The 144179-nt window shown below is 37.9% G+C and overlaps 1 protein-coding gene and 1 pseudogene across 1 annotated transcript; one reads left to right on the top strand and one right to left on the bottom strand.

Moving 5' to 3' along the window:
- The first annotated feature begins 1392 nt into the window (after window positions 1–1392).
- LOC129059216 (S-antigen protein-like) lies at window positions 1393–25307 on the top strand. The gene is made up of 3 exons (XM_054554878.1): window positions 1393–1459; window positions 20733–21841; window positions 24460–25307. Exons 1-2 carry the CDS (start codon window positions 1393–1395, stop codon window positions 21548–21550), a joined length of 885 nt encoding a protein of 294 aa, XP_054410853.1. The 3' UTR covers window positions 21551–21841; window positions 24460–25307.
- A 7747-nt stretch (window positions 25308–33054) lies between these two features.
- LOC129059217 (endogenous retrovirus group K member 8 Gag polyprotein-like) lies at window positions 33055–84351 on the bottom strand (annotated as a pseudogene).
- Window positions 84352–144179: the final 59828 nt, after the last annotated feature.

A 144179-nucleotide genomic window follows, 5' to 3' on the forward strand; every position in this document is an offset into this window, starting at 1 on the left:
AAAAAGAGGAGGAGAGACTAAGCCCAGGCTGGAGAGATGGCATGTACATATTTAAAAACAATTTCTATGTATTCCTCATGGTGTTTTCTATGGTTTCTCTGCTGCATAGGGATAAGTAGTAAATGGAAAATAATATCCAAATTTGGTTTTCCTAAGTCATAACTCAAAACAAGCCCATCAAACAGAGACACAGGCTTACAAATGATCAGGCCGTATAACTCCTCACCTCAATCCTGCTGGCTCTTCTGTCATGTTATCTTTCAAATCTGGACCTGATAATTTATTCCTCTGGAATCACGTTTCAGATATGGGAATATACATAACATTACATCTCATTATAAAGGACTTTCAAGGCTTTAACATCTATTACAACGATGTAATCTTCAAATCTTACAAACATGTATAACTTTGATATGATCATATAATATATGTATGCATACATAAATTTGATTTTGGTGGGTCAGAAGTTTGCTAGCAATATCTTGATCGCTATTATATTTACTTTTCTAATATGTTTTACTCATCTTTTAGTTTTTAAGAATCCAAATTGGTAACCTAACTTGAGAATGTTCCCTCAACATCATGGCTTAGAAAAAAACAGCCTATGTTAAAAGGTACTGAAAACAGGCTGGACGTGGTGACTCATGCCTATAATCCCAGCACTTTGGGAGGCTGAGGTGGGCAAATCACTTGAGGCCAGGAGTTCGAGACCAGCCTGGTCAAGATGGTGAAACCCTGTCTCTATTAAAAATACAAAAATTAGCCAGGTGTGGTGGCATGCCCCTGTAGTCCCAGCTATTCAAGAGGTTGGAGGGGGAGAATCTCTTGAACCTGGGAAGCAGAGGTTGCAGTGAGCCAAGATTGTGCCACTGCGTTCCAACTTGGGCAACAGAGTGAGACCTTGTCTCAAAAAGGTAAAAAATAAATAAAAAATAAAAACTACTGAAAACAAGAAAACTTAACTACTTGCTCCAAGGAATAGTTGCTCTTCAGAAATAAGACTGAACCCATCAAAACAGCTCACTTATCAAAACTAATGGCTTGCTCTTCACAGCTCACTTCAAGGTCTTCTCTTTGCTTTGCCCACCGTCTAAAGCTACTATTTCACTATCTCTGTCCATCCCACAAATATTTTGAGCCTTTTAAGAACCACCTTAAAAATCACACATCCCAGACCCTGGGAAAATATATTAATAAATATCTTTTCCTGACATCCCTCTTCAGCTAAACAGTACTAAGATTATGTCAAAGTAGTGTTCTCTTTTACTTCAGTCAGTGTAAGGAACTTAGCTTTTTTTGTAATAAATTTTTCTGGTGGTATTTGGAAGAGTCGGTGGTCAGCAGTTGAGTATGCAGCATCTGCACATATGTGTACTTCTATTTGTAATAACGATGGTGGTAGCAGTAGTAGCTATGGTACTAGCAGACGTGGAATTAGAAGCCACTTTGACAATATCAAGTACTTCACATGCTTTCCTGTTAAATTAGGAGTATGAGACTCACATGATTCACACAATTATAAAAATATTGGCTCATATATGTTTTCAGATTCTCAAATATAATACATTGAAAGAATTTTCTTCTGGACTCACAAGAAACTGTTACTATTAAAATACTAAACATGCATGTGGATTCTTTTTATTTATTTATTTAATTTTTTTGAGACGGAGTCTCGCTCTGTCCCCCAGGCTGGAGTGCAGTGGCGCGATCTCGGCTCAGTGCAAACTCTGCCTCCAGGGTTCACACCATTCTCCTGTCTCAGCCTCCCAAGTGGCTAGGACTACAGGCGCCCACCACCACGCCCAGCTAATTTTTTGTATTTTTAATAGAGGCAGGGTTTCACCATGTTAGCTAGGATGGTCTTGAGCTCCTGACCTCGTGATCCGCCCACCTCAGCCTCCCAAAGTGCTGGGATTACAGGCGTGAGCCACTACGCCTGGCCTGCATATGGATTCTTAAAGTATACAGAGCTTATGTTATTCTTTCAAAATAACATATAATAGTATATAATAATAATAATGTAAGAATAATGTTTACATTATTCTTCTATTTTCTAGGATTTTTATGGCTGGGTACCGCAGCTCACACCTGTAATCCCAGTACTTTGAAAGGCTGAGGCAGGAGGACTGCATGAGTCCAAGAATTCAAGACCAGCCTGAGCAACATAGTAAGACCTCATGTCTACAAAAAATTAAAAATTAGCCATGCATGGTGGCACATGGCTGTAGTCCCAGCTACTCAGGAGGCTGAGGCAAGAGGATTGCTTGAGTCCAGGAATTTGAGGCTGCAGTGAGCTATGATTGCACCACTGCACTTCAGTCTGGCTGACAGAGCAACACTCTGTCTTTAAAAAAAAAGATTTTTAGAGAAAAAAATTGATGAGGGAGTGAAATGGAAATTCAAAAGAAGAATTAAAATTCACTTAGCTACTACGTAAATTAAATGCTCCATGTTTTAAAGCTCATGCTCATTATCCCATGCCAGACTGTCCTTTCAATACAACTTCAAAGAAGTAATTTACTACCTGAAATGACTACAGTAATTTTTATAAAATAACACATTATCACCTTTGTACCTTTCATTCTCTCTTAAAATAAATGTACTGTTTTCAACATTTTCATTACTACTTATTTCATGGTGAGAGCATGTGTTTATATGTTTGTTTCCTGAAGCTCTCTCTGTGGATAGATATTAAGTGCCATTCACTTTTGTATGTTTCACTGAATGGCGTCTGGACTACAAGGACTATATATAGTCACACATATTTGTTGAATAAATGGGCGAATGAATGAATGAGAGTCCTGAAAAACTGAGAGCTTAATTACAAAGTTCGTTTGTTACTTAAAAAGCTGTCTTTAAACATTTTATACATAAAACATCTGTTGCAAACACATTTTATTTCATAGTTAAATGTTTTCATATTGGTTTTCTTATAGTGGGCTCCTATATTTCCTTCACCTTTCTCACGCAATAGCATTTTGTTATACACATTTTCTTGAAAACTAGGCCCAAGTAGGGGGTCAGAAGAACAATTATGTTCTTTACTGCAATAGAAGTGGGAGAAATAATTCCTAGTTCTGTTTTCTGATAGAACCTTCAGGGCAGAGTAAAATTCCTCCCGTTAATTTGTAAACTGAGCATAATAAAGCGCACAATTCATGATGGTTCTAAGATTATTTTGCTTGTGAAACAAACATATCAACTCTTGTACATTTCACGTGACCATTATAGCACGGCCCAGGACAGGGTCTACAGCACTAAACAGCTGTCACTAGAGTCAGGAGAAACGTCTTGTGTCCCTGCCGGAAAATAACCAGCACACTAGAACCAGCACATTGCAACTGTGGCCAAACCTGGCCTGAATCTCTGTTGTACAATTAGTCTTCCCACCAATAGCAGGACCAAACAGTTTTATTGAGCCTAACCTCAGTAAACCAGTCTTATTGTTAAACTACTCCAGTTACTTGCCCTCTTTTGCTTCCTTCCCTGCAAAGATCCTGCTCTGGGACTCCCATGACCTCTGAGGCCAGTGAAGCACTTCCTTGCTTAGTGGTCTATAATCACACACACTTGAGTTTCTGTGTCTCCTGGGTTCAGTAAGGAGACCAGAACTTAACCTTTAACTAGTACTTATACATTTACCTTGCCAAGATCTGCTTGTTGAATCCTTGAGCAAACTGCTGGTCTTGCTTAAAGCAGTGTCAACGTCCTCCTTGGAGCCAGCTTCCAGTAGGAGTCAACACCTTGTGTAAAAAATGGATACAACTGATTTAGGACACCCTATGTCATTAGTGCACTCATGGTGCCCAAGTGAAAGATTTAAGGCAATTGACAAAATGCTTCAGTGGCATTTTAGTGTCCTAGAAGCACGGATAAGCCCAGCCTCTTTATGTCTCTTAATGCACTCTGGAACATTTCATACGTCTCCTGCTTCTCACAGCAATCTCACAAGACTCAAGAGATAGATTAGTATTTCAGAAATGAGGACACTGAGGCCTTTTCCCCATTTGTAGCCTTGCAGACAGTGTGCCTTTGGTTTATGTCTTAGAACATTTTTATGATTATAAAATTATTGTGCAGTCATTGTAAAACACTAAAAAAAGAGTAAAGATTAGAATAAAATAAAATTCTCCTTAGCCCAACAAAAGATAAGGAGTTAACACTTTCATATTTGAATAGATTTATACATTTTTTCTTATGAACTTGCGGTTACATATTTTATTCCCTTAACGTACCTTGAGCAATTTCTGGAATTTCTGAAATTCAAACCCAATTTTGAGAACCTGATGAAATAGTTAATGATGTAACACACCCCTGCCTGATTCAAGCAATCTACTTCTAACTAACTGACTGCAGTCATATTTTGTAAAGGACTCTTTGCTTAACTATGATTGTTTCTTCATAACACATTTCAGGAAGTAGAGATAATGGGTTAAAACTTGTACATGTTTAAGAGTCTTGATGTTAACTGCCATATTGCCCTTGGAGTGACTGGAAAAATTACACTCCTACTCCAACCATATGAAAATGTCTGTCAACTCTCATGTTGCCAACCCTGGATGATTTCATTGTTTTGAATCTTTACCAATTTGGGATATAAAAGTGACAGTAAATTATTAAAATTTGTACATTTTTGATGATCTGTGAGACTGATTTCACTAAGTGGTCTATATATGTTTGGGTGTGTTTCTAAACTTTCTGCTGTTTCACACATTTTATGTTAATTCTTACATCATAAATATAATTATCATAATTTAAAAATATAGAATATTTGTCTTCATTCTATTTACTCAACATTTTCTGTATTATCCTATTCCACTTGTTGTTTCATGTGAATTTGGAATTGTTTTATAATATTAAAGAAAAATCATTGGAATTTTTAAGCCATTAAACATGTTTACAACTTTGGGGGAATTAACAGCTATATATTTTGTACTTGTAAACTTAGGAAGACAAATTAATTCTACAATTACTCTAATATTTTTAGGAAGACAAATTAATTCCATAATTACTCTAATATTTTTATTATTAATCCCATAATAAAGTAAAATTTTTAAATTTTATTTTGTAACTTTTTCCTGTTCCTTCTGATTATACTTAAGTGCAACTTAAGTTCATCCAGTCTGTAGTTTTAGATACTAGTTACAGTTTGAAATGTTTGAATTTATATCTTAGGACTCAACCTTTCTACTGAATTGCTGATTCATATTCCTTGGTTTACCTAACATTATTACTTGGACTTCAAATGTTCATCTAAATTTAAAACAAGACGAAAACCTGATTCTCTTTTCTGCACAAATAATGTCATTTCTTCAGGAAGTCTTCCTTGGCCAACCTAGTATACTCCTTCTACTCCACCCAGCCCATTGCTATTGACTTTTACTCAGTTATTTGGCCTTGATTTTCTTCATAGTAACTTGATTACCCAACACATGTAATTTATACATGTATTAACTGTCTCCTCTATACACATCCTTGAATACATACTACTTAAGGGTAGGAATTTTGCCCTTCACATTTATTGCTACAGTTCTTATAACGGTGCTTCCAAGGCAGTTGTTACTATATACATATATATATAAAATCAATGGTTAAAAAATTAGTAACCCTATTTATCTTCCCATTATTTCTAAACAATTATTTTCCTGACTTTTAAATTTGAACTCTTATGTCAATTTAAAATTTTAATGTCTACTCTTTCTTAATTTTTAATATTTCACTTTATTGTCACTTCTTTAAGGCTGTCTTCTCTGATCCCCAGTCCCTTACTCAAGAAGAGTCAGCCCTCATTTTCTTGCATCCCCATCAGCTTCTATTTCTATTTGTATCACATAAGTTTGTGCATGACTGTATTCCTTTTTAAATAAATGAGTTGTTTTCATACATATATGTATGTACCAATGAATAAATAAAAGACATCGTATTAGTTAGGGTTCTCTAGAGGAAAAGAACTAATAGGATATATATATCGTATTGGTTCTATATAAACATATATGTATATATATATATGACTTTATTAAGTATTAACTTACACGATCACAAGGTCCCACAATACGCAGTAGGCTGTCTGCAAGCTGAGGAGCAAGGAGAGCGAGTCCAAGTCCCAAAACTGAAGAACTTGGAGTCCGATGTTCTAGGGCAGGAAGCATCCAGCACGGGAGAAAGGGAGAAAGATGTGGGAGGCTGGGAGCCTAGGCCAGTCTCACTTTTTCACATTTTTCTGCCTGCTTTATATTTGCAGGCCCCTGATTAGATGGTGCCCACGAGATTAAAGGTGGGTCTGTCTTCCCTAGATCATTGACTCAGATGTTAGTCTCCTTTGGCAACACCCTCATAGACACACCCAGGATCAATACTTTGTATCCTTCAATCCAATCAAGTTGACACTCAGTATTAACCATCACAGACATAAATTAGAAAAGAGAAAAAAATAAAGGAATTGATTATGGTTGATAATAAAATCAATAAAACATTTGAAATATTTAATCTGGGAGAAAAAGAAAAGCACAAACATCCAACATCAAATAAAAAAAAAACTGTAAAAAGATTGGCTATCAGTTTAAGAGAAAGGCATTTATTCATTTACTCAGTGAATATTTACTGAATATACACTATATATTCAGCGCCCTTCCCTGAAATCCAAACTCAAAAATATAAAGAGTATATTCCCTTTAACTCTTTTTTTAGATTTAAGTTTTATTTTTTAAAAACCTATATATTATTTGTCCATTTGTGTGGCATACATGTGGTATTTTGCTATATGCATAGAATGTGTAATGATCACACTAGGGTATTTAGGGTGTATATCACCTTGAATATTTATCATTTCTATGTGTTGTGAACATTTCAAATCCTCTTTTCTAGCTATTTTGAAATATACAGTACATTGCTGTTATTGATAATCATTCTACTATGCTATCAAACATTGGAACTTATTTCTTCTATTCAACTATATGTTTATACCCATTAATCAAGCCCTCTTCATCTCCCTTCCCCCAAAACAACACTTCCCAGCTCTGGTAATTATAGTTCCATTCCCTACTTCCATGAGATCAACTTTTTAAGCTCCCAAATATACATGAGAACATGCAATATTGGTCTTTCTGTGCCTAGGTTATTTCACTTCACGTAATGTCCTCTAGTTCCATCCATGTTGTTGCAAATGACAGAATTTCATTCTTTTTTATGGCCAGGTAGTATTCCATTGTGTATGTATATAGCATATTTCCTCATCCATTCATCTGCTGATGGACACTTCTATTGATTCCATATCTTTGCTATTGCGAATAGTGCTTCAATAAACATGAGAGTGCAGGTGTTCCTTTGATATAATTTCCTTTTCTTTGGATAAATACCCAGTAGTAGAAGTGCTGGATCATATAGTAGTTCTATTTTTAGATTTTTGAGAACTCTCTATCCTGTTTTCCATAGTGGCTATACTAGTTTACATTCCCACAACAGCATATAAGGGTTTTGTCTGCATCTTTGCAAGCATCTGGTGTTTTTTTGTTTATTGATACATAATAGATGCTCATAGTCTCAGGATACATTTAGTAATTTAATGTGTTCATATAATTTGTAAAACTCAAATCAGTGTAATCAGGATATCTATCATCTTAAATATTTGTCTTTTCTTTAGGCTAGAAACATTGAAATTATTCTCTTCTAGCTTTTTTTTTTTTTTTTTTTTTTGAGACGGAGTCTCACTCTGTCTCCCAGGCTGGAGTGCAGTGGTGCAATCTCAGCTCACTACAAGCTCCAAGCTCCACCTCCTGGGTTCTCACCATTCTCCTGCCTCAGCCTCCCGAGTAGCTGGGACTACTGGTGCCCACCACCACGCCTGGCTAATTTTTTGTATTTTTAGTAGAGACGGGGTTTCACCATGTTAGCCAGGATGGTCTCGATCTCCTGTCCTCATAATCTGCCCACCTCGGCCTCCCAAAGTGCTGGGATTACAGGCATGAACCATCGCGCCCGGCCTCTTCTAGCTATTTTGAAATGCACAATAGATTATTGTAAACTATGGCCTACTGATCTACTGAACTCTAGGTCTTATCTCGTCTACCAAACTGTATATTTTTACCTGTTAATTATCCTCTTTTGACCCTCCCTCCATATTTCTATTCTTGGCCTCTCATAACGGCCAATCTACAGTCTACACTATATATTTATGAGATCCATTTCTTTAGCTTCCACATATAGGTGAGAACATGTGATATTTGTCTTTCTGTGCTTGGCTTATTTCACTTAAAGTAGTGACCACCAGTTTCATCCATGTCGTTGCAAATAGAGGATTTTATTTTTTAGTGACTGACTAGTATTCCAGTGCTTACATACACACCACATTTTCTTTATCCATTCATCCACCGAAAAATGCTTAGGTTTATTCCACATCTTGGCTATTGTTAAAAGTGCTGGAATAAACAGGAGAGTGCAGATACAGATATGGCTTCAATATATTGGTTTGCTTTCTTTTGGGTATATATACTCAGTAGTGGGATTGTTGAATTATATGTTAGGTCTATTTTTAGTTTGTTGGAAAAACAAAACCTATTTACAATTTTCCACAGTGGCTACATTACAGTCCTAGCAACACCGTATGACAGTTCCCCTTTCTCCACATCCTCATCAGCATGTTATTGCCTGTCTTTTTGATTTAAGTCATTTTAACTGGGGTGTGATGATATACCTATGGTTTTGATTTGCATTTCTCTGATAATTAGTGATGTTGAATTTTTTTTTCATTTACTTGGCGATTTGTATGTCTTTTTTAAAGAAAGATCTATTCAGGCCTTTTGTCCATTTTTTAAAAATCAGATCATTTAATTTTTTGCTACTGAGTTGTTTGAGCTCCTTATATATTCTGGTTATTAATTCCTTGTAAGATGTGTAGTTTCCAAATATTTTCTTTCATTCTGTGGGTTGTAACTTCACTTTGTTGATTGTTCACTTTACTGTGCTGAAGCTTTTTAAATTGATGTGACGTCATTTCTCTATTTTTGCTTTGGTTGCCTATGCTTTTGAGGTCTTACACAAAAAATATTTTCCCAGACCAATGTTCTGGAACATTTCCCCATGCTTTCTGCTGGTAGTTTCATGTTTCAGATTTAAGTCTTTAATCCACTTTCATTTGATTTTTGTGTATGGTGAGAGAGGATCTAGCTTCATGTTCTGAATATGGTTGTCCAGTTTTCCCACAACATTTATTGAAGAGGCTGCGCTTTCCTCTATTCTATGTGTTTGGTGCCTTTGTCAAAAATAAGTTGGCTGTAAATGTGTGGATTTACATCTGGGTCCTCTATTCTATTCCACTGGTCTATGCATCTGTTTTTATGTTTGTACCTTGCTGATTTAGTTACTATAGCTTTGTAGCATATTTTGAAGTCAGGCAATGTAGTGCCTTCAGCTTTGTTCTTTTTGCTCAGGATTGCTTTGGCTCTTCAGGGTCTTTTGTGGTTCCATATCAATTTTAGGATTTAAAAAATCTCTGTCTGTGAAGAATGTCATTGGTAATTTGATAGGGATTGTATTGACTCTATAAGTTGCTTTGGGTAGTATTATATTAACAATATTAATTCTTCAAATCCATGAGCATAAAACATTTTCAATTTTTTTTGTTTTTCCGATTTCTTTCATCAGTGTTTTACACCTTTCCTTGTGTAGATCTTTTACTTTGGTTAAATTGACTCCTGGTGATTTGTAGTGATTAGAAATGGGATTGCTTTCTTGATTTCTTTTAGATTGTTCCCTGTTGGCATACATAAATGCTACTCATTATTGTTATGTTGAATTTGTATCCTGCAACTTTGTGAATTTTTGCATTCGTCATAATCATTTTTTTTTTTTTTGGTGAAGTCTTTAGGTTTTTCTAAATGTAAAGCCATGTCAATTATGAATGAGGCTAATTTGACTTCTTCCTTTCCAATCTGAATGCCATTTATTTCTTTCTCTTTCCTAATTGCTGTGTCCAGGACTTCCAGTAGTATGCTGAATAAGAGTGGTGAAAATGGGCATCCTTGTTTAGTTCCAAATCTTAAAGGAAAGGCTTTCAGTTTTTCCTTATTCAGTATGATGTTCACTGTGGCTTTGTCATACAGGGCCTTTATTATTTTGAGGTATGCTTCTTCTATATGCAGTTTGTTGAAGGTTTTTATCATAAAGGGATGTTAAATTTTATTAAGTGTTTTTTCAGCATATACTGAAATGATCATATAGTGTTTTTTCTTGGCCCTGTTAATGTGATTTATAATGTTTATTGATTTGCATATGTTGAACCACACTTGCATCCCTGGGATGAAACTCACTTGGTCATGGTGAATGATCTTTTAAATGTGTTGTTGAATTTGGTTTGCTGGAATTTTGTTGAGGATTTTTGCATCTATGTTCATAAGAGATATTGTCCTGTAGTTTTCTTTTTTTGTTATTTCCTTGTCTGGTTTTGGTATTAGGTAATGCTGGCCTTATAGAAAGAATGAGTTACAAAAAAAATTTGGATGCCAGCTTAAGATGAAAGCATGTATTCTTTTATCTAGTGAGTATTTACTACAATATATGTTAGATTCCCAGTAATCAACTGCATTTGAACTTTAAGAATATAAATTACAAACAAGAGTTTATTTGCTTTAACTCTTTAATAAGTAGAAAGAAAATATTTTGGACAAGAGTTGTATTTTACTCAATTTCATGATCCTAGGACTTAACCTAATTACTCACATGTAGAAAAATCCTGAATACAACACAGTATTGGTTCAAAGACCAATGATTTGCCCTACTGACTTGGAAATAATATGTTAAAATAATATAGGCATGTCTATAACAAATTTACTATTACTAACACAGCAGGATGGTTATCATGAGTTGGGATTTGTTGTAATTTCATGGTGAGTAAATAGACTTTTGGATTTTCTTTAAGATTCTTAATTTTGAAACATATTTTTAAAATACTGCTATATTCTATGTAATGTCTTTTACACACGTCAGAGCAAATGGCTATAAATTAGATAAATGCTTTATGGTAGTCCCTCAGGGTCTCTTAGAATGAGGTTCTAAATATTTCCTGGCCAGACTGCCTTTGTATTTTACCCATCATCTTATATTTAATCTTGTCATTTTTTTTCTTCAAATAATGTTAATGTCTCAATATTTTCTGATGTATGTTTAAAGATCTGTTTATAATTTTTTAATTAATAGAAACCTTATCCAGAATGTTCAACATCGACACTCTGACCCAGTTCAGCTTATAATACAGAAGTTAAATAGTAGATCTTAGAAAACATTTTCAACCATTTTTAAAATATGATTTTTGACCTAAGTGCAACTGAAACACAAGTCAATAAAAACAGCTGTAACTCAGTAAATAAAGGCAGTGGTTACAGATTAAACTACTTATGGACCATTGAAGCTAGCTCATCCAGTTATGATGAATATTGATTCCTTACTATTGTGGCAAATAGAAACTGGAATATGTATCGTCTAGGTGTTAAAACTATTTTTAGTTTATCTGTCTTTAGGACTAAGTCAATTGAAAAGTTATGAGCCCAAACCAGTTTAAGTCACTTTTTCTATAGAAGTATAGGAGGGAGGCTGGGCGTGGTGGCTCACACCTGTAATCCCAGCACTTTGGGAGGCCGAGGTGGGTGGATCACTTGAGGTCAGGAGTTCAAAATCCACATGGTGAAACCCTGTCTCTACTAAAAATGCAAAATAGCCGGGTGTGGTGGCATGCACCTGTAATCCCAGCTACTTGGGAGGCTGAGGCAGGAGAACTGCTTGAACCCGGGAGGTGGAGGTTGCAGTGAGCCGAGATAGTGCCACTGCACTCCAGCCTGGCAACAGAGCAAGATTCCATCTCAAAAAAAAAAAAAAAAAAAAAAGTATAGGAGGGAGTTCTTTTTGGCACCACCAGGCATGAAGCTAAACTAGTAAAATTCTAACATATGTCACTTTGTTGTTAGAAAGCTTTTATATAACAAAATAACTTATAAAATACTGCTTTTAAAACAAAAACGTGGATAACTCATTATCAAACTACTCTTATTTTTTTCCTTTGTAAACATGATTTTTAGGTATTTCTGTAATGATATTTTCCTGCCTCAGTTCCTAGCACCATAATTTCCCTTTTCCCCCATGTTTTTATGTCATCACAAGCTCCATATCTTTTTCTGCCAAATTTATTACCTCCTATATTCCATCTATACCAAAAAAAAAAACACGCTCAAGGGAAGATTATTTTCCCTTCTTGGTTTTGCTCTTTTCTAGAATGGATTTTTCATCTTTATTTGACCATACCTTTTCCTTTCTTTATTTCATTCCTTATGGAATTTTTGTCTGCTTCTCACTTCACTTCATTTCTTAAATGTTTAACATGGAGAGCTCTTTTATTTTGTAACATAATGTGAATAAAGCTTCCTTTATTTCATATATTTTACTTCTATTTTTTCTATCTGATCTGAGAATTATATTTCTTTTTCTTATTTTGATATACACAGTGTGTTCTTTTCACTTAAGAATATATATCTAGAGGGTTCAAGTGTCCAAGGTGAAGAGCACACCAGGGATCCCCAGGTCTGATTTGACTGCTTCTGGTTCTTGTCATTGTCATGGGCTAGGAGCATGGCAGGCAGTCCCCCAGAGTTAGGAGACACATGGTCTATACTGGGTTACTTTGATTCTTGGTCTTTTTGTCTTTTACTTCCTTGGCCACAATTTCAATTTTTTATGATATTGAACTGTTTATTTTATTTATTATTGGCATTTTTCTTGTTTATAAAAAATGAATTCAGCCCAAATTTATTATATTTTAGGGAAGGAGGGATTTTTGACTTAACTTCACTGTCTTAACCAGTAAGTCTCTGTTATTTCTGTTGAAAAGCGATTAAACATGTGTAAAAACAATTTAGCAAGAGCAATTAATTGGTCTGGTGAGAGGAATATTGTGCTGTGCAATGAGGTGGAAAAGATAGCCATCATCTTATTTTTTATTTTATTTTTTAAAACTGGTTCTTGGCTCTGTCACCCAGGCTGGAGTGCAATGGCACTATCACCGCTGACTGCAGCCTCAACTTCCTGGGCTCAGGTGATCCTCCTATCTCAGCCTCTGGGTAGCTGTGATTACAGGTGTGCACCATGCCCAGATAAGTTTTTTTTTTTTGTAGAGTAATCTTACTATGTTACCCCAGCTGGTCTCAAACTCCTGTGATCAAGCAATTATCTTGCTTCAGCCTCTGAAAGTGCTGGGATTACAAGTGTGAGGCACTGTGCCCAGCCCACCATATTATGTTTAAATTTATCTGCTGTCTACTGATAGTTCTTCAGACCATGACATATATGTCTTTGAAGTAGTATTGCTTGAACACTGGCATAAGAATGAACATTAAATGTCTTTTAAATTAAATAGAAGCTTAAAAGCGGTTAGCAATTGAGGACATATCTCCAAAAAATATGAAAATCTAAGGATTAGAATCTTTAATATATGATGAGTACATTCCAGTGGATGAAATAACATCAAAGGCGATGGACAGATGATTTGGGAATGAGGGAAAAGTGAAAGCCTCCAATTAACAAGCAGTGGTACCGGGCAGGTTCAGACTCACTCAACATCCAAAAAAGGTTTGATATTCATCTAGTCAACTAGCAAAATAATACAATCACAAAAACATAACAATCAAAATGAAAAAATCGAAATAATAAAATTTTCAACCTAAGAAATTTAAACTGAAATTGATATTCCCAGCTATCGCAAGGCAGAGTGGGAAAATTTTCCATTTTGGCGAAATCTATTTGGTAAAATCTGCCACTACCACCTGCTGAGCACCAAGGAAGGTCAGAAAAGAAGATACACACTTCCCAGAGAGACTTCTGGGAAGACAGAAAACAAGGTGATTGTTAAAATAGGGGACATTTACTGCAGGTTAGAGAGATGTAATCTAGCCTTTAAAAGTGTTCAGAGACTTTCATATAGCAATTATACTTACAGGGATTTATTACATGGTAAACCTGCAAACAAAGTCTTATGCATTAAGGGCTTTTATTGTACAAATAAGTTAATTATTCATAGAGTGAAAAATTATGAACAGATGAAACATTCAATATTTGGAATAACTGCAAACTAAGCTGCAGTACAAGTCTACAGAACAGTAAGATATAACCATTAGAAACAATATATATGAAAAAGCAATAAAATGGAGTAATCCACATGCTAGAAGGTAAATAATAACAACAAAATTTCAAGCATAAGGTTAGCTAATCACTTAAAATATACATAAACTGAACAAAATAACTGAACTAATATGAAGAGTGGTGAAATAATGTTTTTATATATTTGCATGTATAAGATTCTTTTTTACAACAAAATTCAAATAAAATTTAAAACATAAATAAAATTATAGGCAACTACTTCTTTTTACGTTTATGATTTAATTAAATTTTCCTGTTTTTAAAAAATAGACACATTTGAGACTATGCATAATTTAAAAGATACAAGCCAGTAGAAAGAAACCTCCTTCCCCTCCAGCATCCAGCCACTTCGTTTTTTTGCTTTGGAGAGAAGCACACTCCCCTGCTTCATCAGTTACTTGTATAACCTTTCAGAGATAGTCTTTGCATATTTAAGCATATATCTGTAATATATGCTAATATTATCTACATATTGGTTAGATATTTGAGCCTGCAGATCTCTTGTAAGAGGACTCAGTGAAGTGCCAAGAGGGATAGACGTGGACTGAGAATACGGACTTATTTTAGTTCTACCACTTAGGATAGTCATCAGAATTGCAGATTCCTTCAGGTTTCAGATTCCTTTTGTGCAGATGAGGGTACTAGCCTCTTACCTGCTAGTCTCCAAGTACTGATAGATCAAATGAGATGTGGACGGTGGTTCAGAGAAGGTGCTCTGGAGCTGTCCTGCTTGGATTTGCTGCCCTCTACACGTTTCCATATGCTGAATAGTTAATGAGAATTAATGTTTAATTTCCAAATGTTGAAGGATTTTTTTTCTGTCATGCTGAAAAAATCCTAGATTGACCTTTTTTTGTTCCCCCAGCACTGGGAACATGTTGCTCCGTCTTTTTCTGGCTTAAATTTTTTCTTATGAAGCAACTACTGCAATTTAAAAATCTTTCTTCCTTTTTATCTATGATTTCAAGATTTTGTCTTTATATCTGAATTCCCAGCAATTTTTTACAAAATCTTTGATGTGGTTTTACTTGTGTTTATACTCAATGACATTCCATGGACTCCTTGGACCTGTGGCTTTATACCATTATCAAATGTGTAAATATTTCTATATATCTTAAATATTTTTTCTAATTTGTATATTCTTCTACACTATTTCTCAAGTATTTTTATCTCTTTCTGGAACTTCAGTTATCGTAAGTTGCTAATATTAAACTACAGGTCATTTAGGTTTTGCACATTTTTGTTCAGTATTTTTGTCTCTCTGTGCCTTATTTTGCACTGTTTGTATTAATATATCAACGTGTCAAGACCTTCTTTTTTCCTGCAATATCTATTTGGTATTCATTTTATGTAAACTTTTTATTTCAGCTATTATATTTTTCATCCCAGCAGATCTCATGATTTTTTAAAATATCTCCTTTTAATCTTTTCATTTGTTCATGTTTTCCTTTAAGTCTTTAAAAATGAGTTTTAGAAAAATTCTTGTTTATTAATTCCTCATCTTGTCATTTCCAGATTTGTTTCTATTAAATATTTTTGAAAAGGTAGCCATATTGTCCTGTTTCCCTGGATGACTGATAATTATTGACTGGATGCTAGACATTGTGGAATTTACATTGTTGAGTGGTTGTTGCGTTTTTAAAAAGAGTTTTGGATAAGTTGTAAAGATGTAAGTTACTTGCAGTTACCTAGGCTGTTTTTTCATTTTGTTTTGTAATGTTTTGTTTTTAACTGAACACTAAGTCTGGAATAGTCTCTAGAACTAAGTGAGCTCCACAGCTAAAACGTGATGTGTCTGGGGTCTCCACGTCACCCAGAGACTTTCAACAGGGCACCTTTCCAGCAGGTGAGAAATGGAATGATTCCCATTCCTAATGTGAGTCTTCCCAATGGTTCATCTTCAGCTTCTAGGTAATTGCACTTTTCTTGCAGTAACTTTTCATTTTTTTCAAATTTCGTTGGATTTTATCCCAAGGCTGTACAGATTGATATTCAGGTAACCAATCAAAGACTTGAGAAGACCCCCATAGAGTGACCTAGGAGTCTTTCTGTATTTAGCTTCCTTCCTTTTGTTTTCTGGTCCTAGGCCCCATACATTTTAGCCTTGGACCCCTGAGCACAGATCACTGCCTCTGTAATTTAGCAAATCTGCTGGACTATTCTTGAACTGACCCTCCCCGTGCTGCAATCTGGAAATAGCGTCCAGGCAAAAAAGCTTGCTTGATGGTTGAGACCCCCTTGCTTGCTTTCCTTCAATTAGACAGCAGCCTTGTGTTGCTCATTGTCCGTGTCTAAAAACTGTTGTTTTATAGATTTTATCCAGTTCTATGTGTTATTAGTCTTTTTCCTAATAAGAGAGAAAATTTTACAGCAATTGCTTCTTTAAGGGCAACTCCTATTGCCTGAATTTAAACCGTGACTGCCATTTAGCAAGTGATGGCCTGGGACAAAGTATTTAACTTCTTGCCTCCATTTCCTCATCTATAAACGGGGATACATAATAGTACTTACCTGACAGGATCATTATGATGTTTAAATGAGATAATATATGCAAATTGCTTATAAAATGTCTTGCATATTGCAAGCTCTGTGGGAGACAATAATTGAAGCTTTAATGGTGAACAAATACAGACATTGTCAAAACCAACATGGAACATAGAGGCTGGGGAGATAGCAACATTAATTACATAGTTGTACAAAAAACTGCCTATGTGGACGGTGCTATAAAGAAGTACCTTGTGCTATTAATGATCATTTTTTAAAAAGTGTCCCAACGAATTGGTACTTGAGGGGAAATTCCTGACAAATTGACATTTGAGGTAAAATTTCATATAATAAATTACCTTGATTCTCCCATTCTTTAAAACAGGTTACTATAAATCACATTGTCTGTATTGGATTTCAGTGGGCTATTCCCTATGGTTTGAGAATTACTTTCAGTTTAATAAAATAGAAAATATAAAGTTTTCTTCTTAAAATGTATGTTTCCTCAACACACTTGGATTATATGAACAGTGAAATATCTACATTCCAACAGTATTCAATGCTTCAGGTTTTTTTTTTTTCCTCTCTTTTGGTCTAAAAAAGTCAACCTGGCAGTTATACTGTGTACTTTCAATCCTATGGACATTTACATTACTATAGAAAGCTCTTAAGGTCCCTTGGAAAAAATAATTTTCTTCCAAATTGAAGGACACTTTCACACTGGTGGTTTATAACATGATCGTTCTTTGTAAAAGTCTATGTGCACTGCCTCGGACTTACAAAATGCTGCTAATAGTCAGCGTTTGTTCCTGACAATGTAAAATGGAGTTGGTGATCATTTTTACTATTCAACTTTGTTTTGAAAACTTTTCTACTTTTATGTACATTAAGCCACTCAATTTTCACCAGTACAATGTTACAATACGTGTTCTCTTGACCATATTTAGAGTTCCTTTAAGGAAAACTCTGGAAATAGAATTGTTAGATTACTACTGAATTGTAGGATATAAACATTTTTACTTTAACACAAATGTCTTGATTGCTCTCCAAAGATTTTGTGTCAATTTATGCTTCCACAAACAGTTTGCGATTTCTTTTTTCTCCATACACTTGGTGTCACTTGTTATTGTCAATGTTTGCCAACCTACTGGTTATGAAGTCATATGTCATTTTAGACTGACATTTCTGTTGTCTGTATACTAATACTTGCTATTTGTAAAAGCGGCAAATATGTTCTACCAAAGAAAGCCCTTCTTCTTTTCATTTGTGAAAATGAAACATACTGACTTTTACTTATAATTTTTGCTTTCGGAGTCCTTGTAAAGATACTCATTTCTACCCAGGATCATAAAAGTATTCTCCCATATTTTTTTCTAAAATGTTTGTAATGTCACATCTCACATTTCCTTCTTTAATCTACATGGAAATTGATTTTACATTATGGTGCAGTAAGAATCTGATTTTATTTTTCACTGCATGACTAAGTATGACAAAGTAATTGCTTGCCCAAACTCAGTGCCATCGCTATTGCATCATGTAACCATAAACGCTCCCTTTCTGTTCCATCGATAATTTGTTTATCCTTGTGCAAATACTACACTGAAAAAAATTACTGCTGCATTTTAATGTCTTACCATCAAGGTAGAAAGAGAAACCTATTAATTCAAAATTGTCTTAATTATATTTGATCCTCCACTTTCCATTTGATCTTAAGAGTGTCTTGGAATGTATATGTGTGAATATATATAAAATTGTATATTACATTGGTGAGATTAACATATTTTCCATGTTAGTCTTCATGTTTATGAGTATGGAAAATCTGTAGATTTTTTCAGCTCTTATTTATAGTCTTCAATGATGCCTAAAATATTTTCCATAAAGACATCATCCATTTGTGTCAAACTTGTTATTTGTATGACTAATAAGATGCTTTTTCCAATATAGTTTCTAATTACATTCTCTAACAGTATATGGAAATGACACTAATTCTCATATATTAATCTTACATCTATCAGTACATTCTTATAATTTCTAATATTTATCTGATTATTCGATTTGATTATTCTACTGTCAATGTTTGAGTAAAAAATATATAAATATTTGGTCGATTGATTTTTAAGTACAGAAAATTTGATTATTCATATGAAAATATTATAATCAAAAAATGTTGTCTTTCCCTTACCATTAATTATTATTTTTTCTTTTCCTCATTATATTACATTGACTAGTAACTATCTAGTAGCTACCTACCTCTTGTAGAATGTTGAATGGAAGACTTAATACTCTTTTTCTAAATTAAATAGGAAAGCTTTTAAAGAAATTCCCTTTGTTTCCTGGTTAGCTAAGTGTATTTATTATCTTTTGAAATGATCATATGCCTTTTTCTCTCATTTAAAAATTTTAATGCGAAACATTACTTTGATATATTTTTCTGATATTCAATTATTCTTATGTTTCTGAAATATAATCTACTTAATCCGTGAATTCTTTCCTACATTCTTGAGTTACAGATACTAATAGTTTAGCTCTTAAATGAGAGTTACTTGTAAACTGTTCTTCAATTGCTTTTCCCCAGTTTTAATACAGAGGCTTAGTTTGATAACACTTTTATTCTTTAACAATTTTTAAGATATAAAGATTATGGTTTGTTTAAATTGAGGAAAAAAATAAGTTTTTTTAGGGAATAGGAGTTAAATCACTGTTTTAATTAGAGTTGTTTCCTTATTTAGGTTTTCTGTTTTTATAAATCAATTAGGGAAATTGATGTTTTCTAGAAAGTGTTCTTGTTAACTGAAATTTTAAAGTTTACTGGCATCTGCATTCATAATATTTTCTTATAGTTTAAAGAAATCTATTATTTGTGGTTTTTGTATTCTGATTCAAATTATTCATGTCTTTTTTTTTCCTTAGGCAGTCTTTGTAGAAGTTTGTCTATTTTATAAGCAATTCCAAAGATACAGCCGTACTTCTGTTAATTTTCACCTTTAATCAACAGCATACATTGATGATAGACACTATGTATGCCAAGATAATTTAATAATGGAGGAGGTAATAAGATGTCTGTTTATTCATATTTTATGCCCTCCTTTATAATTAAAGGAAATTATATTTATGTTTATGCATGGGTGAAATTGATTTGTTGTTATAAATTAGGTCTAAAATCAATTCTAGAAGATGAATTATGGTGGCATTCCTATAATAAATGATTGTGTAATTCAGTGATTACTGTGAAAGGAAGCATTCACATAGCTTCATTATTTTATCTCTATCTAGCATGTATAGACTCAGAATGCAGTGCCTGTTGGATAGATTGATTGACTGATGATTGACTAATGCATTTTAGAAACTGAAAGACTGTTATTTAAAAGTGAACCATTAATTTTTAGTCTTTGGATGTGGAATGGCAATTAACATGTTGCAGTGTCCCTGAGGTTTTGAGAAAGAGTCTGACTGCCTCCTACTGATCATCTGATATACTGATCATAGTTTTCCAGGGAAGAGTAAATATGAAGAGAGAGAGAGTGGGAGACAGAGGGCAGAGGAGAAAGAGGAGAAAGCTGTTATCTGTGAGTGAAGGCAGGTATCTATGTGCATTATCCAATGTTCCTAGGACTGTGTAGTCAAAATTCATGTGAAAGCATGTTGGAAGGATTCAAAAAGGCTCGGTGGCTGGACGGAGTCGGGAAGACTCTAAGGTACAGGTACTGAACGTGACAGATTAAAACACCTGGCACCTGGAGGGGAGGACTGGGGAGGTTCTAACATGAGTTGAAAAAGCTAAGCCCTAAAGGGTTTAATTTAGGAGACTGATGGCGACGTTGTAGTTGAGCAGAGTGACTAGGAAGGCTTTGGTCCAACAGACTTCGGACTGGATAAATGCTCCTGGGATGATTTAGCCTAGGGGAGGAAGCAGAAAGAGGTTCAAAGATTTTACTTCCTGCTACTGTGGCAACGTGGGATTTTAGAGTCACTGTCATCCAGTGTCACGTGAATAGGGTGAGACGGTGGCCTTTGCTGGGCCAGCCCCAGCCCCTCTGCCCTCCTGCTGCTGTGAGTTGGCTGGCAATTTACAGCTGCCCCCGTTATCCCGAGGGGACTCTCGGGGCTGCGGGACCCTCTGGTCTGCGGGACACTCTGGACTGGGGGACACTCTGGACTGGGGGACCCTCTGGGCTGCGGGACCCTCAGGGCTGGGGGACCCTCAGGGCTGCGGGACACTCTGGACTGGGGGACCCTCAGGGCTGCGGGACACTCTGGACTGGGGGACCCTCAGGGCTGCGGGACACTCTGGACTGGGGGACCCTCAGGGCTGCGGGACACTCTGGACTGGGGGACCCTCAGGGCTGCGGGACCCTCTGGGCTGCGGGACCCTCAGGGCTGCGGGACACTCTGGACTGGGGGACCCTCTGGACTGGGGGACCCTCAGGGCTGCGGGACACTCTGGACTGGGGGACCCTCAGGGCTGCGGGACACTCTGGACTGGGGGACCCTCAGGGCTGCGGGACCCTCTGGACTGGGGGACCCTCAGGGCTGCGGGACCCTCTGGGCTGCGGGACCCTCAGGGCTGGGGGACCCTCAGGGCTGCGGGACCCTCTGGACTTGGGGACCCTCAGGGCTGCGGGACCCTCTGGGCTGGGGGACCCTCAGGGCTGCGGGACCCTCAGGGCTGCGGGACCCTCTGGACTGGGGGACACTCGACTGGGGGACCCTCAGGGCTGTGGGACCCTCTGGACTGGGGGACACTCTGGACTGGGGGACCCTTAGAGCTGTGGGACCCTCTGGACTGGGGGACACTCTGGACTGGGGGACCCTCAGGGCTGTGGGACTCTCTGGACTGCTGACCCCTCACCCACACCCACCCTTTTCTGCCCCATCTGCCGTCCGCGCATAACCCGGGGGTACAACAGGCTCGCGATGTGGCTTCAGTTGTGCTTCTGTGTCCCGGGGGCTTCCAACTGGGTCCTGCAGGAGCTGAGACAATCTCCCTGCTTAGCTTTCATCCTCCAGGCGTGTCCTGCTTCTTCCCGAGAGAAGCCTCTAAGATATGACTTGTACGGGAATCATGCGCTCTCTCCTCTCTCTGTCTCCCAGGCTGGAGTGCAGGCGCGATCTGGGCTCACTGCAGCCTCCACCCCCTGGCTCAAGCCTCCCACCCCAGCCTCCCAAGTAGCTGGGATTACAGGTGCGTGTCACCCACCTAATTTCTGTATTTTCTTTTAGAGACAGGGTCTTGCTGTGTTGCCCAGGCTGGCCTGGATCTCTGCAGTTCAAGCAATCGGCCAGTCTCCGCCTCCCAAAGTGCTGGGATTACAGGCATGAGCCATCTTACCTGGCTATTTTTTTGTATTTTTTTGCAGAGAACTCCTGGGCTCAAGCAATCCTGCCTCGATCATTTGTTTTTAAATGAGCCTGTATTGCCTGTAATTTTCAAGACACTATAGAGCTTACAGAAAAAGTATGAAAAGTGCAAGTGTTTATTTAGATAGCAACTACTGCTTGGCACTCAACATATTTCCTTTATCCACCTTCCCTTCCCCCTTCCTTTCCTCCTTCCTCCCTCCCTCCCTTTCTTCCTTTTTTCAAATTAACCTTTAGGCCAGTTGCTGATACTTGGCTATGGGGTTTGCATAGCTAGCTTGCCTTGATGTAACTGTACATGTAATCAGCCTCTGTCACTTTGATGGAAGTTTCCTAGTTTAGAAACACCTATATCTGGATTATAATGAAACAACACAGAGGCTAAATAATAAAACCTCAGGGAATCAAGACATGTAAAGCCCAGAATTTTAAATAAATAAAGTTTATGGAACACTAAAAACAAATATATTGGACTTTCCATGGAGAATGCTTTATCGTTGGTTATACTGAAGATAAATGTTAGCAACACAAATAACATGCAAATACACACTCTTAGTATGCAAAACGTTGATTTTATTTGGCTTGCAGCATTGATGTTGTAATGCTAGCATTCACTGAATTGGTGGTATAATATTGTCCCAACTGCTGCCTGCATTTACACTATATAATACAAACTATTGTCAAAAGTGTCTTTGAGATGCCTTATGGGGCATTTATTAAATTTATTGCATTTATGGAAAATAGAGCCTGGTGAATACAGAACAAATATAACTTATTTTTGTGTTCTTAAGCAAAACAGCTTAGCAGTACTTTCAGAAACTTTCTTATGCTCCTCATTGCACCACACGTTTCATCTAGAAAGGTTTCTACCCTTCCTTCCCAATTCTCACCTCAGGCAAGGCTCTTCGAAGGGAACTCCTTAAAAATTACTATTATTACTATTATTTTTAATAATTTCAATTTTCAATTTTTCTTTGCTTACAGTAGCCTTAAAATAGCAAATACCATGAGGAGTAAAGATAAAGACTTTGGAAGAAGGAAAGATGCTTTATGTCCCATACCAATCACACTGTGTCTCATACAATTTTTTAAATGTACTGTTTACTAAAATTTAGTTCACTAATTTCAAAGCAAATTCCAAAAAATATTATTTTTAAAGAACCAGTGAAGTTCAGTATCTCAAGGGAAACATTGCCTAGCAGCCTACCTCTATTTCTTACCCAATTTGTCTTTATACATCTATAGCATAATCTATATATTTATGAATGAGGTCTGCTTAAAGTAAGGTAAATGTATATTCTGATTCAGCAGCTATTGAAATTAAATTCCACTAAACAAAGCGCCTTTTTACCTGATAGACACTTTATTATGTATTTAAACATTAAACATAGGCAAATCATTAAGTTAATTATATTATCTTAAATTTAAATCACTGAACTTATCTGTATTTTGATTAAATTAAATTAATTAATTTAGTTTTTATTTTTTAGAGACAGGATCTCACTCTGTTACCTAGGCTGGAGTGCCGTGGCACAATCATGGCTCACTACAGCCTAGACCAGCTGGGCTCAAGTGATCCTTCCACCTCAGCCCTCAAAGTATCTGGGAATACAGGCACATGCCACCAGGCCTGGCTAATTTTTAATTTTTTTTTTTTTTTTTTTTTGGTAGAGATGGGGTCTTGCTTTGTTGCTGAGGCTGGTCTTAAACTTCTAGCCTCAAACAATCTTCCTGCCTGGGCCTCCCAAAGTACTGGAATTACAGGTGTGAGCCACCCTGCTCGACTTGATTTAACTTTAGAGATTAAAGGGAACTTTGAGATTGTCTAGTCTAAAATCTTTTAGAGATAGTTATGCCCCTTACATTCCAGGTAGTAAAGAAAATGATGCCAAATATATGCTACATTGAATATAGAAAAATATTATAAAATAATGTATATACAAGTCATGTAAATGTTATAATATATATTAAGTATAAAAATTAAAGCTGAATCTTATGCATTGTAGACATTTAACAAGTTTGACATTAGGAATCTTAAAATGGGTATTTTTTGGTTTTCAAGCATGTGGTGTATCTTTTAAAGATATCTCTGTGTCCAAAGAGAACAGATGATGACACTATAGACCTATACTAATGTAAGACATAGTTGAGTTGTTATATTGAGCTTTTACTTTAATTTCTATATTTTACCATTAGCAAGTTTGAATAATTTTTTGGCTTAAGTTTATATTTCCTTTTTTAAAATTTCCTGTTTGTATCTGTGATGCTTCATTTTATGTGTCAGCTGACGAGGCAATGGTGCCCAGTTATGGGATCAAACACCAGTCTAGATGTTGCTGTGAGGGTATTTGTAAGACGAAATTGACATTTAAATACATAGAATTTGAGCAAAGTTGATTACCTTCCATAATGTGGGTGGACTTCATCCAATCTCTTGAAAAGGCCCTTTATAGAAAACACTGAGGTTTTCCAAAGAAGGGGTGATTCTGCTTCAAAAGTGCAACCCTGTCTGAGTTTCCAGCCTGCAAACACCAGATTCAAAGCTGCTTCAAAACTGCAACCCTGTCTTAGTTTCCAGCCTGCAAACACCAGATTCAAAGCTGCTTCAGAATTGCAACCCTGCCTGAGTTTCCAGCCCGCAAACACCAGATTCAAAGCTGCAGCATCAACTCCTCCCTGAGTCTTCAGCCTGACAGGCTGCTCTACAGATTTCAGATTTGCCAGCCCCTACAATTCTGTGAATCAATTCCTTAAAATAAACATTTCTCTCTATATTTATGCAAATGGATAAATGATGGATAGCTGTAGATTTCACTACACAGATATAGATATATAGATCAAGGAGATCTATCTCCTATTGATTCAATAAATCTATTGGTTTTGTTTCTTTGGAGAGCCCTAAACGGTATTCTTTGCTTACTTTTTAAAATTAGTATATTTACCTATTTCTTACTGAGAAAATTTACTTGATAAAATGATTAGCCCTTTAAATGTCTCATGATGCAATTATTTTTCTCATCGTTTGTGGTTTGCTTTTTTGTTTTCCAACAATAGAAGTGTTTACATTTTTAGAAAGCATTTTATTTCTTTTGAATTTGTTCCTGTACAGCTATTCCCCATTACAAGATACAGACATATTTCTCCGTATATTTCCTTCTAAGTATTGTTTTATTTGTTTTATATAATTTAGTGATCTATGTGGAATTTACTTTGATATATGATAGAAGAGAAAAATGTATACTTTTACTTACATAGTTTATCAATTGTTTCAGCACCATTAAAAAATAACCAACAGATTTGGAATGGTTATTTTAGTGAGGGCTGCCAAATTTAGCTAATAAAAAGAAATGATGCCCTGTTAAGTTTGTGAAATTTTAAATTCATATAAAAAATTAAGTTTAATTTAAAATATATTTGTGAATTTTGAATTTTATATTAAAATGAATATTTTTAGTATGTCTCATGAAATATTTGGGGCTTAGTTATTCTAAAAAATTATTTGGTGTTTATCAGAAATTCATATTTAGGGCCAGGCGTGGTGGCTCATGACTGTAATCCCAGCACTTTGTGAGGCTGAGGTGGGCGAATCACTTGAGGACAGGAGTTTGAGATAAGCCTGGTCAAGATGGTGAAACCCCATCTTTACTAAAATTTCAAAAATTAGCCAGGAATGGTGACGCATGCCTGTAATCTCAGCTACTTGGGACGCTGAGGCACAAGAATCGCTTGAGTCCAAGAGGTGGAGGTTACAGCTGAGATCACGCCACTGCCCTCCTGCCTGGGTGACAGATGGAGACTCCATCTCAAGAAAAAAATCATATTTAGCTGGATGAGCTGGATGGATGTCATGTATTTTAACTGGTAACCTAACTTCAGCCATTATGAATTTTCCCCTGTGCTTTCTATGCATTCTAATGAGCCTTGAATCACAAAATTTGCTGATAATGAAGCAAATATAGAAGGCACTAGAGATAAGAGACCCAATTCTTGCTCATATCATTTCAGCCTCACCTGGAGCATTCAGTCACAGGAGCTGAAAACTTATTACTACTTAAAAGAAGGTTAGATAGTTTCCAATATTTGACAATAGAAACATTTTAAGTGACATAGACTAGACCATTTTCTTATACCTGCAATCAATGTATATTTTAGCTTATTTGAGAAGATATGGCTGAATTGTTTCAGAAAATAATCACTTTAATATCTCTTGGATATAAATCTAATTTTGGATATATTTAGATTTAAATCAAGTATAGTATTGCCACTGTGAAATCTGAAATAGAAAAAACACAAGATAATGGAGAATTTAACATAACAGTAAACTTTCTGACACTCTGGTTGTTTGCCACCTTAAAACAGAGCAGGATGATATCCACAAAACCTAAAGTCAAGGAGCATCATTTTCAGCATGACTATTCTTCAATATAGCCTGAACCATTTCATTGCACCTTTTCTGCCCTTGGGGACACTTAATATTTTAAAACAGCAATACGGTCATTGCCACCACAGGGCTCATCTTGTGGGCCAGAGATAGTTCAGGGAAGGTAACCGAGCTGGGAGCTAAAGAAGCCGTTATGCGTGTGTCTCCCTCTTTGCCCATCTTCCCCATAATTACAAGGAAAAGTTTGTATTGGATTCACCAACACTGCAGGATAAACGGAGCTGTCTTTAACAATATTAGACACAGGTAAAGCCTCAGCAGGAAAATGTGAATTTTTGAAGGTGGTAAAAAGAGTTTTCCTTGATATGAAGTTATAATTTCAATGCAAGGACTAGAATTTTATCAACAGAATTATCAAGAGGGATTTTAGCATGTTATAGTAACATATAATTTCACTCTGAAAAAATCCCAAATGCTTTTGGTCTTCCAGGTTATTAGAATGCAGTAACAACCAGTATGCAATGCATGCTACAATATTACCCACAAGGGGGTTGGAAGTTTCACAGAAACCTGCCATTATTGATCATTATGATAATTATAATTGATAATTTTTAAAAAAATGCTTTCATTTTGCTAAGCTACAATTTCTTACCTAATTGGATTTATATCTTTTCTTTCTCAATATTCTGCAAATGATTTGTAATTATCACAATTCATAATTTTAAAATTATATGGGAGATTGTATTTTCAAAAGCCTGCTGCAAGAATATCTGCCATCCGACATAGTCTTTTGTAATGTGACTTGCCACTAACCCATGGAAAGGTGCAGTCTGCGTCTGAACTACCTTGCATCTGTGTGGAGTCTGTGACTGCGATGATGCCGCGGACGTGCTGTCGTGTGACTTCTGAGGATACATCTTAAAGAGTCAAATCCTAGTATCTTCTCTCTGGACTGCTCACCCTAGGGAAACTCTGCTTGGAACATGGTACCCTTGCCATGAGAGGCCCAACCCACGTGGAGAAGTCATCTGTAGGTGCTCTAGTCCACGGCCCCAGGAGAGTTCTGCAACGTCAGCCAGTGCCAACTGCCCGTGGTGTGAGAGCGCCTGCCTGGACTGAGGCAGGCTTTGGATGACTGAGTCTTGGCCAACCTCCATCTGCACCTGCATTTGAAACCTCAAATGAGAACTGCAGCCAACCCAGATAACTATGAGAGATGATAATAAATTGTTCAAGTATAATAAAGTGCGGGATGGTTAGCCACAACAGATAGCTGAAACAGATGCTTACAGTGGCCTCGAAGACAGTCCAGGAGCATGCATAGTTGACTCACCATTTCCAGTGTCACCTTCTCTCACTCCCCAGTCCCACTCCCTGAACATGGCGTTGCCCCTGAGGAAGTGGACTGAACAATTTCAGATAATTTCTTGTTTATCACCTTTTTTCATTTCACGTCCTCTGTCAGTATCATTGGAATAAATGATTTCATTTCTAACTTGCAAATACATAGGGGTCAACTGTACAAGCGCCCCATTGTTTCCTAACTCCCCAATTTCCACCACAACAGTAACACGCAGAGGAAGGCAGGCTTGGTCTTCCTAGGAACAGGATCATGCTGCTCCGCTTAGCTGTGTTCCTAGCTTGGATGGGGAAAAAATAAACAAACATAAAACACCCAGGGGTCAGTGGGTGATCCAGAAAATACTTTTCTGACACTGCTCTCTCTGTCTTGAAACTAGAAGACATAGAAATTAACTTTTTCTTCTCTAGATTCTCCAAAGTACGCTTGGCAGCCATTTTGCTGTGGGAAGAGTAAATGCAGAAAATCTTTTAACAGCACACAAGCTTTAGAGCTTATTGGAAAGTTGCTACCTTAATAGCCTCCCCTTTTCTACTAGAAGTTCTTTCAATGTAGCATGATTGTAAATTAGAAAAGTGAAATGAAATAATTCATATATCTATTTTATCACAATATAGGAAAGCTGAACATATAGCAATATCCTCAAGCAAAATGAGAAATAAAAATATATGCTTATCTGAATTATTTATTTGTTAAAATTGAAAGCTTTTTAAATGTGTTTTTGTTTTTAATGGATAGTCAATAGTAGCTTGTGTATACTACTCAATAATAATATGGGCAAGATTCATGGGATGATCTTAAGAAGGAATCCAGGATTTGACAGCAATGACTGAACAGATTGGTGACTTCAGGAATATGTGGATTCTTCATGGATATTGAATGAATAATTGATATTTTGAAATAGTAGGGTTACATTAAAATATATTTAATACATTTAATTCTAATTTTACAAAACCACTGGATGCTTTGTAATAATTTACACTCACTTTTGAATAGATAAAATCCTTTTCAGACTCAAATTTTTTCTTTCATCTTTTTTTTTTTTTTTTTAATTGAGACAGAGAATTGCTCTGTCACCCAGGCTGGAGGGCAGTGGCACAATCTCAGCTCACTGCAACCTCCACCTCCCAGGTTCAAGTGATTCTCCTGCCTCAGCCTCCCAAGTAGCTGGGACGACAGGCACCCACCACCACACCTGGCTAATTTTTTGTATTTTTAGTAAAGATGGGGTTTCACCATGTTAGTCAGGATGGTCTTGATCTCCTGACCTCGTGGTCTGCCTGCCTCAGCCTCCCAACGTGCTAGGATTTCACGTGTGAGCCACCACACCTGGCCGGTGATTATTAATTTAATGAGTATCGCATTAGTCCATTTTCACACTGCTGATAAAGACACACCCAAGACTGGCAATTTACAAAAGAAAGAGGTTTAATGGACTTACAGCTCCACATGGCTTAGGAAGCTTCACAAATCATGGCGGAAGGCAAAGAGTCCCAAGTCATGTCATACATGGATGGCAGCCGGCAAAAAGAGAGCTTGTGCAGGAAAACTCTCCCTTATAAATACCATCAGATCTCATGTGACTTACTCACTATTGTGAGAACAGCACGGGAAAGACCTGCCCCCATGATTCAATTACCTCCCATTGGGTCCCTCCCATGACATTTGGGAATTCAAGGTGAGATTTTGGTGGGGACACAGCCAAACCATATCATTCCAACCCTGACCCTTCCCAAATCTCATGCTCTCACATTTCAAACCCAATCATGCCTTCCCAACAGTCCCCCAAAGTCTTAACTCATTTCAGCATTAACTCAAAAATCCACAGTCCAAAGTCTCATCCAAGAAAAGGCAAGTCCCTTCCACTTATGAGCCTGCAAAATCAAAAGCAAGTTGGTTACTTCCTAGAAACATTGGCAGTACAGGCACTGGATAAATACAGCAAATCCAAATGAGAGATATTGGCCCAAACAAAGGGGTTACAAGCCCTGTGCAAGTCCAAAATCCAGTGGGGCAGTCTTAAAGCTCCAAAATAATGTCCTTTGACACCATGTCTCACATCCAAGTCACGCTGAGGTAAGAGGTGGATTCCTGTGGTCTTGGCCAGCTTCACCCCTGTGGCTTTGCAGGGTACAGCCACCCTCCTGGCTGCTTTCATGGTCTGGTGTTCAGTGTCTGTGGCTTTTCCAGGTGCATGGTGCAAGCTCTCAGTGGATCTACCATTCTGGGATCTGGAGGACAGTGTCCCTCTTTTCACAGCTCCACTAGGTGGTGCCATAGTAGGGGCTGTGTGGGGGTTCTGACCTCACATTTCCCTTCTGCACTGCCCTAGCAGAGGTTCTCCATGAGGGCTGCACTCCTGCAGCAAACTTCTGCCTGGGCATCCAGGCATTTCCATACATTTTCTGAAATCTAGGCGGAGGTTCCCAAACCTTAATCCTTGACTTCTGTGAACCCACAGGCTCAATACCATGTGGAAGCTGCCAAGGCTTGCAGCTTCCACCCTCTGAAGCAACAGCCTGAACTGTACCTTGGCCCCTTTTAGTCATGTCTGGAGTGGCTGGGATGCAAGGCACTGATTACCTAGACTGCACACAGCACAGGGACCCTGGGCCTGGCCCAAAAAACCATTTTCTCCTAGGCCTTCAGGCCTGTGATGGTAGGGGCTGCTGTTAAGACCTCTGACATGCTTTGGAGACATCTTCCCCATTGTCTTGGGGATTAACATTCAGGTCCTCATTACTTATGCAAATTTCTGCAGCCAGCTTCAATTTCTCCTCAGAAAATGGGTTTTTCTTTTCTATCACATTGTCAGGCTGCAAATTTTCCAAATTTTTATGCTCTGCTTCCCTTATAAAACTGAATGCCTTTAACAGCACCAAAGTCACGTCTTGAATGCTTTGTTGCTTAGAAATTTATTCTGCCAGATACCCTAAATCATCTCTCCCAAGTTAAAAGTTCCACAAATCTCTAGGGCAGGGGCAAATGCTGCCAGTCTCTTTGCTAAAACATAACAAGAGTCACTTTTTCTCCAGTTTCCCACAGGTTCCTCCTCTCCATCTGAGACCACCTCAGCCTGGACTTTATTGTCCATATTGCTATCAGGCTTTTTGTCAAAACCATTCAACAAGTCTCTAGGAAGTTCCAAACTTTCCCACATTTTCCTGTCTTCTTCTGAGCTCTCCAAACTGTTACAACATCTGCCTGTTACCCAGTTCCAAAGTCACTTCCACATTTTTTGTTATCTTTTCAGCAATGCCTCACTCTATTGGTACCAATTTACTGTATTAGTTCATTTTAATGCTGCTGATAAAGACATATCTGAGACTGGGCAACTTACAAAAGAAAGAGGTTTAATAGGATTTACAGTTCCACGTGGCTGGGGAAGCCTCACAGTCATGGCAGAAGGCAATTAGGAGCAAGTCAGGTCTTACATGGCTGGCAGCAGGCAAAGAGAGAGCTTGTGCAGGAAACTCCTCATTATAATAACCATCAGATCTTGTGAGACTTACTATCACAGGAACAGCACAGGAAAGACCTGCTTCCATGATTCAATTACCTCCCACCGGGTCCATCCACAACACGTGGTTATTCAAGATGAGATTTGGGTGGGGACACAACAAAACCATATCCAGTATATTTACCCAAAGGACAGTGCTCCCTTGTGCATTTGCTGAACTTTCAATAGCTCTGCTATCACTCCATCAGGTCAGCAGTTTCTGGATGGTGCAGCTCATGTTAGGTCCCATACATCCCATCCTTTAACCATTGCTGTATTTCCTTTGTTACAAAGTAAGTTCTTTGGATTGATGTCATGTAGATTGATTACTGGTGAATCAAAAACTATTGAATGCCTTAAATAATAATGTTGACTGAAGCCCTGGTGTGAAGGAAGAGGAAGCCCTGTTCAGAATGTGTAAATTACTGTGAATATTAGAGAGGGACAATGTAGTCAGCTTCAAGTGTCCGGCTCCTCTTCTTGAGGGAGGTGCTCTTTTGGAAGCACAGAGTTAACTTCCTGCTGGCACATGGGACATTCAGCAGCAGCAGTAGATAGATCAGGCTTAATGAGAAGGAGCCTCTCCTGTAGGCCCACACACAGCCTCCATTGCTGCTTCCCACCTCCTCCATACTTGTGCCCTACATTGGCACTGGAGTGGGTAATGAGAAAGCTGGCACACATCCACCGTCCATGCAATTCTGTCTAGGTTGTTCAGTGATGCTCCTTTCTGATGGGAATTCCATGCAAGGACAATAGCAATCAGTCAGTACCCACTTCCATAAGTCCATCAACTGACCATTCCCTAGCCATCCATCCTGCCTCCAATTAAATATCCTGGCCTCCCACCAGTACACATGTGTCAATGCAATCCGAACCAAAGGACACTACTTTTTCAACACAGAGTAACTGATAAAGCACCCAAAATTCTGCTGAACTGGAGAGCTTACTCTCCTCATTCTCTTTCAAGACACTCATAAGCAGAGCTACACTGAGCCAACATATCTGAACTGGGCTTCAGCTACTTCCTTTTTTAGTTGGTGTAGAATACTCTCCTGAAGATGGCATGACCTTGCTCCAGAAGCCCAGGGATCTGCCTTATGATTCTGTCATTGGGACTTATTAGAAACATCACAGAGCATCTTTTCCCACTGCTGATGGACAGAATAAAAAGGTCGTATAACCCAAGATCCAGGGCCATTTACATCTTAGCCTGGACTTTCCCTGATCTAGGTTCCACCCAATGTTGACAGAATTTATATCACCCAGTATGTGACTGGATCACTATTTCCAGGTATAAAATACATCCATTTCAAAGCCCAAAGGGTCCTAGCAGACATTTTGGTTCCTGCCTCTGTGGTGGGCCATCTTTGGGGAAGAATGTCTTCTTGGGTAAGACAACAATCTTCAGATGAAGGAAATTCCAGGAGAAGACCAGCCACTGAGATCAGTTGCTGGAAAACCTTCTGAATTGCTGGGAGGAAACATACTTCTTTCCCAAAATAGAGATCTGGGTAGTAGAGCACAGTATTCATGACACCCAGTCTGAGATGATAAGTACAGCCATACTCATACCTCAGAGATTCTGCAGGTTTGGTGTTAGGCCACAAAAATAAAGTGAATCTCACTATAAAGTGAGTCATCCAAATTTTGGAGTTTCCCAGTGCATACAAAAGTTATGTTTACACTACAGTATATTCTATTAAGTTTGCAAGAGCATTATGTCTAAGAAATGAACACAAATTAAAAAATACTTTATTGTTAAAAATGCTAATGATCACCTGAGACTTCAGGGAGTCATAGGCTTTTTGCTGGTGGAGGAATCAGCTTCAGTGTAAATGGCCGCAGACTGATCAAGATGGTAGTTGCTGAAGGCTCAAGTTCCTGTGGCAGTTTCTTAAAAAAAGACAACAATGAAGTTTACCACATCCATTGACTGTTCCTTTCACAAGATTTCTCTGTAACATCCAATTCTGTTTGATTACATTCTGCCCAAGGTAGCATGGTAGACCTTCTTTCAAAATTGGAATCAATCTTCTCAAACCCTGCCACAACCTTTTCAACTAAGTTATGGAATATTATAAATCCTTTGTTGTTATTTCAGCAGTGTTCACAGCATATTCATAGGAGTAGATTCCATCATAAGAAACCACTTTCCTTGTTCATCCATAAGACGCAAGTTGTCCTCCATTCAAGTTCTATCATGCAATTGCAGCAATTCAGTCACATCTTCAGGCTTTATCTCTAATTTCAGCTCCCTTGCTATTTCCACCACAACTGCAGTGACTTCTTCCACTGAAGTCTTGAATCCTTCAAAGTCATCCATGAGGGTTAAAATCAGCTTCTTCCAAACTCCTGTTAATATTGCTATTTTGAACACCTCTCATGAAACACAAATGTATTTAATGGCATCTAGAGTGGTAAATCCTTTCCAGAAGGTTTTCAATTTACCTGGCCTAGATGCCTCAGATGAATCATTACCTATGGAAGTGATAGCCACATGAAATGTATTGCTTAAATAGTAAGACTTGAAAGTTGAAATTACTCCTTTATTCATGGGCTATGAAATGACCATGTGTTAATGTGCATGGAAACAAAATTAATTTCCTTGTACTTCTCCATTAGAACTCTTGGGTGACCAGATGCATGGTCAGGAAGCAGTAATATTTTGAAATGAATCTTTTTATGTAGGTCTCAACAGTGGGCTTAAAATATTGAGTAAACCATGCTGTAATGTGTTGTCATGTAGGCTTTGTTCTTCCATTTATAGAGCATGAGCATGGGCAGAGATTTAGCATAATCCTTAAGGGACCTAGGATTTTTGGGGTAGTAAATAAGCATTGTCTTCAACTTATAGTCACCAGCTGCATTATCCCCTAGTGGGAGAGTCAGCCTGTCCTTTGAATTTTGAAGCCAAGCATTGACTTCTCCTCTCTAGCTATGAAAACCCTAGATGACATGTTTTTCCAATAGAAGGCCATTTCATCTACATTGAAAATCCGTTGTTTCAGGTAGCGACCTTCATCAATAATCTTAGCTAAATGTTCTGGATAACTTGTTGCAGCTTATAGATCAGCAATTACTGCTTCATCTTCCACTTTTTTTAAATGAATGAAGACTGCTTCTTTCTTTAAGCCTTAGCAACTAACTTCTGCTCGCTTGCAACTTTTCTTTTGCGGTTTCCTCACCTCTGTCTGCCTTCAGGAACAGAAAAGAATTAGGACCTTGCTCCAGATTAATCTTCAGTTTAAGGGAATATTCCAACTGATTTGATCTTCTATCCAGACACTAAAACTTTCTCCATATTAGGCTGTTTGGCATTCTTATCACTGGTGTGCTCATTAGAGTCTCACTTTTAATTCCTTCCAGAACTTCCTTTTTTTTTTTTTTTTTTGAGACAGAGTCATACTTACTCTATCACCCAGGCTGGAGTGCAGTGGTGCAATCTAAGCTCACTGCAACCTCTGCCTCCTAGGTACAAGCAATTCTCCTGCCTCAGCCTCCTTAGTAGTTGGGGTTACAGGCATGCACCACCATGCTCAGCTAATTTTTGTATTTTTAGTAGAGACAGGATTTCAACATAGTGGCCAGGCTGGTCTGCAACTCCTCACCTCAAATGATCCACCTGCCTCGGCCTCCAAAGTGCTGGGATTTCAGACATGAGCCACCACACCAAGCCCAAAACTTTTCCTTTGAATTCACAACTGAGCTGTTTGGTGAAAGAAGACTCGCTTTCAGCCTATCTCAGCTTTCAGCATGCATTCCTCACTGAGCTTTGTTATTTCTGGCTTTAGATTTAAACTGAGAGATGTGCCCTGTAGCTCATGCCTGTAACCCCAGTGCTTTGGGAGGCTGAGGCAGGAAGATTGCCCATGTGCTGGAGAGCTGTCTAAGGTCACAGTGCCAAAACACTGTTGGAAGTCACTGTGCTTTACTCCAAACTCCACTAGATCACTACGAATTAACTCTCAAATTCAAATGTACCTCATGTTAGTTTGTCATCATTATATATATACTGCTGCTATTGTTTGTGCATCCAGTGCTTCTTATAAATAAGCATAACATTTTAGCCTCTCAAAGTTATGCTAATAAACACAATTGACTGTACACACAAATCTCTAGATGGGGACTGCTAATTTTGTTATTTTTTCACTTTCGTCTCTTTTGCCCCTATTCGAGGATTCAGTTCAACCACTAAAGTGAACAAGGTTAAATCTGGTAAACATTATTCTACCTCATTTTTGGCATTTCAAAAATGAATTATAGCTGAGGGTAATAGTGCTTGTGAAAGCACAGACATGCAAATACGGTGATCTCCCAGGGCAGACATTTTTAATCATTCACCTTTTTGAAATATAGGTAATGATATGGTAACTTGCCTCATTTTTTCCTTGTAAGAAAGATAGTGATTTTCCTGTAGGAGCTCATAGTGTGGGAAACTGTCTGAAGCAAATGGCATCATGGAAGGTGAATGGATTACAGTGTTTCCTTGTTTCATTTCTTGAAGGAAAATAACATTCTGATAAATTATGCTCAGTTCACAATTTATCCAGGCATTCTAGAAAAGAGTATAATAATTATTTCCATTGATGCCAAATGTCTTCTGAAGAAAGGTATGTCAATTCAGCTTAATTTTATATTTTATTACAAAATCTTTCCAAAAAGGGAAAGATTAAATTAATATGAGACATATCCTTGGACTTTGGTCTTCACAAATAATTAAAAATAAAAAGTGGGATTTTGAGTAAGACTTTTGATACTTTTGTCAGCCAACATGTTTCTGTCAGGCAATGAACCACATTTGACATGCACATAATCTTATTGTCAATTCAATTTGTCTTTTACAATGCAGTATAGGAGAACAGATTTTTAAGAGCACATTCTCCTAAGAATAATTAGATTGCCTGATGGAATAATATTTTATGCATGTCAATCAAATGACCATGAAACCTTTGAATTATTTTATATAGCAAAATAAAATAATTTGAACACTTGAGGCACAAAAAAAACCCTTAGGATCCTTTCACATTGACAAATATTTTTATTCCCTTGTGATGAATTTGGTCTTTTTTTTTTCCACCAATAATAGTGATGATACTTAGCCCACTGTATTTATTGTTTTGTTTGTTGTTGCCAAAAGGGGGTAGTATAGTGCTTTCTAGATCCCAGGAAATAGTTTTAAGTGGTTTCTTAAGATGTTCGCCTCCAGCTGGGCATGGTGGTTTACACGTGTAATCCCAGGAGTTCAAGACCAGCCTGGCTAACATAGCAAAACCCCGTCTCTACTAAAAATAAAAAAAATTTAGCTGGGTGTGGTGGTGCATGCCTGTAGTCCCAGCTACTTGGGAGGCTGAGGCATGAGAATCGCTTGAACCCAGGGGGCAGAGCTTGCAGTGAACCAAGATCATGCCACTGCACTCCATTCTGGGTGACAGAGCGAGAATCCGTCTCAAAAAAAAAATTAATAATCACCTATGGTGCTGGGCCTCCAATTGGTAAACTCCTTAGGTCTGGGAGTCTAGGGGTGGAAAAAGAGGACCCAGTAGGGGTCCAACCAATAGGTTACTCCCAGTAACCTGTCTAGTGACTTTGTGATTTCTTGCTCGGCAACTCTGGACTCAGAAGTTCTGGCTCCTAAAGAGAGGATAGTTCTGCAGAGGAGGTCTCAGCAATGATATTAAACATAAAGCTGCAGCTGCCATCCAGAGAACTTAGGCTCCTCATACCCAAATAAGAACGAGAAGAACCATCTTCCTGGGGTGAGAGGATGTGGAGGATAACCCTCAATGTCATGAAGAGGTAGGTTTGCTGTTGTATAGTGAAAGTACACAGGGTACCTTTAGCACCCACTTTGTTATCTCTTAGAACCCACTTATCCAATTTTGATTGTAAATGGACAAATACAGAAGCTGTAGCTTGAGAAATCCATAGTGACCAGAGCTTTAGACTTCACAGTGAGGAAGATGTTGGTAATCTCACGAAGTAAGGTGTCTAGACTAACAGAAGTCGTAGCTGAAGGTGAAAGAAATTTAGAATGACCAGTAGAAGAGAATGATGACCAGTACCAGTTGCAGCCCATGAACAGGTATGGCTTGTTCCATTAACATCCCTCTTGTCAGTTTTTCTCAGGAAAAAAAATCTAGCAGAATCTTAAAGAACAAATTATAGAATTTGTGTGAAGCAAGTGAATCCTAGCATTGCATATGTTGCTGTACTGTAGCACTCAAGTCTTTTTTAAGATGAAAGGATTGAATCCTCCAGCTCCTGAGAAAGTTGTCAGCTGACAGATTTCAGCTGTGAGCATTCTCCAAGAATTTCCCTTAATTACAAAAAGCATCTTCACCTGCTCAAGATCACGCCACTTCTTCCGAGGGCAGCCTACATGCAATGACTGGTCAGTGCACTGGCATAGGATCCAACTGATAGTAACAGGAGACAGATAAATTCCTAGGCAGACAAGGACAGGTCCCCAGTGAAACCCAACCTTCAAGCCAAGGACAGTTCAAAGCCTGAAAACCAAGCTGCCAGTTCCAGACAGAGTCCACAACGGGGGTGAGAACTTCCATCTCTGTCTTACCCACTCTCTCTTGATTAGTTCCTTTGGAATGATGCCTTTTACCCCATTGAAGGGTGCTTTTTCCAAGGCCACTCATGGACCAATCAGCACATGGTCCCCTATTCTAAGCCCACTAAAAACCTCAGACTCAGCCTCATAGATGGCCACCCACTTTCAGGTCCCCTCTTGCAGCTGAGAGCTTTCCTTCTGTCACTCAATAAAATTCTTCTCTGCCTTACTCACTCTCCAGTGGCTGCATATCTTATTCCTCTTGGTCGTGAGACAAGAACTTGGAATTTTCTGAGCTGCAGGCAGCAGGAGTGAAAGAGCTGTAACCCTCCCATTCGCTGAGCTGTGGGTGGTGGCAGTGAAAGAGCTGTAACCCTCCCTCCTGCTCACTGAACAACAGAAGAGAATAGGCTACTGGGCACCACTCCCGCCCACTCGCAGAATTACAGAAGTGAAGAAGCCGCTGGGTGCCACTCCTCCTGCTTGCCAAATTACTGGAACCACAACACAACCTCCTTGCCTCAATTCCCACCACCTCTGAATGGCCATTCCAGCTTGGGAAGTGCTCTGTGTCAGTTGAGGCCTGAGCTACCACTCAATGTCTTTGCCTGCTCAATTCTTCTTCACTGCCTTTAAGGCAAGTGTTGGCCCGAAGAGCTCTCACTAAAGCAATTTCCGTATGCAAATTCATGATGGATACTCCTCAGTGTGCTAATCTGTTCATGTGTATAATCCAATCTATATTTGGGTTGTGAGAATTAGATAAATTCATGGTTATAAAGCAACATAGCCAGCCCTTAATACAAATTATTTCCCTCTCTGTTTGTTTTGCTACTGAATGCAAATAAACTAACACAGAAATTATATCAACATTTTTCTGTGCTACACACCTTTTCAAAGGTAGAAGATCAAAAACGTCTTGGTCACAGGCAATCTCAGTGGCAGGCTCCCTTGTGACCTCATACATGAAGTCACCTTTCAATAGACTTGAGTTTGCCCAGCCAGCTCAAACTATTTAGTCTATTTTGTGATTCATCTTACTTGTTCTGTTTGTTCTCACTAGAAATTTGTTATTTTCTATTTATACTGCTAATTCCAAAATATGTGATATATTTTTTATATAGGCAAAGGAATTTTTTTAAATCTAAATGACTTTTTTTCATAAAGTCATTAATGAGGTAAGGATATAAACACAAATCATAAGATGAACTCGGTTTTTGTTGGAATTGAGATGTTGATATTTGAAACTATAAATGTTATGGTAATTCATTCTGGTTTATTATCAGAATGATTTCTTTAAAAATAGATGTGTCTAAGACATTTAATGTCAAACTTCTTACTTAAAAGTAGAAACACAAAAACAAAGTGCAGTTTGTGGCACGTTTTAAAATCCCTATATGCAATTTCAATTGCACCTTCTCTGTGAACGTAATCTGGTCCATTGGGAAATAAATCCTCCTGGAAATTTCCTATGTACTTATGAAGGTCAGTGATCTAACAGTCAGGATTTGGGGATTTCAGTCCAAACATTTCTAACCCTACTTTCTATAATCTACTCAAATCACGATTAGGCCAGCATGTGGTTTGTAAAAATAACAAGAGATATTCGGTTTTCTCTTTGATAGGTGAAATTTAAAAATATACCAAATCGAGCAAATAAAACAGTCTATCATGAAAGGACCAGATAACTGATTTAAATAACTCAAGAAATATTTGTCAGAAATTTAAAACCAACCTAAAAAAATAGGATAAAATGGAAATAACAGTTCATGATGAATAGCTCCAGGAAGAAAAGTAAAAAATAAAAATAATAAAATGGAAACAAATATAGAATATTAATGATAGAAGGTTTGGTTTTGAACAACCATCTGCACTATACCATGCTAACTTTGTTCTTGGTAACTTCATCAATCCTCTATTTATTCAAACCTAAAATGGTGCTAATGGGTCCACAAACTAGCTAGATTTGGCCCTGAAGTTTTTGAATTTCTCTCATGTGTAAAATAGGAATATTGAATAAATGATTTTTAGTCCAGTGTTGTAGAAATCTAGCATTTGTCTTTCCTAACTTACAGTCTTAGTTTAAAAATTACATGAATAATAGATACAAAATTATTTAGAAATAGTAAATACTACAGAAAGTAAGTTGTTGATAAATATGTGTAAACTTTTTTTAATCTAAAAATAAATGATTGAATAAAATAAGGCAATAAAATCATGATAAACCAGTCCTACAAAAAATAACTGTTAAGTAAAAATCTATTAGCGTTCTTTAAAAAAACACTCCACGACAACATAAAACATACCTACCACATAAGAAACAACAATAGAAATTAAATAAACAGGTCCTACTTACAGTGTCTTTGTTGTAATAACACAGACAACAATTGTTCACATGAAGTTGACTTCAGGCTGGGAAGCAGATAATACAGGTAAGATACTTTTTAAAGACCTGGGCCTGGTGTGGTGGCTCACACCTGTAATCCCAGCACTTTGGGAGGCTGAGAAGGGTGGATCACCAGAGGACAGGAGTTTGAGACCAGCTTGACCAACATGGTGAAAATCCGTCTCTACTAAAAAAAAAAAAAAAAAAAAAAAAATTAGCTGGCCGTGGTGGTGCATGCCTGCAGTCCCAGCTACATGGGAGGCTGAGGCAGGAGAATTGCTTGAACCCGGGAGGCAGAGGTTGCAGTGAGCCTAGACTGTGCCATTACACTCCAGCCTGGGCAACAAGAGTGAAACTCTGTCTCAAAAAAAAAAAAAAATCGAAACCACACAGACTTATCCCCAATAATTTATATGCAGAGAGTGAAGAACTCACTGTGAAATTCTGCTCTACATTCTTTCTTCAATTTTTTTCACCTTATTCACTGCTATCTACATAAATTATTTTTAAAAACCCACTTTATGTTGGCTGGGCACGGTGGCTCACACCTGTAAATCCCAGCACTTTGGGAGGCTGAGGCGGGTGGATCACGAGGTCAGGAGATTGAGACCATCCTGGCTAACACAGTGAAACCCCGTCTCTACTAAAAATACAAAAAAATTAGCCAGGTGTGGTGGCGGGCACCTGTGGTCCTAGCTACTCGGGAGGCTGAGGCAGGAGAATGGCGTGAACCCAGAAGGCGGAGCTTGCAGTGAGCAGAGAGCATGCCACTGCACTCCAGCCTGGGTGACAGAGTGAGACTCTGTCTCAAAAAAAAAAAAAAATCTGCTTTATGTCATTTATAAGGTCAACTCTGTTTCATGGAGACAGCCTCTAAATATGTAGTTTTTGATTTTTTTTCTTCCTCAACTCATATATATTCCTTAAAAATGCCAACATATTAGGCCAGGCGTGGCAACTCATGCCTGTAATCCCAGCAATATGGGAGGCCAAGGTGGGTGGATTACGTGAGGTCAGGAGTTCGAGACCAGCCTGGCCAACATGATGAAACCCCATCTCTACTAAAAATACAAAAGTTAGCCAGGCGTGGTGGCAGGTGCCTGTAATCCAGCTACTCAGGAGGCTGAGGCTGGAGAATTGCTTCAACCCAAGAGGCAGAGGTTGCAGTGAGCTGAGATCATGCCATTGCTCTCCAACCTGGGCAACAAGAGAAAACTACGTCTCAAACAAAACAAAAACAAAAAAACCTACATATTGCTCAATTTCTAAAAAGAATTCCTTAATTGAAAACTAGTATGCTCACTTCTTTTCTTGTTAATAATATGAATCTTGGTTCTACTTGAGAGTATTAAACAAAACTGATTTACATGGGCAATTTTATTCTCAAGTAGAAGGCTGCACATGAAGGGAGAAAGCCATCTAGGCATTTTGTTATTATTTTCAGCTTCCCATAATTTATTTCAGCACTGTTGGTCAGTATTCTATTTTGACGAACTTTGCTGGCTACTATTCTGATTTCCTCTACAAGGAGACAAAGAGAATTTGTAATATCCTACATCGATGTAGTGAGCAACTTCCTCTTAGGAATAACTATCTCAAAGAGAATAAAACAAAGGCAACCTTAACCCCCAAAATAGTGTCTGCTGCTGACATTGCAGCCATCAGTGAATAATGGGGCCTCTCGTCCTCCTCTGAGCCTGCATACCTATTAGCAGGGCAGGAAATTGCTGGAGGCTGACCATGTGCTTGGAAGAAGAAACCAGCAGGATTCAAATCAGAGACAATTAAAAAGGATGTAATTCTATTGCAACAAAGCCCAGATGGAATGCTATCATAAGTGTCAAGTTTACTGATGTCCCAAATATAAAGTTTTCCTCTCTTATTCTTCTAAGTGCATAAGGAATTTATTTTTAGAAAGAAGGCAAAATATTTTCATAAAAAATGAATTCTAATAAGGTGAACAAATATTTTCAAATGTTAAATACTAAGCCTGAGATATTTAAAATACTTCTGTCATATATTAGTGGATGATTTTTAGGAATCTAAGATGCTAAGGTTTATATTTTTTAATTTCCTGTAACTTGTCATCATTTCAGTAAATTACAAAATTTTATACCCTAGAACTAGCAGAAATCAATCATGTAAATAATTTATCCTGTTTCTGAAATAGTATCCCTGCAGATGTGAGGTTGCAGAGGTGCTGCATTTTGAATTACATGCTATACAGGAATCCCCTTTCTTAGCTGTAAATCATTTCAACATCATGTGTAATACAAGGAAAACAAAGATATATATTGTCTATATCAGTAGCATCTGCAAAATTGATTCTTTAAAAATTTGAGTTCAGCAGGAGATAAAGGCTGTAGTGTAAAAAGCGTACCAAATTCAAAACTGATGCATAATGCTGGGAATTACAAAAAGCAACTCCCATGAAAGGAGGACTTAGAAGAAGGGAAAAAACTGACTCCTCAAAAAAGCAGACAAAAAAATAAAGAAACTCCCTTGGATCTAGGTTAAAATAAGATCCCCTTGATAATTTATAAAAAATGTGACTCTCAAGTAGGTTTGGCTACAATTCACAATTTATCCCCTTCCCACAAAAAAAAGTAAGATGATAATTAAATTTAAATCTGCCTTGCGTTGGTAATGCAAAATACTGCATTTGTAGTACCAAAAAACCACAAAGATTCTGTGGACTGGAAGAATTCATTTTGAAGTATGTTTCATAAAAGATGAGTTTGCAATGGAAATTATGCAGCAGTCATAGAAACAAATCAACACAGTAAAGGCAAAAGAAAAGATGCTGCCAGTGTGGCTACTGAAATGATATTAATAAAAATATAAAATGAGTATTTTTAGAAAGCTTAATAAAACAGAAGAGGATATTCAAAGTATAATGAGGTAAGAAACTATGCGACTGTATTAGATATGTATGTAGAGCACCCCTGACATAACTAACTCTATCTTAGAAAATGACTCTATTTTATATTTCACAGGGTACTCTGCCAACAAGGATGTTTTGTATAATAAACACATAACGCAAATAAAGACTGCTTCCAACCAGATAAGGACACGAACAAACACTCTCTTCCACTGTCAGTTCTCACCACACGACTGACTATCAAAGACTAGGTCTTCAGCCGCTCGAAATGGCCATCTTAACCGACACCATCTTGCAGTCACTTGTGATAAAAACTTGGCATCTGCCTCGGAGGACCCAGCCTCCTCAAAGACTTTCTCGGAAGACCGAAGGACCCCCCGGCCCAGACCAGGACACCTTTTGTCTTCTTCACTTCCCCTGGACTGATTGGTTAACCCATTCTCCTATCTCTTTTTCCTTTTGATGTTAAACATGACTTTATTTGTTGTGAAATGTTTAACCTACACCATTGATATACTGATTAAGTATAGCATTATGTTTTGTTTGCGTATTGACTGGCCTGTGGAGTGGCTTGAGCCTGTGTGTTCCTGGCTCTGCCTAGCGAGTAACTGGGAAATAGGAAGGAGAATTCCTTCCTTGGGAACTCCATGGAGAGTATGGCTTCTGTGAATGAAATGGCGTCAATAAAAGCCTGACATGGTGGAAAGAGACAAATATGTGTGGACCTGGTTATTTCTAACCTCGCTCTGTTCATGACAGTAAGAAACAATAAAACTTGTGTATGAGAAAATAATAGAAAATAATTTTAAAACCCGTCTAAAATAGACAAATACAATTATTGACAAAAGAAATTCTATGGATTTATTAAACAGCAGATTGGTTGAAAATGAATGAGGTAGAAAGATATATATCTGAGGAAGCAACAGGGTGCAGCATAGAAAGATAATTAAGTGAAAAATATGGATAAAGCTTGATAGCCTTGGGAAGTAGAGAATAAAGTCTAATATAAGTTACAGGAAATATTTGAAGAGATATTGGCTTGGATGTTTGAAAACTGAAACACACACACACACACAAGCACACACACAAACTGATAGATCTAGGAAGATCAAAAATCCAAAGTGAAATCGGTGGAAGGAAATGAGCACTTGGATGTATCATAGCAAAGATGTAGAACACAAAACACCGAGGAAAATTCTTAGACTAAATCAAAGAGAAAGTTTACCAACACACAATGACATTTAGGCAAACAGCTTATTTCTCAGCAGCAAAAGTTAAACTGTTAAGAGAGCAGCAGGATATCTTCAACTGCTTAGACAAAAATAATGATCAACTTCATATTATACAGCCAGCTGAACTATCTTTCAATATCAAGGAAAACTTTAAAACATATTAAGATAAGGCCGAAACATTTACAAAAGGAACTTATAAATGATAAGTTTCAGGAAGAAAAAATCAGCTGGTATGAAAGGTGGGAAAGGAAATTAGAAGTAGACAATAACGAAAATGATAAATATCTGGGTATACCCAGACAAAAAATTGATCGTATCCAGTAATTATGATAATGGGGTATCTATATTTTTACCATACATTAGAGACTTAAAGTATTATTAAATACTAGAGATAAGGAAGGTCACTAATTATTAATAAATGTTCAAGTCACCAGGAATATATAGCAATTCTAAAATTGCATAAATCCATTTGAATAATTTCTAAATGGAAAAATATCACCACCTAAAGGAGCAATCTTACCACATAGTTTGCAGTAATTAAAGACGAAGTAGAAAAGTAAAGTATTAATAAAGAAATGAGTTATTTTTGAGGAACATTTGTTGGAATATATGAAACACTGCATGCAAATATTGAAGAACACACATTCCTTTCATGTGCACATTTAAAAAATAAGGAGGTCACAACTCCTATATCAGTAAATATTAAATAATTAATATCATACAGAAAATATTTCATGACTCAAAGAAATTAGGTAAAAACATGAATAACAAAAATACAATAATATATACATTTTAAAAGGTTATTTAGAATATTACCAAAAAAGAAGCAACTTTGACATCATTTCTGAGAGAAAATAATACCAGAAATGTGAAAATACCAAATTAATTATTATTTGAACAGAATAATAATGAAAATACTAAAATAAAATTAATACATGGAATGCAGTGAATGTTGCATTTAGAGGGAAATATGTAACAAAGTATTATATTAGAAAATAAATTCATCAAAATGCAAAAATTTAATAAACCCAATAGAAAAATGAGCAAAACAATTGAGAAAAATCTCAGAGAAAGATTAAAAAATGGCTGATAAACATAAGAAAACATGTACAACCTCAGTATTAAAATCATAATAAAACAACCAGTTTATACCAAAAATTAAGTTTGGATTCAATGTTATCTCAAGGATTAAATTTTTAAAATTTGGACCAGATCTATCTTAGAGAAAATTACCAGGGTTTATTGGAAGACTTTTAAATATCTGAATAAATGGAGAGATAATATCATTGTTTCGTAATACAAAATGCTGGCGTGCATAGGAAGCGTAAAAAGATCTACACCTTTCTTGCAAGAGTGTAAGTTGCTGTCAATCCTGTGATCCTTTGATTTGCCACTCCATATGCACTGTCCATTCTTGTCTGTCCTCTGAATGCAGCAAAGCTGACTTTAATGTCCTACATTGTAAGTCTCCCTTGCCCTCTGGTATCCAACTGGGTTTGGCAGTGGGAGACCAACAGAAGATCAGAAGGTGGGAGCTAAATGGATCAGATATTTATTTCCCTGACCCCCTTTCTGCCAGGCCTTGGAGTTTGGTCATTTCCCTCTCCGTTAGGCCAGGTAGTTCAATGTTCTAGCTACTTTCTCTAAGTTTTTGTAACTACTCTCTCTTCCCTTGTCCCTTCCCTACAGATCTAGGCTGAATAACAGCTCCCAGAGGCTCCTAGCCTTTCTTTTCTCTGCCTACAACTTTATAAATATGCATTTATTGATTGTTTTCAATTATCACTATTTAACTCTAACATCTGTTTTCTGCTGCTACTTTGATAAAACTGTTTCCAAAAACTGTCATTATGCAGAAATTAAGGTATTCATTCCCACAAGTTCACATTTCATCTGCTGGTATCACCTGAGGCACACTGATAAACCATGAGTAGGTTCAAGCTGCGCCTGAGAACTTCTGCACCTTCACCCTCGGAAATGAAGGGCAGGGTCTGGGGCAGTCACAGCTCATGGGTTTGACACCACCTACTGTGAGCAGCTCCAACTACTTATGCCAAAAAGTACACAAATATATGTGCTTTAACACATGGAGAAGTTGGGGAACCATTTCCCTTGAGTAACTCTTGCACATGGCAACAGGAAATTGATACAAAAATGTTCAGAGACGCATCATTTGCCATAACAAAAAAAATCAAACAACTCAATAGAATAAATAAATTAACTCATAATCATACAGCCTTTTTGTCTCCTTGCCATTCTTGATGCCCACATGAGAGAACCTAACATAAATTCTAACAGACTCCTGGGGAAAAGCAGAGATGCACCACAGACTCCATTCTGGGAAAAACCTCTAGTTTCCTCACAGAAGCCCAGGAATTGAAAGAGGATAGATCCTTCTCAAAATCTAAGGCTCTGTTCTGTTTTGTATTGTGTTAGCTGACAGTTTTGACTTTTGTAGGTACAAGAAATTACTTTGCATTATGAAGGAATTTTGGTGTATAATAACTAGCTAGGAAATATACTTGAAGGGATGGCTAATAGTAGTTATGGGGGGATACTGGACTCTTTGCACACTTGGATCAGAGAAGCATGCTCTTGGCCACCTGGAAGATATGGAAACATCCCCAGCCTATGCTGAGAGATGAGACCCCCATGGGGGATGAGGTGATTACATAATGGGCTGACTGGCTTTGGGTTGCCTTGCAATGAAATGCATGATAGGAGCACTGCATAGTATTTGCCTCCTTTTTGGGGATCCAGGGTTCAATATAAAGTGGTACCCTTAAGTTTGGGGATCTGTCTTTGCCTTCCAGCTTTGCCTGCTTATTAGGCCCTAGGAGTTGCATGCTTTCCTGGCCCTGTTCCTCCAAGGGCTCCACCCTGAAGCCAGTAATCCAATTAAGAAACTGGCAAATGAAAAATCTTACAAGTGCTAAATCTTCTGTCTGCCTGTCTTTGTATTTATGTGTGTTGTGTATATGATGTTTACATAAAAAAAAAGCTCTGATTAATTGGCTTAGCAAAATAAGCACTTAAATCATATTTTGTCAGAAAAATTGAAACTTTAATGCTTTTCATTCATGGGACTTTAGTAATTTTTTTGGAAATAAAGACAGCTTTAAAAATTATTGGTAAAATAAAACTGTATTTAAAATTTAAACATTTCATCTAAATTAAGGTCAGATTTGCTCGATGCTTTAAGGTCATGAACTGCTTTTTTGACTTTTAAAGATTGTTCAATTTACCTACTTTGGAGCAGAAGATTCTAAATAAGGCCTGGGGACATATGGAGAGCCATGCTGCCTAGCTATGCTGAGAAGTGTCAGACCTTACCCACTCATCTGTCTGATGTCTTAGGTGCCACACTTAGTACATAATTACAATCACTTACTTATCAGGATCTTCACCAAAAATAAGTTGCTAAGAGTTAACGTTGTAACATGTAATTGAGACAACTGGAGAGACAATTTTACATATGAGGTATGTAAGGAAATAGAACACATTTTTGGTAAAAGATTATAAGAAGGTATAGGAATATGGCTTTTGTTACAGGGAATGTAATTTTGTCTAGTTCAGAGGGTTTTAAAGATTGTCTTAAACTAAAAGAGTAATGGGACAAAACTGAAGGTTTAAGCAAGTTGAAAAGGGTTTGTGAAGAATTGGTCTTGTAAAGAAATTTCTGTGGGTATGAGCAAGTTGGCTAAGATCTGAAGGGGCTCTTTTTTTTCCATAGGTTGAACATAAAAATAAAAGCACACGCATGCAGTATGAGAATCTGGACCCATGTATCCAAACAACAGGGCTTTCTCGAAAATTGATTTGTTGTTTAATGGAAAATTGTAAAGGGTTCTAAAAGGTTTATGAAAATCTTACATTATGGTTACACTCATTAAAATTGGATAGATTTATAAAATTTTATTTAAAAACTATCTTTAGCATTAAAGATGCATGAATGCAAATATGAAATTTGGTTTTCTCTTTTGACAAAGATTTTTACATAATATTAAAAGATAATGGAAGGTTTTTGTTTGCTCCTTTGGGTAAATGGCTGGGGAAAAAAACGGGAGGAGACAGAAGAGGCAGATTCAGTCAGCCTCATGCTATCTTCATTGGGTCTTGTTTGGAAAGCTGTCTCCTCTCTCAGCATAAAGATTTTTCTTTTAAAAAATTTTGGAGTTATCATTTTGGCCAAATGAATGATTTATAGTGACTTGCGATTCTATTTTGTGATATCTAGTATTTTAAACCCTTGATATTTGACAAACTTTCCAAAATCAAATTATAAAGTATATCATTTTCTGCCCTAATTAATCCTAAAGACAATAGGTCCCCTGAAGTCTAAAAATGATGGTTTGGCTTATTTGTTATAAAAATCATACAGGAAGCACTGTCAAGTATGAAATGACTTTGGCTTTCTTTCGGCTGTAATAACTAATAATGCAACACATTATTAGTATGTGTTCCAAGACTATGGGAAACATATAATTCTGATGATTCAGTTTACATTATTAATAATTATAACTATAATATAAAATTGTTGTATGCCACAGAAGTAACCAAAATTCCTAATCAATTTTAGCTTTAATAGTGGCTATCCTAAGACTTTTGTCATCCATAGACATATTGTCTTGCTTTAGTTCTTTTCAAAAGGCAGTTTATAATCAGATATAGGACGCTGAGTGCAGGTCTATGATAACTTTAAAAATTACGCTATTGGAATACAGGAAAAAAATAAAACTTCTGAGATTCCAATGGAGAGCTGATGTGTTAAACATTGCTAATCCTTTTGTTTTCAGAGTCAAGAGAACTCATTTCTTTAGAGCTATTTGCAACTTTTAACAAGTGAGTAAAAGATGCTCCTGTGAACAAAATTTGAAGCATATTTGTTTCCCTCTATCTGATTTCTCCAGAATTTGGAAACTATTTGTGAGTATTCTCAACTTATGGCAGCACAGTTACTTGCATAAATGCAATAATAATCTGTTTTCTTTTGTAACAGGACACAATTGGAACAACTGTTTATTTTACTAAGGCTATGGCTGGAATGGCATGCTGTACTGACCTGTGGTAAGTAAAAAATGTCACTTTCTAACAGGCTCAGGAGCCCCAAGTTATCTTGGGACCTCAAGAGGAGAGGAATTTACCCAACTCATAGGTATTTGAGGGTACAAACCCATGGCTGGGTTCAGCTTTAAAAAAGTCTTACCTGAGATTACTTATGGAACGGAGTTCTATCAAAGACAATTTAAAAAGGCTATGTGAAAAATAATTATTCTTGCTGTGCTTTACACAAATAATCAGGTCAAGTATAATAAGGCTAAAATTTATTTTGTAAACAAATCAGTTCTCTGATGATTTGTTCTTAATAAAAAGGGGACTTAAGAGAGAAAAATTTTGCTTCAAAAGAAAAACTATAGTATGCCTGTTGTTAGCCAGTCTTGAGTTTTTTCTGCAGTTTAGGCTAAACCCTAAATTGTTTGTGGGCTACAAGTCTCCAAGCTAATGCTTTTAAATCTTTACTTTTAAAACTGGGAATTACCCTCCTTACCCTAGTACTCTTTATTTATTTTATAGTATGCTGTTCCCTTAAATGTGGTACTAAAACTATAGATGACAATATGAATGCCTTTGCCATGCAAGCCTCAGAACCCCTGCCAGGTCTGCATGAGTACACTCAGCCAATTGCAAAGAGGTTCCACTCCTTTCACCTTGGGTCAACACCTACCCCCACTATGCTCCTGATCAGCAGGAAGAAATTAGAGTGGTCTTCGCCCTTTTTCCATCTTCATTAGCCAACACCTTAAGACTAAGGTGTTATGAAACCCAAAGGGAGGGATTGAAAATGTCATTGCAAAATTGTAACTGAGACAGTGAAAGAGATCTGATCTATCCAACTCCATCCTGCTTCTAGCTTCCAAGCTGTCCTTATTCATTCCTGGGCATAGACTCAACTAACTTTGGGAGGAACTTAGTTTATAGTGTATAGTTTAAAACAAAGTTGATAACAGGACTTTCCCACGGCAAATCTCCTTCTTGCCTGGGGCCTAGACTGCCTTTGTGGGATCAACAAATTAGCCACAAGATTAGAAATTATGGTTTAGGAGTCAGTTAGCTGGAGCCTACAAGATTCTGACCCTCCCTACACTGCTCCTAAGATCAGTGCTTGAGATATTTTGCAGACTTTGCACTTGATGAATCAGTTGGCACCACATAGATTGATAAAGTGGCTCATCTGATCTTGTGGCCCTCACCCAGGAACTGACTAAGCACAAGAAGACAGCTTCAACTCCCTATGATTTCATCTCTGACCTGACCAATCAGCACTCCTGGTTCACTGGCTTCCCCCATCCACCAAGCTGTCCTTAAAAAACAGGATCCCCAAATGCTCTGGGAGACTGATTTGAGTAATAATGAAACTCTGGTCTCCTGCCAAAAAAAGAAAAGAAAAGATAAACTCAAACAATAAGAAAAATGAAATCTGCTATAATGTCTTTCCTTAGTTACTATCCTGCCCTGAAGGAGAAAGAAGACTGGATAACGTGTTTATAAAAGTTAAGCCCTCAGGTCAAGCAGATCTGCTGCTTTTTCAGAGCTATTCATTCTGAGTCCAGGCACAGAAAATGCTTTCATTGTACCATATGTTAATGGACTTCACCCTGAAATCAGTAATCTGCTTAAGAAACAAGCTAAGTTGAAATGACCATCTATTGAACTAAATTCATTTCCAAAATACACATTTTTGGCATTTACCTGGCTATTTTGTATCTCTCTTATAAAAAAAAATTACACATGTAGGTAAAAATCATTAGAAATTCTTACAATATAAGACAGTATGGGCTGGGTGCAGTGGCTTATGCTTGTAATCCCAAAACTTTGGGAGGTCGAGATGGGCAGATCACAAGATCAGGAGATCGAGACTATCCTGGCTAACATGGTGAAACCCCATCTCTACTAAAAATACAAAAAAATTAGCCGGGTATGGTGGTGGGCACCTGTAGTCCCAGCAACTTGGGAAGCTGAGGCAGGAGAATGGCATGAACCCGAGAGGCGGAGCTTGCAGTGAGCTGAGATGGCGCCACTGCACCCCAGCCTGGGTGACAGAGCAAGGTTCCGTCTCAAAAAAAAAAAAAAAAAAAAAAGAGTATTAGTCTAAACATCTAAACATGCCTCACCTTTGACCATTTTGTCTTGACTGGGCTTCTTACCTACATCTTTCTTTTCTAGGCAAATTGTGGCATTTAGGCCTGAAATCTAAGTTCTGGGCTGGTGATATGTAAATTTTTTTCCTTAGTTTACAGAAGAGGCATTTCTTTCAAAATGCAAATTTACGACAGAACGTTTTTAGATGGTTATTAAAAATGAGATAAATAAAGCAGTCAGTGATGGGGTTAAAACAAAGATTAAATCTTCTAAATGTTGGATAGACCAGAGAAGTCCTCTGCTGGCCCCCTAGCATTACAGAGCCTCACTGTTTACCTGGTTTGATGAAATATGGTGAGGTAATGAAGAGGAAATAGCCTCAGAGTAAACAATTTTTGGAAAGGATGAATAAGATCTTAGAAGAATAGATTATAATTTGTGACAAGGTCTTTGTAGGTGATGTGAAGTCTTCTCTACTGTGATAAAAGCTAATCTTCCCTTTCCTTGATTGCTGAAACTCTCTAGGGAAAGGATTAACAATTGGATTCCTTTTGGAAGATTAGTATTTAGGCAGATAAAAGGAATTCAGAAAGTCCTGCCTTGTTTGTTTGTTTTTTAATAAAAAAACTTAACGTATTTTTTGTAGAGATGCGGGTCTTACTAGGTTGCCAAGGCTGTACTCGAACTCCTGGTCTCAAGCAATCCTCCCTCCTTAACCTCCCAAAGTGCAATGATTACAGGCATGAGCCACTGTGCCCAAGCCATGCCTCGTACTTTGCTATTTTTAAAAGTGCCTTTGAGCTAAAGCTCAAAGTAGTTAATGTACCAAAGTGAGTTATTTTGGGGTGAAAGTTCCTGAACTACTTTAATGGCTAGCTTTATTTAAAAAGCAATGAGTAAATTAGGTGAATGTAAATAGGATGCAAGTTGATAAACTTGTTATAGTTTCAAAAATCATTTTCAGTGGCTTGAGATTTAAAGTTTTGTTAAATTAAATAACAGATACTTATGAAACATCTGAGTCATTTCTAAGAAAATTAGAATACTGAAACATTAATTGCTGAACATAAGTTTAAGGAATATATACATGTTTGGCATCTTGTTTTGGTATTGTATAAAAAGCTATATATATTTGAGTCTATTAATAGATATAAAAAGTTGAGAAAACACAGTTCTAGAAATTAAGAACTGGTAAATGCTCATATAGGACAGCCCACAACACTTCCTGGGTTTTCACTAGAAGATAAAACTTAAAAGTTAAAAATTCTAATTATCATATTGTAATTGAAAATAGAAATAAGGGAAAAAACTCTTATTCAGGGAATGTAAGACATGTTTTTGGTATGAAAAACTTACATGAAGGATGTGTTTTTCTTAAAAAAGCCTAATTTGTGTTCTAAAGTACAATGAATAGTTGTTCCAATATGGAAAAAGGAAAAATATTGGACAAAAAACTGCAGATATATGATCAGGTTCTAGAAGTTTTGTGAAAGATGAACCTTGTGAAAGAAATTGTGTGTGCAATTAGCTGGGTAAGATTAAAAGAGAATTGTGGGTTTTTTTTTTTTTAAATCAAGCATTAATATCGAAAGTGCACTGACGCAAAACTAAAATTTGATGCAAAACTTGCTAAAACAACAAGTTTTTCTTAGAGTATTTACTGCTTGTTAGAAAATAGTAAGAGGTACTTTTTTTTTTTACCTTTAAGATAATTGGACTAGAAAACCAAGATTCTGTGTTCTATTGAGATGATTTCCTGTGCTTCATGTTGTCTTTATTAGTCTTTGATTACTTAGGAAACTGAGTCCTCTCCATTGAACAGTCCAGGGTTTTTGTACATCTACATAACTTTCTGTCTTTGTCTTTTGAAGTTTTTCAATTTGAAGTTTTAAACCAGAATGATTTCTGGTTAAATTAATAAGTATGACTCCACTGTGACCTGTGATCCTATTTTGATTAAGTGTCTTAAACCTTTGATATTTTTGACAAACTTCCCAAAATCAAATTCGAAGTTAAGTCTTTTTTACTTTGAACTGACTTTGGGACAATTCAGAAGGACTTTGAATGTCTAAAGAAGACATTTTAAACCAATTAAGCTTATGCGATATGTTAAATTACAGGAGCGGCATTGTCAAATAAGAAATGATGTTTGAGTTATATGTATATGGATGCGCTGCTAATAATGTGTTCCAAAAAGTGTATGAAATTCCTAGAAACCCAGTATGTTATCAACCATAATTTCTGTTATTTTGTTAAAATGTTGTATGCCACTGAAATAAACAAATTTCCTTTTCAGTTATAACATTATTATAATGAACTCTCATCAGATCTCTAACTATGGCCATTTTAAGTCTTGTCCTCCACAGACAGACTTTAATCTGATGCTTTTCTGAAAGCTTTATTTTTTTCTGGCAACTACAATTCTACAGTGATTCATTTTCAAGGGAATTTATGTAAAGGACTTTGACAAACACATTTCTGGTAACTTTGAGATAATACTATTAGACAGAGTAAGAATTTTTAGATCTTCAGTAAAGAAACTGATGGGTTTGTGAAAATGTTAACCAAAATCAGGCAGAGCAAGAATTAATTACATGGTACTGAATGCACTGATAATGAAGAATTATAGGCTTTCATGACTTTTTAAAAATTTGAAACATTGCTGGTTCATTTAATGTTTTGTTTTCCAAATTTTAGAAAACTTTTAAAACCTTTTTATAGTTACTGGAAATTTGATAAAGTATATTTTTGTGAGTAAAAATTAAAACATTCACTTTTTCTTCCTACCTGATCCCTCTAGAATATGGAAATTTGTGAGTATTCTTATTTTTATGGGAATGTAGTTATTTGCATAAGTCCAATAAGAATCTGCTCTTTTTATAATAGGATGCAATTGGAAATATTGGTTATATTACTAAGGCTTTACTGGGATGTAATATTTGAAAATGCACATAGATATATCTACAGGTGCTGAAGATGAAGTCTGAGGTCTGCTGTAGTTTGACTTCCTAGTCATGAGGGTTCTAAAAGTCTAATCTGAGGTTCCTAATCAAAAGTTCTAGCAAAGCAAACTTTACAAAGCGCCTGTGTGGTCAATCACAGTTCTTGCTGCACTTATATAATCAGGCAAAGTTTAACCAGACGAGACCTGTTTTGCAAACAAATTTGTCTTACTCTGATTATTTTGGGTAGAAATGGGTGTAATTGTAAAAAGAAGAATGTTTATGAAGAAAACTATAGTACACCTCTCAGTATATTTTAGCCCTATTCATTGTTTTTAGGTTTTTATTGTCTACTGGTAGACTGGACTGGATTCTGAATTCTAGTTTCCTCCAACATCTGGCTACAACTCTCCAAGTAAGAATAAGAACTGCTTTGTTTCTGAAGGCCTCTAAGCTGGAGCTGGACAACCCAACATAAATTTTTAGGAACAAATCTCAAGCCTGATGTGTGGGCTACACAGAGAGTTCACCAAATTGAGGGTCCCATTGCGAGGGACCCTCAAACTGAAAACCAGGATAAGCAGCTGACAACTTCGTGCTGTGGACAGCTTTTCCCAGGACCTGGGAGAAACACTCCCAGTCACAATGAGAGCCTGGGCCCCTCTTAGTTTCTCCTTGCTGATGCAGAGCTCTTTTGCTGGGCAGGATAATGCTGTAGGTAAAATTGCACAATCAGGAGCTTCTGCTGGTGACTTCATGAAATACTGGGTTCGTCATACCAAACCCAAATCTTCACATGACTTAAGGGGTCCTTTAGTCCACCCAGGGGGTAACGTTAGCAACATCCATAACACAACTGTGTTTAAATTCTCACTGTGTTTAAAAATGGCCTCTTTTATAGAGTAAGATTTCTAGATCTAACTGTTCTCACTCTCTGCTTTAATTTAACCGAGTCATGGGATACCAGATAACTGAACTGCTACCTACCAGCTGAGCCGGGAGGAGGAGTCTGTGCAGTTGCTGACACTTCTTACTGCAGATGGATAAATGCATTGGGTATCACAGAGACTCCTCGGCAAAAATGAATGAACAAGCTCTTTGGTTAAAATGAGTAGATTCGCCATCTGGCTCATTTTTTGGCTTAATCGATTTCAGTTGGTTGGGTTCATGGGCACCTTGACTAAGGGACATACTCCAGAGTTTTAATTTTACCTTCTGAGATCATAATGGTAGTCTTCCTGGTATTCTGTATTCACTTAAAAAGTCTTAAATATCTACATGCAGCCACCTGCTAAGTGCCAAGTGGTCTCTCTCTGGCTGAAATGATGAAACTTCCAAGAACTGCATGACAACAAGGACACCGTAACTTATGAATAATGTGTTGACACTAAAAAGCCAAAATGGTGGCGACTGAGAGTAGCGCTGATGCCCTAAGTTTTGGTGTCACTCTCAGTGAGAGCCGTTTGGGCTAAACTCCCACACTAGGTCCAACCAACCAAACCAGAATGGCGTTACTCATACTGACATTGCAGCATCGACGGGCAACGCTAAGCTGTTTTTCTGACTTTCCAAGAAAACACGAGAGAGGTAATCCGAGACAGGTCAGTTTTAGCAAGTGTCCTTAGCTTTAACCTTTACAATGAAGGTAACTTTGAAATGACAAATCCACATTTTGTTTTTTGTTTCTGCTTTCATCAGCCCTTTTCTGTCTGTAAAGCCAAACTCCTCACCCAGCTCATCAGAACACTCATTGTATTTTGTAGAATGAGGTATTGCCTGATTCTAGAATTGCACATAAAAGCCAATTAAAATCTTTAAACTAAATTTGTTGTAATTTTCTCCTTTGACCAATGGGTACACAATTCACGACCAGGATGTGGTTATTTTCTAGGCTGCTGTAGAAGAATACAACGTGGTAGAGGCCCGAGAGGGCTCTAAGGCTTGTAATGCTCTAACGTGAAAGCTGGGTTGTGGGTGTGGGGGTATATATTTTATTCTATATCAAGCTTAATATGTACATTAAAAATTACCTTATTTTACATATTATTTATCTTATTATAAAGCCTATTTGTTGTTATTTAAACTCCAATTACTGTCACATGTTTTTAACATAAATGATTCTATTAAGCACTGTATGGGCCTGCTTCTGATGTATTCAATACATGTGGCTAGAAAAAAAAATTATAGATAATTTTTATAGATACTTTGTTTTTGAGCAGAAATAACCCTAAAGAGATATAAAATTCTGGACAAAATAAAGTACTGAAATTATATACTGATTCTTATTTTACCCTTTGCACATTCTAGTACCATTCAAAATGTAATTGGCATAATTAATGAATAGTCTGATAGAAGTAGTATCACCAGTAAGAGCAAATGGTTTCATGCACTCCCTTAAAGCTCTGGAAACTCTATAAAAGTGCTGCTTGCAGAAAGGAGAGATGAACGAGCTCTGGCCTTACCTAATGTTTGCACTTGATTGCTTTATAAAAATTATGCCTTTGAGAAAGGCTTAAGGTAGTCATAAAATTGCAACCAATCCCAAAGAATTCCAAAATTAAAACATAATCCATTCCAGAAGCATAATTAAATTAGCAATAAATCATAGTTATATAAATCTCTACAAGAAGTGGCTTCCAAAGGCTGATTAAAAGAAATCCTACTTGTAAGTATGTTCTCCTACTTCAAAATTTTACTAGTATAGTTTTCTTAACTTCACCATTGCAGAAAACAATTTGATTCATGTCAAAGTGAGGAAGTGCTCCATTAGCTAAAGTCTACCCCTTGGAGATGGGGACTTTGGGGAGAAGGGGAGCATATACATAAAAAGTAAATGGTGGCAAGTTGCAGCTACCATATCTTCAAAAAGGAAATGGAAGGAAATCTTAGCTGTTCACCTGCAATTTGTATACATTTTCTGAGCTAAAAGTGAATTATGTCTTCCCCTGTACTCTTATGGAAGTCAAAATTTTTATTATTACAGCTCACTGCAGCCTCAAACCCCGGGGTTCAAGCAATCCTCCTACTTCGGCCTCTCAAGAAGGTGGGACTATAGGCACATGCCAATGTGCCTGGCTGATTTTTGTATTTTTTGTAGAGACAGGTTTCACCATGTTGCCCAGGCTGGTCTTGAACTCCTGAGCTCAAATGGTCTACCCACCTTGGCCTCCCAAAGTGCTAGGATTACAGGCATGAGCCATGGTGCCCAGCCAGAAGTCAATTTTTTTTAAAAAGCATCATTATCAATGGATAGCATTATCAATGCTCATTTCTTCTGAAAAATAGTGGTTCCCAATACTATTATCATTTTATCTTGTGTCTTGGTTGTGCCTTTTCTTAGTTGTGGAACTTTTGGCTACATACTTAACCTCTCTAAATTTGTTTCTTCATCAGGCAAATATTAATAATGTCTAATTTTCAAAATTGTATGGTTGCAACATACGGGAAACCATTTGCTGTTTCTCAAGTCACACCTGTGGGCAAATTGAGGGAGCTGAGAGTTGAGGTGTTGTTATAAATATATGCGTCTCACATGATTCACTAAATGTTTGAAAGTATTGAGTGGTAATACACCAAGTAGCTCCTGTGACATGTATAGTCAGAGTTAATGGATCTTAACTCTAAGTACTCTCCCTTGAGTGTGACTCAGCTGGTTTCCATGTCTTTGTGCACTCATTCTAACTGACTCAGACTCTCAGAGACCCAATTCGTAATTCCTAGAAGCTGAGTCTAACTGGAACAGCTTAGTCATAAAAACCGGCAGCATGGGATCATTTATATAAGCTTAAGTTCCAGATGTTTAAACCTAAGGGTGGGAAGGAAAATGGAAGTGGGATTACGGGCTGAGTACTAAACATTTACTGTAAAGTATGTAGCAGCTGCTGAGAAAATATTTGTTGCTCTCTCTCACTTGCTATAATTCACTCAGTGAGTTTCTCAGTTTGCGCCATAGGTATCTATTGCTTTCTGCATTCAATAGAAATTGGAAGGAGTTTACTGAAGTTCCAAATCATATTGGGTCCATTTACCTAATACCTTGATATTGGGCTAATCTATCGTAGGGTTACATTGTTACTTTCTTGCTAATACTTAGATAACAAGAAGCTCCCTCATATAGCATTGTGATGTAAAATGCTTTTTAAAAACATAAAGCAATATTCAAGGTTACAAGTTACTGTTGTTAGTAATAGATGCTTTGGAAAATGTAAAATACAGAAAGGAAAATCTCTGATCTATAGGAAGTAAGTAATGAAATTAAACTAGAATATCAAGGAGTTTAGACTTTCTGTCCAGTGATTTCTCCTAAACCATACTTTCTCAAAATAACTAAAAACTATTAAAATCGTTCAACAAGATTTGCCATGTGGTATGTAGGGAAGAAAATATGACTTTCATTTTTAGTTCCTAAATGTCTTCTAATTAAATTATGTATGGATTAGACATTGAAAACTGAAAAAAAAATTGACTCATTTAATAATAACACAGAAAGTAAAGCAGTGTAGTGATACCTAATGCTTCTGATTATTATTGTCTTCAAGTAAATATTTTCAAGTTTTACTAATAGTTTTCTAAACAATCATTGCCCCGTTTTTGTCTATGATATGACTATATCAAGAATATTTAATGGTTTAATGAGATAAGAGTTGTCATGACTGGCGGTTATATGGTTTTCCTATATGTCCCCACCCAAATCTCATGTCAAGTTGTAATCCCCTTGTGTTAGAGGAGGGGCCTGGAGGGAGGTGATTGGATCAAGGGGACGGATTTCCCCCTTGCTGTTCTGGTGATGGTAAATTCTCTTGAGATCTGATAGTTTGAAAGTGTGTGACACCTCCCCTTTCTCTCTCTCCCTCTCTCTCTGGCTCTGCCACGGTAAGGTGTGCTTGCTTCCCCTTCCACCATGATTGTAACTTTCCTGAGGCCTCCCAGCCATGCTTCTATACAGCCTGTGGAACTGGAGTCAATTAAGCCTCTTTTCTTCATAAATGACCCAATCTCATGTAGTTCTTTATAGCAGTATGAGAATGGACTAATACAGAAGGGCTCATAATTTTATAATTTATGGTGAGCAGAATCATAAAATTTAACATCAACTATTTAGATTTTCTAAAACTCTGATGTCTATGGATATAATTATATCCACATCGTAAAATTGAACATGAAAATCTTTATCCAATAAACTGGTTTTGCAATGGTGCAACAGTAAAAACAAGTATTTTCTTATCACTTTAAAAAATCAAGTTTCAGATGTTAGGATGAAAACAAACCAAAGGAAAAAGAAGATAGGAACCCACTCAGGTAAACCAGTAAAATCAATTACAAGAATCAGCAACATGTTTTAAATCAGATAGATATTTTCATTCCGCATTTAACCAAGGAAACAAAAGAGAAATTGGCTATGTATTTGTTTGTTTTTGATTCAGTTATGACCACCTCTGTGTTAAGTGTTGTATCTGATGTTGGTGACGCAAAAATGAAAAAGACAAACTTTGTGCCTTCTTCCTTTATGATAGAAAAGAAGAAGGGAGGAATGAGAATTGGCGCTAGTCAGTTTATCATCTCCTGCTAAGAAGTTGAAAGGTTCCATTTCTGAGCTTATTACTTGTCTAAAATGTTCACTATAATGCAACAGAAGTGGTGAAAGGAGACATTCTTTCATTGTTCCTGCCATCAGGGGAATAAAGCTTCACTCTTGAATTACTAATGCATATCTTTTAGCCATTCTCTTGTGCTCTTAACATACTTACATGTTTTATCATAAATAGATGTTTTATCATACATTTTATCACAATAGATGTTTTACCATAAGTAGATGTTCAATTTTATTCAATGCTTTATTGTTATCTAATGGAATAATCTCAAGATCCTATACTGATATGTGTATTGATATGGCGGGTTACACTGATTGATTTTTGAATGTTAGATCAACTTTCGTTCATGAATAAACCCTACTAGATTATGCTGTACTATAATTTCTATATATTGCTGGATTTGATTTGCTAAAATTTCTTAAGGATTTTTCTTTCTATGTTCACAAGAGATATTGGTTTGCAGTTTTCTCTTTTTGTCATGTCTTTTTCTGATTTTGTATAAGAGTGATACTGGCCTTTTAAAATGACTTGGAGAGAGTGTCTATATCCCTTATTTTATGAAAGAGATTGTGCAAATAGTGTTTATTTCAGAACTTTCCAGAAAAGTCTGGGCCCAGACTTTAATGTGTGGAGAGATTTTGAACTAATAATTTAATTATTTCAATGGATTTATGGTTATTCAAGTTATCTATTATTTTTAAAGTGAGCTTTGGTTGTTTGTATATTATCTTTTAAAAAGCCTGTTATTTTCATCTAAGTTATCAAATTTGGTAGCATACAGTTGTTTTCCTAATATTCCCTTCTTGTTTTCTAATGTCTATTGGATATGTAGTAATACACTCTCTCTCATTCCTGTTGAAAGCAATGTGCACCTTTTCTCTTTTATTCATGGTCAATCTAGCTGGAGGTTTCTAATTTTATTGATCTTTTCAAAGAACTAGGTTTTGATTTTGTTGATGTTCTTTATTGTTCCATTGTTTTCCTATTTAAAAATTTTATTGATTTCTGCTCTTATTATTATTTTATTGCTGCCTGTTTAATTTAATTTGGGTCTTTCCTTTCAAATTTCTCAGCATGAATGATTAGATCATTAGTTTGAGCCCTTTCTTCTTTATTAATATACATATTTCATGCTAAAATTACTAAGTATTGCTTTATTTAGGTGAGGCCCACAAAGTTTGATATGTTTAAGTTATACTCAATTCAAAACATTTTCCAATTTTCTTTCTGATTTCTTTTTATCAACAGATTATTTAAAGTGAACTAATTTCAAATATTTGTTGTATTCCAAATACCTTTCTGCTACTGATTTCTAGTTTTCCATTTGGTTTGAAATCATACCTTTTGTGATATGTAATTATTTTAATTGTATTAAAATTTAGTTTATAAAACCATAATGATCTATTTTGGAGAATTTTCTATGTGTGCTTTAAAAGAATGTGCATTCTCTTACTCTAAAATTCATCACACAATTGGAAGTAAAACACTCCTCAGCAAATGTGAAAGAACAGAAATCATACAAACTGTCTCTCAGACCACAGTGCAATCACATTAGACTTCAAGATTAAGAAACTCACTCAAAACCACACAGCTACATGGAAATTAAAAACCTGCTCCTGAAGGACTTCTGGGTAAATGATGAAATTAAGGCAGAAATCCATAAGTTCTTTGAAATCAGTGAGAACAAAGAGACAACATACTAGAATCTCCGGGACACAGCTAAAGCAGTGTTAAGAGGGAAATTTATAGCATAAATGTCCACATCAAAAAGCTAGAAAGATCTCAAATTATCACCCTAACATTACAACTAAAAGAACTAGAGAACCAACAGCAAACAAACCCCAAAGCTAGCAGAAGACAAGAAATAACCAAGCTCAGAGCAGAACTGAAGAGAGATGGAGACATGAAAAACCCTTCAAAAAATCAACAACCAGCAGGTGGTTTTTTGAAAAAAATCAATAAAATAGACCACTAGCTAGACTAATAAAGAAGTAAAGATAAAAGATTCAAATAAACACAATCAGAAATGATAAGGGGGATACCACCACTGACCCTGCAGAAATACAAACAACCATCAGAAAATACTATAAACACTTCTATGCAAATACAATGGAAAATCTAGAAGAAATGGATAATTTCCTGGAAACATACACCCTCTCAAGACTGAACCAGCAAGAAGTTGAATCCCTGAATAGGCCAATAACAAGTTCTAAAATTGAGGCAGTAATAAATAGCCTACCAACCAAAAAAAAAGCCCAGGTTGAGATGGATTTACAGCTGAATTCTACCTGAGGTAAAAAGAGGAGCTGGTAATATTTCTTCTGAAACTATTCCAAACAATTGAAAAGCTGGCAGAGATACAACAAAAAAGACAATTTCAGCCCAATATCCCTGATAAACATCAAAACAAAAATCCTCAATAAAATACTGCCAAACTGAATCCAGCAGCACCTGCCAAACTGAACCAAGCTGCACATCAAAAAGCTCATAGACCGCTATCAAGTTGCTTCATCCCCAGGAGGCAAGGCTGGTTCAACACACACAAATTAGTACCTGAAATTCATCACATAAACAGAACTAAAGACAAAAACCACATATTTATCTCTATAGATGCAGAAAAGGCCTTTTATAAGATTCAACATCTCTTCATGTTAAAATCTCTCAATAAACTAGGTATTGAAAGAATGTAACTCAAAATAATAAGAGCCATTTATGACAAACCCACAGCCAACATCATACCGAATGGGCAAAAGCTGGAAGCATTCCCCCTGAAACCTGCACAAGACAAGGATGCCCTCTCTCATGACTTTTATTCAACATAGTATTGGAAGTTCTGACCAGGGCAATCGGGCAAGGGAAAGAAATAAAGGATATTCAAGTAGGAAGAGAGGAAGTCAAATTGTCTTTGTTTGCAGATGACATGATCCTATATCTAGAAAAGCCCATTGATTCAGCTCAAAAGCTTTTTAAGCTGGTAAGTAACTTCAGCAAACTCTCAGGATACAAGATCAGGCTTATGCTACCTCCCGGGCTGGAGTGCAGTGGCATGATCTTGGCTCACCGCTGCCTTGACCTCCCTCCTCTCCTTCACAATGAGAACATAGGGACACAGAGAGGGGAAAAACGCACACTGGGGCCAGTTGGGGGAGGGCAGTGAGGATGAAGAGCATTAGCTAATGCCTACTGGGCTAAATATCTAGGTGATGGGTTGATAGGTGCAGCAAACCATCATGGCACGTGTTTACCTATGTAACAAACCTGCAGATGTACCCCAAAACTTAAAAAAATTAAAAGAAATAAAAAAGAATGTTTATTCTACCCTTGTTTGTATCGGTCTATAGGGTGGTTCTTGTCTTCTTTTTATTTGTTATTTTTTTTCTACCTGTTCTATCAGTATGCAATAGAGTACTGTTGATGTATCTAATGATGCTTGTGGATTTGCCTATTTCCTCCATTCATTTCTTTTAGGTTTTTAAGAACTGTATTTTTGAAGCTCTGTAATAAAGTTCACAGATTCCTAAGGTTATTAAATCTTATTGATGAATCAGCCCCTTTTTAGTTATATAATGCCCATTTTTTTCTTGAAAAGTATTATTTGCTCTAAGATTACTTTATTTTATATAAACATAACTATTAAAATTTTTTATGATTAAAGCTTATATTGTTCATTTTTTCCAACCTTTAGTTTTCATGTCTACATGTCTTTGTATTAAAATCAGTTTCTCATCAACAGGATATATGCTTTTATCCAGTCTGAGAATACTGACATTAAATTGTTGTGTTTAGATCATTTATACTTAATGTAATTATTGACATTATTGGCTATCAGTAAATCTACCATCTCATTCTTTTCCACCTACTTCATGCATTCTTTGTTTCTATTTCCCACTTCTCCATCCTTTGAAATTGAGCATTTTCCATTCTCCATTTTATCTTACTGTTTGCTGATTAGTTTTACTTCAGTTGTTGCATTAGTGTTTATAATATGCCCCTTTGACTTGTCACATTGTACCTTCAACAAACATTATACTACTTAATATGTGGTATAAGAATATTACAGCAACACATTTCTATTTCTAATCATTCTCTGTGGTCTTTTTGTCTTATATTTTATTTCTACCTGTTACATATTTCCAAAATCTTGCTTTTCTTTCTGTTAATAGTCAATTATCTTTTACATTTACTCTCAATTTTTGTATTTCTTGTGTTCTTTACATCAATCTAAATTTTTATCACATATCATATTCTTTCTGTCTAAAGAATGTCCTTTACAATTTTTTTTTTTCCTCTTTGAGATGGATTCTCGCTTTGTCACCCAGGCTGGAGTGCAGTGGCACGATCTCGGCTCACTGCAACATCCTCCTCCTGGGTTCAAGTGGTTCTCCTGCCTCAGCCTTCCGAGTAGAGGTCCGCCCGCCTCAGCGTCCCAAAGTGCTGGGATTACAGGCATGAGCCACTGCACCCGGCCTGTCCTTTAAATTTCTTGTATTCAGGGATACTGGCAGTGAGTTCTTACAGCCTCTGTTTGTCTAAAACGTCTTATTTCACTTTCATTTTTAAAGGCCCTTTCAGTGGATAAGGAATTCTTGATTTATATTTGTTTTTCTCTCAATACTTTACAGATATCACTATAGTCTTCTAACATGCACAATTTCCGACAAGAAAGTCTTTCTTCTCTTCAAATATGTCTTCTGCCCAATTCTTTAAGAATTTATGAGAATTGAAGCTTTTTTTAAAAATCTGCTTCAATGGCACCTGCCAGTTCCTCCCATAGTCTGCCAAATTGGAAACAATTCGCATTTTCCATCTCTTCTCTCTTTTTTTTTTTTTTTGAGATGGAGTCTCGCTCTGTTGCCCAGGCTGGAGTGCAGTGATGCGATCTCAGCTCACTGCAAGTTCTGCCTCCCGGGTTCATGCCATTCTCCTGCCTCAGCCTCCTGAGTAGCTGGAATACAGGTGCCCACCACCACGCCAGGCTAATTTGTTTTGTACTTTTAGTAGAGACAGGGTTTTACCGTGTTAAACAGGATGGTCTCGATCTCCTGACCTTGTGATCCACCTGCCTCAGCCTCTCAAAGTGCTGGGATTACAGGCGTGAACCACCATGCCTGGCCTCATCTCTTCTTAAATAAGCTTGTCACTCTTTAGAATTCAGTTCAGCTGATTATCTTGTGAACTTTGCTATCTAATATGTTCAACAAAAAGTTCTAATTTTGTAGATTAGCTAGTATTCTCTCATTGTTAGGGTGGAAAAAATGCTGTCTTGCAGTTTCTTACTTCCCTGCTATAAGAAAAACTCCAGTTCCTGTCTGATTGCCTTTTAAATCTGCACAATCATAAGACAAGGATATCAACTATGAGTGAGGAGGCTTCGGATGACATAAAAAATTTTAAGAGTTTGAAAAAGGTTGGACATTGCTATTGTAGATAAAGGAAGAAAAAACCTAGAGAAATATGAAAATCTGTCAAACTAGAGCAATGTGTTTGGTGTGAATATTTAAATTTGCCATGACATTGATCTATATCATATTGAAATTTTCTCCACATCACTCTGTTTTAAAAACGAAGTAGGAAGAATTAAAGTAGTGGGAAGCAAAGGGTTAATCCAGGTATGAAGCTGTTTGAGTCCAGTTTCTTAAACAATCAGGTAAAAAAGTTTGAGTATACAGATTGAATTAATGTAATAAAGTGTAAACTTGCTAAGAAAGGAATTGAAGACAGAAAATAGCTGATGATTTGGAGAAAAATACAGCAGTCAAAGAATCAGTGGCAGAAATAAAATATTCCAAGATCATTAGAGTTTAGGAGGCCAAATACCTAGGGCACTCATGTTAGATGAGTTGCCTCTGTGGCTATGTCTACCAGCTAGAATAGGATACAAGAGGTCAACTCCTCAGTAAATGAGAACATACAACGAAGAAGTGCACTCAGAATAGTATCTTGATGGGGATGGAAAAGTAGTGGCCTGGTAGTGGCTCAGAATGCATGAAAGATACGTGTGCACTTTCTGAGTTGTGTGCAGAGTGGCAGAATTCGGTGTATACACTTGGCTGTCAGTGCAAAGAGGTGGAGGAAACATTCAGTAAGGACGCTGAGAATTCCAGAGTGCTACAAACAAAGCCATTAGACACATAAAGCGCAGCCCTGGCTAGTTGATGATCAGGTATTACCGTGTGTGAAAAGTGACACCAGCATCTTGTGCTTGTGTGGAAATATCACTTCCCTTGAAGAAGGCAATTGGCTTTTCATACAGTATTCAAGTGGCAGATAAAAGTGACGTTTTCCTGGTCTAGGAGCTATTCTCTTTCCTTAAAATGACTTTGCATATTTCAGATATAATTTTAGAATGTTCTGATAACAAATATTAACTATTAAAACACTATATTATTTCCTTTTTATTTAAAATTTTCAGATGCATCCCATGCTTGTTTTTACCTTACTGCAATCCCTCATCTAGGTAATTTTCAAAGATTACTTCTTTCTTTATTATCAGAAAAACTCTTCAATTGATATAGTTCATCATATTTCCACTAATTCAATCAAGCATTACCTCTCATATATTTCACATTATATTCAATATCATATGTGATGTAATCAGATTTCTGAGACCCTGGATAATTTTCAGAGCCACATGTGCCTACCTGCCAACAGCTCTTCCACCACTGCCAAATGACAGTGTGCCCCTGATGAGAGTGAGTATAGCTCAGAGCAAAAAGGGCTTCATATTTTGTTGTTGTTGTTGTTGTTGTTGCTTTAGTCTGTTTGGTTGGTTGGTTTTTAGTTATCGCTATTATTATTATTATGAGATAGGCTTATTCTGCCTCCTGGGCTGGAGTGCAGTGGCATGATCTCGGCTCACTTTTATTTTTATTTATATTTTATTGCGGCCTTGACCTCCCAGGCTCAAGCAATCCTCCCGCCTTAGCTTCCCACGTAGCTGGGACTACGCGCATGCACCGTCACAGCTGGCAAAACTTTTTATCTTTTTGTAGAGATGACATTTCGCCACATTGCACAGGCTGGTCTTAAACTCTTGGGCTCAAGTGATCCACCTGCTTGGCCTCCCAAAGTGTTGGTATTACAGACTTGAGCCACGGTACCCGGTTAAAAGGAGGGTTTCATATGCCTGAAAACACTCAACATTAAAGCCGCAGATAGCGGTATGTGTGTTTTTAGAATGGTGCGTTAGCCTTACATGCGGTAAGGATGCAGCACAACAATCAATCAGCTTCTCAGATCTGGCAGGATCCAACCTCATCCACCTCACAGACATAATGTCACTGCCATTAGATTCCGGGGACCAGGTGTCAACTCTCCCAGATGCCCTTTACAATTCAATAAAATCTTAATCAAAATCCACAGGACTTCTAGTGGAAGAAAATAGAATTCTAAAGTTTGTAGACAATCAATGAAAGGATAGAGGAAAAGGACTTACTCTATCCAATACCAAGACTTGTTATAAGTCTGCCTTAAATATAGTCTGCAGAGACAAATAGACCAATGACCTAGAACAGACAATCCGGAAATATACCTGTACATAAGTGGGCATTTGATTTATGACAAAAGTGAAATTGCAGAGCAATGGAAATAGGAAGAGAATTTCAATAAATTGTTTCATATCAATTGGATACCCCTATTAAAAAAACTCCCACTTCATAACATGTAGAAAAATCAAGTCCAGATCGAATGTAGTTTGTTTTGTAATAAAACATTTATAAAAACAAATATAGAAAAATATCTTCATAACTTCAGGTAGGAACATTTTTCTTATTCAAAATATGTGTCAACCATGAATAAAGCATTATAATTTGAACTTTATTACACTCAAGAAACTCTGCATATCAAAAGCACCCTGTTTGTTGAAAATCCTCTTGAAGAAAATCAGCATAGCCATTAATAGCATGATCATTTTTTTAAAAAGTGTCATTATTTATAAGCCTGAAAGCAAAGAGAACTGAGAAAGGCCAGTCATGGACATGGAGAAGACATTTCAACACATATAATTTGCAAAGAGCTTGCATTCAAAAATAAATTCCTTCCATACGAATATGTAAATAAATATGGATGTATCTAACAATTGGTTTATATTAAAAAATAAAAAGAACACTGAAAGACTGATGGAAATATGGGAATAGATTTACATTGTCTTTCCCAATGAAGATTTTCAAAACGGCAATAAATATGAAAAGTGGTCAAGTCCGTTAGTAATTACAGAAATGCAAATTAAAACTAAATGAGCACTTCTATACAGATACCAAAATGATTGTAATTAAAAAAAAAGTTAAAAACCAAGTGTTGGTAAAAATATGAATTAAGGGTGTGAGCATAAATTTATAAATCTACTTTAGAAAATGAAAGTACAAAACATTCACATCCTATGACCTTGGAATATCACCCCAAATGTCTGTCCAATAGAAACATGTATACATGGCACGAGGGATAGATACACCCCAAATGTCTGTCCAATAGAAACATGTATACATGGCACGAGGGATAGATACACCCCAAATGTCTGTCCAATAGAAATATGTATACATGGCACAAAGGACAGATACTGTGTTGTTTTTAATTACAAACATTGTATCAAACTGTCCCAATTGGAAACAATGTACTGTCTCTTAATTAGCATTGATAAATAGTTTTATATTTGTGCAACATTATATCATTCAGCAATGACAATGAATAAGCTTCTGCAACATGCAGTAACAGAAATATATCTCACAAACATAACAATGGGCAAAAGAAGACAATCAAAAAAGCCAAAAAAAAGAAAATAAAAGAAGGAAGGAGGAAGAAACAAAAGATGAAAAAAGAATGGAAGACAGGAAGGAGAAAAATACATACTGTATGATTTTACCTAAGAGAAACTCAAGACAAGTAAAACAAGTCTACCCTAGTAGTTATCTGTGGTTAGCAGAGAGGCAAGGAAAAATAAAGAAAGCTTTGGGGTTGCAGGTAATGTTTTATTTCTTGACCTGGGTAGGGATTAAACAAGTGTGCTTAGAATAGAATATGATAACTTATTCAGCTGTACACTTATGAGTTGCAAGCATTTCTTGATTTTATATATCAATAAAATTTTACCTTAAAATATGATTCATTTCAGAATCATGTACTAAATTCAAATATGTGAAAGTCAAAGTAGGGATTCACTTTCTGGAAAGCTACATACTACCTAACCCCTAATTTCCTACTTCCTTTAGACATAGATCAGGTGGTTTATTTCTGAGCTTTCATCAGTAGTTTTAATTTTGTTCTTTCCTTCCTGATTGAATGTGGCATCAACTGGCTTCAGTCCAATGAGCAACTCATTAAGTCTAAAGCGTCTCTGTTCTCAGCACACCTGCTGATTTACAACTTCTCTTATTTTTTTTGAAGTTTGTGATACCTTAGCTTTTGCCAAGTATCAGCATTTTTATTAATTTTTACCTAATTATAAAAATACAATATAATATTCTAACATTTGTGCTTCTATTATTTGTGTAGCTAATGCCAGTGACAAATCTGTAACTGGTCATTAGCAACTGTAATATCATTAGCATGTAATAATACAGAGTGGTTGTGTCTCAGCTGTTGCATACACTTTTGTGTATAAAATTTTGCATAACTTATTATAGTGTAAGTTATTCAAAAGCAGAATATGTTAACATTATGGACATCTGGTATATCCTAAATCATTTTGTAATAAATTTTATTTCAAATATCTACATGTCTTCGCTTAATGAGATTCCTGAACCAATGCTTGGTCTATGTATAAGTGTTGGTGTATTTTGTTCAAATGATTTTTTAAAAAATAATTTCCTTTGGTCACGATAAATAGGTGTTATCCATGAAGCATAGATAAAACAGAGTTGTTTTTATTTATATTCCCCTCCTTTCCTCAAGTTACAACACCTTAACACTTTTTATTCTACTTTTAGAGTACCATGTCCGCTTAAAGAAAACTAGACATGTCACCATGTCTCTCAGTACTTTAATCCTTGAGCAGGAGACAAGTTAGTAAACTGTTTCAAACAATGCCTGATGCGTAGCATTACCCTGTGAGTATTTGTACAAATAAAATAAAACACAATATAAAATAAGATAAAATAAAACATTGTCTGATGTAGTAACATCACGAGTTGGTTTTGGGCTCCCTGAGTTTGGAAAATGTTAAAGGTATTAAATAAATGAGTTACTCCTTAATTTTGTTAATGCTCTTTTGACTAATAAGACTTTTCTAGAGTTACATATTTTAATCTGTTTCATTTTTATTTTTTCCTTTGGTTTTATATTTTTAAAAGCCATTATATCCCTCCCACTGAGAACATACACATACACATATACAGACACATATCTATTTCAAATGAATACTTACTACTTTATCATTCTTGGTCTTAATTGTACTATTTAATTTTTTTGTTGGGGTCTGTGATGACATAGGCCCATGTTTTTTCATCCCATTACTCCTCAAACTGTTTCAGCAGCAACGTTTGCATATCTTCCTCCTAGCTTTAACCTGAAATGCCATGTTCATACAACACAGATTCTTCTTTCTGTTTCTAGGATTTGGGATCTATTTTCACCAAGCTGTTTATTTGTGGTCAAGTACTTTACTAATTTTAGTTATTTTTGCTTTGAAATCTCCCTTAATATTACATTTTATCTTTATAAAATGTGAAGCCTTCTGAATTAGTTTTTTCCACCATTACTTAAATGAGCATTAGAATCATCTGATGTGAGCCTTATAGGATGAGTTGGAGTGAAAAGCTGAAGATGGCAGAGTTTCTGCAGGCACAGGGAGCCACAGGTGCAAAGACACCAAAGTGAATAGGCAAGGACTTTCTATAAATCAGAAACAATATGGTGTGATTGGACTGCATAGTTTAACAAGGTGAGTGGCGCAAGGTGGTTCTGGGTAGGTGGTAAGGAGCATGTCATATGCAATCTTCAGGGATGTTATTCTAATGGTAATAAGGGTTGTAAGCCAGGAAGATAAATTGAACAGATTCATGTTTGGGGGACGCTCACCTTCATATAGCAGTAGGTGAATCAAGAGGACAGAGACTGAGATGCAGCTGTAATCAACATGGAATGATTAAGACCTGAACTGGGGCAGTAGGGGTTGAGAGAAGCGTCTAGATGACTTAAGACTGGACAAGAAGACCCAGAAGGTACAAAGGACATGATTTTGTTTATTTATTTATTTAAACAAATAGTTTAAGTATTTTATTTGTTTGCAGCTGAGCTTGTCAACACTATATAATGAAAAGGTACAAATAATTATGTTGCAGTTTGGGGTTAGATTTAAGTCAAAGACATTCATTAATAAGGAGTCTTCGAATGTGAATATTCTAGAAATTTCTCTATGCCACGTGATCTGAACAACTGTCTCTGAATATTACCTTACTTTGGAAGACATTGGCATACATTTGAATTAAACCCAGGATTTTTCAAAATGAGTAATTTGAAACAACTATTTTGTATTCAAACCAAAACATTATTAATAGAATGTTGCTTTCCAGAAACAGTAATAAAGGAAACAAGGTGTATTAGTCTGTTCTCACACTGCTATAAAGAACTACCTGAGACTGGGTCATTTACGAAGAAGAGTTGTAATTGACTCACAGTTCCACAGACTGTACAGGAAGCGTGGCTGGGAGGCCTCAGGAAACTTAGAATTGTGGTGAACAGGAAGGGGAAGCAAACACATGTTACCATGGTGGAGCAGGAGAGAAAGCCAGGGGGAAGTGTTACACACTTAAACAACGAGATCTCATGAAAACTCACTCACTGTCAGGAGAACGGCAAGGAGGAAATCTCGCCCTTGATCCAACCCCCTCCCGCCAGGCCTCTCCACCAGCTTTGCGAATTACAATTCAATATGAGATTTGGGTGAGGACATAGAACCAAACCATGTCACAGGGCATTTTGCAAAATGTGGTTCTGAACAAGTCACAGCAAAAAATAAATGTGTTTTCAACGTGCACCTCCTCAGAACAAGGCTTCTGTCTGTTCCTCAGCTGGGAGGTAAGATGGAGCCCAGCCTGTAAGCAACCTTGGGCAGGGGCTGCCCACACAAAGCTCCAGAAGTGAACACGGACGCCTCAAAATAATTTGGGGAACCTGATCAAAAGATCCAAGTTCTGTGTGTGATAACAAATACAGATATCGAAGCGGGTTCTGCTGTGCAGCTGCCGAGGCCAGCCCAGCCCTGCCCAGGCTCTCCTTTGTTAGCCTCCTGGCAAACCCTGTTGTTCTTCCTCCAGGGAGACCTTTTCTCGTCAGCGGTTCAATGTCAAGGGAGCTCTTTGTGTGAATGAGGCGAGTGCCGACGACGCCATGTGGGTATTTCAAGCCTTGGTGTGAAAGTATTTTTCTAACACAGCTAGGCAGAGTCCACATATCAATGGTCTGTCTCCAGGTTGTTCTAATTTCTCACCATGCATCTATAGATCTAGGACCACAGACCTTTAGAATATCATCATAATCACATCTCATATCTACCCTAATTTATGATTCATATTCAGTGCCTGGAAACAGTCACTGTATTTAACAATAATACCTAGACCTAAAATAATCCACTGTTAACAACTTATATGGTTACAAAACATTAATGATTTTCTGTAGACCAAGCAAATATTTTTAACTATACTTGGCAAATGACATGACTTTGTTAATGATTGCTAATCATATGCAAGAAGGGCAAAGAACAGAGGAGTCAAGGATTACTTCCAAGTTTCCATCTTGAGACAATGGGGACACGTGTAGCTATTAACCTAAATTAGAGACAGTCAATAGCGAAACATATTGAAGGGGATTTTGAATTCAAGTTTTCCGATGGGATGCGTCCAATGGGTAGTTATGAATTTCTTTCCAAGTTTCTGTCTTGAGACAATGGGGAGATGTATAGCTATTAACCTAAATTAGAGACGCTCAATAGAGAAACATATTGAAGGGGATTTTGAATTCAAGTTACCTGATGGGATACGTCCAATGGGTAGTTATAAATGCATATAGGATGCTCCACAGAACTATCAAGGGTAATGATCTTCATTTAGAGATTAGCCTGTGTAAACTGAGATCATGGGATTAGATCAGATTACCCAGAGGAATTAGGAAAAAGTGACTAGAAACCTGATGATGAAATCGCAGAATTACCAACACAATTCCAACAGTTGAAGAGCAATGGGCAAAAAAATCATGACTAAAGGGAAAAAGGAGTAAATAAAGGGAGTGAGTAACTAGGAAGAAGAGCAGGAAAAACAGTGGCCTGGGTTTCCAGAAGGAGAAATAGACATTCACACTTTCAAATGCTGCAGAGTACAGAGAGACGAGAAAAGCAATGTATCCACTGGGGACTTCATTGACCCCTTTTATATACGAAGACATCTGTTGAATTTTCACAGAAGTGAGAGAAAGGGGGAAGCCACAGCGATGTGGAGACAATTGATAATAAATTCCAATCAACCTTTCACTCGTTTTTTTGACTTTTTTTTTTTTTTGAGGGCTGCTATGAGCCAAATGCTGTGCTGGGCATGGTCCTATAGCAGTGAAATAATCAAACAAATTCGCTGGCCCAATAGATCCCAGCCTCTGATGCGGAAAGAGAGAAAACATAAACATATTTATGTATGGGAGAACAGAGAAGGCTTTACTGTGGAGCTTTTGAGGAGGGCCCTGAATTCAGTGAGGGAGAAAGCACTGTGGGCAGATGAAGCAGTGCAGGCTCTCAGTGGGGCCCATGTGGAGTGGGACTGGGGAACAATAAAGGGCCCAGCGTGGCCCAAGGTGAATGAGTAAAGGGGAGCTAGCGGGAAGATGAGGTATGAGGGGCAGAAAACAGCGGGAGCATGTAGGGCTGTGAACAGCACTGGGTAGGGAACTCTGAACACATTCTCAGTATGTTGGAGAGACTTTGGAGGGTTTTGAACAGTGGCGTGCACTGATCTGAGTTATCTTTTATGAGAATGACTCTTTGGAGAACATATGGTAAAGTGATGGAATACAGCAAATGTGAAATTCTTATTCAAACAGCTTGGTAGAAGGAAGGAAATAGATGAACATAATCACCAGATTGCAATGAAGGGAATGGGAGAATTTTCAATAGGAGAGAGGAGTATGTTCTATGTTGTAGAGAAAGAGGGACCCACGGTGAGAGGGGAAGGTACAGCTGAGAGAGTAGGATTGAGGCATAAAGGTTTAAGGTAAAGAAGGATCAGATTTTGGCGAGAAAAAGATAGCTCTTCCACTGAATTACAGAAAAAGGAAAAAGAGGAAGCCAACCTAGAGAATTTTATAGTGAACTCAGGAAGTCGAAAAAATCTTCATGAATGTCCTCTATTATTTCCATAACATAGACACCAAGGTCCAGGAAGAACAAGAAAAAAGGCAGGAATCACTTGTGGAAAATGGAAAAGTCAAGAAGATTAGAGACACATGGAGTGGTTGCCTTTGATTATTCAGGCCCGGCTCAGAAGAGAGGCAATGAATTTGTAATGGCAGAAGGAAAACCTTCCCACTTTGTATAACTATTTATTCCAAGTGTGTCTGTTCTTATACTGGTCTTTAAAATATTTTCCTAGTAAACGTGTTTGGCAGTCATGCCCACAAAACACTGTATGTAGGTCATGCTACCATTTTAAGTCAATTTACTTTCTTAAAACTGATTTGTTTAAAAGATTATTTTAATGAGACAATGCTAAAAGTTATTATTGGAACAGTGTTTCACTTCTGCCACAGGAAAAATATTATTTATAGAGAAAGATAAATGCCCTATCTTTAGACTGCATGTTGAATCTCTTGCTAGAAAATATGTTTATAAATAGTCTCATGATATATAACCTATAGCTAATAAATTGCTATGGATGACTGAACTATACAGTACAAAAGACATTTAAGGACTAATACAAATGTTTTATTGCAAATGAATTAAAGTTACACACTGAATGAATGATTAATATAGCCAGAAATTATCCCAAGACACCTATAGTTCAAGAGGCCAACAATAAACATATTGGGTAGTGTTTTCATTAAAAAAAAATTTATTCTATTATGTTAGGTTTTGCTCAGAAAAAAAGGTATTGCATTGTAACATTTAATGAAATAATGGCCTTTCATTGAAATACATTTTATTGTGGTAGTATTTTAGACTTGCGATGTATTTTCATTTCTAACAGCTTAGAAGGCAAATGTATATGAAAGGCTCTAGCCTAACGATTTTTACATGCATAATTCCTTTTGCAGTATCATCTGAATTAGCTTAGTGTGGACATTATTTCTGATTGGATACATGGCTCGCATCACTCAACCTTAGGGATGTTTTTTTCCAAGATATTCATCCACCAAACAACTGCCATTGGCATGAAGATTTCAAGAGCTTTCTCATTTCCAGGTTGTTTGAAATGTTTCACCGACATGAACTTGAGCCTATGTGTAAAGCAAGGGTAGGGGGCTCATCCTTGGAGGAATACAATGAACCATGATAAGGAGATAGTGTTTCATTTCATAAAAATACCAATGCAGACAGGTCCCTAGGCTTATAGATATGCTTCAGAATACACTGTGTAAATTAAGGTTTGGATGATGCAGTTTGCTCTACCTATCACCCCACTGTCCTCAGCCACCCTTCCTGCTGCTGCTTTGGCAGCATATGAAAAAGTGCGGCCACCCAAATGCTAGTTAGGACCTCCCAGATGGCCAGGCTGAACACGCACCTTCCATAGGCCAAGACTAGAATGAATTGTGAATGTAATGAGTAGGAAGAGATGCCTCAAGCAACCTTGAGAAGACAGATTTACTCCCTCAGAATCCAGGGAATAACAGATGAAAGGAAGACCCAGCTCTGGGTGGGAGATGGAGGAGGTCTCACAAAATATTACTTCACACTGGTTAGCTTCAGTGGTTTGCCTGGGACAGTGTGAGTAAGCGTATTCCAACTGAGGACCTTCTGCAAATGCTGTTATCTTCCCCAAACACCTAACCCACCAACGTGTGTACACAGGTAAAGGCTGCAGACTGGTTTCTGCACACACGCTGATCTGCAGGGAGCTGGGGGCTGTAAGCCTGCCTGCATTCTTCAGGTGATTCCTGCAACACCCTCCATGCTCTAATTCCACCCGGGTTTTGGCATACCAATCTTTGAACCTAAATTATCCCCTCTTCCCACAAATAGAATGTTTGCAGCTACCTGCTAGTATTCTGATTAAGAAGAGTATAAATAGGTTTCACAATTTTCATAAATTCTTCTATTGAACGTGATGGGAATCGAAAGAATATTTGCAGTTCTATTTTACTTACCATTGCCTACTCTGCCCAGAGGAAAGAGGCGACTGCACAGTGCCGGCTCTCATTTCCCTGTACTTGCCCCCGAATCTGGCAAGCACAGCAATTAGAAAACCTCAGTGCTGGATCTCTCTCTGTTACTTAACAGAGATGTCTTACTACGTTCATTCAAACTTTACCACTTAACTATAGCAATTCAAAGGGTACAAAAGAATAGAAGAATAACACTTATTTTTATCACTTTTCCATTTTCAAGTGAAGATGTTTCCTTAACATGTAGTTCCTAAATTTCTGCAAATGGAGCAATAAATCTGAAATATTTGTTTTAAAATAATCAACTTATCTCATATTGAAAGACATGTTTTAAAAGATTACCTTCCTTTCTTCTTTCTTCTCTCTTCCTCCTTCCTTTTTTTATTCCATCTTCCCTTTCTTTTTTCTTTCCATCCTTCTTTCTCCTTTCGTCCCTTCTTTTCTTCCTGTCTTTCCTTTCTTCCTCCCACTTATCCTTCCATTGTTTATTCATCCTTTCTACTGGAGTACATAGTTACTGAAAAGATGAAGTAACTTTTCAGACATAATATTTTCCACCAAACCCACATAATACTGAGAAACCCCAGTCAATAACCTGGTTCACAATGGACAGGATATCGTCATTCCCTGTACTTGGAAATGTTAAAAAGGAATGCATATACCAGCTGAATAAATACTGAAGCCATTAAAAAACTGACACAGGAAATCGTCATAAAAGTCTACTTTCTCTTGTCAAATGCAGGATTGGGTTACACATTTTAGATGCTCCCACTTCCGGCATCCACACCTCCCATTGTGATCCAATCTGAAAATAATGCTAAACTATAAAATAAGATGAGAAAAGCTGTGATATTGTGATTTCTAATAGGAAACATATATTTTTATCGTCATCCTCAATTCCTGGCACAGAGCTCTAAAAACCCCGGTTATTTCCTGAATGATAAGTGTGCTAGATGCATCTTTGTTCTCGTATTCGGTCTTTGACCCTGGTTCAGGACACAGAGTTCCTAATCCTTTGGAATTTCCTGGATGATAGGAGTGTCTTTTGTTCTAATGAGATGTCCCTTGGTGCTCCTGGATGGGGGCTGGTCACCAGAAAGCCACGATTAGAAAGATGGAACTTTCAGTCTTATGCCCCCATCCTCCAGAAAGAGGAGAGGGGCTGGAGTCTGAGCTGATAATCAATCACGCCTGCATGATAAAGTCCCCATTAACATCTCTTAACTCTGGGATTCAGAGAACTTCCAGGTGGGCAAACATATCCACATGCCAAGAGGGTCGCACACCCCAATTCCACGGGGACAGAAGATCCTGTGTTTGAGGAACCTTCTAGAATTCATCCTATGTATCTCTTTATCCGGCTGTTCATATGTATCCTTTGCAAATGAGCTAGTAAATGTAAGTAAATTATTTTCCTAAGTTCTGTGAGCTGCTCTAGCAAATTAATTGAACAGAGTAGCTAGTTCGTTGGTCAGAAATTCTGGAGGTCCAGACTTGTGATTGGCAACTGAAGTCGGGAGCAGCCTTGTGAGACTGAGCCCTTAGCTCATGGGATTTGACTCTTAATCCAGGTAGACAGTGTCAGGCTTGCTTTGAATTATAGGACGCCTAATTGGTATCTGCTAGAGAAAAGTGTCTGGGCTGTGTTGAGTGTTAAGAGTAGGAAGGCTGGATGCGGTGGCTTACGCCTATAATCCCAGCACTTTGGGAGGCCAAGGAGAGCAGATCACGAGGTCAGGAGATTGAGACCATCCTGGCTAACACAGTGAAACCCTGTCTCTATTAAAAATACAAAAAATTAGCCGGCGTGGTGGCATATACTTGTAATACTAGCCACTTGGGAGGCTGAGACTGGAGAATTCCTCGAACCCAGGAGGCGGAGCTTGCAGTGAGCTGAGACCATGCCACTGCACTCCAACCTGGGCGACAAAGTGAGACTCTGTCTCAAAAAAAAAAAAAAAAGGAGGAAAAACAATTAGATTTTTCTTATCTCATGTGGTAGCCAACCAGGTTCAGATTTTTCTCATGATGACTATGTTGATGTTCTTTGTAGTTTAGATATAGAAGTTCCTTCAAAAAGATTCTGGTTTTTGTGATGGTTATTCTTGCACTGCTGGTGCTCATAGTGTCTGTCTGGTCCATCTGTCTGGTCACTTAACTCTGCTACCGTTCTTTTAACATTACACGTCACTGGAGGAGGAGTTGGTTTATACATATGATTCCAGCCTCTTTCCAGTTAAGCCCCTTCTTCGGTGCTCAGCATTATTTTGCAGGGATTGATGGTATACCTGTAGGCTAGTCAGTGCAAGTTTATTAAGCATTCCATAAGGGAAACACATTGAGGGATTAAAAAAAGGCAAAATCAAATTTTTTCAGATGTTTTAAACATTTTGTTGCTGCAATGAAGGAGCATAAGGAAAATAAACATATTGTCAACAGTTCAAGTGCTAATAAACTAGGAGAAAAATGGATGGTTTAGGTGATAACAGCTTCAGGATATAAAAGGAGGCTAGAACTTATTCTGAATAATGCTTGTTATAGAGAAATTTAGACTTGATCCATCTTGAAAGGAAATCAAGGTATTATCTAGGCAAAGAAAAAGAGGTCAAATGTTCATGGTATGGGTGAAGAAAATATATAAACCATATTTGAGGGCTGGTGAGTCAGATTAGCTGAAGTGAATGTTTTTAATAGGTGGGTAGTGGAGGATACATTTATTGGCTAGGTTAGCTCACAATTGTAAAGGTCCTCAAACACACCACCAAGGAATCTGGAATAAATGAGGAATCCCTGCAGTCTTGACCAAGAGCATGGCAGGATTGAAGGTGTGTTTCCAGACTGGCCTGGAAGTGATGTGCAGCATGTATCGGAGTTGGGAAGCAGGATATTGCACCACCCTTATTATTTAGCATTCTCTACACTGTCAAGCTTTGGAGTAAGTTGAAAGTTCCCCTTAGATCCCACTTGGTGGCCTGAGAGCTCTCTATCTTGTCTAGGAGGCACCGTACTGCTCAGCAGCAGAGACTCCTGACAGCGAATGTCAGTCATGATGCTTTCCTCAAAGCTCTTCCACATGTTACAACTCACCTATCTAGGGATGCGCAGTCACACCCAGAAGACTTGACAAGTTGTCCAACCAAGAGTGGAGCTTGGCAATTCCAAGCTGCTGTCATTTTGAACTCTGGAGGTGTATGAAGATGTCCTTGATTTATATGGTTTCCTACTGTGATCGGCTCCTATCTGAGGTCAGTAGAAGGCCCAATGTTTATTTTACCCAATGTCTTCAAAAGATATTGCTTTTCACTATGTGTTATGATAAAAGTCAGTCATTTTAAAAGTTTCTCAAATTGATACAACTTGGCTTCATAAATATCAACCAGTTATATGTGTCTGTAATGGATAAAGAACAGTTAAAGCCATTATTCTCCTCCCAATCAGGTGGTCTGTAATTTTATGAAGATTCCTGCCTCCTAAGAGCTCATGGACTCAGTGAATTGTGCTACCTATTGTGGGAGATGTTAACTCCTTTTTTTAGGGACACAGCTCCACTTATTTTCAAGTCTGCTTTGAAGATAGATGTGGTCATATAACCAAGTTCAAACCAAAAGAATGTGATCAGAAGTAAGAAGTGCCATCTGGGTCTAGTCCTTAAACTGCATGATGTACCTTCATGTCTTTTGCCCTTTATGGCCAGCTGCAATGGAGATAATCCCTAAGTTGACTTTAGAAGCCACACATAGTAGATGACAAATATTTATTAACACAAATCCTTAAATGACTGTGAGGAGATAGATCACCCACTGATGTATCCAACTACTAACTAATGTTACCTGAGTAAGACGTCAACTTTTATTGTGTTTGAACCATTATGCATTCTGGAAACAATCTGTTATATAGCAGTTAGTTTACCATAGGTCATGTAGACAGTCAACATTTGGTTTATTCTACCAAGATTAAACAATAAAAAAGGTTTTAAAAGGAAGTAAATTCATGGAAAAGTAATTTTGAATAATAAATTTTGAGGTCAACAAAGCTTTAAAAATATAGAAATTGAAGGAAATTGTGGTTATGCCATGCTTTTAAACATTTGCTATATATACAAAATAATTAGGCATATTTAGATGATTAATCACTATCAAGGATTCTTGATTAGTTGTGTGTTTTGTTGAAAAATAGTATCTAAATTATTTATGAGTGTTACTTCAAAGTTCAATTTTTAGATTTCTTATCTTTGTATTTTTTGAAACCTATAGAAATTCTGTGTGTAAAGAAATTCTTACCATGGTTAAGGCAAAAAATATTTTGAAGAAACGTTCTAAATTATGTCTTTCAAATATATTTTCATGATATGAAATGTAGTTCTCTCACCTTCTTAGGAGGTTAGCTATTTTGTTTAGTTGACCAGGATTGCTTCAAACATATTTAAGAAATACAGTGTGTGAATCACATCATTTATTAATTAGTCAAAGCTTTTCCAAATTTGTTAAAAAGAAAAAAATTGTCCAGCATGTTGTAGGAATAGTTAGAACTAGAGTAGATCTCAAAACTACCTCTCCCTCTTTGATATGGGTTGACTCTGTGTCCCACACAGATCTCATCTTGTAGCTTCCATAATTCCCACGTGTTGTGGGAGGGACCTGGTGGGAGATGATTAAATAATGGGGGCGGGTCTTTCCTGTGCTGTTCTTATCATAGTGAATGGGTCTCATGAGATCTGATGGGCTTTTTTGTTTGTTTGTTTGTCTGTTTTGAGATAGAGTCTCACTCTGTCACCCAGGCTGGACTGCAGTGGCACAATCTCAGCTCACTGCAAGTTCCGCCTCCCAGGTTTATGCCATTCTCCTGCCTCAGCCTCCCGAGTAGTGGGGACTACAGGTGCCTGCCACCATGCCCGGCTAATTTTTTGTATTTTTAGTAGAGACTGGGTTTCACTGTGTTTGCCAGGATGCTCTTGATCTCCTGACCTCGTGATCTGCCCGCCTGGGCCTCCCAAAGTGCTGGGATTACAGGCATGATGGTTTTAAAAATGGGAGTTTCCCTGCACAAGCTCTCTCTCTCTTTGCCTGCCACCATCCACGTAAGATGTGACTTGCTCCTTCTTGCCTTCTGCCATGATTGTGAGGCCTCCCCAACCATGTGGAACTGTGAGTTCTCCATGAAACCTCTTTCCTTTGTAAATTGCCTGGCATTGGGTATGTCTTTATCAGCAGCATGAAAACAGACTAACAAACTCTTTAAATATTAAGCTAAATTATTAATGTGGGGAAAAGCAAGAGAGATCAGATTGTTAATATGTCTGTATAGAAAGAAGTAGACATAAGAGACTCCATTTTTTCCTAGTCCCTTTTCTGGTATATATCCCATCTTGGTCATGATTTTTTGACTCGTGGGGCTATATAATGGAGCGGGCATAGTGATTTCCGTACCCCGTTGTTGTAATAAATCTCAACCCCACAGATTAAGAGGAATTGAAGTAATCATTGGCTGAACAGTACTTTCTTGATTATCTGGCCCTAAACAATGTAAAATCTTAGTACTTTGATACACTTCTGAGGCTGTGCCTATGCCGACAAGTCCTGTGACAGCCTTTTGTTTAGGCCAATTTTTTGGCCACTGATTTAAGGCAATGATAGAGACATCCGCTCCAGTGTCTACTAACCCTTCAAACTGTTTTCCTTGAATAATGGCCTTACACACAGGCCTGTTCTCTGAGACCTGACTTGCCCAATATGCAGCCTTTCCTGTCAGATCAGTGCTTCCAAACCTTTCTGGTTTTTTTTATCTTACTATTTTCAACCTTAATATATGGCAGGAGTAATAATTGAGCAATCTTGTCTCCTGGACTGGCACTCCAAGGAATTGAAGAGCTAATAACCAACTGAATTTCGCCTTTATAGTCTGAATCAACTACACCAGTATGAATTTGAACTCCCTTTAGATTTAGACTTGATCTCCCCAAGATTAGTCCTACAGTCCCCTCAGGCAGCGGGCCATATACCCCTGTGGGGATTTTTTGTGGGGGCTCCCCTGGAAGCAGAGAGACTGCTTGTATAGTACATAAATCTACTGTTGCACTGCCACTTGTGGCAGGGGACAATTGTTGTATTGTGGTAACTGGCTTATTCCCTGAAACTCTTGGGACAGTGGGGGTTGTTGTCTCTGAAGACCTTGAGGAACAAAGGGCTGAATTGGGAATGCCCCAGTTTGTTGTGGGGCCCGAGGCTGGCCCCTTTGCTCATTTCCCGACAATGGTTGCCCCTTTTTATCAAATTTAGAATGACATTGACTAGCCCAATGTTTTCCTTTTTTACATCTTGGACATAAGTCAGGTGGCTCTCTACCTGTAGTTGTAGTCGCTTGAATAGTTATATTCTGTTTATTTGAGACTGGGCAATTCTTTTTTAAATGACCAATTTGACCACAATTATAACATTTCCCTTTAAATGTTCTAATTTGTCCTCCTAAAACGACTCCCACTATTGCTTGAGCCATAAGCGTAGCTTTATGTATAGCTCCTCCAATTCCATCACAGGCTTTTATATACTCTGAGATTACATCTGATCCCGCAGGAATCTTTCCTTTCAATGGCTTAATGGCTGATTGACACTCAGGATTGGCGTTTTCGTATGCCATCAACTCCACTATGACTTTACGGGCTTTTTCATCAGCAATTGACTTTTGAGCAACATCTTGGAGCCTTGCCACAAAATCAGGGTAGGGCTCTTTCGAACCTTGTCTTACTGTATTAACTGAGGGGCAGGCAGTTCCTGGGTCTTGGATTTTTTCCCAGGCTCTAAGACAGATAGCTCTAACTTGCTCAATGGCCTCATTTTGCATTAATGCTTGTTGACTAATGGTGCTCCAATTTTGACCTGTTCCCAATAGTTGATCTACATCTATGTTAACTGGAGGATTGGCAGCCCTATTTCTTCGGACCTGTTCTTGTGCCCCATCAATCCACCAAGTCTTAAATTGTAAAAATTGAGAGGGTGAGAGAGACGATTTTGCCAGAATCTCCCAATCATAAGGAATGAGTCTATGTCCATGAGCAATGGAATCTAATAGTGTCCTCATACAAGGGGAGTTGGGTCCATACTGTTTTACTCCCTCTTTCATATCTTTTAGCATTTTTATTGAAAAAGACTTGTATCTGGCCTCAACTGTGAGAGGCTCTCCCTCTTGGGCTCCTTCTCTAGGTGGCATCGGCTCTAACATTACTGGGAATTGCCATGCCTCAGTATCTCCTTCCTGTCTTGATTTATCAATAATTTCATGTAATTCACTACCCTGTCTACTAGGTGGTGCCATAGGATTAAGTCTCCTAGTGGGCAGCTGAGGGTAAGGCGCCCTGCCCTGTGGTGCTGGGGGCATTCCTGGACATCCATACTGACTTTTTGGGGGTGGCTGATACTGAAGTTCGGCCGGTGGCCAGTATTGATAAGCTACTGGTGGTTGGGTCTTATTTTCTCTAACCTGCATTTGAGGTTGTAATGCTACGGGCATCTGACCTAGAGGACTTGGCCCTCGTGGTTTAGACGCTAATGGCCCCACTGATTCTGGACCTTCTTCTTCTAATTTTAATGTTTTAGGATATATCACCTCCTGTAATTGATTATAGTCAACATTTTGCATTGACTGAGCCATTACTGGCTCTGCTACATATTTGCAATGTAAACTTTCCATTTCCTTTTGGGACTTTCTCCCTGTATTTTCTTTACAATCTATTACACAGCTTTCAGGGGCATCAGAAACTGAAACACTATCTTCTTCTGTTTGAAATGGTTCTAAAGCTGCTTTAATAATGGCCCAATCATTCCATACCGTAAGTGGAATGATATTACCCTTCCTACCTGCTTGTTTTAGTTCCTTACCAATTTTTTTCCAATCTTTTAGATCTAACGTTCCTTGTTCTGGGAACCATGGGCAAAATTGTTCTATTATTTGAAATGGCTTGATTAGATTTTTTGTAGATATTTTAACTCCCCCTCTTTTTAAAAGAATTTTAATAAAGCTGAGATGAGAGGCATATTTGCTTTTAGTTTTACTTTTAGTTTGCCCCATTATCACCCTAGCTTTCTTCCGAGTGCGCAAGCTTACCGTAAGGCTGACTGTAGACGTACTCAGGATCTCTCGTCGACTTGTCCTCAATGACCACGCTCGAGTGTACATTCACCCTAGAGAAAAGGCCTCCACATTGGGCACCAGATGAAGGGGGTGGGTCGCCCCTTCACAGCTGTGGGTGTTTCTCGTTGGGTGGAACGAGAGACTTGGAAAAGGAAAAGACACAAAGTGAAGAGAAAGAAATAAGGGGACCCAGGGGACCAGCGTTCAGCAGATGGAGGATCCCACTGGCTTCTGAGTTCCCTTAGTATTTATTGATTACTTATCGATGTTTTTTAGAGAGGGGGATGTGTCATGGTCACAAGACAATAGTGGGGAGAGGGTCAGCAGACAAACACGTGAACAAAGGCCTTTGCATCATAGACAAGGTAAAGAATCAAGTGCTGTGCTTTAGAAATGCATAGACATAAACATTTCAATGCTTTATTAAGCAGTACTGCCGCCCACATGTCTCACCTCCAGCCCTAAGGCAGTTTTTCCCTATCTCAGTAGATGGAATGTACAATCGGGTTTTATACCGAGACATTCCATTGCCCAGGGACAGGCAGGAGACAGATGCCTTTGTCTTGTCTCAACTGCAAGAGGTATGCCTTCCTCTTATACTAATCCTCCTCAGCACAGACCCTTTACGGGTGTCGGGCTGGGGGACGGTCAGGTCTTTCCCTTCCCACGAGGCCATATTTCAGACTATCACATGGGGAGAAACCTTGGACAATACCTGGCTTTCCTAGGCAGAGGTCCCTGCGGCCTTCCACAGTTTTTGTGTCCCTGGGTACTTGAGATTAGGGAGTGGTGATGACTCTTAAGGAGCATGCTGCCTTCAAGCATTTGTTTAACAAAGCACATCTTGCACAACCCTTAATCCATTTAACCTTGAGTTTGACACAGCACATGTTTTAGAGAGCACAGGGTTGGGGGTAAGGTCACAGATTAACAGCATCTCAAGGCGGAAGAATTTTTCTTAATACAGAACAAAATGGAGTCTCTTATGTCTACTTCTTTCTATACAGACATATTAACAATCTGATCTCTCTTGCTTTTCCCCACAATTAAATAGCATTACACCATAATGTTAAGTTCTCACAATTTCAGCCAATAAAATTTCATTGGGCATCTAATTTTTAACTATTATATGGCTCCTTATTTTCATTTCATAGTGTTTTAGTGGTTTGGAAAATGTATACACAAATGTGTACATATTCTTCTTATCCTTGTCTTTTTCTGTGTGCAGATGATGAACTTGGGGTAGAATGGACCTTTTGTTCAGAGAGACATTTGGTTTTCACAGCCTCTTTGACATTGGAGTCTAATAATATCTTTCCCAAGGCATTTTGTTATCCTAAAGGGAATTTTAGTGACAATTCACTTAAAGTAGCTTTTTGATGTTGCAAGTGTTTTTATTTTTGTTGTTGTTGTTTGATCTGGTTGGTTTGGTGCATAAGTAGATATCACAGATGATGAATGCAATGATCTGCAATATTTTAAGGTCCTTACTTTGCAAAAGAGTCCAGAGACATAAAATTGTATATTGGAATAGTAGCCAATATAATTTTTGACATTAATTAGGAATGCAATAATAGTCTCAACATATGCTTCATTCTAAGATCTTAATGTTAAACTCTCCTGGAAGTTTGATTGATTGTTTGTCTGGTTGTTTCGCCTTTACCTCAACATGGCTTCCTTAGCATTTATTTCATCTTGTGTGAAGAATATTTCGCATGATTTCCTGGGAATTTTTTCCTTTTCTTGTTATTATATCTTCTTTGTACTAACATTGATTATACAAATGATTGAGTTAAATTTAATGAGTAATTCTTCCCTAGTTTCTTACATATTGGTGAATGCACATCTGTAATGCATTGTTCCAAATACATTGCAGACTCCAACGGTGAAGGCATCTTACATGTATCATATGATGTTCTTATCCCTGCCACTTGCTATTCATCCTGATGGACTCTTTTATGCAGCATCATCAGTATCAAATCTAAACCACTAGTTGATGGCAGATTCTAAAGCAGAAAAAAAATATGTGAACCCAGCTAAGCAATGAATCATTCAATCATCGCTGTGATTTCAGCATTCAGTACCTAACAACAGAAACGTAATTGTTCTTCCTCAGCCAGTATTCCTGATAAAAAAATGAATTCCATATTTCTTTCTTTCTTTTTCTTTCAATGTGAAACATTATTAAGTATTGTCATTAAAAAAAGACATGCAAAAACTTTGGAATTCTCTGTTGAAGTTTCATATTTAGAGATATTGTAAATGACAGGTTGGAATAAAATAATCTTGGAAGAATGTAAAATATTTCTGCAACCAAATAAAAGCATTATTTTGATCATTATAATTTCTACTAATAATATACAATGTAGACTATGTACTATAAAGAAATTAACCAGTAATATTTTTTCGTTTTTATTTTGGATTTCTAAATGTAACATTACTATATGGAGTTTATTAGATGTCAGATTTTAAGTTCTTCTGTGTGCATTAGATATCTTAAATTTTTGCATCCTTACAACAACCTTCCTGGATAAATGGTATGATTATCTCCATGTGAACGTGAGGAACCTGAGGCGCTTTGTAGATAGCGTGTTTGAGGTCACACAGCCATTAGATAGCTGAGCTGGGATGGAAACACAGTTTGAGCAAACTTTCAGGTTTTACCCTGTGTGCTGTGCTGACTCTTCACACATTAAAATTGTAATTCTGCCTTAATTATAAATAAATAATCACTATCATCAGTTTTGGTTTCTCTTTTTTTTTTTTTCCAAACTGACAGCTTTGTTCCTACTGCTTCTTTTAAAATCAAAGCAGGAAAAATCAAAGAAACTTGTCCTTTCACTTCTCATAATCAGACCTGAATTTTCGCCTGGAGTTATTTTGTTTACTTGTTGTTGTTGTTGCTGTTGTTGTTTGTTTTCATGCTTGTTTCTTGTTTTCTTTTTTACTTGTGATAAAGCTCCCATAACCTAAAGTTTACTGTCTTAACCATCTTTACGTGCACATCTCAGTAGTGTTAAGTACATTTTCATTGGGCAACTAATCTCCAGAACTCTTTTCTTTTTGCAAATCTAAAATTCTGTATGCATTAAATTCTATATGCATTAAGCAACTGCCCAGTGTCCCCTCCCCACAGCCCCTGACAACCACCATTCTAGTTTCTACAGATGAATATGACTACTCTACGCACCTCCTATAAAAGTGGAAACAGGCCGGGCATGGTGGCTCATGCCTGTAATCCCAGCACTTTGGGAGGCTGAGGTGGGCAGATCACCTGAGGTCAGGAGTTTGAGACCAGCCTCGCCAACATGGTGAAACCCTGTCTTTACTAAAAATACAAAAAATTAGCTAGGCCTGGTGGCATGTGCCTGTAATCTCACTTACTCAGGAAGCTGGGGCAGGAGAATCGCTTGTACCTGAGAGGCGGGGTTGCAGTGAGCCAAGATCACACCACTGCACTCCAGTCTGGGTGACAGAGTGAGACTCTGTTTCAAAAAAAAAAAAAAAAGAAAGAAAAGAAAAAGAAAGTGGAAACAGTGTTTGCCTTTTTATTACTGGCTTATTTCACTTAGCACAATGTCTTCAAGGATCATCCATGTTGTAGTGCGTCAGAATTTCCTTTTTTTTTTTTTTTTGAGACGGAGTCTCACTCTGGCCCAGGCTGGAGTGCGGTGGCTCGATCTCTGCTCACTGTAACTCCGCCTCCCGGGTTCATGCCATTCTTCTGCCTCAGCCTCCTGAGTAGCTGGGATTACAGGCGCCACCACCCTGCCCGGCTAATTTTTTTTTTTTGTATTTTTTTAGTAGAGACGGGCTTTCCCCGTGTTAGCCGGGATGGTCTTGATCTCCTGACCTCGTGATCTGCCTGCCTCGGCCTCCCAAAGTGCTGGGATTACAGGCGTGAGCCTCCGCGCTCGGCCAGAAATTCCTCCTTTTTAAGGCGGGATAATATCCGCCGTATGTATACATTACATTTTGTTTATCCATTCATCCGTGGATGGACACTTAGGTTGCTTTCTGTTTACTTATTTTTAAAAATGTTTTACTTACATTTCATTTGTCTCAGTTGACACATGAAAAGCTGTTGGAATGTAACATTTTACCACCAATTATATGCCCCCAATTTGGATTCTCACACCACAGTGGATAATCTGGGATGATTGAGAATTGAGATTTCTATAATTTATTGACGCTTAATAATGTATGCTTTAATTTAAGATTTGAAAAAAGTCAAGAAAACCATGTCACCTTTAGGATAGGTCAACAATAATGGTTTGATTATAATTGTTCTTTCCAGTTAAACAATGACAAAGCAACCCAGGTAAACCGTACATAGATTTCCTAGCAATGGAACTGAGCAGAGTAAAAAGAGCTTAGGTTCTCTTCTATAAACTCCCAAGCTAAATGAGTTGGAATAAATATCTAAACCTCTATTTCCCCACTTGTAAAAGAAGGAGGTTGGACTAAAGACTCATTTTGTTTCTCTCGCTTGCTCAGTATCTTTGGCCCTTGTCACAGGCCATCTCTTTGCTCAAAACAAATATAAGTGAAGTTTCGCAGTGTTTCTCACAAGCACTCAAACTCACCTAACATCTGTCTTCTTGGAGAGCAAATATATCGATTTGGCAAAACAAAGTTCTAAATCAAAAAGAACTTCTACAATAGAAATTTGCATTGAGAAATAAATATATGCCAGCAGGAAATATGGGCAATGATTAGGAAATAAGCCGCTTTGACACACCTCAGTGTTAAAGGGTATATTCACCAATTTGAAAGAAAAACATATTTTCAAGTGCAGCCTCACAGTTCACTACCTCCACATTCTGTCAGCAGTCCTTTCCCAGCTGTAACCACTCTTCAAAGGCCACATATATGTGTTTTGGACACAGGCACGGGGTCATAATTTGCTCTGTAATTCTAGATTTTATTTTAAAAATGGGAATTTTCAAGGGAGCAACTTGCATGCAGTATGCTTTTGGAGAGTTCTAAAGGTTAAGTACAGTATCCAGGAATTTTAAAGCCAAGGGACCTCTGAGTTGTCCCAAAGTATCTATTCATCAGAGCCTTTCATTTCACCCCAGGGCTTCAGCTAAATATATTGCATATAAAAAGTAATTTCTTTTTCTAGCTCTGTCCTCCTAGGACCTAGTCAAAAATCAGCATGGTATTTCCAAGGAACACACTTCCTTCTCTTATGCCGTCCAGTTTCAGATTTTTATTTGTGTTACTCCTCACAGTAGAGACAATAGCTTCAAAGTTGGAATCTCACAAAGCATTTCTTCCAAAATCCCTGCTTCTTTAGTCCGCTTTACACGGAGCTGATAAGAGCAGCCCAACCAGCAAGCGTTCCATGTATGTCAGCAATATTTCCAGCCCACTTGGTTAACCTGGTTAGATCAAATCTGAAAGAATGTCAAGCTGTCTCAGAAGCAAACAAACAGGTGTAGCTGATCCCACATCCCTGTGAGTTGGATGGCTTCTTTTCTACTTGTAAATGGGTTCTTTTCTAATTGACTGGGTTTGTGTTTTCAAATCAATTTATATGGCTAAATGTACCGTTTAAAAGAAAAGATTATTATGCAATATTTTAGTATTGTAGAATGAGAGTTTCATATCTCAAAGGATAGATTTAATCTCACCAAACCTGACTTTCCTTTGTGCTGCTGCTTCTCTTCTGAATGACTCTTTTTTCTTCCTGGTTCTATGTGGCTCTCTCAGTTCCTTAAAATCACCCTCATAAATTGGAAACAATTTTAAATGCATTCCAGGCCCTCATATGCCTATAATCACGCCATTTTTCTGGATGATTTTCATCATTAAAGAGTCCCCTTTGTCACTGTCTTCTGCCTGGTCAGTTGTCATGTAAGTTACAATGAAATTGTTGCACTGCTTTAATTGGAAGTCAGTATTCCCTCAACCCACTTACCTTGTGATCCAGCATCTGTAATACAATAGAGTTAAACTCTCAAGAGAACATCATCATGACCAACAAGGCAGAATCCCTGAGTCATTTTTGCCCAAACCAGCATTTCCTAAGTAGAGCCTGAGTTCACCACTACATCCATGCATGGATATGCATAGATACCAACCTGGCTATGGAATGTTTGAATGGAAACTTCCAAGTTCACTAAATATTTGTCTTTCAGGTATAATAGTGAGGAATTTGGTCTTGACTCTCCAGATAAAGGATTTTTCTGAAGCCGTTCTAGCTCTATTTCTGGTGTCTTTACAAATTAAGTCCTATTAAAGTAGTCCTGGGATGATTCAGTCCAGATGCTCCTCAATTTACAATACAGTTATGGCCCTGACAAACCCATCATACCTTGAAATTATCATAAGTCAAAAATGCATTTAATGCATTTAATACACCTAACCTACCAAATATCATAGCTTGGCCTAGCCTACCTTAAATGTGCTCAGAGCACTTACATTAGCCTTCCGCTAGGCAAAGTCACCTAACGCAAAGCTTATTTTGTAATAAAGTGTTGACTATCTTATGTAATGTCTTGAATACTGTACTGAAAGTGAAAAACAAAATGGTTGCATGGGTGCTCGAAGCATGGTGTCTACCGAGTGTTTATCACTTTCGCACTGTATAAAGTCAAAAAATCTTAAGTCAAATAATAAAAAGTCTGTACTTAATTGAACTAAAGAAAGTTTCAGTTAGTTAAAGATCTACATCAGGAAGAGAGACGAAGTAAGACTTTTATAGGAAAAAAAGGGGGCATTCAAATAGCTGCAATGCCTACACACATTTTTAAATCATTGTAAAAGAAAAGATAATTTCTGTGATTGGCCTGGAGGCTAATAATAAACTGTGTTGGTTTTAAGGCCTGCCTACAGGTGGCAGTGTTGTTACCACATAATTCATCAGTAATGATTTGGCCTGTGCATCATTAGAAATCACTTTGAACATACATTGAGTGGCAGTGCCTTCTGCTAGTCATTATTATCAGCAAACATTTCCTAAATGCTTACTGAGTGTGTGTGCAATACTGTCCTTGGCTTGCCATTAGCTGTTTTCATGTGCAGCCATTTCCAAGACAAATCCTCATTGACTGATGATGTACCCAGCAAGAAACAAACATTGTAGCTTCTCTTTTTTTTTTTTTTTTTTGAGACAGAGTCTTGCTCTGTTGCCCAGGCTGGAGTGCAGCAGCACGATCTCAGCTCACGGCATTCTCTGCCTCCCGGGTTCAAGTGATTCTCCTGCCTCAGCCTCCCAAGTAGCTGGGATTACAGGTGCCCACCACCATGCCCAGCTAATTTTTGTATTTTTGCAGAGATGGGGTTTCACCATGTTAGCCAGGCTGGTCTCAAACTCCTGACCTCAGGTGATCTGCCCACCTTGACCTCCCAAAGTGCTGGGATTACAGGTGTGAGCCACCATGCTTGCCCTAGCTTTTGTTTAAATGGCACACTGATATGGTTTTTCTGTGTCCCCACCCAAATCTCATCTTGAATTTCCACGTGTTGTGAGAGGGGCCTGATAGGAGGTAATTGAATCACGTGGGCAGGTCTTTCCTGTGCTGTTCTCGTGATAGTGATTAAGTCTCATGAGATCTGATGGTTTTAAAAAGGGGAGTTTCCCTGCACAAGCTCTCTCTCTCTTTGGCTGCCACCATCCACATAAGATGTGACTTGCTCCTCCTTGCCTTCTGCCATGACTGTGAGGCTTCCCCAGCCACATGGAACTGTGAGTTCTTCATGAAACCTCTTTCCTTTGTAAATTGCCCAGTCCTTTGTAAATTGCTGATATGTCTCTATCAGCAGTGTGGAAACGGACTAATACACAGACACTACGTTTCTACATAGACCCCCAAGTGTCTTTGTTTTGCTATAAGTATGACAAGCATTTTTTCCCTTCTGAGTAAAGATTTAATTCCATCTATAAATGAACAAAAATGACAAAAATCTCCCCAGCAAATATTATTTAAAATAACTTTTTTTTTTTTTTTTTGAGATGGAGTCTCGCTCTGTCATCCAGGCTGGAGTGCAGTGGCACAAACTCGGCTCAATGCAAGCTCCGCCTTCCGGGTTCACGCCGTTCTCCTGTCTCAGCCTCCCGAGTAACTGGGACTACAGGCCCTCGCCACAACACCCAGCTAATTTTTGTATTTTTAGTAGAGACGAGGTTTCACCATGTTAGCCAGGATGGTCTCGATCTTCTGACCTCGTGATCCGCCCACCTTGGCCTCCCAAAATGCTGGGATTACAGGCGTGAGCCACCGCACCCAGCCTAAAATAACTTTTTTATACAAGGCACTTACTACAAAATTACAGTCATTGTAAAGAACACAGATTTAACCTTAACATATTCCTTTGTAGGGTGAGCTAAACTGAGAACCAATGAAGTTTTAAATGCATAGGGGAAAACAGAGGCAACAGGAAACCAAGAGAGCAAATGCTGGTTCAAATTAAATGAGAGTAGAACTCAAGGAATTCTAATACCACAAATACACCTCTAAATTTGATTCCCGTTGGTTTCAGGTACAACTCTTAATTCCTGCTTCACCTCTTTTTATGTTGTGGGGGAAAAAATGATCAAGGGAGAAAATGAATTGTTAATTTCAAAGCTTTTTTTACAGAATACACCCTTGAAGGTTTATACAAAGTGCCAGAGTCACTCGACCTTTTAAAGATCTAACTTTCTCTAGCAGTGAGTTGAACAATATTACAGCAATAATCTATTACCCTTTAGTTAAGTTCTAAAGTTGCTACTTGACTGTAATCCCAGGAGACCTTAGCAGCCCCCAACCACAGCTAAAAGGCCAGCCCATGCACCAGTACTTTCATGTACTGGCTGGAATGGCCCCTAAGGGCTAACGCTGTTACCCGAGCGCCTACTTTACCCTCAGAATACCTTCACACTGTCGCAGTGAAATAAAAGATAGCCACGAATCTCTAAGCAAACGGTTTTCCTTGAGAATATATATAAAAACAGAACTGCAGTCCAGGGTGTACGCGCAGACCACGGTGGTCCCGTATGCCCTAAGAACAAAGGAAGAGGTTGGAGTTTTATTGGGAAGGAGAAATGTGATGTAAATTGTTTTCAAAGTGAGTTCACTGGTGCTAGTGAAGCCTGTTGGGAGCTGGCAAACCCTACGGGGTGGGGGAGTGAAGCCCTACAGGGTGAGGAATGAAGTCCCTACAGGGCGGGGAGTGAAGTCCCTACAGGGCGGGGAGTGAAGTCCCTACAGGGTGGGGGGTGAAGTCCCTACATGGCGGGGAGTGAAGTCCCTACAGGGCGGGGAGTGAAGCCCTACAGGGTGAGGAATGAAGTCCCTACAGGGCGGGGGGTGAAGTCCCTACAGGGCGGGGGGTGAAGCCCCTACAGGGCGGGGGGGTGAAGTCCCTACAGGGCGGGAGGTGAAGTCCCTACAGGGCGGGGGGTGAAGCCCCTACAGGGCGGGGGGTGAAGCCCCTACAGGGCGGGGGGTGAAGTCCTACAGGGCGGGGGGTGAAGTCCCTACAGGGCGGGGGGTGAAGTCCCTACAGGGCGGGGGGTGAAGTCCCTACAGGGCGGGGAGTGAAGTCCCTACAGGGCGGGGGGTGAAGTCCCTACAGGGCGGGGGGTGAAGTCCCTACAGGGCGGGGGGTGAAGCCCTACAGGGCGGGGGGTGAAGTCCCTACAGGGCGGGGGGTGAAGCCCTACAGGGCGGGGGGTGAAGTCCCTACAGGGCGGGGAGTGAAGCCCTACAGGGCGGGGGGTGAAGCCCTACAGGGTGGGGAGTGAAGCCCTACAGGGCGGGGGGTGAAGTCCCTACAGGGCGGGGGGTGAAGTCCTACATGGCGGGGAGTGAAGTCCCTACAGGGCGGGGAGTGAAGCCCTACAGCTTGGGGAGTGAAGCCCTACAGGGTGAGGAATGAAGGCAGGCACACTTTCACCTGGACATTCTTAGAGTCAGCGCAAGTCATCGGGGCAGCCTCCGGGCGAAACTGGTCTGAAGGTTCTACCTGCTCTTCTGGTAGCTGGGCTTTTAAGACAGTTCCTGGAGCTGGCGCTGTGTGTCCTGCTTTTTACCAAAACCCCTTCACTCTGCTTGGCTGTGACAGGAATAACTCCAATTCGCGTAATCACTTCTCAAGTACATACTAACAGAGCTGCGGTCATGTGAAAAGTCAGGCTCACAGCACTCCCTTAACATAACTGGGCACATATTTTGGTTTTAGATGGGGCATTGACACACAAAAAGCAATTTTAGTCTTAGATACGTGGCAACTTTGATGGCGCAGCCAATGGCTAAAATGAGGCTTACTATTAATTGGATTTTAATAGTAATATTCAGTAACTTTTTGGGTCCCTGTATATTGGCTTTCTTGTACAATTGTTGTTGTTATTGTTAGCGTACTTTGCATTTCATGGCTTTAACACTGGTAGTTTATTGCCATAATGACAGATATCTTTATTTCTTTCTGCTATGTGATTTTTAAAAATCCTCGAGGATGGATTATTAAATTTAGCTATTTTTCAGTGAATTTAAATATTGCTGAAGAAAAATATTCTAATTTAACCCAAGTCACTGAAAAATTAAGCAGTTAGAATTAAAATAAGAAGTCACCACTTCTTTGCTGGAAGAGTTTCTTTAATGAGGAAGTTAAGAACATGAAGGCATGAAGGTTGGTACTTGCCTTCCACCAGCAAAATATAAGAAGGGCTTAGTCTGTATCGTTTTTTGGTGACATAAACAGAACGGTCTCAGTCATATTCCTTTCATGCCATTTCTCTACTTATGTGCCCTTCTTACTTTCAGGTTTGGAATCACAGTAAGAATAATACTGGAAAGGATTCCAAATGTAGTTTTGTCTTTAGAAAAGCAAACTATGTTACCTCATTAATGTTTTACTCCAAAGGAGATTTTCAAAATACACTTGGCAGGGTTTAAAAACTGCTGGAGCTGCACTTTAGAAGTGTGGTTTTTTAAACCATCGCATAAATACAGATAAACTTTATATTCATCCTTCGGTGTTTACTAACCATACAGAAAAGGAATATTTAAAGCCCAGCAAGTCTCATATTGCAGTTTCAGATGCCACATTTCTCCAAGGGTAAACAGAAATAATTAAGGTAATTATTGTTCGGGTCCTCTGGCAGCAAAGTACGTTTATTTTAAGCAATAGATGTTCAAAAAGATGTTTGAAAATGCATGGCTCTACCTGAACCACAATTGCATAAGGAAAGAGAAAAAAATATGTCTGCAGCAAGATTTTTACAAGCCTGCTGCAGCCTTTGTTGCCCATGTAAATTGTTTCATTGCTGAAAAGCTGAGTCATTGCTTTTTCCAACAATGGTTTCTCACTAAGTAAAAGAAAACAATCTCTCTCTCTCTCTTTTTTTTTTTCCCAGAAGCCAATACACAGAGGCTGTTAATTAGTGTGTCTATGGGTGGCATTTGAGACTCTACAAGACCAAGCATTCTCCACTGTGGCTAAAGTATCAAATTGCCCCCAGCAAGAGGCCTCCTAAGGCCCCTAGCATGCCAGCAACACCCCCAGCCCATTTTGGATTTTGCAGAAGGAGGAATTTGAAGGACTATTAAACACTCTGTAAAATGCTCACAACAGATCAGCATAAAGCCCCACAGTGCAGGTGTTTCTGTCATTGGAACAATGCTCTGTGCTCAGGGCCCTCACACTCTCCCTCTTCTCCAGCATTGCTTAAGCCCCACAGTGCAGGTGTTTCTGTCATTGGAACAATGCTCTGTGCTCAGGGCCCTCACACTCTCCCTCTTCTCCAGCACTGCTTAAGCCCCACAGTGCAGGTGTTTCTGTCGTTGGAACAATGCTCTGTGCTCAGGGCCCTCACACTCTCCCTCTTCTCCAGCATTGCTTAAGCCTCACAGTGCAGGTGTTTCTGTCATTGGAACAATACTGTGTGTTCAGGGCCCTCACACTGTCCCTCTTCTCCAGCACTGCTTTGGGTTTTATGAAGCGGTTCAGGAAACCTAAGCGCTGACTGGACTTTTCTGAAAATTCAGGCCTCCACGTTTTGTATAAAGTCAAGAGATGGGTTTTGTTTTTCCCCTAACTTTTTCTTAAGGAGCTGGCATTCCCATCAGGAAGATGGGCATTTACAGTTCCTTGAACTAGGCTATTTGAAATCAAATATTCCATATGCATGACAAGTTGACACATGAGGGATTAATGAATATGTTGTATGCAGAACATATTGCAAATAGTACAAACCCCTTTATTTCTGGAACTACTTTACAGTTTTGAGCTAACAGTATTTGCAGAGTAATCCTTAGATTAATCCAAATAACATGATTGCATGCTTTATCTGAATACTTACCGCTTCCACTCGAATGTCCTAGATTGCTAAACACTGCCCCTAACTTCTGTTATGTTTGCAGATAACAGGCTGATAGAAATTGTAAAGAACCAATGAAGGAAGATGATCCTTTGGGTGTTTAGCAGGCAGAGTGCTTTCATTTTGCATATTCTCCCCTCAGCTGTGTAACACCTTTGCTCGGTGAGCCATGCTTTCTGATTGCTACAAGAAGCACCTTGTTTTTCATGCTGCCTTTAGCAAAGTCTGCAATTTGCTACATTGCTTAAAAAGCTCCCTCCTTTTCCACTTGCAGGTGATGAGTCTATGAAGCAAGATGTTCTCTTTGTACAACTATCTGGACCCCCGGTGCATTTGAAGGCTGAATACCTTTGTTGTGGGAAAGAGCTGCTCCGACAGAGAAATGGCTTTCCTTGAGAAAATGGCTCACTGCTGAAGAAGTCTCTATTATGAAGAGGCTTCTTCCTAAATTAATGATTTGCTTCAGTGCAGGCTGATGACAGATAATAATATAAGGTGCAGATCAAAGACTCCAAATATTAGAACATAGGCTATGGAAGATCCATCTCTAAGCTTCCCAACTTTCTTTTCCAGAGATTAAGGAACAAGGTAGGAGACCATGCCTATGACTCGTCCCACTGATCATCAAGTAGAAACAGTGGAGGAATTGGAAGTTAGTTTAGCTGAAAAGAAAACTAAAATGAAAATTAAAAAATTTACAAAGTATCACTTATGAAAATGATCTTTAAGAGAAGATTGAAAATTAGACCATTTCAACTCAATATCACCAAAACTAGACAAGATCCCTTCATGAAGTCCTAGAGTCATCTCTATAAATTATGATGTATAATAAATATAGTTAACAAGGATGATAACTGATTTGATTTTGCTGTTGAGGCTTCTCACTGGAAAGGTCATCTACTTGGCTTTATGGTGTATTATGGTGTGATCACAAGCTCCCCTTGTAACTTCATATTTCATTAGTTGAAGTGCTGAAAATTAAATGTAAATGACTAAAATATCATTCAAAAACTGATAGCAGCCATTGGACACTTTATCTATCTTGCTCATTTTTATCATTTACACATTACTTCATGTACTGGTTATTTTTTATTTTATATATATATCATATAAATTTTTCCCATATAAAATTATCTTTCATGAAGACAGAGACTGCTAAATAGAATTATAAATAAATGGGGATATTTTTATAGTATGTATGGCTTGGTATGCAGGCCACTTGTCTAATAACTTCGGTACTGATATATTGAAAGCATATTTATGAATATGTTGCACATCATTGAAGGACAAAAGATTCATTTCTTTGTTATAGATGCCATTACTTTCATTTTATATGAGTGCATTTCATCAGCTTACTGCCATTTCCTTGAAATTAGCGAATGAATCTTCTTATTTTTAATTGATAAATTGCAGTTTATCTGAGTGTACTTGCTGAGATGACTTAACAAAATGAATATGTGAGTCCGAGTTCAGATTATAGATAAACATTTCACTGTGCATCAGAAAATGAACAGCACCAATGATAATATAGCAGTTTTTGTTAAGATAAATCAACTTTGAAAGATAATAACATTCAAAATGATTGATCTTCCTAGAGTAAATTTTAAATCGTAATTACGATATAATTTTTTTAAAGGAGAAATGAAAGGATTGAGTTTTTTTACTTTATCCTTGCAAATACTTGTACATTTCATTTGGCACAACAGATGAATTCTTGTATAGCTGTTTCTGTCCCAGTAAATTATTCCTAAGTTAAATACCTGAAGGAAGATTGCTAACTACAGGAATCTGATAATGAATTGTTTTGTTAATATAGAACATAACTAAAGTTTTCTTGTTAAATGTGGCTTTTTGCTTTAAAATTAATTTTAAGGTGGATTTGAATTGAGTACAATTTTTTATGTATAATGTTGATGGTTCGCATTAGTGGAAAACCTCAGCCAAATGATGTACAGGACATGGGACATGCAAAACTTCCAATAGTCACAATTGCCTGGAGTCCTCTATTTGCCCCCTTGAGTGGTATTGTACACATTAATAGCTTGCTCAGGGCCAGTGGCTAACATATTTCTATTTTACAAGCAGTTTTACCTAACTTCTAGTTACTGGTACTAAAAGCAACATTTAGAAAAATAAATAGAAATTATAAACTTTACCAGCTTAAACACGCAAATGAAGAAGTCAAAAATAAGTGAATGTTCCAACAGGGAAGTGTACATAGGAGACTGGAGTAGGCCTTTTATTAATGAAAGTACTTACTTTTTTCAATTTCAAAACATTTATTCTATCATAAATATGTATACACATATGGAAAAATATACAATATGACAAAAAATGTGTTACAAATGGGTTCTGTGTGATGATACACAAATGTATGTTTTTTTTGTAACTTGTCTACTTTCTTTACTTAAGTGTCTTTCTATTTTTATTGTGAGATATTGTTGAAATTTTGTTGTAACGCTTGCATTATAACTTTTTGAAATATACTGAAATCACACAGACACATAGATGCACATGAAGAAGTATCACTAAAAGATAACAGAATAAAGAGTATTAAACATATGTGAATCATCCAAAGTAAGGCAGGAAAATGAAAACAGGATAAATAATAAATGGGACAAAAAGAAAACATTTTCTAAGATGGTAGCCTTAAACCAACACACATTAGTACATTGACTAAAATATCCTGAGAACAGCATGTAAAAAGAAATTATTATTGTAAATGAAAATTAGTCCACGAATTGATTAATTAAAAAACAAACTGCACAGCAATATGCTGTTTAAATAAACACACTTGAAATATCAAGAAAGAGACAAGTGGAATGTGCATGAAAGGAAACCTGGAGACCAAGAAAGCACTGAGCATAAGGAAACGGGTGTGTCAGTATTATGGTTTTAAAAAGGCAGACTTCAAGACAATCAGTAAACCAAAAATAAAGAAAGTTTCATGATCATGTAAAGTACAATTAAACAGGAAGCAAAAACAATTTTAAATGCATCTAATAACAGTGTTTCAAAAAATTGTGAGGCCAAAACTGGCAGAAGTAAGGAACAGGCAGATAGAGATTTTAATCCCTCTCTTTTAGTAATTGATAGAAAAACAGAGAAAAATATAAGTAATAATAGAGAAGATTTAATCAATCCTATCAATTAAACTGACCTGATTGACATTCGTAGAACATTATGCCCTAACTTCAGAACACACATTTTTCAAGGAACATGGAACTTTCATCAAGATAGATGATAGGCTGATCAATAAATCAAACCTTAATAACTTCTATAGGATCAAAATCCTAAAAAAGCCTATGTTCTGATTCTCTTACTATAACAGTATGAAAATAGATATCAAAAAAAGGAAATAGCTACAAAATCCCCAAATACTTTGAAATTAACAAATTTCTGAATTACTTAGGTCAAAGAAGAAAAGCAAGGGAAATTAAAACATTTTATATTGAATTATCTTGAAACCAATATTGGAAGAGAAGTCTAAAATAATCATCTCAGCTTATAATTAAACAGCTACGAAACTAAGAGCAAATTAAACACAGGAGGTCAAAGAAAGGATCCAATAAAAATGAAAGTAGAAATAAAATTTAAAAACTGACAGTGGAGAAAATCAGAAGAGACAAATCTAATGCTTTGAAAGGATTGATAAAACTGATGAACACTTAGCAAGATTGATCGAGCAAAAAAAAAATAATTTTCCAGTATGAGGGATGAAGGGAGGGAGGTCACCATATACCACACAAATACCAAAATCCTTATGCTGATTAATTCAACTAATTAGATGAAATGGAAAAAAAAGTCTTTTTTAGGACACGAGTTACTGAAATGGACTCACCAAGATGTAGAAAAAAAATAGGTGTGTATATTGGATTCATAATTTCAATAAAGTATTAATGGCTCATTGGTAAATTCTATCATATATTTTGTGAAGAAATAATATCAATCTTATAAACTCAGAAAATAGTGAAGGAAGAAAAAATTCATAACTTGCCTAATAAAACCACCACGTAATTGATATTAAAATCTGACCAAGATCTTAGGAAATTACAAATAATATTCTGTCTGTCATGAATATAGACTGAAAAGTCTTAAAAAATATGTGAGAAACTAGAATCCAGCAATAGGTCAAAAGTACAGCTCCAGGATCTAAGATTGATTAAACATTCAAAAATCTATCAGTTCTTCAACACATCAACATAATAAAGGAAAAAGCATATTATTTTTTCAAAAGATGCAGAAAATAAATTTTCTAAAATTACTAGGCATGTAAGGTTTAAATGCCATGCAGAACATTAGGAATAAAAGGGAAATTTCTCTACGTGATAAAAGACATCTAACAAAACCCTAAAATTATCATACAAAATCATCATAGTAAAATCTGTACACTTAAAATGTATACAATTTACTGCATGTAAGTTAAACTCCAAAAATATGACTAGTTAAATGTTTTAATGTTTTGTGTGTACTTTAGAATAGGTGTGTTCATGACTTGTTTAGTGCAAGCTGTTTTATACAACTGTTAGGTTAGGCCAATTAATGTGTCTCTGAAATCACCCATACTTTTAATAATTTTTTGAGTGATAAATATATGATTTATCAGGAGATGTTTTATGTCTTCTAATTTTATTTTAGAATTTTCTGACTACGATTCTGCCAATATTTGCTTTATTTATTTTATGTATTTATTTATTTTGGGACGGAGTCTCGCACTGTCACCAGGCTGGAGTGTAGTGGTGCAATCTCGGCTCACTGCAACCTCCGCCTCCCAGATTCAAGCAATTCTCCTGCCTCAGCCTCTCGAGTAGCTGGGACTACAGGTGCCCACCACCATGCCCGGCTAATTTTTCTATTTTTAGTAGAGACGGGGTTTCACCATGTTGGCCAGGATGGTCTCAATATTTTGACCTTGTGCTTTATTTATTTTAAGGCTGAGTTATTAAATGCATTGAAGTTGATTATGAAAATGGCCATGCAATTTTCCCCTCCTTAAATTCACACCTTTATGATATGCTGCGGTAGGTCCTTCCACCCATGGATACTTGGAGTCTTGCTCTACCTCTTGAATTTAGCCTTGTGTGTCATTTTGACAGGTGGGATATTAGGAAAAGTGAGAATGGCAGAAACTTTAAAATCAGAAGTGTTTTGGTTTTCCCATTTCTTGCTACTTTTGGGATTCCTATTAACACTGTTACATGAAGAGGCCATGGACAGACTGCTGGCTCCTGAGAGACAGGTGACCCTGTCCCTCTAGTCACACAAGCTGAAAATCACCCACTGAATTGTGAGCTCCGTATATGATTGTATTAAGTCACAAAGATTCTGGGTGTTTGTTACATAGCAACACTTTCTGATATAAGACATGAATTTAAAAGGTAATAACCTCCTTTTGAATGGGCAATTTCCTAATTACTTAACGACCTACCTTCATGCTATGCTCATCCAATATTAACAGGGCTACCTTACTTTTTTTGGTTAGTATTTGTGTGGTTCATCTATCACCATAATTTTATTTTCAGTCTTTCTCTTTTTTCTTAGTGCATTTCTTGTGAAAACAAGTAAATCGTTGATATTTTTGTCACTTTTAATCACAGAAGATGACTTGAATCCTGTGAATTAGATGTTCATTGACATTGACTGTGGTCTTCATTTTTTCTTTTGCTGACATCTTTTTGTATTCTTTCTATTTGCCATGTTTTCTGTGTTGTTTTTCCCTTCACTGTATTTTTTCTTCTTTGATTTCATTTTAAATTTAACTTGATTTAGAAGTCACATAGCAAAAATCTATTGTTTTATATGCTTGAAAGTTTTTATAAGTATCTTTCAAGAATCTAAAATTATTGTTATCCTATATACATCCTCCTCCTGCAAATATACACACTTTAGAATGCTTTTGGCTCTAATCCCCCCCTCAAGCTTATATTTTATTATTATCCTGATTTTACATACTTATAGGTTTTATTCTGCAAATTAAATATTTTTAACATTATGTGTGGAAAATATTCTTTTAGGTTTACCCATGTTTATCAATTTCTTTGCCTATTCCTTTGTGAATCCCAGGTATCATTTCTGAGTTTATTTTTCTTTTCTTGAAATATAAACTTGGAAGTTACTTCACAATAAGTTCTGTTACAGTTAATTTTCTCAATTCTAATTTATCTGAAAATTTATTTTCCTCTTGCAATTTTGTTTTTTAAAGATAACTTGAATAAATACACATGTGTAGGTTATAAGTTGTATATATATTTTTTACTGCCTTCTGGCAGAGGACATTTGCTATCAAAATTCTGTCAATTAAACTTTTATCTGTTTGTTTTTTAAATAAGTGATTTATTTTCTTTCTCACTGCTTCTAATACTCTTTCTTTATTATTATTATTTTCTATTTAGCAGAGTTAAATGTTGACATTTCCACAAAGCAAAAGCAATGGCAGGGAAAGTTTTTCTGCAGCTCAGCAAAGATCATGATATTTATACAAACTGCACTAGTAGTCATCACATTATTTACCACTACACACAAGCAGTAATATATGAAATAAAAGATAGTTTTACTGGATGATATATTGATGAAACAGTGAAAATTATTAATTTTATGGAATCTCAACCCTTAAGTATATGGCCTTTTTAATAGAATTTCATTTTTACATGTAACATGTTAAAATCTTATTTTACTTTTTAAATGCCCTGGAATTCTCTTCAGTAATTTTTAAGAAAATAAATAAATCTCAACACCAATAAGTTTGAGAACTTCTTAGGTGAATCTTAATTAGAAGCAATTTAGACAATTTTATTTTTATTCTGTTTTCATCTATTTACCTCCCTGTACTTAGGTCTATATAATTTTCTCAAAAGGTTTTTCTGGATCACTAATTCTCTCTTTAGTTGTATCTAATTTTCTCCTTAATCTTCTCATTGAATTTTAAATGTCAATCACTTTTTCATTTACAGGCATTTTAGATTCTGTGTCTGATATCTCCACTGTATTTAGTATTATAAGTCTCATAGGCTGTAGTTCCTCATATATTATCATTATCATTATTTTTATTATTTTACTGTTAAATACTGTCTGTCCAAACTTAATTCCTAGAAACTCTGAGGAGCCTGGGTGAGGAATGGCATCCAGTAAAGATATTCCTTTACTCCTGACAGAAACCAAGAGGGGTTACCCACCTGGGAGCACTTTAAGTTAATGTTTATAGGAGATTTCCCTGATTGTGCACGGAATGTAAATTCAAACCTCAGACTATATGAGGAAAGGCCTACCAATTTTCAGAGGAAAAATTAATATTATTTTTAGAAATCACATGGAATGTACAAAGGCAAACTGTTTTCTGGGTTCATACCATTTAGAGCAGTGGTCCCCAACCGTTTTGGCAAAAGGAACTGGTTTTATGGAAGACAACTTTTCAATGGGGGACGGTTTTCGGGGTGAAACTGTCCCACCTCAGATCATCAGGTGTTAATTAGATTTTCATAAGGAGCATGCAACCCAGATCCCTCATATGCACAGTTCACAATAGGGTTCACACTCCTATGAGAATCTAATACTGCCGCTGATCTGACCGGAGCTCAGGCAGTAGTGCTCCTTTGCCTGACACTCACCTCCTGCTGGGCGCCTGGTTCCTAACAGACCCCAGAGGGAACTGGTCAGCAGCGCAGGGGCTGGGGACCTCTGATTTAGAGGACAATTTTCAGCCTATCAACTGTTACTGAGGTCAGGGCACCATTAGGTGTCCTGAATTTATGCAGCATTCGGAGATTGAGCAGTCTCCCGTCTTCCAGGGCCAAGTCCCAGCGTCTCATTTCTATCAAAGCTCTCTGCTCCTGCCAAAGGCATTTGCATCCAGGACAGCCCTGATCTCTGTATTTATTTGCCACTCTGGGATCAGATTCCTCTTTTGGGGTGTGGGGGAAACAGAGTAGGAGGCCCTTAGGGATGTCCCTTACCTTCCTGTAAACTCAGCAATGCATTTAAAATTTATGATTGTAATGCATCCAGCGTCTATATGTTTTTTTGCCAGAAAGGGGTTTCAGAGTATCTACCTTGCCATTCTGATGGAAAAATAAATCTATATCCCAGGGCCCTCAGGTGCTTTCTGAAGTAATTTACGCATGTACCTAGTTTTGTCCTCATGTTTGTGCCCTTATATAATATTGGGGAAATTATATATAATATAATTAAATTTATATTAAATAATATAAGGAAATTATTTCTTATATTAAATAATACAAACAATTAAGAAATGTTATATAAGGGCCTGAAAACAAGGATGTGGTGAAGTATGTGTCTTTTCCTGCATTGGAAGATTTTAATCAAACAGTAACAGTTAACCAAGATTATCTCATTTACAAAGTTACAAAGTTACAAAGTTTACAAAGTTATCTCACTTGAGTTACGCAAACTTGAAAGCTTCCTGGTTTCAGGCAACCAGAGAAGAGAAGAAAATTACTGTTTGAGGAATTTGGGCCCCAGGAAACATGATTCACTGTGTACCTGCTTTACAGAAAAAATAAATATATACAGCTGTGAACAAAACCACTATAATTTTCAAAACTCCCTCATTTTCTGAAGCGTTCCATTTCTAAGTCTGCTGTGAGTCATCTGGCTCATCAGAACAAAACAAACATTGAGGCTCTCCCCTACTGTATTTTAAACTAAGTGATAGGTTGGAAATTATAGTGCTGACAGGCCTGATGGGGTTAGAATGCTGACACACAGATAATCCCACTGTTTCTTTTAGCTCATTCAGCGCATGTGGTTTGATGTAAACAGTGTAATATCACCTGCCTCCCTCTGCATGCCCATTAAAAAATGCAAATAAATCCTGGCTTAGTTTGACTTTAATGGTTATGGTGTCTGCATTTTGTATTCTCTATCTGAGCATTGGTCTAATTCCATTCAAAGTTTGGCCTTCTAAAAACTTTAACTTTCTAGAATGCAACTTTTTTTTTTTTTTACATTGCACAAGTAGGGTGTTTATCCGGCTTTCAGTCAACTAGTATGGCCCATCTACTGCCTGCATTGATTACTTGATTTGTGGTGAAGGAATAATGAGGTAATCCGAAGTCAGAGTATTTCTTTTACAATACTGCTTGCAGAAGCAAACCCTGGAAGTTTGGAGTTTCCTTTTTAATGTTATATTTCTGATGAAGTTTGATAAACCAGAAAAATTTGTACTTTTTTTTCAGATATGGGGTCTTCCTTTGTCACCCAGTCTGGAGAGCAGTGTGATCATAGCTCACTGCAACCTTGAAATGCTGGGCTCAAGTGATCCTCCCGCCTCAGCTGCCCAAGTAGCTATAGGACTACAGGTGTGCATCACACGCCTGGGTGTTTTGTTTGTTTGTTTTAGAGATGGGGTTTTGCTGTGTTGCCCAGGCTCATCTCAAAATTCCTGGCCTCAAGCAATCTTCATGCCTGAGTCTCTCAAGGCACTGAGGTTACAAGCTGGAGCTACTATTTCTTGCCTTGAAGTTTTGTTTTTAATGTTATATTTCCAATGAAATTTGGTGAGTCTGAAAAATTAGAACTTTTTTTTTTTTTTGAGATGGAGTCTCGCTGTGTCGCCCAGGCTGGAGTGCAGTGGCGCAGTCTTGGCTCACTGCAATGTCTACCTTGTGGGTTCTAGCAATTCTCGAGGCTCAGCCTTCTGAGTAGCTGGGATTACAGGCACCTACCACCACGCCCGGCTACTTTTTTGTATTTTAGTAGAGATAGGGTTTTACCATGTTGCCCAGGCTAGTCTCAAACTCCTGAACTCAGGCAATCCACCCAACTCGGCCTCCTAAAGTGCTAGAATTATAGGCGTGAGCCACCGTGCCTGGCCAAAAATTAGAACTTTCTAATAATACGATAGGATAAACGAATATATAGAATAATTTGGGCTACTGAAATAAAAAGATTCACTCCAATAGTTAAATATTTAGATTTTATATTTAACCTACTTTACAGACAAATCAAAGTTGTTTTTCGTAATAGAACACAATATGCCAAATTATTTAATTGTTTGACTAGGAGTTTGGTTCTACTTAATGTCATATATTTATGATTGCATATAACAGTCCTTAATTACAAGGATAAAATACCCCGGAAGCTGCTTCTGCCCCTTCATGAGCAGAAATATTTCCCCTTATTCTCCCCAGGACTCTGAGCTAGCTGGTATAGAGACCTTTTGGGGCCTTCTGTCACTTTCTTGTGGACTCAATAATGCATTTTCACGTTTATAGCTGTAATGTATCTGGCATCTGGGGTGTTTTATGGCAGAATCTGTGTTTGATCATTCCGATGGAAATGTAGCCTGGACCACACCATGTCGAGGTATTTTTCTGAAATCATTTCTAAATGTAATTGAAGGGCATTTATACACACAGTGATTAAATTATGCATGTTATTTTACCTGTTCTGAGGGCTTGGAGCTCGGTTCCTTGCATGATCAGACAAGCTGTTACATAGAGCTCATATACCCCAGAGAATGTTCTGATGCTTCTGCAGTGCTGATTAAGGAAGGTGTGCCCCTATGGGATTGTTATGGACTGAATTGTATCCCCTCCACTTTATACCTTAAAGCCCGAATCCCCAATGTGGGTGCATTTGAAGACAGGCCTTTACAGAGGTCATTATGTTAAATGAGTCCATAAGTGTGGAGCCATAATTCAGTAGGATGGGTGTCCTTATAAGAAGAGAGACACTAGAAATGATTGTGCACATAGAGAAAATGCCCCGTGAGGACACAATGAAAAGGTCGCCATCTGCAAGTCCAGGGCAGCGATCTCAGGGGAAACCAATGCCAGTGGTGCCTGGATCTTGGACTCCCAGCCTTCAGAACCATGAGAATGTCCATTGTTTAAACCACCCCACCCAGTCTGTGGTATGTTTTATTCTGACAACCCCAGTCAACTAATAAAGGAATACTCTGGAACAAATAACTACGATGCACAAAGGATATTTTCCAATCATTTATTTCATTGTTTCTTAACCTATGTGGCATAAATAGCACAGATGTTCATGTAATTGATTTCATTACTAAATGATGAAAGACACAAAATTATTACTATAATATACTGTACTCCAATGTGAATTATTATTATTTTTTGAGACAGGGTCTCACTCTGTCATCCAGGCTGGATGGAGTGCAGTGGCACGATCTTGGTTCACTGTAACCGCCGCCTCCCAGGTCCAAGGGATTCTCCTTTATCAGCCTCCTGAGTAGCTGAGATTACAGGCACCCACCACCATGTCCGGCTAATTTTTTGTATTTTAGTAGAGATGGGGTTTCACCTTGTTGCCCTGGCTGGTCTCCAGCTCCTGAGCTCTGGCAATCCACCTGCCTTGGCCTCCCAAAGTGCTAGGATTACAGGCCTGAGCCACCACACCTGGCCCAATGTGCTTCTTTGATGAGGAAGAATTTAGTGAAGTTACCTTTAATAATAATAATGACAATAGTAATAACTATTTATAATAAGTATTCATTAACATAGTATAACTCTATAAGATTTGGCCTAATATTACAATAACTAGCATTTGATAAATATTTCTAATGGCAAACCCTCTTCTCATTCCATGCCTTTCTTATTGTACTTAATAATATTATCTTCTTTCTTGATGAGCAGATTCAGAGTTCAGAGACACTAACTGTCTTGAAAATGGTCATAAAGTTAATAATTACCTAGGACTCCAGCATGTTCTTAGGAACCACCTGGGCGTGTAACCCACGGGGCAATGTCATTCATCACGCATTTCAAGATAAAAAAAAATTATGCACAAACATGGACTTGGTCCAAGCCTGTATTTAGCAGATGACTAACCTAAGTGTCAAGAAAGTTAAAGACATACACTCAAAATTAGACATCTAGTTACAATTAGAATCAGAACTAAAACCCAGATTGACTGAACAATTATCAAAATCTCTTTCTGCCACACTGCGTAAAGTCATACATTTAAAAAATGCCATTAAAATTAAAATTACAAGTGATGATGAAATATGTGAGATCTAATCAAAACAAAAATAAAATGACACAAATAATAATTTATCATTCACCTTATTTCCAAGTTTGATATAGTTACCTTTCATACAATTATAAGCACACTCACATTTTTAAGAATATTTTATACCTTTTATGTTTATGTTTAAAAAACTTAGTCAATGGAGAGGTGATGTTGATGTGAGGCTTAAAAGCAAATTAAAAACAAATAATAAATAAATTAATAAATTAACTTTTCCATCACACCTCTCAAAAAATGAGAGTAGTTTATTGTTTATTAAAATACAGATTTGCAAATTCAATTTTGGATTTTCTTTTCTGTCTTTTTTTTTTTTTTTGAGATGGAGTCTCACTCTGTTGCCCAGGCTGGATTGCAGTGGCACCATTTCGGCTCACTGCAACCTCCGTCTCCAGGTTCAAGCGATTCTCCTGCCTCAGCCTCCCCAGTAGCTGGGATTACAGGTGCGCACCACCATGCCTGGCTAATTTTGTATTTTTAGTAGAAACAGGGTTTCACCACGTTGGTCAGGCTGGTCTCAAACTCCTGACATCGTGATCTGCCTGCCTTGGCCTCCCAAAGTTCTGGGATTACAGGCGTGAGCCACCATGCCTGGCCCAATTTTAGATTTTCATTTGAAAATTTAAATCTCTTCATATATCATAAACAGAGAATTTAGGATTGGAGGCATAAAATTGTAAACTTATTTATTAAAGCCATTGGGCATCTTCTGAATTATGGTTTGTTTTTTCTCATTTAATCTTATAATTGTCTCATCCGTTCTTCACTCACATTATCTGACTCACATAGAGATTAGAGAAAATACTCTTAGAAAATCAGTATAGTTGGAATCGTCAAGAAAAAAAAAATCCTATGGGTCAATTCTAAAGGGAGTCTTGATGGAATGTTTTAATCTTATTTTAAAAGGTGAAATTCAAAAATAAAATAAAAGACTTTGACAGAAACAGGCTTTGCTTTTTTTGCTGTTGAAAAAACTTTCCTAGATCTGTAATGGTTCCCACATCACAGACATTTTTGTATCTGGACATCTTATTAGACAAATGTGAAGTCAGCACCAACCATTCCTGGGGCCAGTGCATCCAGGAACGCAGGTGCAGTCTCTCAGGCAGCTCCTCTCTGCAGAGCATCAAGCAGAATAATGTGCATTCCTTCACTTTTACATATATCCAATGAAGTCAGGTCGGTAAAGTATATTAAATCATACCTAAAAAACAAATTTAGTTATATTGTTTTCATACAATGTCCTTCATATAATATGCAAAATAAGTAAAATGCTATATTGCTTATTGATAACAATGAACTAAGTCTACTTTTTACACATAGCCACGTTAACTTCTTAAAATATAATTTCCACATACATAAATAGACATTCAACTAATAGCTAATCACTCACTAAAACATTACTAAGAATAATGTGAAAAATAGCATTGGAACAGTAATGGTAAAATGTAAATTATATATAAGATATAGACATATTAAAATATTACATATAAAATATAAATTATATAAACAAAAGAAAGTTATATTAAAAAATTTTCAAACAATGTGTTTTTTACTTTAGCTAGGAATTTTTATGTTGATGTGAATAACAATGATTAGGTGAAGCCAAAAAGCATGGACTTTGACTTTATGTTTTGTATAAAAAATGTTTGAATATATTACTGAAAAGTGGATTATCACAAAATACAGCTGCTATAATTGCATTACTAAAGGTGTCCTAATTCTCAGGCAGCAAATGGCCCATTCATCTGTCACTGAAATAACAACAGTCCAACAAACCCGACTCTGTCTAAACGACATAAGAATTGGCTTTACCTTGTGTCAATGGCTGAGGGTTTGTCTTTTCTAAGAGCAAACATTAGATGTAACTACATCAAGTCAATACTCTGTACATCAAAGTCAACAGGCAGATTTGACAAACAACTCAAGTTTTAGCATTTTAATAAGTGATGACTTAAAAGCATTAAAAACTGAATCATTCCTACTTGTGAAGTTTTTAAATTATGGATTTTTCTTGCTTTGTAGTTGTGAATTTAAAGATAACATACTACTGGTTGGTTTTATGTGAGATGGTTTTGTTTCTAAGGAAACAAAAAAATTATGATTATAATTAATCTGGATTTCATTTGTTAACACTACTAAAAAAATCAATGAGGCCGGGCGCAGTGGCTCACACCTGTAATCCCAGCACTTTGGGAGGCCGAGGTGGGCAGATCACAAGGTCAAGAGTTTGAGACCAGCCTGACCAACATGGTGAAACCCTGTCTCAACTAAAAATACAAAAAATTAGCCGGGCGTGGTGGCGGGCGCCTGTAGTCCCAGCTACTCAGGAGGCTGAGGCAGGAGCATCACTTGAACCCTGGAGGTGGAGCTTGCAGAGAGCCCAGATCGCGCTACTGTACTACAGCCTGGGTGACAGAGTGAGACTCCATCTCAAAGAATAAAAAATAAAATAAAAAATAAAGAAAGAAAAGAAAAAAAATCAATGATTATTTATTTTAAAAAACCCTCCCTTTCAGAGAAAAACCAAGTGTAAGGACAAGAGCAGTTCTTGTAAAATTCAGGGTCACAGGGGTTGAAAAGAGTAAGTAGCTGTGAATGTTGAATTTTGTTTGAAGAGGTGAATATGCTTCACATACAGCCATTGTGGAAAGAAGAATATGTAAGTACCTGTTATTCTTTGACCATCTGTTATTTACTGAAAATAGATTGTTTAAACCAGTTCATTAAGCTCTGATTTAAGAATGTTAATTTTTTTAGAAAGATTTCATCTGTGAAAATACAATATTTGGAAAGCAAAGGTGGGATTTTAAAAAAAATTTGTTTAAATCTTAATACATTTAGCTTTCCAAGAACACCCACTTGGCTAGATAGATAAAGAGGTCACTAGTCAGAAAGACTTGGAAGGACTTAGCAAATATGAAGGAATTATCTAAGGATAAAAAGTTCTATGTATATATTCTTAAAATTTCCAGTGATTTTAGTGATATAATTTCTCTTGGAGTTTCAAATTGTGAGTCACTTCTTCTGAGGATAGTAGAATTATGTTTTGGAAATTACTCAGCTCTGAGGTGCAGTATAGCTATGCCATATTCTGGCTTGCATAAGTTATTATCTTTCCTATTTATTTACTTTTCTGGGGATGGTAGGACAGCCATTATTATCAGATCATCATTGGAAGTAACAGATCACATAATCTCAACCGTTAACTCTTGTCATCCACAGCTTATCTCTTTCAGCTTCTCCACGAGCCCTTTCCCAAGTGTGAGTCACAATTTCTCTCCTACGAGCATACCTATTACGCCTCTCCCCATCCTTGCCCGCTCCCACACTGCACTCGATTGCATGTGCTTGGGATCAAAAAGGCCCTTTGCTTTCACCGTCGTAACCCATTGCCTCTCATGGCTTGGCCAGTTCTCATTTCCCACAAGGTATGTTCACATGTATCTAGAGTTTATTTGTGATCTTCAAGAAGACCTTCTAAGTTGTTTTTTTTCCATACCTGCCTCCTCAATAATTGTGAAATTACAAACTGGTTAGATTTGAAATTATTGTGGAAAATTATTGTAATAAAGCTATTATGGAAAGACTGCCTTAAATGAACATTGCCCCTTCACTGGTCAGAAAGAAGTGCCTGGGGACTACAGAATGTGGATGCCTTGTGGATGGTGTTAACTGGGACTGACTCACACTTGTCCGACAACCTGTTTTTCAAAAAAATTAAAATAAATCACTTCCACAACATTGCCCGGTCTAGGTATGCTATTGTTAGTACATGCATAATATGATTTACCAGAAGGTTTTAGAGAAAATTGGGAAGGATCTCCTTGTGGCATGCTAAGCATCTTGGAGATCATGAGTTAATGTTGGATAGTACAATCAAGCTGGCAAACACTGACAACAACCTTAATTTCCTCGTTAGAATTCCCTGTAGGTGGGCAGGTCAATCACAGCCATTTAAATCCTCACACCTGTGCATCTTCACACTTTGGATCAATGACAAGTTTAAAAACAAAACAAAACAAGCTTCATCCCCAGAAAAACACATCCTTGAAATGATGAGTGACAAATCCTATAAAACAAAGTGCTGTCTCGTGGTGTTCTTAATTTTTTTTTGTTAAGAGAGATTCATGTTTACTGTAGGCAGGCGTGCCTGTCTTCGCATACTGATGAGTTCTCAGGTGCAGTGTCATTGAACTTGAGAAAACAAAGCTTGCAAAATGAAGAAAAGCAGCTAAGTAAAACTGCTGCAGATTGCAACCACCTGCTCTTAGCCTGTATTAGTAAGTGCTGGAAGTCTGTTGCCACATTCTTAGAAAACAGATCGACCACCACTCTTACTCTCACAGAATACTGATGAGTGAAATGGTTCTTAAATTAACTCGAATTTCACTGTCAGTAGCTACTTATGAGAGAATAATCAGGGTGACAGTCCAATCTGAGAGATTTGGTGGGGACATAGTTCATGGAACCACTCAGAAAATAAGTAAGGTTACAAACCACACTGAAACTCAACTAATAGTCCTATAAAGAGTTCTTTCTGATAAACGTAGAAATTGACCATTCTGGGTCTTAAAGCTTGATGCTTACATTGGTTGTACCTGAGTTTCTTCCTCAGAAAATGACCTACAGGCTGCTCCAAAAAAGTATCAAATAACTGAAACCAGATCACCACACCAGACAATGGGATGCCACCCCTCATTCACCAGGATCCCTTCCTTGCCCCTCCCAGGTTCCTGTTTTCTTACACATTGTTACATTTCTTCTCTGCTATATAAATCCCTAGTTTTAGTCCCTCAGGGAGACTGAGCCCCCATCTCCTGGGCTGGTGCATCCAATTAAAGCCTTCTTCTTTTGCAAAACTCTTCTCAAGGACTGCGGTTCTGTGCAGTGAGCAGTAGGACCTGGACTGAACCCATAGTGTTTTGGTAACAATATAATAAATTAGCTACTTAAGAGATATGTGCTGAAAACATTTTAACCATATATTACATATGATAGGAGTTATTATTGCTAGACGGTAAGCTCTGTGAAGGTACATATTTTACTGTTTTGTTCACTGCTGTTTCCTTAGAATGAGAAAAGACTTCGTCATAGTAAATATTTGTAGAAGAACTGAATATATGTACTCAGCGCTCACATAATTATTTATAATTATCTTCTCTTTTATTCACATCATTGAATGTCTAAGTAGCTTTGTACTCAGTAGCCTATGAAGTTCAAAATAATGTTGCCCATCATGTACCAGGTATTTTCACATATAACACATTATTTCACGTTCATACAGGGTCCATTTTCTTATTTTATAAATAAACCAAATGAGACTCAAAAGTTATTCAAAGACTCATCAAAGGTTGTTTAGCTAGTAAGTGTGGGATTTAGGTTTTGAGTGGCTTGATGGTGTTGATATAATTTAGATGTCACATATATTCTAGCTTCCACTTTGATTCTACTGCCTTTTGTTCACCTCTTCAAATAAAGGTATGTGTCTACAGCTGTGTTTATTCAGTTGGATCTTTTTCCTATTTTGTACCAATCATTTGCTCATTTATAATGTACACCCGCTCACTTTCACAAGGAAAGAGAAGCAGGATGCTCCTCACTCTGGAAGCTTTGCCTAAAGCCTTCATGGCCCGACTGTGTCTGAAACAGGAGAGGAGCAGAAGCAGAAGGACAAAGGTCCAACAGGTGCTTCTCTCCGATCCACTTAACACGCGACAAAGGAGGGAAGCAAGCCAAACAAAGACGCATATCATGGAAGCAGGACAGTGGAGATGCAGTAGGGGAAGAAACATGCACACATATCAATAATTGTGAAATTACAAATATGTTAGATTTGAAAAGGGGGACTTGAAATTATTGTAGAAAATTATTCTAATCAAGCCATTATGGAAAGACTACCTTAAGTGAACATTGTCTCTTTCACTTCTATTAAAGTGTGTGAGTTATAGCTTGACTTTTTCTATGGCAAAACTGAGTAGAGTTTTTTCATTCACTGTAGAAAGAGAATACACTCAGTTCTAGAGGTAACTAACTTCTCCTAAAGAGAATACACTCAGTTCTAGAGGTAACTTCTCCTAAAGAGAATACACTCAGTTCTAGAGGTAACTTCTCCTAAAGAGAATACACTCAGTTCTAGAGGTAACTTCTCCTAAAGAGAATACACTGAGTTCTAGAGGTAACTTCTTCTTAATCCATAACTAGTCTACTATTTTAGGCATGCATGGGTAAAAATGAAGAAATTGTTGTTGTTGCTGTTTTTGGAAGATTATATTCATTGTACTGTTATTTCAATAAAATTGCAATAAGGGCTCATATTATTTTATCTACATAGCATTTTACAAGTACAAATGTTACATCACAACTGCATAAATACTAATATGAATTTCTAGAAATATTTTTTGAGGGTAATATCCGTTTTTATTCATATACTTTTGTATTTTATTATATTAATCCATATTTTTGCAAAAGCATATTAAAGAAGTTTGAAGTGTTTATAAAAATGTATACTAAAAAAATTAATGAGTAATTATTGTTAACCCTTGGCACACTGTGGACTTCCGAGGAATGTGGGATAAATATAAACATGCACACATACACACATGCATGGCACAATTTACTTTCTTTATTTGACATTCAGGAGTACACATGCAGGATGTTCAGGTTTGTTTTATAGGCAAAAGTGTGCCATGGTGGTTTGCTGCACAGATCATCTCATCACCCAGGTATTAAGCCCAGCGTCCATTGGCTATTCTTCCTAATCTTCTCCCTCTTCCAACTGCCCCCCACAGGTCCCAGTGTGTGTTGCACCCCGCCAACATGTGTCCATGTGTTCTCATCATTCAGCTCCCACTTACAAGTGAGCACATGTGGTATTTGTTTTTTTGTTCCTGTGTTAGTTTCCTAAGGAAAATGACCACCAGCTCCATCCATGGCCCTGCAATGGACATGATCTAGTTCCTTTTTAAGGCTGCATAGTATCCCATGGTGTATATGTACCACATTTTCCTTATGTAGCTTTATCATTGATGGGCATTTGGGTTGATTCCACGTCTTTGCTATTGTAAATAGTGCTGCAATGAACATACTCATGAATATGTCTTTATAATAGTACAATTTATATTCCTTAGAGTATATGCCTAGTAATAGGATTGCTGAGTCCCATGGTATTTCTGCTTCTAGGTCTTTGAGGAATCGCTACACTGTCTTCCACAATGGTTGAACGAATTTACACTCTCACCAACAGTATAAAAGTGTTCCTTTTTCTCTACAACCTCCTCAGCATCTGTTGTTTTTTGACTTTTTAGTAATAACCATTCTGACTGGTGTTACATGGTATTTCGTTGTGGTTTTGGTTTGCATTTCTCTAATAATCAGTAATGTTGAGCTTTTTTCATGTTTTTTGGCTGTATGTAGGTATTTTTTGAGAAGTGTCTGTTCATGTTTTTTGCCTACTTTTTAATGTGTTTTTCTTTTGTGTTTGTTTGTTTGTTTGTTTGTTTTTGAGACAGAGTCTTGCTCTGTCGCCCAGGCTGGAGTGCAGTGGCACGATCTCGGCTCACTGTCAGCTCTGCCTCCCGGGTTCACGCCATTCTCCTGCCTCAGCCTCCTGAGTAGCTGGGACTACAGGCACCCGCCACTACGCCCAGCTAATTTTTTTGTGTTTTTAGTAGAGACAGTGTTTCACCGCGTTAGCCAGGATGGTCTCAATCTCCTGACCTGGTGATGTGCCTGCCTCGGCCTCCCAAAGTGCTGGGATTACAGACGTGAGCCACTGCGCCCGGCCTGTTTTTTCTTGTAAATTTAAGTTCCTTATGGATGCTGGATATTAGACTCTTCTCAGATGGATAGATTGCAAAAATTTTCTCCAATTCTGTAGGTTGTCTGTTCACTCTGTTGATAGTTTCTTTTGCTGTGCAGAAACTCTTTAGTTTAATTAGATTCCATTTGTCAATTTTTGCTTTTGTTGAAATTGCTTTTGGTGTCTTCATCATGAAATCTTTGCTCATGCCTACATCCTGAATGGTATTGCCTAGGTTTTCTTCTATGGTTTTTATCATTTTGGGTTTTATATTTAAGTCTTTACTCCATCTTGAGTTGATTTTTCTATATGGTGTAAGGACGGAGTCCAGTTTCAATTTTCTGCAGATAGCTAGCCAGTTCTCCCAGCACTACTTATTGAATACAGAATTCTTTCCCCGTTGCCTGTTTTTGTCACGTTTGTTGAAGATCAGATGGCTGTAGGTGTGTGGTCTTATTTCTGAATTCTCTGTTATGTTCCATTGGTCTACAAGCCTGTCCTTGTACCAGTACCATGCTGTTGTAGTTACTGTAGCCCCGTAGTATAACTTGAAGTCAGGTAGTGTGATGCCTCCAGCTTTGTTTTTTTTTTTTTTGTCTAGGATTGCCTTGGCTATTCAGGATCTTTTTTTGGTTCCATGTACATTTTAAAATAGTTTTTTTATTTATAATTCAATGAATAATAACAACGATAGTTGAATGAAAATAGCATTGAATCTATACATTGCTTTGGGCAGTATGCTCATCTTCACAATATTGATTCTCCCTATCCATGAGCATGGAATGTTTTTCCATTTGTATGTGTCATCTCTGATTCCTTGAGCAGTGATTTTTAGTTTTCCTTGAAGAGGTCCTTCACTCTTCTTGTTAGCTGTCTTCCTAGGTATTTTATTTTATTTGGCAATTGTGTTTGGGAGTTTATTCATGATTTGGCATGCAGCTTGCCTGTTGTTGGTGTGTAGGACTGCTGGTGATTTTTGCACATTGATTTTGTATCCTGAGAGTTTTCTGAAGTTGCTTATCAGCTCAAGAAGATTTTGGGCTGAGACGATGTTGTTTTTTAGATACAGGATCATGTCTTCTGCAAACGAAGACAGTTTGACTTCCTCTCTTCCTATTTCAATACTCTTTATTTCTTTCTCTTGCCTGATTGTCCTGGCCACAACTTCCAATACTATGTCAAATAGGAGTGGTGAGAGGGGGCATCCTTATCTTGTGCCAGTTTTCAAAAGAAATGTTTCCAGCTTTTGTTCATTCAGTATGATATGGGCTATGGGTTTGTCATGCATGGCTCCTATTATTTTGAGGTATGTTCCTTCAATACCTATTTTATTGAGAGTTTTTAACATGAAGGAATGTTGAATTTTATCAAAGAGCTTTTCTGCATCTATTGAGAAAATCATGTGGTTTTTGTCTCTAGTTCTGTTTATGTGATGAATCACTTTTATTGATTGGAAAATGTTGAACCAACCTTTGAGACACAGTTTCATTCTGTTGCCTAGGCTGGAGTACAGTGGTGCGATCTCAGCTCACTGTAACCTCCGCCTCCCAGGTTCAAGTTATTCTCCTGCCTCAGCCTCCTGAGTAGCTGGGATTATAGGTGTGTACCACCACCTTTGACCAGTTTTTGTATTATTAATAGAGACAGGGCTTTGCCATATTGGCCAGGCTGATCTTGAACTCCTGACCTCAACTGATCTGCCTGCCTCTGCCTCCCAAAGTGCTGGGATTACAGGTGTGAGCCACCGCACCCAGCCTAGCTTTTCTTATTGAATTGAAAATTTACCGTTATGTAATGCCCTTTTTTGTCTTTTTTGATCTTTGTTGATTTAAAGTCTTTTTTAAACCAACAAAGGATTCCAATCCCTGTTTTTTGTTTGTTTGTTTTCCATTTGCTTGGTAAATTTTCCTCCATCCCTTTATTTTGAGCCCATGTGTGTCTTGCATATGAGTCTCTTGAAGACAGTATACCAATGGGTCTTGTTTTTTTATCCAGCTTGCCATTCTGTGTCTTTTAATGGGGGCATTTAACTTATTTACATTTAACGTTAGTATTGTTATGTGTGGATTTCATCCTGTCATCATGCCGCTAGCTGGTCATTTGACAGTCTTGTTTATGTGGTTTCTTTATAGTGTCACTGTTCTGTATACTTAAGTGTGTTTTTGTAGTGGCTGGTAATAGTTTTTCTTTTCCACATTTAGCACTTTTTTTTTTTCAGGAGCTCCTGTATGGAAGGTCTGGTGGTAATGAATTCCCTCAGCATTTGCTTGTCTGAAAAGGATCTTACTTTTCCTTCTCTTATGAAGCTTAGTTTGGCCGAATATGAAATTCTGGGTTGGACATTCTTTTCTTTAGAAATATTGAATATTGGCCCACAGTCTCTTCTGGCTTGTAGAGTTCCCACTGAGAGGTTCACTGTTAGTCTGATGGTCTTCCCTTTGTAGGTGACCTGGCCTTTTTCTCTGGCTGCCCTTAACATTTTTTCTATCATTTTGACCTTGAAGAATCTGATGATTATGTGTCTTGGGGATGATCTGTTCATGGGTTATCTTAATGGGGTTTTCTGCATTTCCTGAATTTGAATGTTAGCCTGTCTTGCTAGGTTGAGGAATTTCTCTGGATGATATACTGAAATATTTTTTTCAAATTGGTTCCAATCTCCCTGTCTCTTTCAGGTATGCCAATCAGTCATAGTCGGGGTCTCTTAACATAATCCCATATTTCTTGGTTTCTATTCTGGTCTGCTTGTCTTATTTCAGAAAGACAGTTTTCATGTTCTGAGATTCTTTCCTCCACCTCGTCTCTTCTGTTATTACATGTGATTGCATTGTGAAGTTCTTGCCATGTGTTTTTCAACGCTCAGGTTGGTTATGTTTCTCTCTATAGTGGTTATTTGACTGTCAGCTGCATTGTTTTATCATGATTCTTACCTTTCTTGCATTGTGTTACAATGTGCTCCTTTAGCTCAGCAAAGTTCGCTTTTTTCTACATTCTGAAGATTACTTCTATTATTTCAGTTATCTCAGCCTCAGCCCAGTTCTGAACCCTTGCTACAGAGGTGTTGCAGTCATTTGGAAAAAATGGGGCACTCTGGATTTTTGAGTTTTCAGCATTTTTGTGCTGATTCTTTCTCATCTTTGTGGGCTTATCTACCTTCAATCTTTGAGGTTGCTGACCCTTGGATGGGGTTTTTGTTGTTGTTTGTTTGTTTTTCTTTGAATAGTCTGGCCACTCTTCCATAAGGCTACTGTAGTTTGCTGGTGGTCTGCTCCAGGCCCTAGTCACCTCGAGTTTTTCAGTACTTGGAGGTATCACCAGTGAAGCCTGCAAAACAGCAAACATGGCAGCCTGCTCCTTCCTCTAGAAGCTCCGTCCCTGTAGGGTATTGACCTGTTGCCCCCGAATGCACCTGTAAGAGGTGGCTGGAAACCCTGGTTGGGAGGTCTCAGTCAGATTGGAGGAACAGGATCAGGGACCCACTCAAAGAAGCAATCTGGCTATGTTTTGGTAGAGCAGCTGTGCTGTGTTGGGGATCCTGCTAGCCTTCAATTGCTTTGGGCTTTCCAAGGCCCACAGGCTGGACTGGCTAAGATGCCCAAATGATATACAAGTTAAGAAGAAATTATTTAGGCAGACAGTGAGGGGAAGGAAGTGCTCAGTAAAGTATTCCTTTTACTGAAAAGCAGACTCAAATCATTTTCTTTTCTAACAAAGAGCAGCCTGTAAAATCAAGCTGCATACATAGACAAGCAAGCTGGAAGCTTGCATGGGCGAGTGCTGGCAGCTGTGCCAATAGGAAAAGGCTGCCTGTGGGCTGGGCATGTCTGACATCACAGCTCCATCTTCCCCTTTTTTTGTCAACCAGGTGCACAGTAAGGAGCAGGCAACATAGCACCAGCCATGTAGAGACCCCATTTGCATAATAAAAGATTAGGGTGGGGCTGCCAGCTTCCTCCCACACTATGTAAATATCAGACGAGGTCCAACCAATCTTTGGGCCATATGTAAATCAGACCCCACCTCCTCAACCTGTCTATAAAACCCTGTGCACTCCACTGTGGGCTGGAGGTCCCACTCCTACACCCCTCACTCTCAAGGGACAGAGAGCTATTCTCCTTTCTCTTTCTTTGGCCTATTAAACCTCTGCTCTTACCCTCACTCCATGTGTGCCCTGTCCTTGATTTCACTGGCATAAGGCAATGAACCTCAGATATTTACCCCAGACAATGATGCCGCTTCACAAACAGCCAAGGTGGCGGCCCACCCCACTCCACAGTCACTCTGCCCCAGGGAGAGATTAGAAGTCTTTCCGCCATAGAACACAGGCAGGGGTGGCTGGAGGCCCCAGATGGAAGGACCTGCCCAGGGAGGAGGAATGTATCAGGGTCCCATTTAAAGAAGCAGCCTCACCACACCTCAACAAAACAGCTGTAACATGCTGAGGAGCCACCTCTGCCTCAGTTGGCTTGGTCTCTCCAAAGCTCGCAGGATGGAATGGCCGAGTTTTCCAAACAGCAAAGATGGCGGCACGCCCCTCCCCCTGGGCACGGCCTCCCAGGGAGAAATCAGAACTCTGTCATAGAATACCAGTGGGGGTGGCCAGAGGCCCTGGCTGGGAGGATCCACCCCACAAGGAGGAGTAAGTAGGTCAGCGTCCCACTTAAAGAAGCAGCCTGGCCACAGCTGGCAAAGCAGCTGTTCTGCGTTGGGGTGACCCTTCCTCATCCAGACTGTTTGGACTCTCCAAAGCCAGCAGGCTGAAACAGCTGAGTTATCCAAACAGCAAAGATGGCAGCCTGCCCCTCTCCTCCAGGGCTCTGTCCTTTCTCAGGCAGGCTCCACCCTGGTGCCAGTGGCTGGCTGGAATTCCACGCCAGGGGGTCTTATTTTGTGAGGTGCTGTGGAAGTGGGGCCTGCATACTGATGCCACTCAGCCCCTTGGATTCCGCTCCCTTTCTAGGGGTATGTATGGACCTCCCGCCTTGTCTGAGTTCCATCACCTTCGTCAGGGAGCCCAGGGCCTGAGTATGTAAAGCTCCTGGGTCTCTGTGCATTCCTGAGCAGCTGCTCTGTCAAGACTCCACACAGCTGTGTGTGTCAGACCCAAGGCCCTGGAGGTGGGCTGGCAAGGGGATCTCCTGATCCGAGGGGTGCAAATTTCCGTGGAAGAGGCATGGTTTCCCAGGGTCGCACATTCACTCACTGCTTCCCTTGGCTCTGAAATATTTTACAACCAAATATAAGTTTTCCTGGTTCAAAATGGTATTTCATTCTGTAACCACACACTCCAGTATCAGATAGAAATTATAATTAGAAATATTGTTAAGATAGAAATTATAATTAGAAATATTTTTATGATAGAAATTATAATTAGAAATATTTTTGGCATCTTGTATTTATATTAAAGGGTATGCAAATATTTCTTATGAAATTTACTTTCAATTATATGTATAGTCTTTTTGAGGTTTATCTGGAGGCTTTCCCCTCCCAAAGCATTCAAATGCAGGCATACCTTGCTTTATTGTGCTTAGCTTTATTGCACTTAGAGATACTGTGATTTTTACGAATTAAATGTCTGTGGCAACTCTGCGTTGAGCAATTCTGTAGATTGGCACCATTTTTCCAACATTTGCTCACTTCCTGTCTCTGTCACATTTTGGTAATTCTCTCAATATTTCAAACTTTTTCATTATTATTACATCTGATTTAGTGATCCATGATCAGTAATGTTTGAGGTTACTACTGTAAATCTTTTGGAGCACCATGAACTGTGCCTGTATAAGATGGTGAACTTTAACCGATAAACAGTGTGCATGTTCTGACTGCTCCACTGACCAGCCGTTCCCCTGTTTCTCTGTCTCTCCTTGGGTCTTCCCATTCCCCTAGACACAACAGTATCAACTGACCACTTACTAACCCTACAGTGCCTCTATGTGATCAAGTGAAAGGAAAGCACATCTCCCACTTTAAATTAAAAGTTGGACATTGTTAAGCTTAGTGAGGAAGGCGTGTTGAAAGCCAAGATAAGCTGAAAAGGCCTGTAGTCCCAAACAATTAGCCAAGTTGTGAATGCAAAGGAAAAGTTCCTTAAGGAAATTAAAAGTGCTAACCTAGTGGACACATGAATGATAAGAAAGTAAAACAGCCTTGCTGTTGACAAGGAGAAAGTTGTAGTGGTCTAGATGGATCACAGCAGCCACAACATTCCATGAAGCCAAAGCCTAATCCAGAGCAAGATCCTAACTCTCTTCAATTCTGTGAAGGCTGAGACAGGTGAGAAAGTTGCAGAAGAAAAGGTGGACAGTAGCAGAGATTGTTGGTCCATGAGGCTTAAGGAAAGAAGCCATCTTTGTAACATAGAAGTGCAAGGTGAAGCAGCAAGTACTTGTATAGAAGCTGCAGCAAGTTATCCAGAAGATCTGGCTAAGATCATTGATAAAGGTGGCCACACTAAACAACAGATTTTCAATGTAGACTAAAGAGCTTTCTGTTGGGAAAAGATGCCATCTAGGACTTTCATAGCTACAGAAGAGAAGTCAAGTCAATGCTTGACTTTAAAGCATCAAAGGACAGGCTGACTCTTTTGTTAGGGACTAACGCAGCTGGTGGGGTAAAGTTGAAGGCAATGCTCATTTGCTATTCTCAAAATCTTGGGGTCTTAAGATTTATGTTTAATCTACGCTGTCTATGCTCTATAATTAGAACAACAAATCCTTTATGACCGCACATCTGTCTTACCGTATGCTTTATTAAATAGTTTAAGCTGACTGCTCAGGAAAAAGGATTTCTTTCAAAGTATTACTGCTCGTTGACAAGGCACCTGTCACTGAGAGCTCTGATGGGAGTGTACAAGGAGATCAATGTTGTTTTTATGCCTGTTAATACAACATTCATTCTGCAGCCCATGGATCAAGAACTAATTTAGATTTCCAGTCTTATTGTTTAAGAATTACATGGCTCACACCTTTTATTCCCGCACTTTGCGAGGCTTAGGCAGGCAGATCACTTGAGGTCAGGAGTTTGAGACCAGCCTGGCCAACATGGCGAAACCCCGTCTCTATTAAAAATATTAAAAGTAGCCAGGCATGGTGACACCTGCCTGTAACCTCAGCTATTCCAGAGACTGAGGCAGGAGAACTGCTTGAACCCAGGAGAAGGAGGTTTCAGTCAGCCGAGATTGTGCCACTGTACTCCAGCCTGGGTGACAGACAGAGACTCCATCTCAAAAAAAAAAAAAAAAAAAGAAAAGGCACTACAAAAAGAAAAAAGAATTACGTGTTATAAGCCTGTAGCTGCCCTAGATAATGATTCCTCTGATGGACCTGCAAAGTAAATTGAAAACCTTTAGTAAAAAAGTCATTATTTTTGATGCCATTGAGAACATGTCTTTCTAAAGTTTAATCACATAGACTCATCTTTAACAGGGCTAGGGCTTTTATGGCAATTAAGAATACAGTCTTGATCTTGCAAGTCCATACATGAATTCCAGCTTTAAATCATGGTAATTTATTTGATAATTTTTTTTTAAAAAGCTTAAAATGAAGCAAAAATATTTTTTGTTAGCTTGCAATCCCATCATTTTCTATTTTACTTTTTTGACATGGACAATTTCATTTTGTTTGTGTAGTTTTTGTTTTTAAATCAGTGATGATTTTTCTTTTCACACACTTAAATATATACTTACCAGTTTCAAATTCTCATCTCTTTATTGCAAAGCACTAAATGTGATCAAACTCCAAGTAGAGTTGTATTTAACCCCTAGGTCATTAGGATTAAACAGTAAAGGGAGTGGAGATGTTGCTTTCCTAGTACAACTAAACTAGTTTGGTGGATCATTCATCTTATTTGAAATTGGAGATATATCTTGTAGTTATAAGTAGGTTTAATCAACATCATTTCACCTTCTTGTAAAGTCTTACCTAGAAATGGGAATTTGGGCTTTGATGTGACTCAATGTCAGAGAAGGGGCCAGAGAAAGAAGGAAAAAATATTGATTGCTGAGTAAGTGGCCTCACTACAGAAGACCCATGGTCCACCCTCACAATGATGATAATCCACCAGCTGTTACATGTCAATTTGAAAACAAGTTATTATTATAGACCTTGGAAGCTTTCTCAGCTCAAAGCGGACTTGACGTTTAACTGCATGTAAGAACAGCAATAAATCATGTCAGATCAGAAGGTCTACTAGTTAACAGCTAAAAAAAAGGATTGTAGTATTTTTCCTTCGTTTTAGTCTAAACTCTCTCTAGAGGGTAGGTAGTGTAATAGGAGCAGGCAACTTTGTCCGTGTACAAATTTTCATGTGTTTTACATCTAGACTTTGAAACCTTGCTTATCATTTTCCTTCAGGTCCAATTCACAAACCTGACATTTATAAATTTAAGAATCAAACTGCAGATCACTTAAAGCTGGATGTGTAGGCTGAATTGTGAACTCAACGATGAAAGGAGCTTGCACTGAGATCGGGAGTGTGCAGTTTTCATATTGGAGAAAATGCAACTAAACTTTTTGCCACTTGATTCAATAGGAAATAAAATGTTATAGGATTAGTTTGAAGATGCAAACTGATTTCAGTGAATATTCATCATTAGTAAATAACTCGGTGATATGATCCAGGGGATTTTAGATGTTCCCTTAAAAGAAAAAACACCTACATGTAATTCGATACCTGGAATATTTCAGAACATTTTTACTTTGGCTATGTTTCATTCACAGAGGGAGATAGAAAACCAAGGCCATAATGAGGTAATTAATCAAATTAAATACCATTATGCTTTCAATTCCCTGTATCCCTCTGTGCTTGTAGATAGACATTGTCTGAAAGCACTGCAGAAAAATGCTATCATTGTACTTACAAAGGAGAAAAACGTTATATACATTGCTTAGAAGTTTGCAAAAGCAGCTTTCGTGTTCCTAGGTAATTGATGACATGGGCAATGCCAGAAAATTTTTGAATTTTTATTTTATTTTTTATTTTTTTATTGGGAGTCTCGCTCTGTCGCCCAGGCCAGAGTGCAGTGGCGCCATCTTGGCTCACTGCAAGATCTGCCTCCCGGGTTCCCGCCATTCTCCTGCCTCAGCCTCCGAGTAGCTGGGACTACAGGCACCCACCACCGCACCCGGCTCATTTTTTGTATTTTTAGTAGAGACGGGGTTTCACCGTGTTAGCCAGGATGGTCTCGATCTCCTGACCTCCTGATCTACCCGCCTCGGCCTCCCAAAGTGCTGGGATTCCAGGCGTGAGCCACTGTGCCCGGCTAAAATTTTTGATATTTCACATTTTGCCCAGAGGTCCCAAATTAACCTAGAATCAAGTGTGAGGCTGTCTCTAAGGTACAGGAATCTGGAGTAGAGTATATTTAAAATACTCTCAAAATTCTCACTTTTCTAGTGAGAGTTTTAATTTGACGGTATGGATGTCTGTGTAATTTAATCAAATTATTAAACCAGAAAATTTCTAATTATAGAGAGAGCAGAAAGTTTATTCTTAGGATTCCTATGCCTCAATCAAACAATGAATGGACAGAAGTGTTCAAGGTATTTATTATAACTCTTTAAGTCGTTTATAATAACCTAAATGGATTATCTCAAGCTCCTGAAGCCAAATTATAACAAGAAAAAAATATTATCCTACAGATAGTTGTTTAGTAAGTGGACAAGAGAGCCATGTGCAGCAAGACCAATCTCCTTGAAGGATGTTAGCTGAACTGCAGTGTCGGCAAAACATGAGTGGAAAGGTCATTTGAATGATTTCTCACAATTGAGTTCTACCAACATAGCCTTTGACATTTTAACGTAGTTATTTATTTAAAAATTCTTATGCATTTATAATGCACAGACAGAATTTGGATAATAAAGAGAAAGGGATAGTCCATTCCTCAAGGGAGTAATTGTGTGTGAAAACCTGAGTCAGGACTTTATAGAGTACATCCAGGCCATGATTAGTAGGTCTCTTTGTTGGAATGGAAGCTTCATTTATAAGAACAATGAAATGCAAATATTAGAATTTCTGCAATACCACTTATAGTTGTGGAATTTATCTTAAAGAAGAAAGAGTAGTTAAAGATATTTGAGCAAGAGGGTAACGTGGTGAGAACACTGTTTGCAGATTAGCTGGCAACTGTATGCAAATTTTGTTGGAATGGAAAAGACTGGCACCTAGGAGATTAGTGATTCATTTTTGCTAAAATCTAGCAAAGGAAGCCTATGGTACTGGTTATGGGAATAAAAAGAATGAATAAATGTGAGAAATTAAGGAGGACTTGACAAAACTTAATGATTGGTATTTAAATTTGAAGTTGATAACTCCAAAATGTTAATTAGCATCTGTTATTAGAAAAATTATACTATTGTGGACAGAACAAGTAAACTGTAAGATATGAAATAATTATAACTAAGCATGTGAGCTCTGATGAAAATCTACTTGGTCGGTATCTTGTCTCAACAGTTTGAAGAACCTTGGGTAAGTCACATAATCTTTAAGACATTCTTTTCCTTAAATTTACAAAACAGAATAATAACAATGCCTGCCTGTCAGGTTTGTTGTGAAGATTAACTAAGTATCCCATGTTAAGTGCTTGGCACATAATGTCTCAATAAGTGTTAGTAACTTGTTATTGCTGTTATGGTGCTAATTACTTTTCAAATTAGCCAAACAATCCATGAAGGGAGAAGGAGATCTGGTATGATTTAAATATATCTGTCCTGTTGAATACTCTACAGACTGCTGGAGATGCAGTATTCAGACAGTTTCTAGCTTCAGGTATAGAATTGAGAAATAAATTTAACTAAAATGGGATAAAAGTTCACGTATTGGGAGTGAATGTTTTGCTAGGATGAGGTAAGATGAAAACAGAGGAATCAAATAGCTAGTTTTCCTTTACAAAGCAACTGGTGAAATCACAATCACACACCAGGGATTCGGCCAGCCAAGTCTTAGGGAAGAGATCTGGAAATGCACCTGCCAAGGTAGCAGATTTCCTTCCTTAAGGATGCCAGGAAACCATTACCGCAAGGTGTCCCAAAGAGCTTTCTTTTCTTTTTGTTTTTATTTCCATGGTTTTGGGGGTAGAGGTGGTGTTTGGTTACATGGATAAGTTCTTTAGTGGTGATTTCTAAGATTTTGGTGCACTCATCACCCGAGCAGTGTACACTATACCCAGTGTGTAGTCTTTTATGTTATTCTTATGCCTTTGCAATCTCATAGCTTTAGCTCCCACTTACAGATGAGAACGTACGATATTTGGTTTTCCACTCCTGTGTTACTTCACTTAGAATAATGGCCTCTACCTCCATCCAAGTTGCTGCAAAAGACACTATGTCATTCCTTTTTATAGCTGAATAGAATTCCATGGTGTATATACACCACATTTTCTTTTTCCATTCGTTGGTTGATGGGCACTGAGGCCAGTTCCATATCTTTGTAATTGGAAATTATACTGCTGTAAACATGCATGTATTTTTTTGATATACTGACGTATTTTCCTTTGGGTAGATACCCAGTAGTGTGATTGCTGGATTGAGTGGTAGTTCTATGTTTAGTCTTTTAAGGAATCTTTGTACTGTATTCCATAGTGGTTCTACTAGTTTACATTCCCACCAGCAGTGTAAAGTGTTCCTTTTTCACCACATCCATGCCAACATCTATTGTTTTCTGACTTATTAATTATAGCCATTCTACAGGAGTAAGGTGGTATCTCATTGTGGTTTTAATTTGCATTTCCTTGATAATTAGTGATGGTGACCATTTTTTGTATGTTTGTTCACTGTTTGTATATCTTTTGAGAATTATCTATTCATGTCCTTTGCCACTGTTTGATGGAATTTTTTTTTTCTTGCTGATTTGTTTGAGTTCCTTACAGATTCTTAAAACTAGTCTTTTGTCAGATGATTTTCTCCCACTCTGGGTTGTCTGTTTCCTCTGCTGATTATTTCTTTTTCTGTGCAGAAGCTTTTTAGTTTAATTGGGTCCCATTAGTTTATTTTTGTTTTTGTTGCATTTGCTATTGTGGTCTTAATCTCGAATTCTTTGTTTAGGGTAATGTCTAGAGAGTTTTCCCGAAGTTATCTCAGAATTTTTATGGTTTCAGGTCTTAAATTTAAGTCTTTGATCCATCTTGAGTTATTTTTTGTATAAGGTGAGTGATGAGGATTCAGTTTCATTCTTCTGCATGTAGCCAGCCAGTTATCCCAGCATCGTTTATTGAATAGGGTGTCCTTTCCTCAAAAGTTTTCTGCAGAGTACTAGTTCCACCAGATATTTAGTTTTGAAAGCTTCCATAATCTGATATGTTTTAGAAATGTATTATAAGCTCTGAAAATCCTTATAGGAAAGATTCTTTTTAACCTTATTTAAAGCAGAATCCCCCAAAGTTACTCAGCTAATACTCCCTGTATTATCTGTTAGCTTTCTGAGGAATTTGCATTCCAGAGGACAGACTTACTGTATTTGTTGGTCAGAATCCTTTCAAATCCAGATAGCCCTTTTATGCAGGCAGAGATAGTCTGCTTGTTTCATACTTTCCAAGAAGACAAATTGCTTCAGAAATTCCCAAATTCACGGATTCAGAATCATGCAGAGTTACCATTGATCCCAGAATAAATCTGTGGATACCGGTCTTCTGTCTTTGGTTTCTGGCCACCTGTGACTTATGACCTTGAATCCATCTGTTCAGGCTGCATGTAAGAGCTCTGCCTGTTCCCCTTACTCCTGCTAAATTCAGACGAACTGCCTCTCCCGGATTGGTCTTGTGGCTGCTTTGTATGTTGTGACATGGAATAGAAAGGGAAAATACAAACATAACTGTGCACAGAATGTAAGGTGCGTGTATATGTCACCAAGTTTACATGAGTAATCTCAAAGTGAGAGCTGAAGCCCACAGCAAGAACTGCCACCGCCTGCAGATGAGCACTCCGCTTATCCCTCGTTGTGTAACTGTGCATCCAGTTGACCATTCCCTCTGAAATGACATCTGTATCACTCCTGCTCGAAAGCGTCCAGTTGACCATTCCCCATGAAATGACGTCTGCATCACTTCTGCTCGAAAATGTCCAGCTGCCCATTCCCTCTGAAATGACGTCTGCATCACTCCTCAAAAGCATCCAGCTGCCCATTCCCTCTGAAATGACGTCTGCATCACTCCTGCTCAAAAGCATCCAGCTGCGCATTCCCTCTGAAATGACATCTGCATCACTCCTGCTCGAAAGCTCTCTCTGACACCTTCAAGGAGTCATAATAAAGCTATTTTTGACTTGTTCCTTGCTGCTATAAGAAATGGAATTTACTTGGACCCAAAGATAAGAACAACAACAACATATAAAGACAACTTCACAGTGAAAGAGAGTCTTCTAATACCCACTCAACTTTATTTGGGCTGATGCTGGGAGAAAATGTAAGGGGGGGGTGGGGGGAGGGGAAGGCAATAAAGCTAAAGGGCCTTTGTGTGGCTCAAAAGAAATAACTACCTTCAAAACTTTACAGGTTACATACTCTAGAATTATACAAATTCGACATTAGGCAAATTGTTTCATAAAAATATAATAAAGTTTTAGGGAAGCATAAAATTTTGCATTACTTTGAGAAACAAAGTACTTTGGTGCTGCTGCTCAGGCAGTTACTACAGTTCCAAATGGTGGTAGAAGACAGTGATCAACCAACATAATCTGGTGTTTTCTTTTCCTGGTGAGTTTTCAGCTCCTCCGCACATGTTACTTCAGGTGCATGTCTGTGTATGTTAGGTGCCAAGCCCATCATAAGCAATAAATAAGCAATAGTTATTATTATGAAAGCTGCTAAAAATATTCAGATTATGTAGTTACAGTGTGGAGTCTACTTCGAAAAAACATGAAGCTTTATTCTTATTCAGTTTATTACGGAATGTTATCAAGACACCAGTTCTAAAAGTTCAAAGGAACGAAAGCAACACAGCCTTGTATGAAAAGTTGAACTTTAGTGTTGCAAGATATATTTAGATATCAGACTACAGATTTGTCTTAGTATATCTGAAGTTATTAACACTATATCTTTAGATTAACTGATTGTTGCATTATTATTCCGAGCATTTCCATAGATTGACCACAAGTAGTCTATGTGACTGGATTTTAGGGAAGTGAGAATTCTGATAGTATTTGGTAGGCTGTGTAATCTGACTGTATTTGGCACAATAAGGCTTTGAATGCCTCAAGTAAAGCAACCGAAATCATAGAGGAAATCATGCTAGACGGGTCATGGTTTAAGAGCTGTACTAAGGAGTTTTCTGCCACATTTACGTGGTGAAACACAGTTGGACAGTTTTCAGTTGGAGTGCCATGATGAGATTGGTGAAAATCATTCTAGCATGGTGCGAGTGATGGATTAAAGCGGAGGAAGATCGGAGGTCTACCAACCTAAATTAGAAATGTGTTTTTGGCTTTATTTTATTTAATCGATTTAAAGTAATGAAAATTAACAATGTTTACACAAAACTAGAAATTACTAAACAAAAATTTCACGGACAAGCCTGGTCATCATTTCATTTTTTAAAAAAAAAGTTTTATCAGATAGAAAATATTGACCTAAATAATAGAAAAACCAACTCAAATGAACTTACATAATAAAGACATGTATTAGCTAAAACATAGGTTCAGAGATAGGGTAACTCTTGTCATGGCATTGTGAGAACATTGATCACTTTTCTTTAATTCTCCTGGCTCTGTCTTTTTCCCTCTATAAGGGGGGTGGGGGGAGGGGAAGGCAATATTGATCTCATCTTCTATTGATCTCATCTTCATGCTGATGGCAAGATGATCACATCCAGATACAGCAGAGGCGGGACTCTCTCTTTCAGTTCTTTTTCTTATAACTGAGAAAATCTTTTTTTCTAGCAGCCTCTGCTTTTGTCTGTTTTAAATCTTTTCTCAAGTTTCACTCGCCAGAAGTGACTTGGTAAGTTACATGTCTACCTCTATACAAGCCACTGATCAAAGGAATGGAAATTACAAACATTGGCTTTGATGAAAAATAATGTATCCATGAGACAGGCACAGGGTGCCACTCCACAGGCCAGGGACAGGGTGCCATTCTCTGAGGCCTGAAGAACTGAATAAATGGAACTCTGTTTAACACAGAAGAATGGAAGAGATACTGAGTAGGAAAATAACGATGTCTGCTACCTACTGTCACGAAAAGTCAACCAATGAATAGCTAAAGAACCACTCTGGAAGATGCCACACTTCATGTCTGCCACCTACTGTCATGAAAACTCAACCAATGAATAGCTAAAGAGCCACTCTGGAAGATGCTACACTTCACCTGGAAAAGAACCCTACCCCAGCTACTGCCTCCTGCTGGTTCCCAGACCTCTATTATTGATGGCCTGAGACCATATTTTTCATCATGTCTTTATATCTCCATAAATTGCATTTATAGTGTTAGGAAACAACCTTTTGCTCCTCCTCCTTTTAAAAAATTTTTATTCTTCCTTTATTTTTCTAAGACATTTATTCTTTTAAAGCAGCAGTGTTAACAGTGGATGGCAACATTTTTATTCAACGACAGATTTTATGTGTGTGTGTGTGTGTGTGTGTGTGTGTGTGACCCAGGCTGGAGTGCAGTGGCGCGATGTCGGCTCACTGCAACCTTTGCCTCCCGGGTTCAAGCCATTCTCCTGCCTCAGCCTCCCAAGTAGGTAGGACTACAGGCGCCTGCCATCACGCCTGGATAATTTTTTGTATTTTTAGTAGAGACGGGGTTTCACCGTGTTAGCCAGGATGGTCTCGATCTCCTGACCTCATGATCCACCCACCTCGGCCTCCCAAAGTGCCGGGATTATAGGCGTGAGCCACCACGCCAGGCCCAAAGATAGATTTTTTTATATAAATAATTGAGTGACCCAATATTTTAAGGATGACATAATGGGAAACATAATGGAAATTTATGGCAGTTTAATATTTTCTCTTATGAGACCTCAGTGGTGTATAAATGGTGACTCTTTAATAGAATTCTGTATGAAACAGCAGTTGACATATGAACAATTCAGTGTTTTTTTTTCAAATTACTAAATAAAGATGTGTTTTTCCTCCACTTTTTCTCAATAATCATTTCTACCCTCAAACCACCACTCCCTATGGTGTAAATTCAAAACATGTCCTATCAAGTGGAAAAGCATGAATGATCTTAAATTTAAGACCATTTATTGAACTTAAACGTAAAAATACATAGATATTAAGAACATTGGTAATACAAATTAATATTTATAATGTTATTTTCAGCAATTGCAAAAGCTGTTCTTGAGTATGCACTAAAAGCATTGTAACATATAGAAGTACTTTATTTGGTATTTCAGCTTTTACCCTAAAATTATTAAAAAACAAAATAAAGACTGGTCCATTAAAATGACACAATAATATCTGAATATAATTTGCGTATAAGTTCAGAGGAGACAACATTAAATTGAACAAAATCAACATCAGTAACAAAATGTGATTTGGGGAATTACAGGAGAACTTAGTTGAGAAGAACAGCTGTGAAGATGGAAAAGAGAAATGCAGTAGAAAGAGTAAGAGATGAAGGGAGAAGGAGAGGAAGAAATACATGAAGTTTGATTCTATGTCTTAACACGATGCTAATGGTGCCCTAGGACATGAAGCTTGGTAACGCCAGGCTTCATTAAGTTATTCTTTGTACATCCTGTGAGCAGAGCATAAGAACATATTGTATGCCTGGAATATATCAGAGACTCCAACATAAAAATTTGTATTAATACTAAAAACATAAGTAGAGTCCTGTGAAATTATCTATTCCAATCATATTTCTTAATATTCAAATAAAATTCCAGATTGTAAGTGAATGGCCCAGATAACCACAGTGAAAATTAGAAGGAGTGGAAAGAAGAGAAGATGCTGTCTCTTGTGTCAGTTTCCTAATGAGAATTATGGCCAAATAAAATTACAGGAGGAAGCAACTGATTCCAAAGGAGGAAAACGCTAAGTTAAAATATAAGTATACAATGGGATCTCACTATTCATTTAATGTATTATTCATTAGTTAACTCTCTCCGCTTCCTTCTTAGTTAACGTATTCCTCTATGCCTTCAATGGCCACCACCCATAGCTCCCACCACATAATGGATTGATCTACTGTGGGATCTTGCCAGCCTTCAAGAGAATTGATATTGAGATGACAAAGAAGGGAACACTATAAATAGCTGATGAAAAGGACAAGTCTCCATGTGATACAACATCACACTCTTTAGATCTGTCTGGATCATTGAAAAAACAAATTTTCAGCTCTGATTTTTAAAATTTAATCTTTTCAAATGAATCCATATTACAAATGCTGAATACAACTGACATACATGGTTGACAATTTTTAAAACTTAAAAAATGTAAGAGGCCGGGCGTGGTGGCTCACACCTGTAATCCCAGCACTTTTGGAGGCTGAAGTGAGTTGATCACCTGAGGTCAGGAGTTCGAGACCAGCCTGGCTAACATGGAGAAACCCGGTCTCTACTAAAAATACAAAATTAGCTGGGCATGGTGGCACATGCATGTAATCCCAACTACTCGGGAGGCTGAGGCAGGAGAATTGCTTGAACCCGGGAGGCAGAGGTTGCAGTGAGCTGAGATCGTGCCATTGCACTCCAGCCTGGGCAACAAGAGCGAAACTCTGTCTCAAAACAAAGCAAAACAAAACAAAAATTAAGAAATGTTTCAGAACAAAAAATCTGAAAGCATCTTGAAAGAGACTTTTTCCTTTGTCTGAAAGATGGCCATACCTGAAAATATTTGGTCTTCCACAGTATCGGAGGGATGCTAATTAATTACATTAATGATCACTCTGAAAAGCCATTGCCGTCTAATTTGTGAGCTCATGAAGAAATGAGGCTTTGGGATCTGACTTTTGGTCTGTTGTAGCAAAAGCGTTTTATTCTTTTACCTGAGGAAGAATACAAATGAGAAGCAAACTAAATGCTAGTTGCCTCTCAGGTAATCCCTGCCTTGAAGTCTCAGACCATGACCAAAATAAATCACCTAAAATACTCTCTTAACAAAATGGCAGGAGACTGCTGCCTGGAGGAAAGAGATGACCTATATGCACATCAGACAGGGCGCAGGACAAACTCAAATGCCACCTAAGTCCAAACCACTTCAGACTAATATGAGGACATTCAGTAAATATGACTTCAGTGTAAAACAAGGATTAGAATTTATTTCCTGGTAGACAGGAACCATATTTTCCAACAGGAACTGTATTTTCTCTTGCAGGCAATACTTGCTTGGATAACTACGAAGTTCTGCACTCACTCTCAAGCACAAAATGACTATATGCCTGATAGAGCATTTCCCCCAGGTGAGAAAATCTGGGCACCCTCATCAGGCAGCCCCGCTTCCATACCATTTATTGTTGTCGGGCAGATTGGGGCACACAGTACAAGACAGGCCATCGGTTAAATAGAGATGAGTGTGCTAGTTGAGCAATACTTCAAATCCGAGTACGCCTGAACCTTAAAAACCAAATTGCTTAATCTTTCCTGATCTGGTTCAATCCATTTCAGGTGAAACAAAGCAACATGAACTTCTAGAATGTTCATATTGAAAAACATGAATTGGGCCGGCTGCGGTGGCTCATGCCTGTAATCCCAGCACTTTGGGAGGCCGAGGCAGGCGGATTGCAAGGTCAGGAGTTCTAGACCATCCTGGCTAACACAGTGAAACCCCATCTCTATTAAAAAATACAAAAAATTACCTGGGTGTGGCGGTGTGTGCCTGTAGCCCAGCTACTTGGGAGGCTGAGGCAAGAGAATGGCATGAACTCGGGAGGCAGAGGTTGCAGTGAGCCGAGATCACGCCATTGCACTCCAGCCTGGGCAGCAGAGTGAGACTCCATCTCAAAAACAAACAAAAAACAAAAAAAACATGAATTGATTTCAGTTTTCAAATGAGATATGAACCACGAATTTTCTGTTGTAATTTCATATTCTCTAGACCAACATTATAATATTTTTCATCTGCAGAAATTTATCTGATGAGACTTGAAAGATATTTTACATGCTCACAGCAACTCTCTTAGGAAGGACTGATACCATTTGACAGGACCAGGCAAACGGAGCTGGCCTCCTGGCACTGGAGATTTCAGGGAGTTTAATAAACTCAGCCAGATGTGTAGTTCAAATGTCTTAGCCAAAAGAGCGGCAGAGCAAATCCAAGGTGGACTGTTAAGCTCAGAAGTCTCTTTCTTAATAAGGGGCTGGTGGAGAGTTACCTGACATTTCTGCATGGCTAACACAAGCATCAGGAGCCAGTAAGGGGCCGGTGGAGAATTACCTGACATTTCTTCATGGCTAACACATGCATCAAGAGCCAGAAGCAGGTGGGCAGAAGGTCACCTCTCAGTACTTTCCATTGTGTCTCATTACAGTCCTTCTGCGTGCTGAGACACTATGCTATATTTTGGGTTGAAATATTAAAAGCAAGCATTAAGGCCTGAAATCTATAATAGAAAGAGCAACTAACACAGCTGGAAAGAATCCTACATGACAGTATAAGAAGGTATAATACTAAGCTTGTTTAAATATGTCCACAGGCTTTGGGACCCTATGGGCAAGAGGAACCCTAAGCTGCATACCAAGTACCATCCATCATGAGGAGTTCAATGCTTATTGATTCCACTTCTAGAAAATTTGTAAACACATATGGCACAGATATGTGCTTGATACATCGATGCCCCAGTAGTTCAATATGAGTATATAGAATAATTGCTGTTAGCATTTTGAAAGTAATCTTTATGCATAGAGTGCATGACAATGATTTGAAAGTACTGAGGAACGTGAGCATTCATGGATTTGGGTATCCACAAGGGCTCCTGGAACCAATCTCCTGTGGAGACTGAAGAACAACTGCATTTCATGGAACATTCTTTCAAATAGCGTTACTTTTGACTCATAGTTGCATGTGCTTACATTTTATTTAAATTTTGCTCTATGTTTATCTTCTCATGAGCAGCGTAAAAATGTTATCTTTCCTTATGTATAAATTACATAAGCTTATTTTTATCCTGAAATTTTTATTTTGACAGAATATTTTATAAAACAGTAGTTCAGGAAGATGATATAAGCAGAACCCCAGTGACAGCAGGAAAATCCTGACCAGAGGAATCCGAACAAAATTCCAAACATATCCGGTTGGTAAGAAAATAACCTGGAGTTTCTTAAATGAAGCAAAGCAAAAGTGTGTTTATTTTAGTAATAGAAATGCAAAACAGGAATCTTAAGATGGTGCAAAACTGAGATATCTGTTCACAGGGGCAAAAGGATAGCTCGCAATTCGATGCTGAGACATTAAGTCCAAGGTCCTTGATATCTATTGAGGAGGAATGGGTTAATGATGTGGTTTGAGTCTTTGTCCCCTCCAATCTCATGTTGAAATGTAATCTCCAGTCTTGGAGGTGGGACCTGATGGGAGGTGTTTGCACCATGGGGGTGGGTCCCTCATGAATGGCTTCGTGCTATCACCTTGGTGATGGGTGGGTTCTGCTCCGAGTTCACGTGACATCTGGTTGTTTAAAAGTGTGTGGCACGTCGACCTTCTCTCTCTTGCTCTCACTCTTGCCTTGTGATATGCTGGCTCCCCATTCACCTTCTTCCCTGGGTGGAAGCTTCCTGAGGCCCTCAACTGAAGCCAAGCAGCTGCTGGTGCTATGTTTGTACAATCTGCAGAACCACGTGCCAATTAAACCTCTTTTCTTTATAAATTACCCAGCCTTGGGGATTTTGTATGACAATGCAAATGGTCTGACACATTTAAAAGGCAATAAATAGCAAGCAAGAAAGACAGAACAGCAGCCTCAGGGTGGTATCGTGGCTAGCATTAAGGATCTGTGCTCTTAAATTTGGAATCCATAAGTAGAAATCCAGTTATTGCTGAAACAGGAAAATTAAGAAGTTGGGTACAGAGTAGACTATAAGAATTACTGAAAAGCTGGAATAGAAGAAAATAATTAATTAGAATAAATAGGAAACAGGGGCAAGAACTAGGCTTCTATCATACTAAGTTCAGAGTGGGACCAAATGAAATTATTTCAATGCAAATCATTTCAGTGCAAATCAATTAAACACCTGCTGTCTTCCTATATCCCTCCTGCTATAAGGCAAGGCAAACCTCAAACCATATCTTCAGATAGTCCCACTCACTGAAGTCAGAATGTTGGTAACATTTTACTGCTAACACAGGAAAACACAGGCATGAGAAGCCCAGTCAGGGTGATATACATATGTTGTAACTCAAAAATCAATTTTTTTTTGTCGTATGTTCGTAGTTGCAGAGATACAGACTACATTTTCCAGTCTTTTGTAATGAATATGCCAATATGACTAGACTCAGGCTAATTAGATGTAAGAGGCAGTGATTTGCAAAAAGTCTCTATCTCCAACTTAAGTCAAACTTTTATATCTACTGAGGTATTATAAGACAGTTATTTCAGTGAGGAGTCCAAAAGATGTTGACCTTGGAGGATTTATACATTTTTTATTGTTTCTAAAATATCTGACTGTTTTACTATAATAACCAAATAATAACAATAAAGACAGTAAATAATAAATGCATATTACACATATTACACATTCTTCTATTCTGGTTTTTTCTAAAGTTTAATAATAAAATACAGAGTTAGACTGTGGTTTTGGATCACACAACTTCACTTTCTATTAACAGTAATATATTTTCTATTCAAAGAGCAGATATCTGTAAATCTTACTGATTCAAATTAAAGCACTTTAAAAGAATCTCACTATTCAGATGCAGCACAAAAGGAATCTGAGCAGTCACAATAAATGACAAAATAATTTTGACAAAAATTTTTAAAAGTATTCATGAACAGCCCTAACAATTTTAGATATTATTGACTTTTAAAACCATGAACTCATGTTGCAAATATATTCATTACATTTAAAAATTTTTCTCATGTTTACTGTATACTACATGCTACTCCACTATTTTATGTGCTAGGGAAAATTGTTTAATCTGCAGCTCACAGGCCGCCTGAGGCCCAGGACAGCTTTGAATGCAGCCCAACACAAATTCATAAACTTTTTAAAAACATTATGAGATTTTTTAATGCGTTTTTAAAGCTTATCAGCTATTGTTAGTGTTAGTGTATTTTTGTGTGGCCCAAGGCAGTTCTTCTTTCAGTGTGGCCCAGGGAAGCCAAAAGATTGGACGCCCCTGTGCTAGCGGATAGTTCAGTGTATAAAACAGACCAATATCCTTGCCTCCTAGCAAGGGGGAAAAAGAAAAAAAAAGGCATAATAAATAAGTGAATTATATTGCAGGTTCTAAGATGATCAATACTTTGGATAAAATAGAGCAGAGTACCAGACATGCGAGTAGTGGAGAGGGCACACATGACAACTTTAAATAGGGGCACGGGTCAGGTTAGATATCACTGTGAAGGTGAAATTTCAGCAAAGGCTAAAAGAGTGCAAACAAGTTAGGCAGGGAGATATCTGGGGAAGAGCATTTTAGGAGGAGGAAGTAGCCGCTAGGAAGAGGAAGCAGCTGTTAGGAAGAGGAAGTCACCGTTAGGAAGAGGAAGTCGCCGTTAGGAAGAGGAAGTAGCCCTACAAAAGCTCTAAGACAGGAGCATGCATGGTGGGTTCGGGACAACAAATGACTCAGCAGGCTTGAGTGTGCTGAAAAACAGCTACAGCCAGGGACAAAGGAATGACAGGGATGTGGGGTTACGGGTGGGGAGAGGAGGAGGTCCCGGAGGCCCTGGCCAGACCCTTTTGGGAACAGCTTTTGCACTGTGTGAAATGGGAAGTTACTACAGGTTTTGAGCAGAAATGTTAACACATCAGATTCATACTTTCAAAGGACTGATTTTTTTAAGAGACTGAGTTATTTTGTTAAGCAGCTCAATGAAAATTATAAACAATGCTTTAGAAGGAATAAATGACCACTAGAACAATAACATTTAAAGAAACAAAAACAAGACAGCTTAAAGGTGAGAGACAAGAGAGAATATTACATAAAAATGTACAAACAAACAACACTAATGAAACCACCTTTGCAAAAATTATAACTGAGCCTATTATGACAGCAAAAGAGATCTGAGCTAACTGGCTCCATCTTGCTTCTGACCTCCAAGCTGTCCTCGTTCATTCCTGAGTGTAGGCCGAACTAACTTTGGGAAGAACTTAATTTATGGCTTAGCTTCTAAACAAAGATGATAACAGCCCTTTCCCAAAACAAACCCTCCTCCTGCCTGGGGACTAGACTGCCTTTGCGAGACTAACAAATTAGTCATAAGATTAGAAATTATGGTCATGCACTGGAGGTTGCAAGATTCTAAACCTCCCCGAATTGCTCCTGGGGATAACATCATTATTGTAAAACCTAAGATCAGTGCTTGAGATATTTTGCAGACCCTGCACTGGATGGATCAGCTGGCACCACCTAGATCATAAACTGACTCTTCTGCTCTTTGCCCTGTCCCCTGTGCCAGTAGCTGAGTCAGCCAAGAGAACAGCTTTGACTTCCTGTGATTTCATCTGTGTCCAACCAGAATTCCTGATTCACAGGCCCCCTACCCACCAAATTATCCTTAAAAACTCCAATCCCTAATTCTTTGGGAGACTGATTTGAGTAATAATAAAGCTCCAGTCTCCCGCATAGCCGACTCTGCATGAATAACTCTTTATAGCAGTCACCCTGTCTTGATAAATTGGCTTTGTCTAGGCAGTAGGCAAGGTGAACCAGTTGGGTGGTTACACAGATACTCAGGAAAATAGTTTTAAATTATTCAACAGCTACCAAAATAGAACAAAAAAATTTAGTTTTATACTGTAGGGTAAAATAACTTTATATACTTACCTGATCCCAAAGCATGGCTATATTTTAGTAGATTACATTAATTAAGACATGATAAATGACAGTGAGGTATTACAACATTTTATAGTTATCAGATCCCCTTTTTGAGAAAGAGAAGGAATGAACTGTGAGGCATTTTTAAAGTTTTTTTCACAAACTTATTAAAATAGAAATTCTTTTAACACCTAAATGGGTTTTTGTTTTCTTAAAATTTTATTTTGTTGAAAAATAAAACCTCTGGCAGCAAAAAATAAATAAACTATTACCATATCACTAGATGTTGGGTGGGTCTGCTCCACATGAAGCTTGAAGAGGAAGAATAAAAACGGTGTAGAGGCCAGGCACAGTGGCTCACACCTGTAATCCCAGCACTCCAGCAGGACAAGGTGGGCGGATCACTTGACTACCGAAGTTCAAAACCAGCCTGGGCAACATGGTGGGACCCCATCTCTGTAAAAAATACAAAAATTAGCCTGTGGTGGGGCATGCCTGTAATCCCAGCTACTTGGGAGGCTGAGGCAGGAGAATTGCTTGAGCCCAGGAGGTGGAGGTTGTAGTGAGTAGAGATAGTGTTACTGCCCTCCAGCCTGGGTGACAGAGGGAGACTTTGTCTTAAAACAAAAACAAAAAATGTAGATTGGCTTATTTCTATTTCCATCCAAAAAATGATTAGGTGGAAAGGTTGCTGTCCATATTCAAAGTATAGGGAGAGAAATGAGTAAGACAGAATGAATATTCCTGAATATGTTCGAAGAGGATTCCATCCCGTTTCAAGCATCCTCTGTCCTCTGAAATGCAAATGTGGAGGATGTACAAAATCTATCAACAATTTTGTATTTTTTCAAAGTCCAAATTACTATTCTTAAGAATCGTGTGTCCTTAAATATTTTGTTTAGAAGTAAGTCCCACCTAGCACAAGCAATGACAATGTCTCTTTTAACCTGGATTCAAACTTCAGTAAATGCCAGCGAGGCTCTTAGAAGAAGCAATTCCATTTTGTGTACCTCTTTGTGTATTTTCCTTTAAATGCAAGGATTGCTTTGGAGGCTTAGCCACATGCCACATTTGAAACACTTGTGTTCAATCATTTTAGCTATTGGTTCACCCATTTTTTTCATAATTCAAAATAACTGAAAGGATTATTTTTCTTAGACCTTGTCAAAAGAAATACACCTTATCACTTAGATGAAGTATGGAAAAGTTGAATTTTAAAGCCAAAAGAGTTATAAATGTCAAAAGCCCTGAAAACACAGGAATATAAAGACAGCTTGAATTCACACTTTTTATTGCGTTTCCACTGTAAACACTCCTTTTAACAGTCCATTTGTATTTCCTGGTCTTATTGTTATGTCCAAGCCTGTGCTGTTTGGACACATATTAAGAGGTTAATCCATATTTTTTTCTGAAAAAAAATGTAGCATAAACTAAAGGAAAGTAACAAAAGAATCTAAGGCAAAGGTAGAGTTTTAAAAATCAGTCATCTCTTTTCCCTGTGAATGGACTGTCTATTCATGAAATAATTTACTCTATTTCATATACACAAATTCTAATGGTATGGTGAAAATTGCTCTTGGAGACTGTTCTCAATTCACTTGAAGGGTATTCTTATTGATGTGTGGTAATAAGATAGCAAAGATAAACTACCAAGTTTTAGCTATCTCATTTGCAATTAAAGATTTACTCCCCTATCCAAATCGGTCATAATGTACTATTGACAGACAGAAGGGACTCATCTCAATATGTCTCAATATCTCTCTCTCTCAGCAGATTCAGCCCCCAAAAGTGTGTGGCCTCTTAATAAACATAGATTCTTTCCTGCATAGCAGCATCTGCAATATATCTGCTACGACTCTGAGGCAGTGACGCTTGTGTTGCAGGTAATTTCAGCTTCTCTCATAACAAATATAACATCAATTTTGCATTTTCCAAGGAAGACTGGAGTCCCAGTAGGTCCAATTAGGTGCACTTCCTTGTAGGAAAGTTTGCTATGTTCTTTCAATGCCTACTTCTTCCCCACTATGATGTAATTTCAAGGGATACTGTGAGATGAACCATCACATGATAAAGGCTGGGCTGGCCTTATGGATGGGCAAGTAGAAACGAAAATTATGTAGAGAAAGGAAAAAGAAAACCACCTAGTGCTTAAAGGTCACACCATGATCATATCATGCTATTTAAACTCAACATTTAATTTAGATGTCTTAAAGCTTCTACCTCAAAAGGGCCTATAAAAATCAGACACCTCTGAGAGTGTTAGGAACTTAAAATTAGAATAAATTTATCTCAAATGATTCCTAGAAGAGTCTGCTGGAATAGAACAGACTGATTTACATCTTGATAGGGCTGAGGAAAGTTACCTGTGGTACTGCTATCTACACACACGGGACCTTCAGGAGAAAGTGATGCTGGAAAGGACAGTGCAGAAGGAACAAAGGCAAACTTCATCCACGTCAGCATTTGCCTGAGTCCAAATGCTGGGTCAACAAAAGCAAGTCTGGTTCAATTCCAGCTATGAAGGGGACATTAACACAATGCTGTGGGCCAAGAAAAAGACAGATCGTCTACTACTAATAAATTCTCAAAACGCCATTTCCTGAGCCAAAACATTGCCAAAAAATATATATTCATTTACTCATGTATTCAAATGTTAATACGCAGACCATGTCTGAAATTGTAGGCAGTTCTCCGAAGCATAGACAGATGCACAGGACACGGCCTTTTTGCTCAAGGAACTCTCATTCCAGTGGGAGAGATAAAGAAAGAAATTCATGAGAAGAAGTAGAAGGGAATTGAAAGAGGCACAAAATGCTACAATAGTGCCTAATATGGAGAGAGAATTTTTTACTAGAAGACTGAAACAGTCTCACTGGAGAAGGTGGCCTTTGAAGTGGGCTGTGAAGGCAGACACTTTTCAGGAGCATGCTGGAGACAGCAATGCTCACTGCATATTGGATGAATAAATACATGAGTGACATCTAGTAGAAAGCTGATTGCACTAGTGTCAGTGAGGTGGAGCCCACTTCCAGATCTGCTACTTTCTCTTGGTCAAACCTTCTAAACCTTTGGACCTTTAGTTTCATCATTAGTAAGGTACGAAGGTGAGACTAGTTGTCTTTAAATTCTTTCTACCATGATAATTTTATGAAGGCGTGGAATCCAACTGACTTCTGTTGATAACATTGACTGCAGTGGTGGAACTCTGCAGTGGTTACTGGGGTTACTTACCAACCAGCATTCTCCTCCACTATTCTCCACTCCATAATGTAGTAACTAGAGAGTTTGGGTGGGATTTGCTTCATCCTCAGATCCAAGCGTATACCCTGCTTTCTGATTATGCTTTTTTGTCATTAGGATTGTTTCATCATTGTTCCATCTACCTCAGTCCTAAACCAATACCAGGCATTGCTGTGGCCATAGATTAGTTCAATCTGGACCTCTCCAGAGGGTCCAGTGAGAGCAAAACCAGGACATCTGTTCAACAATGGAGGACAGTGCTCATCTTTCTCGTACTGGGTATGGAAAAGAAGCTGACAGCGATCATATGACCACAAGGAAAGCATTTTGAAGCTAAAGAGGCCAGGCAATTAATGGAGACACAAAGAAATCCCCCAAAACATGGGAACACACTTTGACTAAAGACCAGTCTATCCTTGGACTTTCTCATTTGTGAGCCAATAAACTCCATTCACTGTTTAAGACCTGTGAGTCTGGTTTTCCATATCTAACAACCACTTTTCTAAACCGCTAAGCCACTTTTAAACTTTTTCCAAAACAGAAAAAAGTTTTTTTCTCAACCACTTTACTT

Source organism: Pongo abelii, chromosome 3 (genome assembly GCF_028885655.2).
Source record: "Pongo abelii isolate AG06213 chromosome 3, NHGRI_mPonAbe1-v2.0_pri, whole genome shotgun sequence".
Lineage (NCBI taxonomy): Eukaryota > Metazoa > Chordata > Mammalia > Primates > Hominidae > Pongo > Pongo abelii.

Coding starts and splice junctions, on each gene's coding strand:
- LOC129059216 (XM_054554878.1), top strand. CDS start 1,393: ATGGTGGTAGCAGTAGTAGCTATGGTACTAGCAGACGTGGAATTAGAA. Junction 1,460..20,732: donor AGCCACTTTGACAATATCAA/GTACTTCACATG, acceptor GGCAATTTACAG/CTGCCCCCGTTATCCCGAGG.